Genomic DNA, 140,245 nt, shown 5'->3' with positions numbered 1-140,245 from the left:
TTGCTAGGCAAAGTGATAAATGGTATGTGAACTGGCCAATATTCTCTGTCTGGAAAGTTGAAAAGAAGCCCGCCTTCTCGTGAGCCTAAAATATTTCTCTTTCTGGAGTACCTTAGTTTCCAGCTATGTGCCACAGCTGTTCACTTGCCAAAACATTTGTTCTCTAGCCTGACCTTCTGTCTTGTAGCAGCCTCTCCAAATCTCCCTGGTAAAAGGGAAATAAAAGCTTCCCACCTTGATGTGCTTGTTACAGTGGCTGCCTCCTTACAGTAGTGCCTGGCTGTCCCGATGATGCCCCTCATAAGTGCAGGTGGGCAACTTGCCCAGGTTTGCTGGAGCAGGTTTGTGTAGAAGGAGGCTGGTTTGCTGGCTGCAGAGACCAGCCTGGATCATCGTGGCTGCAGCAGGAGCCTGGGAGAGCTTTGTGGTGCAGGTGCTGGGATGGAGGCAGAGAAAAGGTGTCCCAATCTCACCTGGAAGATGCAATAGAGCTAATATGGTGGAGCACACAGATGCAGGGATTTAGGATGATGTCCTGGATGATGCAGGTGCTTCTCAGGTTTGCCTGCTGGGTTACCAGCTGGTGTCCTCATTGCCCTCCTGAGGGTCTCTTCAGGGCTTGGTGGGAGCACTGAGACTGCTCTGGTTGCTCCTAAACCAGCGTGTGTGACTTTTACCTCCCTGGTATGATCCTGAATGTGTCTTGTTCTCTTTGCCACTCCTTACACCCTCCTGCACAACTTGTGTTATTGCTTTCTGCCCAGGCTCTGGCCAGATGCTTCTCTTCAGCTGTGGCCTGAGTTTGCTGTTATCTCTCCTCTGATCCTGCCAGCTTCCCCTGCCACCCTGTGCTGTGGCCTCTCCAGCGCTGTCAGCTCCCCTTTGGTGTTGCCTAATGTGATGTGCATGCTCCCAGGCTCATGGCAGGGAGGTACTGTGAAATCCCACCCCTCCGTGCCCACAAGCCTGACATTTATTATTTGTTAAGGCTTTCTTTAGCCAGCCCAAGACACTGCAGGGAAGTCCTCTGCAGGCCTGAGCTGGCCAAAAAATCAGTGGGTGGGTGGAAAATCTTCAGAGACTGACTGTTGAGACTTCTCAGATGATGGTCCTTTTGATTTCCATTTAAGAACAAGCTGAAGAGCTAATTTTTATTATGACATCTCTCTGTCCTTGCAAAATGCCCCACCGCTAAAAGGCATAGGCCTGAATCCTAGGGACAGATTTTCCTTTGTTTTATTTTGTGCCGTCATTTACAGCTCTGAAAAATGTCTGTAAATATGCTCGGTTTCACACTCCGTTCTCCTACGCAATGCCTACATGGCTGAACAGATCCCGTCAAAGATCTCTAAGGCTTTTAGGCACCTAATTTTCACCAGCAGGGGTTAGATACCCGTGCAGCACCAGATTTGGGTCCGACTTGATTTGCTTCATCCTGTCTGCATTACACAAGAGAGTGTCTGCAGTGTCTGGAGGAGTCCTCGAGCCTGGGAAATTCCAGACGTGCAGTTCTGCTGCTGCTGCTAACCATTCACCATCGGCTTTGTGCCATGTTGAGGAACCAGCAAGAGACCTGTAGGTCTCTACTTCCTACACCAACATTAATCCAATCAGAGGTGGCTTCTGAGAAATCAGCCTCATTTTCTAGCTTCTCATTTCACACAGATGAAGTTGCAAGTTGCTTAAGTACAGCTGTAGGTCTTTTAAAGCTCCTCTGGGCATGAATAGCTAGATCATCAGGACCCATCCAGCACCGAGAGAGCTGCCAGCTGCACCTAAATGCACATCCCTGATGTAAGGTGGGCCTTCACACCCTGCCAGCCATCTGGGTGTCAGGCTGAGCTTGTTCCCAGCAAGTTTCCAGTTTCCCCATGGACAAATCTCCTTGGACAGAACATGGAGAGATTTTCCTCCAATGCTACGCTAAGTCCATGAACAACTCTATCAAACTGGTTTTGTTCATTGTGTCTGCCAAGGACAACATAAAACCATCTCCAGAAGAAGGTAAGACCAAATATCTGCCAAGTTTCCATTTGAAGGGAGCTTTCTGATGAATCCTGCAAACTCCCCGTGGGCATCATCGCCCATGAGTGGCTTTCCCCGGGCTGGAGCTCATCTCTTGCCTTTTGGCTTTGCTGACCATGGTCATCACCGCAATTTTGGGAACTCAGCTGCATGTTTTATGAACCAGGTGGGTGTTCATGTTCTCCCTCAATATTTTTTTTCTTAGGCAATGCGAAAACTAGAATAGGTTGCAACATTTGTTTTTTCAAAAAAAATTTTTTTTTCCCAGTCAATGAAAAATTCCCTCAATGAAAGCTCCCCTTTTGAAGGCCTTCCTGGGACTGAAGCTTGGAAGATGTGCCAGTCTCCTGACCTGAGGTTCTGGCTCCATCTTCTAGATGGAGAAGACCCAGCTTTTAAGTCAGGTCTGTATCTTGTGGGCCTAAACCACAATCAAGGCTTGTGCTGGCCCTGTGCCTTTTGGACAGAGTAGGTCTGTCAGAGGTCTCACTGTGTAGACATCAGGATAGACTTGCTGGCTCAGATCAGAGATGCATCTAGCCCAATATCCTGTCTCTGATGGTGCCAGTAGCAAATTTTTGGGGCAAGATATAAGCTCATAGTAAGCCCCATGTGAGACTTCCCATGGCCCTTCCAACTCATGGCAATTTGCAGCCGAAGGACTTCCTGAGCTCCGAGTCATATCTGCATCCATGTATGTAATCATCCTTGATGGATCGTTCAATTTCTTTAATTGCTATTTGAACCCATTTGCTCTTTTGGCTTCCACGATGCTGCATGACAATGAATTCTACCACTTAATTATGTGCAGTTTAAAAATATAACCATAAATCAAAAGTCTTCAATTATCATAAAAGCCTTGCATTTGGATGAGATTGCCAGCATGGATAAAGTCTGCATAATTACATTTTGTGTATTATGTCTACGGAAATGGGAGCCTCGTACCAAAGTGCAGGGGATGCGTGCAACTCATTTATGGCAAGATCTTCAAGAGAGACTCGTTCAGGATTCTTCTGCTCTCAGCTGCCCGATGGCATGTGCTTTGGCAGGGTCTGGTTTATACAGAGCTGTCCATCTGTTTTCTTTTCCCCAGAGCAGCTCGTAGGAAAGGTTTATCCATCTTTGCAGGCTGCTGTGGTTTCTTGTGTTTAAGGGGAAAGGTCAGGGTAATGGATGCTTTTCCTGTGACTTTTGTTTCTCTGTGAATTTGCAGGCCTTTGAGCAATTCTGCAATTGTTTCAAACCTAGTCATGGATTCCCCAGCTATGGAACAGCCTGAAGGAGCTTTCTTGTGAAAGCAAGCACAAGCCTTGGGCTTGCTACTCACAGACCAAGTGGGAAAGCCTGGCTCTGCTGGAGAACTCCACTGAGAAATTAATCACTGGCCAGATCCTTACCAAAAGGTAAGGAGAGCTTATGCCTGCTTTGAGGACCAACCTTAAGCCTGTTCGTTTCTGTGCCAAGACAGATTAATAAGTGCTTGCTGGAAGAGAAAAACTCAGAGAGGCTGAGAGTGGGCCTGAACTGCCCATTTCAGCTCTGGTCCACCCCATAGGCAGCTCCCAGGTGGGTTTCCATGTTTCCATCTATGAGAGCAATGTGAAAGGGATTTTAATCCCAAGGCTGTGAAGACTGGTCTTCAGAGAGCAGGGGACATGTGCTGTGTCCTCCAGGCAGCTCAGAGAGCTGGATCTGCTCTGCTTCCTGGCACTGCCACTTCCCCTTCCCAAAAAAGTCCCTCCCTGGGAAGTGTCACATGCCCAGTGACAAAGGGCATGTAATTCTGTAATGTTTTCTGATGGAGAAAAAACAACAACAAAACAAACAAACAAAAAACATTTTTATTTTGTCTCCTTGTGGTGGTGGTAACCTTTGCACCATGAGCTCCTGAACATTTCTCTGGGCTGTTTTTGGCCCTGAATTTTGGGGAGAAGAGAGAGGACCTGATTGCTTAATCCCTCAAGCTAAGTAAAATCATCTGCGCTGGCAAATTCTCCAGAAGATGTACAGTTCATTGCTTGTCAGGCCAGGTTATTAAATTAAGCAATTTTCATCAGATAACACATCTTCTGGTTCATGTAACATGTCCAGCAAATCGCTGTGCTCATAATTCAGCCTGATTGAAAGTGAGCTGCTAATCCATTTCACTTTGGAGACGCACAGTAGCGGGGCCGCTACTCCCGTTGGCAGCTGTGCACGTGGACGTGCTCCCTTGGGTGCTCGTCCCCTCCCCGCGTCCCTCTGCGAGGTCAGGCAGATGGGGCCTGTCTCTGCTGACCCTTTCCATGCTATGTAGCGTGGCCTGGATTAGCTTCTACTCAGGGGGTCCTTTTAAGTGATGAAACCTGCATTTGGGGGAATTATTCTGCCTCAGTTCCTTCCCAGCAGATGTGGATGGTGGAAATCTCTAGTGAGGTTTGTCTTTGGGTTGGCATCCTATCTCTCTCCTCGGTGGCCCTGAGCTCCTGTCCCGTCCAGAGGAACTTTGCTCTGTTTTTCTAATTAAGGCTGTTACCCTGTAATTGTATGGCTCCAGAAGCTGGGCCTTGAGGAAAAGCACAAATATCTGGTGTCACGAGGCAGTTCATGAAGTGGATAAGGATTCTTTCCCAGGGTCAGCCTATCTCTGAAGTAGCCTTTCTCCTGGTAGACTAGAGATGAGCAATTTCAGCTACTTCAGGTGAATTGGGTATTTTGACACTATGAACGTTCATAGTCTGCTGGAGACTGCTTGCTGTGCTCCCGCGCAACCACCTGGGCTCAGTGAGTGGCTGTGCACCATAAGCAGTCTCACCCACCTCGTTTCCCTTATGTCAACATGGAAAATACCCACTTCCAGAGCAAGAGACAGGGGCCGGAGACAGCCCCACACCTCCCCAATGTGATTAGTGAACGAGACATGAGTTGCTTCATTAAACCAGACAATGCTGAGCAACCACATCATTATAAAATACCCAGGAAATCCTGTAGCCAGGCAGACTGGTGACATCCCTCTCCCCCTGCAGAGCCTCTGTCTTCAAACCCTGATGACCTTCCGCTTGCTTGCTCCCCAACTCCTGCTGCTTTGCTGCCAGGCAAACATGGGATGTGCACAGGGGCAGGGATCTGTCCACTCCTTCCCCTCCATGTGAGGTCCCCCATTTTTAAAGCCTGGCTCTCAGCAGCCAGCCCTGCCTGCTTGTAAAAAGGCCTTGAATAGAAATGAAGTAACAGGTGAACATCTCCTGTTCAGATGGGAGGGTTGGGGTTCAGTAATGAATGCCTGGGTTTGTCCTGGCCATGCAACGGCTGGGAGGGAGCAGCGGTGCTAGGATGCTGTGAACCAGCTGTGATTAGATGTGCTATCATTTCCTGGAGGTATATATTGCAGATAAAATGTGTCTGTCTATGTTGAGTCACTCCTTGTTGTTATGGCCCTGAAGTAGTGCCGTATCCCTATGTATTACCAAACTTGGAACATTTCACCTATAATAGCAAGTTCTTAGACCTGAGTGCCCCGTTACTGTTTGCACAGTCACTCCAGGCTCTCCACCCGCAGCCTTTTGTGGCATCTCACCTCTGACCAGCGCATCCCTGCTCCCCTTAGTGACTTTGTGCTCTGCTGCCAGAGGAAGCCCTGCCCTAAGTTTGGGTTTCAGCTCCTTAAAGCCCCTCATAACTAAGGGTCAGTTATTTGCCCAAGTGCCCCAGAGCTGGTTCAGCTAGGAGGAGTCAAATATCTTTTGCAAATAGCCCAATGTTGTGGCTGTTAAAATCCAGAAGTTTTGACTCAAAAAAAAAAAAAAAAAGGCATTTAACCTGTTGCTTTTATCAGTTGCTCTGGAGGGAAAATCAGGTTGCAGCAGTCAGGTGCTTGGCAAAGGTTCCCCTCCTCTCCATGCTCCAGCTCCAACATCAGCAGCTTTCTGTCAGTCTGGTCCCTACTAGCCATGCGTAGCTTCATGTACCGCTGGCTATTAATTGCAGAGCAAATTAACCTTCCTCAGACCATATGTTGCTGCTGTAAAGTATGCAAATATGTTATTAGTGACTGTAAAAAAATAAAAATAAAAGCGCAGTTGGACTCACATTACTGCCAAGAGATTAAATGCCGACATTTAAAAAATTGGCAGTATTTCCACAACAGGACTTTTGTCGCATAATGCCATATCTACTGGGATTATCCTTTTAAAAAATTGGCAGCGTCCTCAGAAAGCAAAGCCTCTAGCTTATAATTTTTCTTTTATCTTTTTTTTTGGCAGCTGCTTGAAGAAATCTCCTTGCCATTTCCAGACTGGAGACCTTTTGTTTTCATTCAGCGAAGTACCAGTTCTGTAAGAGACAGCTTTCTCCACTCAGCATCTTTGGGACACCCATCGATCAACAACAGGGAATTGAAGTAAGAGGAGGGTGGCTTGGAAAATAAACTCTTCACATTCAACTGACGAAGTGGGAAACATCCGCTGCTGGCCTATCTCCACCAGCTTTGATGGAGCTGCGCCAGCACAGAGCTTGGCCCGGCGTCTTTCAAGTCATTATTCTTTCATTGGTTATTTGCTAGTCTATTGAAAGCCGGAGTTTTACATCTGCTGCCTTGTGGACTTTCTCTCCTATTATGAACATGCTTTGGTTTTGTATTTGGCTTTTACGCGGCCTGGGTTGGGAGCCCCAGTTTAATGGTGAACAGGTTTTTTGTGCAGGTATATACCGGGTTTGTCATTCTGGAGTCACTCATCAGCAATGAAGTATTCTCATGTAGCTGGAAAAAATTAAATGCAGAAAAATTTCTTCTGAAGGAAAAACAGCACATGTGAAATCTTTTTGCTTTTTTTTTTTCTTTTGCTTCTTCAGTTTTAGTAAAGTCATATATCTAATAGGAGGAATTAGATGCAGAGATTTTAAGCACTCCTTAGTCTGCCTTGAATTAGATAACACTGGATGATCAATTAAGATTAATTAAATTATGGATAAGTAATTACTCAGATAACATTTAATTATCTTGCTGCTCTCCTTAGGCCCCCAGTTCCCAGCCACTCTGAAGCAGGTGCTCAAACCCATCACCTGAGCAGAGCTGAGTTTGGCCTCTTGATGGGAGGAGATGGGACTGAGAGCTCAACAATGTCTCTAAAAACTGAAGATTGAGCCAAGCTGCTGAATGGTAAGTAATTAAAAAAGCCTATCAAATTACATTTTTAATGAGTCTCAGTAGTTCAGTAACTGAGATTGTAGCTTGGTGGCTGCTAGTTTGTAAAAGCAGGAGGTGAATTACAGATGCAGAATGCTCCCTGCCCAACAGTAAGATCCCAGGGAAGCCACAAGTCACGAAGACATTTGGGTCTCAGGCGTGTTTAGTGTTTAGCACACACAAAGAGGAAACCCACAGCGATGCACCCAGCTTCCTGCAGGCATATGGGACCTGTGAGCTCCTGGGTGGAAAGTGGTTTTGTTGTGTGCAGGCAAAGTTTTTGGCTATGGACTTCCCAAAGAGGGAGCTTTGGAGGGAGGGGACGAAGCACACCTTGGCAGCAGTCCTCAGAAAAGTGCTTGCTCATGGCTGGATTACCTGAATCTCCTCAATGTGCTTTCCAAGAGGGTGGTTGAGAATGGTGCTCCTGAAAGGGCAGCACCCCAGCCCCTTGGTGGAGAAGCTTGCACATCATTTCTGTAAAGAGCGGACACCACAGGAGCCTGTGGTGGCCAGCAAGAAAGGTGATCCAAAGCCCCTGATCCTCAGATAACAACAGTGGCTTGTAGGCACGTTTGGGGAGGGCTTATCCCTCCTTCCCAACAGGAGTGTGTGTTTGGCTGTAAATTTCTTCCAGCTGTAAAGTCAGAGAAAACACTGATAAGCTCCCCCTGCCCGCCGGTCCCCCCAGCTGGGAATGATACATTTACCAGAGGTAGCTCTCTGTACCGGTTCCCTGCTCCTCCATTTCTGGAGCATATGGAATATATTGTGGTCTGAGGGAAATATATCTTAAGAATTTCTCCTGCGTCTCTTTGGGAGCATTCCAGGGCGGATTACAGCAGGTGTCGCAAAATCAGTGGATTCCCTCTTATTCCTTGGGCATTTAAAGGGGGCTAAGTGATGAGCCATGGCAAACTTGCACCCAGAGCCACAGAAGACCTTTGAATCAGGCTCCAAAATTTGTTGTTAGTTTGGTTTGGGGTGAGACAAGCAATGGAAGCTCCAAAATAATGGAAGAAAGGGAGGGGCTTTTCAACAAGGGGGACAATGAGGAAATATAAGAGATTTGCCTGGAAAAATCTGTTCCTGCAAAGCGTCTGATCCTGAACCATGATAAGCAGTTTCCATAATGTGCTATTTATTCTCTGCTGCCTGAGGAATAAAAGCAAAACATCCCTGCTACTCCTCTGCAGTAAGTGGGAGATGCGCTGGTAAATGTGCATTACAGGATGTCTTCAGCTCCCAACTAGTCCTCATTTATGTAATTGTTTCTTTGAAGTATGTAGCAGTTGAGGTATTATCAGCAATTTTTTTTTTAAACCAAAAGTCAGATCCTGAAGTTAGCCAGCACCTTCTACGAGGGGACCCAAAACCTAAAAGGATAGAGTCCCCATGGGATAAAGGCACTTTGCTTCTTTCTTTTCTTTTCTTTTTCTTTTTTTTTCTTCTCTCTCTCTGTTTTTTTTTTTTTTTTTTTTTTTTTTTTTTTTTTTTTTTAAATTTGAACTAGTGCTTGCAATTCACTTTGGGTGGAAAGCAGGATGGAACTGACACGCCAGCTAAGGCCACATCCATTACGGGCAGCCAGAGCTTCAGCTGCCAGGCTGATGGGAACTCATTGCTGAGATAAAGATCTGTGCGTTGACCCGTGAGGCTGAATTATCAGCTATATGGAAAACCACTGACCTAACCATCTTCCAGGAAAAGGCACCACATATTGGAAAGCATACAGGGAGGCTTGGGATGAAAATTGGGAAAGACAGACCATTTCTCCCACTGGAAGCTCAGGGACCTGCTGCGGGCTCGGGGCGGGTGTTTCCAAAGTGCTTTCGTGTGGAGGAGTTTTCTACAATGAAGTTTTCATCGCAGCACTGAGAAAGCCTTGATTTACTGCCCTCAGAGCATCCAGGATACCAGAGTTGCGTTTGATTTCGTGTCAATCCTTTGCAAAGGCAGGGCTTAATGCAAGCTAGACCTGCGCCTTACGGACTTTTCTTCTGCCTCAGTACCTCCCTGTTGATCTGCTGCCTTTTCTGTTATGGCAGTCCTAACAAGTCCATACCAAACCCATGCACATCCTTTTGCAGGGTGTGGTTGTGCACCCAGGGGTGTAGGAAGCTGGACACCAGGAGTAATGACCACGAGTTAGACTATGGTTAGGTTTTGCCCATACTTTTCCCTTTTTTATATCACATCTAGGCATTAACAGGGTATTGGGCAGAGCCAGAGCCCAGGAAGGATGTAGGGCAGCCTATTGCCTGTCTGTGTACTCACTAGGGAAGCAGCAGATAACCCCATGCCCTGCTCTCGTGTCGTGGGCAGAGGGTCCAATGTTCTCTGCAGAAATGCTGAAGCTTTCCTGGTGTCCTGGAAAGGCAGGCAGTCACATCCCAGAGCATGGGGGTAAGATGTGGGCACAGAAACGGCACCAGTTCTTTGCAGAAAGAAAATATTGCTGGAAGAGTGACAGTGCAAATTGGTCCCTTCCCAAAAAAGACTGTAACTGGGGGGCTGTAAGAAAAAGCTGTTACACACAGCCCTGTTGTGTGTCCCAATGTATTTTGGTTGACAAAATCTGAGAGCAACTCCAGAGCCCTTCGCTGAAGGACTTAGGAAGATACCGTGCCTGGGGACGGGATTCTCCCCAAGCTGCTCTCCTCATCTACAGACCAGGTCCCTGCAGTCCATGATCCAGCCATGGATGATGGAGAGTGATCAGCACCTCCAGAGGTTATCCTTCAAACCAGCTGCCACTTTTGGGTGTCGAGAAGGACTGACTACTCAGATCTCTTCCCACTGCCTACAGCCATGGGCTGGGGACAGCCAAACTTTGATGGCCAAAGCCAGGTAAATGATTCCTGGACAATATCAGGTCTGAGTCCAGACACAGATGGGATGGAGTACTCTCAAACTAGGTTATGAACAAATACCTGTCACTTGGAGTTTTTTGTGAATTTGTTATTAAGCTAAGAACATTTAAAAGCTTGGGAGGTGTTGAGCATCTCCAGGCACAAGAGATGTCTCAGGATATAACAAAGTGTGACTTGAATTTCTTGCACCTTGCCAGTGAGCCATGATTAATGGGTCAGGCAGCAGAGGTGTAATGAAATCAATAGAGTTTGCTTATTGTTTGGTTGGAGTGGAGATCTTTGCAGATCCAGAAGCGCTGTGGTGGTGTCATGCCCCCCCTCTTTCCCTCCAAGTTTTCTGTTCTGTTAAAAACTTTTTGGGTTTAACCCTTGGGAAGGCTGTGATTTGAAGGGTAGCTGCAAGAGAGTTGAGGTCTACAAGGATGTAATGTGTTTGGCATGGTTTGTGCTAGGAAATGTCTGAGAGAGTAGAAAATAGGAGCTGTGTACAATACACCAGGGAAGGAGCTGAGGCTTGCAGACAGGGCTGCAGGCTCCGGCTCTAACCCCGGCTTGACAATTGATAGAGAAAAATCTTGTGACTGCCGTCTTACAGCACTAACGAGGAACGCGCGTTCTCTTCTGATCAAAAGTCTGAAACACAACGTGCTCTCCCTGCCCGGCCTCTGATCTGCAAATACATCACTGGCTTTTATCACTCATTTTTTCTTTATCTGAGTGGAGCTGGTCTCAAGCGCTACAACCTGATTATCTCTGAGGAGGTTGCCAAATGCATGTCAGGGATCGTTAGACGTAATAATAAAGGAAGCAGGAGGAATCAAGTGGCTTGAGTAGGAAATCAGAGGGAATTCCTGGCTGTGGCTGCCAGTCTGGTGAACACTGGGACCCGCCAGCAGCGTTGTGTGACAGAGGAGGTCACAGTTCAGGACTCGTAAGCCTTCTCAGATCAGTGATATATTAAATGAAAATGCCATTGTGCATTCTCTCCCTCCCCAAACAATATATTTACATATACTCATAGCAGCTAGAAGAATGAGTCGTATTAAAAGTAGAACTTAAATCCCTCTTGGCCACCCCAAAAGTTTGTTAGCCTTTGCTGTTCAACCCTTGCCTTTGGGTTTATTGGCACTTCAGGGCAGGGCTAAGGGAAGATTTGGTTTCCCTTCAGTTCACAGAAAAATAATTGGTGGCACTGCTATGTTTTTGAATAAATTAGAAAATAAGCAACAATATTTTCCAGCCAAGAACCTTCTATTCAATTTGAAATGAATTTCATTCTTCATTCAAGTGATCTTGAGAACCATTTTTCACAGAAAATTGAAAGACATCTTTAACTAAAAAATGGTCTGTAATTAGAGGCTTTGCTTTAAAATAAAACATGTTTGGGTTTCCTCTGTTGTTGTTTCCTCATAATTATTTGTGTTTAAAAATGTATAATAGAATGGTTTGCACTGATTGAATTGCCTTTTATTTTGCTTCAAAACAGAACTGTGGCAAAAAAAGTCATTTAGCTCTAATCAAGTTCAAATTAATCAAACCTACTTAGCTACTGTCCTGTAGCTACCAAGCCAGGAAAGAGGATCTTCTCCGGGTAGAAGAATGAGGCTCTGATATGAATTAAAGTTTTTTTTTTTTTATTGGTCTTGTAACAAATTTCATAGAAATAGGATAAAATCAGAAAAAAAGATCTGGGCAAGAATTGTTCTTCAAACAAAGTCATTCTAAATTAGGTGGAGTTTCTCAAAGATTTTAGCTGCTCAGTCTCATTAAACTGGACTCTAGCACCTAAAATCCTCTCTAGATCTGGATGGAAATCCTCTTTGTCTTCTCTTAAGGTCTCTCTCTCTGTTTCAATAGTGGTGCTTGCATTTCCTAGCAGTCTTGGTGCACACCTCAGTTATGGCAGGAGGACTCGGAAGAGCCTGCTCCAGAAGCCTCTGGTTTATGGAGGGCTTTTCGTGGTGTTTTCTTAAGGTCTGAGCTGATCCGCAAGGAGTGGGGCTTATGGAGCTCGGTTTCCTGCGGCTCGGTGTCTCGCGGTTGGATTATCGCGTGCCTAATAAGGTGTGAGCCCTGATTGAAACATTTCCTGAGGTTGGGGCCTTTCAAATATTTCTCTCCCAAGTGTCCTTTCCAGCATCTAACAGCCCCGCTGGGCTCCAGCTGTGGCCCCTCTCCCAGTGAGGGCAGAAATACAGCCTTTTTCCTCCATCCAGCTGCCTACAGCCATCAAACCCAGCGAACTCCTAATGCTTCTGAGGCTTTTTTTTCCATCCAAGTTGATTGAAATGGAACTGTGGATTTCAGGAATTACGACTGGAGGGAGCTGAGGGACGCACAGGAACGGTATGGTTCTTTATGAATCGTTGAGAAATCAGTTTCGGGTTGAGATCAAACCTGGTGTGCTTCGCCCCAGAGGGAAACTGGGTGAGAAAGCTCCCACGTAGCGGAGGAGTTTCAACTCTAACAGGGTTTAACCCACGATACAGTAAGCATGGACGTAGTAAGTGACTATTTAAGACTAGGATAGGAGAGGTGGAGCCATGAGAAGGCATCAGACCTACCTTAGGATAAGAGTTATGAACTGCAGGGGCTGCCCTGACAGCTGTCTGGTCCAGAGGTTGGAGAGATGGGGAGGCTCCCTGGGCTATAGCACATGGGATCCTCATCGTGTAGCAGATGGGGGAGCTTGTCCTATCGTGGCCCCACCAAAATCTTGCCTAGGAAGGTGGCTTTCACCTCCTGGTGTGCCCAACAGCATGGAGATGAGCACTGACTTACTGATTACCTGTGCGTGGGCACGGGAATGTGCAGGCCAAAATATCCCTGTATTGGGGTGTGATCTGCTGCTTGGGAAAGGAATTGCCCTGCAGGAGTGGTTTAGGCTCCAGAAGAGTTGTTTATTCTGAAGAGTTGGAAGGGCACTTTATTGAAAAAAAAATTAAATTTTTAAGTTGTGGAGCTTTGGGGTGCCTGCTAGAAATAAATCACCTGGATTCATTGCTTACCTCCAACTCCCTGCATTCTTTTCCCTGAAACAAGCCACAAAAGTATTCCCGGTATCATTTTGAGACATCAATGCTTGAAAACAATCCCAGGCTGCAGAAGAGGAGGCTCATTTTGCTATCTGGCTGGAGCAGCCGAGACCCTGGGGCTGCTGTCCCCCAGCACAGGCAGGGAGGGGAGCAGGGAGGGCAGCAGGCACACCAGAGCTCTGTCAGCAGCCGCCGGCATTCCCGTGGGGACCGTGGCACCTTGTGTGTTTTGACAGGGGACAGGCTGTTCTTCTGCTAATAGGCTGTTGGACACGGTGTTCGGGAGGAGAGGGTGGGAGGTTACAGACTGCAGGCACAGCGGGAGGTTGGGGATGCGGCCGTGGCACCTCCACCCGCAGTGGCAAGTTTGGGGATCGATGCTCCCATGCGTTATTGATCCAGGGAGGGTGGAGGTTGGATCTGGGGCTGTGCTGTTGGGGCACGGGGGAGGAAGGCTGGAAAATACAATTCCCAGAGTCCTGGGGCAGAGAGATGCCGTTTGGCTGGCAGCAGGGGAGGAGGGAACTGGCTTTTTAGGCTGCGTGCCATCAGCTGCAGTTCGGGGACCCTCTCCAAACCAGCAGCTCCCACCTTGGCTTCTGCACTTGATCTGGGTTCTCTCCAGGAGCACGAGCTGGCTTCCAGCTTATTTTAGCGAGAATTTACTTCCTACATTTGTCTTTCCACATGAGGGGAGGCAGAGGAGGAGAGAGGCTGGGCTGTTTGTTTATTTACACACAGCCCAGAATTGCAGAGCTTTAACTGCTTCTGCTTATGAGATAACCCAGTGGGGAAAAAAAAAAAAAAAATCTTAACACTTGTGAGGTCAACTGCCTTGAAAATCCCAGAAAATCGTCGGTTGGGTGGTCTTTCCTGCACATATATGTGGGGATGCAGGTTTTATTAAGGCAATCCCACACTGCATGTCCAGCATACAGCAGATTCCTGATGCTCACAGGGAAATGTGCCCCCAAGACCTTCATCCTGCCCCTATCCAAGAGTGACACAGCTGGACCAGGCTGCAAATAATCCCACGGGGGACTGATGGACCCAAACCAAGGGACACAGAATGAAGCAGACACAGCCCCATTAGGAAACTCTGCACAAGGTGTTGCAGTTGGGGTGCCGAGCCAGAAAGCCCATTAAAATCCTTACCAGGGGAGCAGAAGATCTTCTTGCGTTAGCATGTGTCACCTTCAGGCTAAGATAAATAATAATAATGAGGACAATGAGTGATTTAGAGGATTTTGCTAGCATAATTAATGCTGATTTATATCACCAGGTAGCAGAGAGACAGGCGGCAGTAGAAGTTTCTGAATGAGACAGGGAAGGGGATGACAGTGGGGAGTGAAAAATGAAATGTGCTTGCTAAAAAAAGCAAGTGGAGCTGGCTTGAGCATCGAGTGGAGCAAAGCAGGTGACATAAATAATACCAGCATATCTGCCGTTCTCCTTAACAAGGATCACTCACTCTATAATTAGTTGGAGTTATTAGTGTTCTCAGTTGCTGCATGAGCAGACATAGGGCTCTGTAAGACAGAAACTAATCGTATCTCTTCATCCTATGTAGATAATTAAATCGCAACGAGGGGAAAAAACTAGTTTAGTCTGGGTAAAGAATGACTGAGTGAGTTACATGACTCTGAGGGTGGGCTTCGTGGGATCAAATTAAACTTCTGGCTGGAGAACATGTTCCTCTGACTCGATCCAGCCAGCGGCTCTGCTGGGAGGACCCTTCCCACCCACAAGGACCCACCAGAATCTCCAGGGTCTCCTTGGGTCCTCCTGGGGTCCCAGAGGAGCTGGAGAGCTCTGCTTTGCCATGTCCCAAGCTGTGAGACCCCTCCCCACTGAAGATACTGACCCCAGCGTCTTCCTTTACCGAGAGGTCTAGCGTAGATGTGTAAGCTGATCACACAAAAAGCATCATGGGGACATTGGGATGCTCTGGGTTGATCCTGCACTGGTGTAGCCATGGGATCTTGGCCATTGCTTGCAACAGACCCATGGAATTCAAGATGTTGCTGGCCAGCCTCATCACTGGTGATCAACGAAGCTGTCACCCTGCTTGCTGGGCTGTCAAGGAGCAGGATCATTTCTTTGCTGTGGTGGCACTACTTGCTCCTTGGAGCAGCGGGAGCTTCCACACATCTGAAAGTAATGGTGTTTTTTGCTTTTTTGTTTTTTAAATGCAAACTTTGTCTGGCAAAAAAAAAAAAAAAAAAAAAAAACACAACACATTATGGAGACAAGAGGTCGGAACAATGCAGAAGTATCTCCCAAACTCCCTCCGCTGGGAGTAAGGGCAGGCAGAAATCAATGGGGAGCTCGCTGGCCCGTGCAGCTGCCTGGCTGGAAGCAATCCCTGTAACCAGCAGCTCCGCGTGTCCTTGAGATGGATTACACAGCCTCGGGGAGCTGGATGCCTGGGGAGGCACCCAGAGCATCCCACCCACGTAAGCAATGGTCTGGTGGCTCACAGGGGCTGGCTGCTCGCCCAGCTCTGGCTGTCCTTGCGTGTGCAGCATCACCCAGCAGCTTCTCCCTGCCTCGTGTCCAGACTGGGGCTGCTGGGGCAGAAACTCCCTGGTACAGCCATGGGAAGGGGATGCTGGCAGCCCCCCTATCCCCAGCTGTACAAAAAGCATCATACTGCATGGGGCTGGGGGGTGGAGGGGCGGATATTGCCATGGGGCTGGTCCTTTCTGCAGACCTAAGCAAGGAGCCACGACCCAGCCCCAGGGATGAGCGTGCAGCTGGGCTGGGAGGGTTCTTTGACTGCCAGGGACTGGCTTTTCCAAGTAACTTATCTAAAAAGCACCAGGACTGGGGATGTCTGCAGTTTGCAGGACAAAGCAGACAGGGAGAACTACGGAGGCAGTAGGCTGGAAGGACGTTAGGTACAAGAGAAACAGCGAACCAGCCTTGAGGACTGCTAAAATATTGATTGCAATCTTCCAGCAAGGCATAATGTGCTCCTGCCCCCACTGTGCTGCTTGTGTCTGATGTCTCGATCCTCCTTCTGGCCTCTCCTGTGTAACTGCTATGTTGTGCTCCCAGCCGGCAGATGGGGAAACTGAGGCGCAGCGTGGGTCCTGAGAAAATGTTTGAAACTTGATGCAAAATGGCAAAGGTGGAAAGAGGTCTTGCACCTTGCAGGCCCACAACCTGATAAATCTGGTGGGTCCCAGTGTGGGGACTGCAAGGTCTGCGTGTACCCCAGGCTCAACCTCCCTGGTCCCAACCACCCCAGCCTCTGGTATCCCATCCCAGTGACTTTGGGGATGTGGCCAGTGGGGTGTGAGCAGCTGAGAAACCTCCCTCCTGTGCTGCAGCAGCCTCGCCGCTGTTCCTCCCTCACCCAGGAGCCCGAAAAGACACCGTGACTCACTGCTTTTCCACGGGTGCTCCTGCCAACTCTCGAAATACTCGCTGTTTTTCTTAGAGCCCTGGCTCCTGGAGCCATGTAATTACTTGAGCTTTCATTTTCTTTAAATAAAGCCCATTTCTTGCAGTCATGTTGTCAAAGAATAGGCAGAAAATGTGGCCTCTTATGAGCTCACAGGCCACATAATGAAAACCCCCCCTTTATTCATTTTCTTTTTTTCTTCATGTCATGGTTTTCGCAATCTGCTGTTGCAAGAGGGCTTGTTGGAAGTCCTCTTTCTCTATCCCTCAAGTCTTGCAATGCTGTAAATGATCCCAAGTTTGTGCCTCAGGTGTGTTGACATCTCAGGTCCGGACGTTTTGATAATTTATTGTTGATATTTTCTACCTGGTGATGCACAATTTTGTGCTAAAGGCAGGGAGGGCGAGTAGAAAGGTAGTAAATCCCAATGCATGCAACAGACCTTTGCTGGTATGACTTGCCTTGCATGAGCATGTCTTGGATCCACCCCTTGTTTTGAACCCCATCAGAAAACCCTGATTTTATGCTGGTTGGGTTTAATTGTCTCCCAGAAGAGCCCAAGATCTTTATGAGCTGCGTTCTGCTGAGCACCTCTTCATTGCCTACCCCAGGCAAACTGTGATCCCACACTACGCCTGTCCCACACAACAATGTTCTTTGGCCTGAGTTTGAAATCTCTTGCTCAGTCTTTTCACCTCATTTCCCCACTCCTTTTAAATACACATTTCTGGTCCAGGAGGAGCTCCAAGACCTCCCAGTCTCCATGCAACCACTAGGTGAGACAAAGACGATCATTTGATGCTGGATGCACTATTGAGAAGTGACGATACCTGGTGACGAGGAAGGAACTCCACTGGTCCCACCCACAATAAAGCATCAGGAACACGAGCAGGATGGAGATGCAATGAAGTGATCCCAGCCTGGCAGTGCTCCAGCTCCTTTATGGGACAGCAGGGACTTCAGCAACGAGACATGCAGGAGCAACTTGGTGTTTTCCTTGTCCTGTTGATGAGCTTAGATTTTAATTCTGCCCTCAGACCCCCAGCAAGATATCCAGGGTGCATGGGCAGGGGCCCACGGCATTTCCTTTTGAAACAATCCTCTTAATTGAACAACCATCACCGGGGATCTCCAGTGAGCAAGAAGCACGTGATTAGAAGTAATCCAGCGACATTCCAAAACATACTTTCTGGAGGGTGGGTTACTAACATTTTTAGCAACATCCATCATCACAGTGGCCAAAATCACACGTTCAAGACGAGGCCTGCAAAATATGGAAAAGTTTAAATAATCCTTGGAAGCAGTCCAGGAATCGGTCCTTCAGTCTGTGGGACATTTTATGAATAATGCTGTAACACAAGCCCCGTAATGGCAGCCCCAAGATCCATCCCGTTGGTTTTCCAGTCTGATTTTTCCCATTCCAAGAGGAACGACTTTGATTTTGGTGGGGGATAACAGCAGAACTGGTTTGACCCCAGGCTGGACCAGCTTGGATTTGAAGACCTCAGCTTGCAGGAACAGGCAGAAATGTGAATTTTCTCCACTTGAGGTTTCTCATGGCCTGGATCTCCTTTTTATATGCTGTTATTTACACCTCTATTGCATAACCAGGGAGCTGCCTTCTTTCTACTGCAGGAGATGCTCCCCTCCCTCTGCTGGAGGCCTGATTGCTGTGCAGTAGCCAAAGCCTTGGAGATGCAGCAAACCTGCACTTTTTTCTTCTCTGGCCCTCTTGCATCCATGCTGACATCTGAGGTTTTCATTTCCTGAGGCCATGGGACAGAGGAAGAGGAGCCACTCCACTGTAAGGGCCACCACGGTGACCTGCCTTCAGTGTGGCTGTGACCCCACTTTCCAGTTGGATAGCAGGAGAGAAGGACTCACTGAAGAGAGAGCTGCTTGGATCTTCATAGGGAAAAAAATATAATAATAATTAAAAAAACACCAACCACCCAAACAACTAACCAAACAGAAATCCTGCAGAACTTTCTCACTTTTGTTTTCCCTGTTCCTCAGCAACAACCTTAAGCAGAATCCCCTTTGCCACTGCTAAAAGGAGGATGAAGAAATAGACGTGGGAGGCTGTGTTTCCCAACCATCTCAGGAGTCAAAAGTCTCTGGAAAGGAAGGGAGAGGACAGATGGGAGCAGAAAGCACAGCCCGTGGGCGTATTTCCACACTCTAAAGCCCTCTGGCACAGCAAAGCATCCTGCATCCATAATTCTCCAGACTGGCACACAGCAGCTGCTGCACGGGGTCTCGATGACACCCAGCATCAAGCCATACAAACATCTTCCACCCACCACGAAGGCACTGATGTAGCACATTAACGCATCCTCCTCTTTCATGTCAGGAAAAAAAATCTGAGGCAGCTTAATAGATATTCATCCGCTGACCTGCAATTCATGTCGAAGCAGTCAAGCACCTTCCACTTGCTTTTTATGTGGTTTTAAATGTTTTTTAGAAGTATCTGTTTATTACAGCTCAATAAAGTTTTATTTTGCAAAAAACCATGATTGATTTCCTCTGCTTTAAACAACAAACAGTCAACCTCCCCGGCTAGCACCTCCTCCCCGATTCATAAAAATGTGTTAACAATTCATTTAAAATTCATATACAAGCCAAGCACAGTTTATTCATGAAGTTACACAAATTAATACAAAGCAGCACACTGCCTAGGCCTGGCACGAAGTCAAAGCGTGCTCTGACGGCCTCCCTCTGCTGCACAATACGGCAATGTGCTCCTGGAAGCTGCCCTCGTGGCTGGCGGCTCCAAGATCAGCAGATAGCAGTTCACATTTCTCCTCCCCTCCCTGCTACTGGCTTTGCTCTGCACATCTCACAGATGCCATGCAGAGGAGCAGAGGTGAAGATCTTGGGCTGTAGGAGGCTTTGTGTGCCTTTGGTGCCTGTGCATCCTCCCTGCATCAGCACTTTCCTTGCACATGCCGTGGTGACGGCAGCATCTCTCCTCTCTGTTGCGTAGGTGCCCAACCAGGGTGAATACTGCTGGTGGTCCTTAATTTGTCTTGTTGTTAGGTCACCATCCCTTTTTTCTGCTCCTAGACATGCTTCTGGCAGTGCCTTAAAGGCACGAATTGGCCTTAACTGCACTCACCAGCTTCACCTGGGACACCTAGCCACCACCTCTTCCCATGGCACAGGACTTGTATTTAAGGAGAGCCCTCTGCCTTACCCCTTTCTCTGTCCCTGAGCTATGTTGTAGGTGTGTTTCTAGCCCTCCCTCCTGGATAGACCTTGGACAGGTTCTCATCTCCTGCCATGCTTTCTGTCCAGACCTGGAACCTCCTCCGTAGGGAATCTGTCCCTAGCCCTTTCTCCTTGTTGGTCTTTGGATCTGCACTGTAAGTAACCTGTCTGTCCTGGCTGGACCCAGAGTCTCTGCTGTAGACAGTGTCTCCACTCTTATTTTCTAGATTGACCCCATTTGAGCCTTGTCTCCAGCCCTGTCTCTGTTTTTTCTTTTGCTCTGGGTGGGCTCTGGACCTGGTTCATCACTGCCTTGTCTGAGGCTGCCAATGGCCCTGCTGTACTTGGCGCTGCAGACAGCATCCTGTTGGTGAGGGCACTGCTTCTCCTGAGATAACCTCCAGCTCCCAGCTTGCCCACCTCATGGGGCAGCTCCCCAGCAGGATCATCTCCTGCAGCTGAGGCCACCTGAGGCAGCAGAACATCCCCTCTGCTGGGCTCTCAGGTGTTCCCTACAGCCCCTGGAGAGGGATGGGCAGCTCCAGAGGGCCAGCTCTGGCTGGTGTCAGTGTCCTCGATGGAGAAGAGCCTGGATCCTGAGCCATGGAGCACCTGTGCCTCTGCTAATGAGGCTGGAAATGTGTCCCGGTTTTGGCCGCGGCAGAGTTAATGTTCTTCATAATACCTGCTATGTTGCAGTGTTTTGGATTGAGGAGAAAAACGGTGCTGATAACTCGCTGATGTTTCAGTGGTTGCTGAGCAGTGCTGACACTAAGTCAAGGACTTTTCAGCTCCTTGTGCTGCCCAGCCGGCGAGGGGAATGGGGCTGCACAAGCTCAGTTGGCCACGCTGCTCTTCCTGAGATGCAAACAGAATGCAGCAGGGCTCGCTCTCATCCATGCCCCTGTGATGCTGCCGAGCCTGTGCAGAGGGTTCCCTGTGAGCCTGTCCGGGTACCATCAGCCCCTTTCCTTGGGGTATGCAGCAAGGAGATCCCAGCTCCTTGCCATCAACTTTCCCTTTGTGAGGGCTGGAATTATGCAGTTCTAACAGTGATGATCTGGGGGGAGAAATGATTCATAAGTTAAATATTTTAACTAGTGTTTAGTACTAGGTTCTTTTTGGTAGCACCCAGTATAGCTCTGCAAAGCTGCAGCCTAGCCTGATTCATGGAAGCTGACTTGATCTATTGAAACATGTGTTTGTTTAAATAATTATTCACCTTCATTCCTCCTCTTTCTTCTCTTCCAGCAAGAAAAAAATCAACAAAGCAGTGCTGAAAGGCTGCTTTGTATGGAGAGTCTGGGGTCTCTCCCTCCTCCAGCACTGCCAGCACAGCATTTGCCCCTGTGCTGGCACCTGAGTGAGGTGCTGAAGAATCCAGGACTGTTTTTGGGGGGAGAGAGGGCAGAACAAGGTGACAATCACACCAGGGCATATCGATTGTCCTCGATAAAGGAACCTGGAAGCGGCAGCAGGGAAAGTGTGAGGCCAGGCGGGACTTGAGCAAACATCCCTCGCTCCCACCGCTCCTGCCTTTCTGAGCAGGGAGCATTCAGCTCCAAGGAGTAGCTCAAGTGTCGCTTGATGTTATCAATAAATTGTCAGCCTGAGCATCCCTGTGTTGCCAAGGGTCACTGGCTGTGGTGTTGGAGGCGCTTTTCCCCCAGGAGGTGTGGGGCAGCCAGCGAGGAGGATCCTGAGTGTGCAGCACGGAGCAGAGAGCATCGGCTGCCCCGCCTGGGGGGACAGGGGTAAGGACATCCGTGGCCCCGAGCTGCAGCCTCTTCCACGGGGACCCTGTGAGACCGGTGCCTGACAGCATCACATAGCCAGCATGCTTGCTCCTTCCCTCCCCTTTCTCTGCTGACCTGTTATCTAAAGTGCTTTCTCCTGCCTCCAGCAGCTGAGTTCCCTCATGCTGGGGGAGACATGGTGGCCCGTAACCTCTTGGTAAAATCCACCCCATTCAGAGCACGTTGGGCTGACCATGAAATGCTACAGCCACACTTTAGCCCTAAGCTCAGGATCCTTTTCCCCAGGGTGGCCAAATCATGCAGAGATACTATGTCATGGTGCGCCTTGCCCAGGGCTTCCCACAGGGCTTGGCATGCTCCTTCGCAAGGTGCCTGGTCTTGTCCACAGAGGAATGCAGTTGGAGTTTGGCCCCAACTGGGTTTACATCAGCTACAAACCCTTGGCACTGGCTCCAAAGTCTCCTGTGCTTCTGGACAAGGCAGGACCTGGGCTCAGCTTCGCTTTGCAGGCTTGTTTCCTGGAGAGCAGACCTGTGCTGAAAAGTCTCCGTGGGAATGCTCAGGTTGTTTCCAGCAAGAGGTATCTGTGGCTTGAAGGAGAGAGGTGGGGATGAAGAAGGAGACATTTCACCAGCATCAGACAGGTTTAAAAAAAAAAAAAAAAAACTACTTGTTTTCAGCCTAGCTGTTTTAGTCCAGCTGTTTTCAGTCCTTTTGGGGTTGCAGGTTCCACACACACAATTCCCCTGGGCTCCTGCGCAGGCATTTTGAGTTTCTGATCAGTTTTGCTCTCCTTGGGCATCTCTCATGGATCCCTTTGTGCCCATGGCTCCACGAGGGTAGAGGCTGGAAGCTTTGCTGTGTAGGACGGCACAGTAAAGCCATGCTTCTGCTTTGCCTGAGCCACATCGCTCTCTGACTTATGGTATGTGTGTCATACCTTCAAGTCTAACAGCATCAGTCTAACACCAAAACTCCTGAAGTTTTGGGTACGGTGTTGATGACTACTTGTTTTACAAGTTCATTACAGAATCTGCTTGCAATGTCAATACTCAGTAGCTGGGAGTTGTATTTGCTGAGGTTAGAGGAGAAAGTATTTGAGATTTTATTCTTCTTTTACAGCAAAGACTGCAAAAGACTAGTGGTGACAGAGCAGAATCCCAGCTCACCCGTTGCCAAACCTGGTCTAAGTCCAGAACCATGCTCCAAGGTAAGAAATGATGTGCTGTGTGCCTTAGCTAACTTACAGACAGCTTTAGCTTGCTATTGAATTGTGAACCGTGTGTCTCTTAGAGCCAACGGAGCAATATTTTGGGGATGGCCCTCCCTGCAGCAGCAGATCTACTGCCTGATGGCAGCAGACAGCCACGCAGTCAGCTGAGATGAGACACTTCTCTGCAGATGGTTAAGCTTAAGCAAAATGCATCTACGCTACACTCTCTTGAATTAAATTCCAGTCGTTTTGGGAACCTATTGCTTAAAGGAAAAAGTAGATCACATTTCATTAGATGATGCCTGAGACGAAAAACTGGATCTGGTTTTATAGAAAACACGGATAATTTTCTCCCAACGTGTGTTATTCTTTTGCAGAGGATGGGGACTTGGGGGGAATCCTTGCAGATGAGCAGCCCCTGATGGAGAAAGGGAGCTAGGGTGAAGGCAGAATGAGCAAAGGCTGTCGCTTGCATCCCAGCAGCACTGGGAGAAGGCACCGAGAGCTGCTACTGCTCCTCTTGGGCTGAGAGCCATGTCTGAACACTGGGAGAAAGGTGGGAGTACAGAGATAATGTTGATCTGCAGGGTAAATGCTTCACGTCTGCTGGGTTCCAGCTGAATATGTACTACCTGGGCTTGTTTTTGTATTTTTTTTTTTTTTTTTTAGAGTGGGGCTGACATAGGATTAGGATAAAATCATTAAAAAATGTTAGTGCTAAAGATGAGGATTCAGGGAACAGCTGAATTGCAGGCAAGTGTCCCTCCAGGATGAGCAATGAATGAAGGATAAATGCAGGTGAAAGTGTGATGAGGGCTGCTGTGAAAAAGGAGGAAGAAAAGGTGTTTTTGTTCTTTTTTTTCTCTGATTCCATCCCGAGTCAGAAAAAAGCCAGTATCATAGAATTTCTGCACATTCAATTCCAAAATGAAAAAATGCCTTTTAGAGCAGTCAGCAAATCCCACTTAGGTAGAAAAGCTGATTTGTTTTGAATTGAACGTAGAAAATGAATGTCAAAGAAAAGTCACTTCAAAGCAAGAAAGTCCATCCTTTTCGTTGGGAAAATGTCAAAAGGGCACACTGACATTTACATTTTTTTTTCTCTCTCTACTTGGTTCCTGAACAAAAATTTGCCAAAGCCAACAGAGTGTCATTTGCTGATGGAAATCTGTTTTGACAAAAAATTTTCCAACCACTTTCACTAGCCGCGCACAAACATTTCCACTCCTGATTCCAATCTGGATTTGGCAGGGAGTGGGGGTAAGGATGGAGAGGGGCTGTGCTGCTGGGTACCCATCAGGGATGTCTCACCCTGTCAAAGAACCCAGTGCTGCTAGAAGCAACCTGCTTCCAGAGTGCTTAGACCTGGGTTTCCCCTGTTTGGCTAGGTGGAATTAAAGGAAAACCTGTAATGAGAAATGTTCACAGGTGAGTCATGTTAGGGATTGGTGGCTGCTGATTTAGACCCCAAATGGGTTGGCATACCACTACTTTTTTTTTTTTTTTTTTTTTTTTTTTTTTTTTTTCAATAATCAAACTACAGCCACTAGTGGTAGTGGGTGACTCAGTGTGTGTGTCTTGTTCAGGACTGGTTCAGAAATGCATCTGGGTGTCGTTCAAGCTGTAGCACATTGGCATCTTCCATCTGGCAATGTGGACTGGAATACCCGTGGGAACAAAGTTGGCAGAGGTTTTTCTTCAGCTGGGCTGCAGTGCAGTTGTAGCTCACCTGAGCAGGCCAGCAAAGGTAATACCCGGCATTTCTGCCTTGTGGAGGGGTGTTCTGCCACAATACCTGCTTTCTTACACTTCCTTCTTTGTGATGCAGTTCATGGATGATGGATGAGATACCCAATGAGGACAGGAACCCTTCTGACTCTTGCTGAGGGAAAGGTAAGTGCCTGCTTCAGCCATTCCTTTGCTGCTTCTGCCCTCCTTGGCCAAAGGCTGGCACCTCTAGAGGTGGCTAAGGATGGGGAAAGGCCCTGGGGAGCCTGTCTGTCCCCTCATTACAGCAGGAATAAGCCTTAACTTAGACTAGACATCGCTTTTAGGTTGTTGAAGCAAAGTGAGATTAATTCCCCTCTAAGTATCTTGAGGAGAAGTGTTGGTACCTACAGGGTGAGCATGTGGAGCTCTCCCTTTGGAGGAGACCAGGGTGTGGGCGGATGGAGGATTTTGGGGGAAGGAAGGAACAGACCCACATAGCTCTGCCCTTGTGGGTGACACCACCAGCCTGCCTTTACGAAGGGAATGTCCTTGATGACCGCAGGCCACCGATCCCAGGCAGCTCCTACCTGCTGACAGGGTGCCGCTGCGATGTGTGACAACCGCAGATGGCTATCAGCTCCTGGAGGGTGCCCGTCCCGGTCCCTGCCTGTTCGTCTCACTGAGTGGCACCAAGGGAAAGTGACAGCTGAAGCACCGCCTGACCAGGCAACAAAAACACCAGCAAAAATGTAAAGGGGAAGTTCCAGAGTTGTTTTTTTTTTTTTTTTTTTTTCTTCTATGACCAGCTCATGTGTGCAATATTTTGATATGCCACCATTTCTCACATGCCTCAGCTGTTCCTTGGCATCACTTATTTGGCCAAATCCACCTTGTGTGGTTTAGAGATCCATCTGAGCTCCTGTGGCTCACTGACCATGTGGCAATGGTTTGACCCTGCTCAGGGTTACAGGGACCTCAAGTCATGGGTGGTTGTGTGAAAACATCTATTCACCCCAAATCTTCAGTGCCAGTCAGTTCTGCTTCTATTCTCCCTAGTGTGTCCCAGTTGGGTTGGAGGCAAAGCAGACCATCCTCCTTGCATCACAGGGCTAGGAACTTTTGAAATATTTAGGCTAGTCTCAGGTAGTTCTTCCCAAACCATTAGTTTGTGAATTGGAGATCCCAAATAATACTTGTCAGGTGTCCATGACGTCTGGTGGCTTGGTTATCTTCGGGTGTTTACAGCCCCAAATAAAAGGATATTTTTGCTGTAGCTCATCCCTACATCACTTAAATCCAACATATGTGAAAGAAGAGGTTTGCAAGTCTCTCCTGCTACCCCACAGTGGTATTTTTGGTGGTGGTGGTGAGAACCAAACCAACAGCCTGGGCACAGAGACCAGGACACAGCCCATGCTGACAGCCCATGCCAGTGCCTCCCCCCAGGAGGAGGGCAGCCCAGCTTGTGCATCAGCTCAGTGCACGAAGGACTTGGAAAGGAGGAGGAAAAAAAAAAACAAAAAAAAAAAAAACAGCACGTGAGCACGAGGACTTGGACGTTACCGGGGAGAAAAAAAGCCACAGCGGCAATAAAATTAATTTCCTTCTCTAATATATACAAGACTTTCTCTAGGAGAATTATGACCCAAGCTGATCAAAGTCTGTAAGTGGTACTTATGCTATCAGTTTCACCCCCTTAATGCCCTCCTGTCAAAACAAAATCCCTTCGAAAGGCTTTGAGGAAAATCACATGAGCATAATGGCTTTCAAAAAAATGGCCCTAAGTACTCGGTAACATATACAGAGAAGACTATTAGATCGGCTGGTGTAATTGTACTTATATTTGAATGTAAACATTCTTATATGAGCAAGTTACTGCTTACCCACAGAGCGGAGCACAGGCGGATCGGGCTGAAAATGCTTCGGTTATCAAGAGAAAGGGGAGGGGTGGGCAACGGTGGGAACTTTGCCCTAAAGCAGGATGGTGATTTTGGGCAGAATTAGATAAAAGGAGAAGGTAAGGATGGGGCTTATTAAAGAGCCACTTGGAGACGCACACAAAGAGGGTGAAATTCAGGTGGGGTGCAATTTGCAATGCCATGCTGCTCCCAGGTAGGAGTTGGACACGTTGAGCTATCTGATCCTTTATCTGTTGTAACGTGTTTGTTTGAACATGTTCTCGGTGGGTTTAGTGCTGCTCTGACAGCTCTGGGAACCGCAGTCCTCCCTTCATTCCCAGCAGGGATGTGCCAGGCAGTGCTGCAAGGGGTGAGAGAAGGTGCCGGGCTCTGCCCACAACCATCCCAGCTGGGTACAAAAAGGTCAATTTCTCAAATACCTGGTTTTCAGGACCATTAGTACCGGGAGGCTGAGCAGGCCACGGACCCGTGGGGATTGTGAGCCTTCAGTCTTTGTCAGTGCACAAAATAGAGCTGGTTGCCATCAGCTGAGGATTTGCTGATCCACCTGTAGGGCCATGGGGCCTCAGCATCTCTACATGGGTACCACATTGCCCTCTGGAGCAATGATTGTCACACGACTTGCTTCATGTGCAGCTCACAATAAAAGCCCTGCTCTTTTCCTGTTGCTGTTTGGGAGTGCTTTGGTGCCTTGGATCTCCTTTGCTACCAGTAGCAATGCTTCAGAGATGTTCCGTAGCTGGGGAGGGATGGAGAGCATCAGTGAGTTCAGAGGGAGGCTGGAGAGGCTTCAGTGTGGAGGGTGTTTGGGCAGATCCTGATGTTGCAGCAGCAAAGCTGATCTTTCCTGGTGACTTGGATGCTTGTTGGTGGAACAGCTGCCTCTGAGGGCCAGTGCCACTTCTGTTTCATCCTGTGCAAACCAAAAGCAGGCGCTGAGTGCAGCGCTCATTTCTTCAGTCCCTCTTCTCTCTTCCTCCTCCTGTTTGCATTGCCCCACCTTACAGGCAGAGACCAAGTGTTCATTCTTTAGAGTCTCCTTTCTCTTTCTCAAGGTTTCCACTCTCTCTTTGTGCCCCCAGGACCATGCACCCTCTTTGCCAAATGGCCTTCCTCCCTGGGGGCACCAGCTCAATCTACCCTGAGGTAGGACCAGGTCAACTAGGCAAGGGCTTTTTTGCTTTTTTTTTTTTTTTTTTTTTTTTTCCTCCTTTGACAACAGCCTGAAATATTTCAAAGGCTTTCTCCAAAAGACAAAATAATACCAACAAAACCATACGGTTTCTATTACTCTTTTTCTGGTGAGTTGAAAACAAATCTTCCCTGGCCATCCCTCTTGCACCGTGGCAGAGACAAAGTCTGCTGGAGTCAATGAAAAGATGTTCATAGATCAGGCTCGTCGAGATTCCTAACATCTCATAGAGGTATTTCCCTATCTGTCCCTCTTTCCTGGACTTACTGTCTTGCTCTCCCTTTGGAGGAAATTCCTTTCCTGGTGATAACCATGTCTCTAGCTCATATTTCCTCTTTCTTGTTGACAGTTTTAAACCAATAGATTTATGAACTTTGAAGTAATAGAAATATTTAAGACATACCTACTCTTTCCCTTATCTAGAACAGGCTGGGATTATTCTTCTTCTGGACACTGCACTTGTAAAGGGAGACATTTGCCTTTCATCCCATCTTCTGGAAAGCCAACCCCACTTTGCTTAATGAGGGCTTTGGTAACCTCTGGTTATTGATGCGTAGCACAAAGTGTTATTACCGGTTTCATCCCAGTGGGTCCCAGCACTGTTTTGCCACCTTTTATCCCAGCTAGGACTTGTGAGGTGAACTTACTTTTGAGGTGGCTGCAGCAATTTCAAAGTTGTTACAGAGGCCAGGGAAGGGAAATGAAATTGGTGAAAGGTTTAGCTTTGAAATGATGTGATTAAGAGGTCTTTTCCTGGGGGGTTCCCCCATCTCTGCCCCTTTTGTGTAGGATGCTCTAGGGTGGGAGGACGAGATTCTTCACCAGGAGTTATCTGTCAGATGCAAAGTGTGCGATGCTCCTTGAAAATAAAATCATGCCCATACAGCTGTCATCCTGGGATGGCAGTGTCCTGATTAAATGGGGCAAGGAGGGAGCTGCAGCCGCTTCCCAGAGTGTCTGTCCTGGGGGAACAGGCCCAGCCCCACCAGCTCTGCTGCAGCATCACTCTCCCTCGCACACCAAGAGCCTGCTGAGTGTAAAGTCCTCCCTCAAAGACCCTGGAGATAGTGACAGACTTTCTCCACCTTCTCGCTTGCTCTTTCTGTTGGGTCCCTACTGAACAGGGGAGGAGACCCTTCCTACAGCAAGTGCTTCTGGCTGGTGTACAGGGGCTGTGTCCAAGGCAAGTGAACCCGTGGACTGATTTAATGCAGCCAGTCCCACAGGAGATGGGTTAAAGGGAATTACAGAGGCACCAGCACCTTCCCATGGTCACCTGAGTGCTGCAGTCTGGGGTGGGTGAAATTACCTGGCACTAATGAGTGACACCTCCCGGTGCTCCCACGGGGCAGAGGAGGAATTGGGCAGGTAAGACAACCTTGTGGTTAATTAAGATTTTTCTCATCTGTAATGAGCACAACTTGGCAAACTTTCACGGCAATGTGTCTCTAGCTATGATTGAGCTCGGAGGAGGTTTTTACCTGAGCTCCAGCAGTCCAGGACCTCGATAATGGTGCAGCAAATGTGGCCACAGACACAGCACTAATATCCCTGTGGTGTGCTGGCGTTGGGTGTGAGGCTTTTCTTTTCATGCTGCGTGCCAAGCAGGTGCTGGGCAGCTTCTCCAGCACGATTCTGAGATCACTCATTCTGCTTCCAGACAGCAGGATCTAAGGCAGGATATTCTGGAGAGACAGGGGGCTGTGTGAAGGTAGAGGAGGACCCTTGGGTGCCACAGGTGGGTGTGAGAGGGTCTGTGGTGCTCTCAGGAGAGGGACAGGCTGACAATAAAAGCACTTTGACCAGGTGAAAGAGGCTTGGATGGGTTATCCAGAAGCATCTGGGGTGCCAGAAGGTGGCTGCTGCAGATCCACCCTGGGGACAGGAGACCTCCATCTGCCCCACCTCCAGCCTGCTCACGTTCCCCTCTGAAGATGGCTCAGTGGTGGAAATGGAGCACATCAGCTGGGTTTGTGCCCTGATGGACATGGATCTGTAAAAACAACACTTACCACTGCGGTGAGCATCAGACTTTGTGGCTTTTTTTTTTTTTTTTTTTTTTTTGTTCGTGTGCTTGTCCCCCCTCAGTAGCCCCGGCCTCTACCAGATGAAGAGCCTGAGCGAGAGGCAGCGCGGGGAAATCACATGCGGGCGCTTCCCCAGCTTTATCAGCTGTGGGGCTTAAAACAAATAAATCATTTTCTGAGGCTATAAATCCAGAACCTTTCACCAACTCTTACAGTAACGCACATGTGCAGAACAACAGCAGGCTGTTTATCCAAACTCGCCAAAGCCTTTGTAGCAGAGCTGATGAGTTTGCAGCAATGTGGCTCACCCGCCGGCTGCGGGGCTCAGAGCATGTGAGGGGAAAGAAGATGCTTTCCCCAAACCCAAGCTGGGATGTTTGTGGAAGCGTATTTCTTTAACACCTTTTTTTTTTTTTTCCCTTTATTACATGATGTTTCTTAGCTGGGATTTTTCCAGGTCAGCTTTCAGAGCTGTAGGAATTGGTACCGTAAGGGTTAACCGGGTGTGCGAGGATGTTCCTCTCTCCTCTTGATCCCCAGGTCTTGGCTCTGTTAAACATCTCCCCCTCTCTTTTACATTCAGCTCCTCTTTTACAAGGCTGGGCTCGGGAATCTCAGCCCAGCCAAGAGCCATCTTCCCCTCCATTAAGGCTGCGTGACAGCAGGTAACGATATCACTTCAAAAGGACAAAATTGTTTCATTCCCCCCCGACTCCCCCTAAATTAAGCTCTCTGTATCTGAGCACGATACAGGAAGAAGCAGCTGCCCTGCTTCCTTGCAAGATCCAGCTCCCAAATGTGCTGTCTTGGGGACAAAAGCAGAGCCAAGCCCCAGGGCCACTGATGCTGTTGGTGCTGCATGGCGGGGACTGCAGGGCTGTTTGCCCAGAGACCTTTGCAGCTCCAGTTTTAGCCATCTCACCCCCCAAGAGGAGCTGAAGACGCTCTGTTTTATCAGCCCACTGCTGACCTCTTACCCTGGATCAGGCCAGCAAAAGCTGGATCATGTCTTGGCTAATCACTGTGGCTGCAGATTGGAGCCCTCAAGGTCTGCACCTACCGTGGGATGCTCTGAGCTCACTTTCACAGCCTGCCTGGCTCTTTTTTCCACTTTTTTTCTCCTCTTTTTTTTTTTTTTTTTTCCCTGCCTTTGCTGACTCAGTCTAATGTTTCTCATGTTTTTTCTATGCCTGCCATCTCTCCTGCATCCCCGTGTGCTGCCCCATCCCTCAGCACGCAGGTTGCATGGCTCTCATGCCGCTGGCTGTGCTCGTGTGTGGTCCTCCACCTGGGAGCAAGCGAGCCCAGCGGCGTAATTTTGTCTCTCCTGCTCGGGCACTATTTAGGGATAACAATAACAGACGGAGGAAGGTCTCCTGTGAGGAGAGATCAAATAGAAGGGGGAACACGGGGCTGAGAGGAAAGCCCAGGAGGTGCTAGCACAGGCAGCAAGGAGGCACAGTCTGCCTTTCTTCCCAGCTGCCTGTCCTTTAACAAAAAATATGCAAAGAGGAGGTACCAGGGTTATTTATTTGAGTAGCGGTTCAAAAAAAAAAATCTGAAAAATTAAGGCACACATGCACCAAAGATACTAGACTATTTATTTATTCATTTTAGTTTTATTTATAATATTTCATTTATTTCTCCCAACTATTCATGTAGAACATCATTTTCCTAAGACCCCTCCCACCCCCCCAACCCATTTAGTCACAGAATTTCAGCTTCATGGCACACCCCCCCTGCAGCTGGAGGTGCTTACAACTCCAACTGCCTTTGCTCGGCTTCCAAGCGGTTGAGCCTCCCAGTTGCCAGTGAAATCTTCTTTCAAGTGATCATTTGAGAGACTGAAGTCCTTCTGTGCCTTCCCAGAAACCTTCAGCAAGTCTGGATAGGATGGGAATATCTCCTAGCAGTGATGTGCAGTGTGCCTGCAGAGTGTCAGGGCAGCTGGATCCCCCTGGCCTGAGGGATATCCGCTGCAGGGTGCTGCTGATGTGGGAATAGCCCCATGGCTCCAAAGGCAGGGAACTCCTCTGCCTGGATGGCTCTTCATAGGTAATACTTACATTTTATTTTTTTTTTTTTAAAGGATGGAATGTGTTTGGACCCAAATAAGTCATAGGGGAATTCTTCCGGTCTTCCCCAGGATTCCTGATACCTTAACCTTCTGTTAAGTTAAAGGATTTAGGGGACACCTACAACCTTGGATTTATTTTTTCCTAACATCTTCAGGATGCTGGAGAAAACACAGCTGTCCCACAAACACCTGTGTGCACGAAGCTACTTATCTCCCATGAACTCTTTGCTATCCTAGCCTCTCCTCTGACTGAAGCTGGTCCAGTGGTCATTTTTGCAATTAACCCCTCCAAAAGTTGAATGTCAAGTTAGAAGCAGGGTGACAGCAGAGCTCGGACCTAATGTGGAACCTGCTTCTGCACACCCTGAGGGCTGTGGGGCTGCTCCCGTCCTTCCCTGCTCTGCCTGCTGGTCAGTTTGGGAGTGTGCTGTCAGGCTCTGTTATTCCCTGAAAGATGAAGCTGTGGGTCTACAGGAGCCCTGTGGTGAGGGTGTGAGAGCCACGTTGGACGCTTGGCCTCCTTTTCTGGAATAATTTTGGGTCGTGGTGCTTCACAGCTCCTTTTCTGACCACAAGAAATGGGGAGGACATCAATGAGCATGTTGCAATAGGAAAGACGTGAAAGCCAGCTGTTGGTGACACAGGGTAAAAAAGCCATGAGGAAAACAGGAGGCATCTCAGGGGATAAATGCACAGAGAGAAATGTTTGCAAAGAAGGAAAAGGATGAGCAGCCTGCGCACCAACCCTCATGGGGCACAGCTCCATCAGCCCCAGTGCTCCCCCGAAAGAGTTAATTCCCCAGCCAGTGCACTAAGTGGTCAGCAGCCCAATAAATTATGCCCTCAAAAGACAAACCACAATCATCATTAGTCACGGCTCATTGGCCTGTTAAGGCTCCTCAGTGAAGTTTATCTCTTCCCTCCTGTCCACCGGCAGCCATATTTCATGCTCCGAAAACAGATGACCCCGGGGGTCAGCGAAATGAAAGCCCCATTCAACAGGTCTGCGAAGGGCTCGCCGCGGAAAAAAACGGCCGGGGTCAAAATAACATTGAGATACGGCCAGACCTTCAGCCGCTGCCCTCCCGGAGCAGACACACACCACACGCTCAAGTGACCAAGACATGTTAATCCGTTTCAGGATCAGGCAGGGTCAGGCCAGGGCTGGGAGGAACAGTGGCATAATTAGGTGAGGGTGACCTCCATAAAACAGTAATGGGCTTCCAGAGGCACGCCGGCGCGGGGCGGCCCGCGGGGCTTTGCGCCCACTTCCCTGGTCTTTGCAAGATGGAGGTGGCCATGGTGGGACAGTGCTGTCCCCAGGGGTTGGCCTTGTCCCCAGGGGTCAGCCTCATCTCCAGGAATCGGCCTTGTCCTCAGAGATCAGTCCTGTCCCCAGAGATCAGCCTTATCCCCAGAGACTGGCCTTGTCCCCAAGGATTGGCCTTGTCCCAAAGGATCGGCCTTGTCCCTAAAGATCATCCTTGTCCCCAAGGATCGGCCTTGTCCCCAAAAGATCAGCCTTGTCCCCAACAGTGCCTGGTCTGGTGGGCAAGGAGGGTGGCACAGAAAGGAGAGGAGGCTCTGGAAATCCTCCTGGGAAGAGCAGGGCACTCCGCAATACTGAGGAGCAAAAGGCTGATGGTTGCGGGATGGGAGCTGGAGCGACCACGTTCAGGTTCCTCTGTCCCTAGGGGCTGACCTGAGGTTTTGTGCTGAGACCTGACATTTGTGCACGCTTTCATCAGGGGAGGACAACCAGACCTCTCGAGCTTCACCCCGCTGCCCTCCTCCAGCCCAGCCTTCAGGCTGCAGGGCCCACAGTTGTGTTCCAGATTTATTATTTATTTACTTATTTTTGTTCTTTATTCTAGGAGTGTTTCTATGTGATGTAAAGACAGAATAAGAAGGGTGATGAGGAAAAAACCTTTTTTTTTTTTTTTTTTACATCTTCTATTTCCCGTTTTTGAACTGAAATGGCATTCAGTTTTTTGCCAAAAAAGGGTCAGATGGCAGGATGACTGGTTACTAAAGGGAAGTTGTACACATTTCAGAAATATTACTCATTTAAATTAAATGATTTTGACTTCAGGGATTTGACTGAGAAATAGCACATTTCAGAAATCGAGCCAAATTTTTATTCCAACTACCCTCCAGCTAGAAATTTTTACATGTCCAGTAACAGAAATAAAAAAAAAATAAAACCAAACCTTTACAATCTGCTATGAAGTATCAATTCAAACCCCATTATCTCCTGCAGAGCCATGCATGACAAAACAAAAAACTGTGGTCAATCAAAATGCTTTCTGGTAGAAAATCAGTTGCCACCCCCAAAACCCCATTTTCAGAAAGGACTCTTTCTCTTTCTCTTTCTCTTTCTCTTTCTCTTTCTCTTTCTCTTTCTCTTTCTCTTTCTCTTTCTCTTTCTCTTTCTCTTTCTCTTCACCAGCTCTTGGTTAACTACAGTATCATCTTTAGGATGGAGCTGAGCATTTGTGGGCAGGGAAGACTTGAGGACAGCACAGGTGTTCCTGGATAGAGACCAAGGATGCTCCCACCCCAGCTGCACCTCTCTGGAGAGGTATTTAGCCCCCAGAAGACTTGTTGTACCCAGTGACAGCATTGTCATGGCACTAGAGGTCAGATCTGGGGCTGACATCCATGTTGCTATAAAGGAAGAACTTTAAAACCAGCTCCCCTAATGAAGCTGATCATGTATTTGAGCATTGTAAATCAGGATGTACCAGGTCAGGGCCATACCAGCGAGGGAGGCAGAAGAGGATGGAGTACCTGGGGTGATTCTAGCTAGCATTCTGCTGAGATAATTCATTTTCAGAACAGCTTGCAGGGATCACGTTTTAAAACAGCTCTTTAGCTGTGTGTTTATTGCTGTGTGCGTCATGGGATGTTTTAATGCAAGCAACGGGGATGATGTGATTCAGGACATTTGATCTCCCAGCTCCTTCTCTCCCCAGTTACAGCTGTGCTGGAGTGCTGGTAATGGCTGGGGTGGGTGCAGGCAGGTGCCCTGCATCGCAGCCTGGATCACTGCCACGATCCCTGCAGAGGGCTCAGCTGGGTGCAGGGATGTGATAAGGCAGGGGAGAGGGCTAGTGCTCAGCCCCAGGCTCCCTGAGAGGCTGCCAGTGAAGGGAACTGCAGGGGATGGGTTCCTGGCAGCAGGGCTGAGCAATCCTTGTACAGGAATAGGGGGAAGAGAGATGCTTCCACCTCTGCAAGGTAGGTGGAAGACCTGCAGGGATGTGGGCTGGGGTCCCTGTTCCTGCCTGGGGAGGGGAGTGCTGGGATGTTGTTCTTGCAGGATTTTGGGCACCAAAAGGATGGGAGGGGAGTGTTAGGGAACTGAGAAGCTGGGTTTCTCTCTCCGCTGTCTAATCAGGGACCTCAGCTCTTAACTCTTCTGCTGCATAACTAAGGGGACTGCACTGAGCAGCAGCATCCTCTTCCCTTGTGCTCATCCACCAGGTTACAGGAAAACTTCAGTCAAAAAAATCTTCAGATAAAAAAAATCTGCTCTAGATAAAGTGAGAGGGTTTGCACAGTTGTTTTTTTCTCCTCCTGGCTATAGGTGGAGCTTCCTGCTGCAGATGGGGAGGAGGCGCTGGGATTCTGTTGGCAATGCAGGGCTGCCCGAGCAGGTCCTGTGGAAGGTGGCAGCGGTGTCCCCAGCAGGCTGGGGAACAGAGCCGTGACTTCCTGAGCCCTGACCCATCGTGGCAGTTGCCAACACATGCTGGCCATCTCTGATGACATGGCACAGTCAGAACAAGGTGTGAACTGATGTGGTATTGATTCACTTCTGGGCAGGGGAGGTGAAAATGGGTATTGAAGTAAGAGCACACGCGACATGGAGTCAGCAGCAGGTATGGCTTTGTTACTTAAATCCACTACTTTACAAGCCAAAGCAGGCACAGATGCAAGACAGAGAAGTTGAGACAGTGCGTAACACATGTGGCTTTTCATTCCCCAGTATATAATGAATCCATTAGCTACGTTAAAGTAATTAGCATCTTATTGCAGACAAGCCAGGGATGAGCGCTGCCAAGCCTGTCCCTGGTGTCTGCATGGAGCAGAGCACAGCCTGTGCTGCCTGCCAGACCTGCTTCAGTCACCTGCATCTCGGCAAAAACAGCCTGAGCCAACCCCGTTTTCCCCCCTTTTCCTCTGATCACTTTACCCTTGCCATAATGAAAGCCCTGTTGCCTCAGCTCCTTTGAAATGCCTGATTCAGAGAGGCAAAGCGGCAGCACGTGGGGCCAGGCAGAGCAGGGAGGAGATGCAGCAGAAGCCCCAAGCAGGGTGACAGGTGTGGTGCTGGCAGAAAATTTACAGCCTCAGCCTTGGGCTCTGGACCCTCTTTTTATTACATTTTACACCGAGCGAGGTAGATTGAGTTACCATTGCAGTTTCATCTGCTCCATCAGGGCTGTGCTCAGAACCAATGACTGCGGGGCTGGGGAGAGGGCTCCGCGGAGATGTCGGGTCTGGCCGTCAGCAAATACATCAGGTACAAGTAAAGAGCAGGTGATATTTCATAAGCTTAGAATGGGATTTAGCTGTCCAGCAGAGTCCGGAAGAAAAGGAGCACAGCTAGCATTTCCCCAGTCCCCAGGACTGTAGAATGAGGTGAATCTCCACCTCTCTGCCCTCCCTGGGTAATAGAGGCATGTCTGGGCTGTTTGCTGACTCCTCCGCCACCCTGCCCTCACTGTGCAGGGGCTGCTGGCAAAGCTGCAGGAAGCCTGAGCTGCGGGATTTTAATTGCTGGCTTGCAGAACAACCCTCGGGGCTCTGGAGTTTGGAAGGAGAGGTGGTGTGGGCTCAGCACGTCAGGTGGGAAGCTGTTCTTGTGCACGTGTAGCTGCAGAGGAAGGGGACGGACCCTGGAGCTGCCTGCAGGTGGATGAACCTCTTCTCAGGCTCCTCTGGCAGGGTGAATTTGGGCTTCTGGGGTTGTGTATGTATTTTTATGGCTTCTAACCTTTAAACTGTTACATGCTGGTGGATACAGATCAGTCCTCGCTGACTGACCGTGTTCTGGCTGAGAGCTGGTCTCCATACAACTGGAATTGGGAGATACAGCCAGGAAATAATGGCCAGGGGAGACTTCTCTTAAAGAAAAATAGTTCATGGATGCAAATTATGTCTTGAGCACCAGAGCCTGGAGTATTTGAGCTCTGTCTCCTCATTTATTTATTTTTTTTTTTTAGCAGCAGATTTCTAGGATTATGAAAGAACAAACTGCAGCCTGAATTCTGCGGCTTGGCTCCAACTCTGAGGAGTCCCTTCTGCTCTCCTGCTGTCCGAGAGCAGCCTCTGGTGTGGCCCGGGAAGCCCATGGGCTCTCTTAACTAGCCAGTTCTCCTCCTGGAGGGTTTGGCACCCAAAAGCAACCTGTGGCAGGCAGCTGCCCATGCTCCCTTATGGAAATGTGCCCTGGGTTTGGCCAGGCTCTGCCATGGGTGCAGCAGGGAAGGACCTGAATGTTTGCAGGGACATCTGCGGCTCTTGGCATGGTGGCATCATCTGCTGTGCAAAAAACATCAGGACCAGCATGTTCCTTCAATCGTGGACCTTTTCCTTATTTTCTGGAGGTGATTTTTCACAGAAATCACCCCTTCAGGCCCTGTCTTCCTTCAGTAGTTGGGATTTTTGGCATTTTTTTGGAATTTCTTTTTTTTTGGCCCGGTCCAAGTTGTCAGCCCATAGCCACCCTCCTGGAGCACCTGGTCCCTGCATCACTGCCTACAGGGCTGTGTTTTTTTGGCTTTTCGGTGACAAACGTGTGGGAAATAGCCAATACACTAGGCAACAAGGCTGTTATTTAGAGCCTCCACAAGCTGAAGTTCAATAAAGGCAAACCCCTGTCTTCAGGAGGGACTCAGCCCCATGGCAGGGCAAGCTGGGGTCATCTTCTCTGGCTTTTTGTGCACAGCAAGCTGAACAGGAGCTGGCTGAGGGTCCTTGCTGCAGACGAGATGAGCTGGGTGGCACAAGCAAGCATATAGGCAGCAGGATGAGGTCTGTGACCATTCCCCAAATACAGGGGGCTGTGCTGGAGCACATCAGCTGGTTTGGGGTTTTCCAGTAGAAGAAAAGCACTGGCACAGTGGGGCAAGTCCAGCAGAGCCATCACGATGGGGTGGGGGAGCCTGGTGCCTGTGATGGATGGTGAGGCTCTGCATCATCCTGATGGGCACAAGATCAGGGTTGGTGATATCCTGGGAGCCAAGAGCTGCCTGGAGCATCTCTTCCCAAGCCTCCTGTGGAGGGAGATGTTCAGCCCCAAGTGATTCCTCCCCTGTTCAAACACCCTGCCTGCTGGGTGGCTTCTCTGCGGTCTCACCTGTGCCACCCTTGCTGCAAAAAAAAAAAAAAAAAAGCCATAATTTGTTGTTTCATTTCCAATGGTTTTCATGTATTTGGAGACATCTCTTCAACCCTTCCCAGGCTTTCATACGAGCTGGGGTGTTTGATACCCCCAGAAACCAGTGAAGAAGCCGAGCTGTTCCCTCACCCACCCATCTGCTCCCTCCCCAAGCCCCGTATTTCAGCTCTGGCTTTCAGCTGGGAGTAGCAGTATTTGCATGGGCTGGAAGCCATCTCCTCTGCCCTCACCAGGATGCTGCACATGGTGGTAGCAGCTGGTCTAGCAGAGCTACCGGGGCCTTTTTCTAAAGGCAGAGCCGAGTCTGGCATCCTGCAATAGGTCAGGTTTAATGTGGCTTCTCCGCTTGCAATTTGTCATGGCCTTATCGGAACATCTGCATCCTGGCCTCTTATTAAGCCCTTAGAAAAATAGTTATATCTAATGCCTGAATAGTTTTAAATTTGGAAGCAGAGTGGGAGTAGATGGAAGAAAATAAATTCCCCTTCATGTAATCATCAGAGGAGGACAGTTCTGAACAATGACCAGATCGTCCTCACACCGACGATGACAGCAATTTCGGACTTATCACACCCCGGCACTATATTAAGGCACTGAGATTACATTGTTATTCATTAGCACAACATCTGTTGAAAATCAGCATGGAGAGGGCTGGTGCAGATGCTAAAAAGTCTCACGATGGGAGCAGGGAACGTGTTCCCCCGCAGGCAGAGCAATGCCTCTGCCCTCCTGAGAGCTGCTGCTGCTCCCCAGGCGCCGTGCACGTGCGACGCAGCCGGTGAGGACATCAGTCACCCATATTTGCAGGTCCCAGGGCTGCCCAGCTGTGTGCTTTCAGGCAAGTCTTTTCCCTTTTATTCACTTATTCCAGGTGGTTTCTTGCTAGCATGGGCGCGGCTCCTTGCAGGGCACGGCAAGTTGGATGTATGCCACCACCACGCTTACCATGATGGAGGACAAAGGTGCCATCTCCTATATTTTGAAATTCTGAAGTGTATCCAAGTGGCCAGCCTCAGAGTGCTCACACCGAAATGTTCTGATTCCTCACAAGGCCAGGTTGGTACACGATCTTACCATTTATCCTATCTTGTGTTGAAATCTGCTCTGCCCTGGCTGCCACAAGAGCCTCAGGTTTCTCGGCTTCCTCAGAGAGGAACCAAGCTTGTGGACAAATTTAGGAGTGACTTTCTGACTCGGTTTCCCTCCTGGACTAGCCTCATTAGTACCTAATCTCCATGGCCCTCTCTGTTTGTAGCCTAGAGGGCCACCTCCTTGCGGTGTATTTGCTGATTCTCATGCGTATCCATCACAGGGGCATTAAGCTATAATTTAAACCCAGTGTTCTGATTTTTTTAAAAGCAATTCCAGTTAACCAGAGTACAAGGAATCAGGAAAAGCAGGACTGCAGGGGTACTTCACAGCCTCACTGCTAAAAATACAGAAAAGGCTCTTAGCCGAAGATCTGGAACTGCAACCGTGGTGGATTTGCTTCTATATTTAAGTGAGCAGTCCTAGAAGCTGCGCTGCCCTTCTGAAGGTGATATCTGAGTCTCTCCAGTCATCGCCATCCATGGCAGCACATCATTTGATTTCATAGAGCATGTGGATGATTCGGTGGGTTGAGGGGCGTTGCTATCAGGCATCGTGTTGATGTGTGGGTCTGCCCAATAAGTTCGGAAATCCAGCCCAGCCTTCCTCCCCGTGAGCTGCCTGCTTCTGCTCAGGAGTCACTGATGCTGGTCTGCAGAACCTCAGCTCGAGGAGCTTTCAAAGGACCATTTTAGCAGCTGGTGTGAAACATCCATCAGTGCTCCTGTCTTCGCTCCAGCTTGCACCATTCTGGTTTGCCTTACTTTGGTTATGATGAAATTTAGAGGAACTGCTCCTGACAAATGAGACTCTCTAGTGGGTTGCTTCTTTAAACCATTAACACATGCTTAAACACTGACGGAGCGTAAAATGGGAACTTTGAAAAGGAGGATCCTTCATTATCAAAGGCAGCTGGTGGTATGCAGTGGATCGCTGCTACCCAGAAGCACATCAGTGCGAGCACATCCTCGTCCGGATCATCAACCCCAAGCATGTTAGGAGACAAGTAGGACAGATGGTTGCTGCCCTTGAAAAGTACCTTAATGGTATAAAAGCCAGGGTGGAAAATGATAATTTACAAGCAGAACAGGAAGGTGGTGAAGATGTGGTGTCGGCAAGGCTGACCTGAGGTTTCTCTGTGTTTCACACTGTTCTCAAGGAGCTTTGGTTCTCAAGGAAAGGTCTTGCACTGAGATGAAAGGTTTCTTGCAACTCCTTTTCCAGATTGGATTGAAGCCAAGTGTGTCCCCCAAAGGAAAAAAGGGGAAAAATCCTGAGAGATTCCCCTTCTGCTCCCCCTGCCTTTCCAGCACCAGGTCCCACCGGTGCTGCTGTGACAAGTCTCCCTGGGGGGCACCGAGAACCCTGATGGCAAATACTCATTAATCGATTCTCTAAGACCAAGGAAGCATCGATCCAATTAGAGATAAATAATTTATGCCATTGAATGGGAGATTGGGATGCTATTGATCAAGGACGAGAACGGGGACAACAGCTGTTTCTGTTGTCAGTGTTAAGGAACCCGAACTGAGATGATGATGCTTTGGGAGCAGCGGGGGACCACCAGGCTGAAGATGAACCAGCTGAGGTCTCCACATGGCACAGGGTCAACTATTTCTCACTCTTTAACCCTCTGCCTTTGCCCATGCCAAGGGCTTGGAAACTTATGGAGCTCCTGAAGGCTTCGGAGGACATCTAGCTGAAGCAGAGCATGGGTTTCAGGAGGTAATGACAGGGTTCGACTGTTCTGAGAGATCTCACAGACCAACTGTCTAAGTTTGCAAATCCTTTTTGGTCATTCCACTAAGTCCATGTGTTTTAGAGAATGGACAGGTCCACTCCAACAGCACCGGGGAGGAACTCAGCCATAGTGGGACAGGGTAAGAGCAGTTCTGCTGCAGCTTTGTAGCTTGGTGTCTTCAGATAAAACCTGAAGCATCAAAGGGGAAGATCCGAATGGAAATGCAGCCGTGTGCTGCATGTCAGCAGAAGGCACTGCACCTGTGTGGGAGCTGCAGGACAGGCCATTGCACAATGTGTGCATCCAGTGCAAGTGGTTACAGAGCCTTTGGGAGACAGAAAAACCTGGTGCTGCCTGATCTTGCTTTAATTCTCAACCGTTGCTCTGTATGAAGCAGTGTAGGGAGGAGGAGAAGAGTGGTTTGAGTTTGGTATATAAAAAGAAAGGAAAGGAAGAAAGCACAGTTCCCACTGGTGACTTGTTCAAGCCAATCCAGAGAAGTCAGAGGGACGTTTCAGGGATGGGGGCTGAAACATGGGCGAAGATTTTCTGACAAGGTCCAGAATTGTTTGGACTCTACCCATGCATCCTTTTCAGCATTTCAGTGGCTGGGGGATTGCTGAGATGTGTGTGAGCCAGCTGGAGGCTTTCCATTGACTTCGGTGGAATTTGGATTAGGCCCAACGCGAGTGGGTCCTCGCTCAGCTCCGAGAGGAGAGGGGGAAACTTTGCAAGGTCCAAGTGGTCCACAGAAATGAGGATCGCTCAGCTGACATCCCCCTGGAATGAGCGCATGGTTATTTCAGGCAAAAGCAATCTGTTATTTCCACTCCTGAACGTTTATTTGGGTCAGGGTGGGAAAATCCGATTTACTTGCCAAAGTCCCGCTGGGGTGGTAAAAATATAAATACCACATATTATTATGTGTGTATTCTGAAAAGTGGTTAGTGACTGTGTTTATTACATTTGGCCACTTGCGGGGAGTTATTCTCTGTCTGCCCCCTCCCCTAAATTCACATGCTTACGCCGAATGCTGGCCCTGCTGGGACCCGTAAAACTGCTGCAGGGGGATGGAGCCAGAGCGATTTCGGCTCCTCGCAGGGCTTCCCACAGCCTGCGGGGAGGAAATGTCTTTCCAAGCCACCAGTCCCACCTGGCCAGGCCACCACAGGGATGTGGCGGGACGATTTCCCAGTCCCATCCACATGGGGCCCCATCCCGTGCCTCTTCGACTCAGGGTGGGCGTTCACGGGGACGCATCTCCAGCAGCAGCAGGGTGTGTATTTCCTCCTGGTGGTGCTGGGTTTGATCTGTGATGGTTCAGGTAAGGTGGTGGATGGGGGGATGGCCCTTACAAAGATGCCTTTACCAATGTGCTTCATTAATTGAGAAGACACTGATTTACCAGGGTGGATGGCGACAGAGCTGGGGATGGGATGCACATTTGGCTATAGGGGAAATAGAAGGGAGCTTTGACCGCCTGTTTGAAGCCACACAGCATCTGAAATTGCAAACCCATCCCCAAAACCAAACACTTTTTGCAGAGTGCTGCTTACAGGCTCGGTTCTCAGCCTCTCCCATTGCTGGCCAGACAAGGAGCAGCCAAGGCCTATTCCAGTTTTGGCAGGGTTGGGAATGGAGCGGATCCATGCTGCTCCAGCCCTAGAATGCATCATCTCCATCCAAGAGCTACAACTGCCCATCCCAGTGCTGTTCCTGGATGCCTCTATCCACCGGAGGAAAGTTCAGCTGGAGAAGATGGTCTTTCTTCACCTTTGTGTCCGAACAGTTGCGGTTACCCCTTGGTTTCTGGTGTTATACAGGACGAAGTCAGCACATCTCGGGGCAGGGCCACTCTGGCTTTTCAAGCGTGATTTAAACCTGCCTTGTGATCTCAATGCCTTGATCCTGTAGAGGGGGCTGGGGTGTGTTTGTAGACTAGGTGGCCTCTGAACAGGATTAATAACCCCAAATATCCCCCTCTCGGGTACTTGGAACTGCCAGTGGATTGGTGCCTCTCGTCCAAGTGGTGCTTTCCAGCCCCACATTCCCCATTTTGGGCCAGAGTCCTTCACAAGCAGTTTTTAAGCCCCAGGTCAGTCTTATAAGCTACGCTGGATGTTATTAATTTGACTCGGTGCCATCCCCTTTTCTCATTTACCACTTTCTGCGGGGGGCTTTGGTTGCACGTGTGTCAGCATCGAGATGCAGTGGGTTTGAGGCTCCTGCTGGTGCCTCAGCTTTATATTGTCTGAACCTTGCTGCCTGTGCAGGTTGGGGCTGGCCTGGCATTTTTCAGGAAGGAGAAAGCTAGCTTTGATACTGTGCATCAAAAAGCATGGGCATTTGCACTGCAGCAACACCTAAGAGTCCTGCTGGGTCAGAACCACCAGCGAGGAGCACGCAAGCTGCTGCTCACAAGGAGAGCTGTGTGTTTCCAGCTAGCAAAAGTCCCCTGCATTTATTCTGCAGCGCAACCTGAGGCACCAGTCAGTTTCTCACGTCTCCTGCAAGCACAGCATCCCCAGCTCTGTGCAGCAATCAGGGAAGGAAGAAGTGCAAACAAAACGCAGCCCTGGGGTCTGTGCTCGCAGCATCCATCACAGCCTGCACAGCTCGGTGGCTGGGTGCAAGCCCTCGGTGCTGAAACGAGGCCCTGAGGGGCTCCTCCACGCCCTTACACCACCAGCCTTGCATTTAGTTCTCCTCCAGCGTGCTTCATGGAGCAACGAAAGGTGTAAAAGCAGAGTGAGACATATCCCACCCGACCTTGGCATCACTCTCTTCTGCAGCAAAAGCTGGCATGCTCGCCTCCAGATAACAGCTTTCCAGCTTTCCCTACGACAACCGGCATCTTTAGGAGGTACCGAGAGGCAGAAGGAGCAGGTGCTGCACAAAGATGCTGGCAGAGCCTGCAGATGGGGAGTTCCCTCGTGTGCAAGTGGGAAAAAACCCTTGCAAGGACTGGCGGAGGCTCCCTGGCACCAAGGTGGCGTTGCTTGCAGCTCCTGACCATTTGCATCTTTGGGGAATTAGCCCGCATCTCTGCTCCGTTAGCTCACCCGCTTCTTCCCCCAGCCTCCCAGGAGTTGCTTGGGTTTTGTATGGGTGGCTAATTAAAACCTCTCTTAGCTTGAGCTGCTGATTGCAGAGAGGGCTGAGACCACGAGGAGACCACAGAGGAGGCTGCCCCAGCCCACAGGCTGACCCCACGCCACTGCAGACCCCACGCTCGCAGCTAGGACGTTATTTACTCTGATACCAGCAACATTCCCTTAAAATATATTGAAAGAGAGATTGGGAAAATGAAGTGTATAAGATTTATCCTGCACTGGAGGATTTCAGCATCCAAGAAAGCCAGAGAGTCCAGTCCCTCAGACTTAATAGAAACCTCCTGCTTTATTAATGTTGCTTTGCTTTTTTTTTTTTTTGCCTTTTTTTTTTTTTTTTTTTTTTCCCTTGTCCACAGGTCCTGGGCAGAATGTCAAAGCTGTATTTGAGGAGCTTTCCTGGAGGTTTTCATTAATAACAGGGCCAGGGAATCCGCTGCAAATGTAAAAATAATAGATTTGAGAGCCCTGAAAGGATGGAGATTTACTTGCTGTGGAAATATAAGGGAGAAAGTGGGAGTGGGAGGTTCCCGTGGCTCAGCATTGCCTGCCTGCGAGCTCCAAAAGCTGCCTGAAGCCGAGGATGTGCTGGGGATGGGTGTGGGAGGGAAGGCTCTGCTCTGCTCAGCACCCGCCTTCCAGTGCTGCTGGATGTGCCTGAGCCTTCCAGAGGCTTTCCCAGGGTAAAGAGGAAAGGAAGAGGTGCACAGGGAGCTGCCATCCACCAAAATGGACTGGCTCCACATCTGGGCTCCTTGCTCACCCCTCTGAAAAGCGAAGGTGCGGGGTGAGGCTGATTCCCAGCAGGAGGCCACATGAGCATAGACATGGGTAAGAGCTGGATGAGGCCCCAGCATTTATTTCTTAGGGGTGCCACAAATGTGTTCCCTCCTTCCAAGTGACCCCCAGCCCTGCTGCTCATGCCCCACAGCTATCACCTGCCCAGCTTGTCACCTCCTCGGGCTGGTCTGCTGCACAAGGGACGGTGACACCATGCCTGGATCAGTCCTCGGAAAGCCACCTGAAGGAGACCAGGAGACCCCCTCCCACATTTCTTTCCCCACAGAGGCATCATCCCCAGGGATTTATGACCTGGGACTCCAACCCCATGAAGCCCACAGGCTCAGAAGGCTCAAAGTGAGCCAGGAGAGAGCCGCTTCTCCATGACGGGTTGATGAAGGCTTTGGACACCCTTCCCAAACCAGCCCCCAGCATGCAAGGCACGAGCTGTTGGAGCTCCCTGGGCTCTTCCCATGAGCTTGGGAGGCTCAGCAGCCCCGCAGCCCTCCGGAGAAGCACTTCAGCCCCGACACGGCTCCTCCTGCCGAGCTTTTCAACAGCTCTGCGGCCCCCCTGGCCCTGCCCGCCGCGCTGGTGGCCTGGGGGGGCCGGAGGCATTTTCCCAGCGCTGTAATCTAACAGCACCAGTGGGAATGTTTACAGCACGCTGCCACTTGAGGGCTTATCTGCTCCCTCCCTATCTCCCACCGCTCCGGCCTGATAAACCGAGGTGCTGGTGGCACCCGGGGGAAGCGCCCGGAGCTGGGGATGGGAGCGAAGCCGGAGGGGCTGCGGCATTTTTCCGCCTTGCTGAGGATGCGGTGAAGGTGTGGAGCCCACGGGGATGGGGGGCAGCAGGGGAGACCCCTCCCTGATGGGTGGCAGAGAGCTCCCAGGCCTGGGGTAAAGGGAACGTGCCCTGTGGGGGATGTGTGGGATCGTGGGAGCGAGGAAAGGCATCCCTGGGAGAATGGGAGGCTGCTGGAGAGCCTGGTGCTCCCAGCAAGGGGGAACCAACCGCTAGCACCTGCCCATCGTGGGTGGGAACAGGTTTTCCCTCATTAGCTTAATCAGCTGAGGATAAAAGGCGGCTCACCCGGGCCTGCAGCTCTCTGCTTTGCTGGAGGGATGGCTCCAAACCACACCAGCCCACGAGCATCCTCACTGCCCTGGCTGCTGCCTGCCAACGCGAAGGTGCCTCCCCTTCACCCAGAAAACCTCCCAAACGCCTTTATTACCTCCAGGAGAGAAAAGGTGCCCCGATGCTTTCCCTGCGGACACCGGAGCATCCCTCGAGCATCCCTCGCTGCCCCCGGGCTGCTGTCAGCGGGTGCTGGCCTGGGACAAGTCGCTATTGCCCTCTAGCGGCCCCGGGGCCGGGCCGGGAGCGCACCGTGCCGGGGGATGCTCGGGGAGCCCTGCGGGGTCCCAGCGGGGTCCCTGGGGACACGGCTCCCGCACAGCCTCGCCCCGCCTGGGCTGGGCTGTCCCCCGCACAGCTGGCCGCGGGGCTCGGCTGGGGTGGGTGTATTTTGGTGTTTTTTTTTATTTTTCTCTTGATTTTTTGGGGGAAACGCACCTGGCTCGCAGCCCCCGGGCGCACAGGATGCGCCTGTGCCTCTCCCCGGGTTGTTTTCCCAGCAGGGGGGTGGTTTTTCCCCAAGCTGGGAATCTCAGGCTTGAGATTTGTGATAATAATTGGAACAGGGAGTCTGTCTCGGAATGCACCCCAGCTTGATTTTAGATGCATTTGAAACCAGTCAAGATTTAATTTTATTTTTTTTGGTAAAATGCACGTCTAAGAAACCTGGTGCTCCTCCTGATGGCATGGCCAAGAGGGAGATGGTGACACTGTGCAGGAGCTGGGGACCAGAAAAGCAAGACAAGTTCAGGGAATGGGGGAATACTTGCAAAGGGAATGGATCTGGGACTGATAGAAGGCCCTCCCTCCACGTAGGGCATTGGGAAATGCAGGGGAAAGAGAGAGGCTGGAAAATCACCATGTGTTTCTGAGGATGCTGGAAGGATTATACATGGCACGATTTGTCCACCTTCCTCGTTGCTCTCTCCTTTTATTGTTATACATAATGACCCTCTGAAAACCAAAAATACCCTGCTCTTGCTGGAGCATGTTCCCAAAGTGTCCTTCTGCAGCTAATCTGTCTGCCAGCAGAGCCCTGGGCTGGATGCTGCTGTTCTGGTCCCTGCAGCCACAGGAGCCGTTCTGTGTGACTTGTCAGGACCCGCTTCATCCCAGATGTGATCAGGTTCATTTTCCACTTACAAATAAATGCATTGCTCCCAGGGCTGGAAACTCAAAGGGATCATAACCAAAGGCTTTCTGAGCCTGTCGGCTGCCCCAGATGGCATCTGTGGGGTGCAAACCCCTGCAGCAGCCCCAAAGGGACAGGTAGGAGAGAAGATGCTGTGGGAGAGGATGAGAGCTGTTGTCAGCCCATCCTTTGCAGACCTATCTGGAGGTGTTGGGCAGGATTTTACCAACTCCCTGTAGCCCCTATAAGAGTTTTATGGTCCAGGGCATACCCCAGTGGCCATCACCATCCAGAGGCACCGGCTCAGCAACCAACAGTGGTGCCCAGGCCCTGTCTGAGCCCTCCAAGCAGCTTTTGGGGCTGGAGCTGCTCTGGGATGCTGGGTGCTGGTACAACCATTCCCTCCTGGAAGGTGCTGCCCTTATGGGTGTGCTGGCAGAGTAGGGCATGGGAGCATCCTTTAAAGTGGATTTAAATTGCTGTTGATGGTTCCCTGGGTGGCTTTTGCGATACAGGGAGTGCCCTTGTGGCCCCTTCCATGGGCAGAGCAGAACAGGGAGGTTTGGGGGGTGTGGGGAGGAGCCAGGAACTGCCCACACCCTGCATCTGGCTCTGAATTTGTACATCTCAGGGAGACAGAAGGTGAAGAAGTCCCATTTCTAAAGCTGTAGCCTTTCATCCCTCTCACTGGGCTGGGCGAGACTCAGTTTTGCCTTTTTCTTTTTTCAAACAAGCAGAGAGAAGCCAGCTCTGCCCACCCAGGTGGGTCTCCTTTGCCCTTGCTGCCTCCCACCCTCAAGCAGCATCTCCCAGGCACCCCAAGCACCCCGGGGCTGCCCAAACCCACCCTGCAGCCCCCTCCTGCTCCATCACCCATCGGAGACCCAACAGCAGCAGCTCCTGCTCAAAGCCCCCTTTGATGCTTTGCCAGCTCCCGAGCAGTGCCAAGGGCACCCCGCCTGCCCAGCCCCAGAGCACAAAAGAGGCTGTGTGGCTGCTGTTTGCCCTCCAGGAGCTGGGAGGAAACTTGGCACAGAGAAAAACCTTTAGAAGCTACCGGGAAGACTGAGATTTATGTTTCGCTGCTCTTGAGCAGAGAATAAAGGGAAACTTGAGTGTGAGCGGCTATAGCAGCAGCGAGGTAGGCACTGCATTGGTGGGGTGTCCATCCGACACCCCACCAAATGGGATTTGTCTCCGTGTATCCAAGAGGAGCATTCAGTGGTGTATATTTGTAGTTTGTATCTTATTAAATTGATTTGGCACTTGGCGGAGGCTGATTCTGCTCAGCTGAGAAAGTGCCTTTAGTTTCCATGGGGGGGGAGGAGGCTGCCTGGAAAAAAAAAAATAATCTCAGGCATTTGTTTCTAACCCGAATGTCTTTTGCTTTAGATTGTGGAGAATGGCAAGAAAGATCAAAAAAAAAAACACCTCCCTGCAAAAGAGGGCACGGTGCGTGTATCTGCAAGTTGCAGCAGCCTGGAGAACAAAAAGGCTGCTGTTTGGAAATTAAAGCAGGAGTATAACGAGCTTAAAGGAACAGCACATGGAAAACCGTGAGCCCCAGAGCTGCCCGGACCAAGGACAGCCCCGTCCCCGTGTCATTGTCCTGGAGCTCAGGTAAGCTGAATGTCCCCGGAGCTGAAAAGCCACGTTGTGAATTTGCCTTTTGTTTCTGAAGGGCTAGGTGGTGGGTTCTGCTGAGCTTTGTGGTTGGGCGCGGACTCTCTCCAACCCAAACCTCTGTCCTAGCCCAGCTGAGCTGGGGCTGAGCCTTCCCGCGGCCCTGGGTTGCCTCCAGGGTGGACTGGGCTGGCAGATCTGCAGCGGTGTGGGCTGCTCGGGCCAGCACAGAGCTGTCTTTCAGAGCCAAGTGGCGAGAGCTGAGCCTGCCAGGCAGCCCGTGAATCCCAATGTACCCCTCGTAATGCTCTTCTTGGAGGTCCAGCATTCAGAGCCTTACTGTGAGTGTCCCCCGCCAGAGAAGAGCCCTTGTGGGCACATGGCAAAAGCTTAGGAGTGCCTCCTGCAGCATCCTATAGCTGCCTCCTGCAGTTAGATGGATACGAGGGATTTCTTCTGTTGTCTCTTAGATCCACTGGCATCTCACAAAAGGATTTCAGCTCCTCTAACAAAGGGTTTTCCACCCCACAGCCTTGCAGGGCAGTCCCCTCCAGCCCGCTCTCAGTCTTCACCTCGATTTTGAGTTTTGCAAGGTTTTTTGGCAGTGTCTGCAGGCTGCGCACACCTTGCCAAGGGGAAGGGAGACCACAAAATTAGCTCATACACCTTCAGCAGAGGCTCTGTGGGCACAGTGAGAGCAAAAACAACTTGCAAGAGCTCTGCAGTTGAGGATGGGTCCGAGCTGAGCTATCCCAGCTGCAAGCTGTTCCTGGGAACGGCTTGCACAAACTAACTCTTGCCACCAAATGTCCATATAATTTTATGGCCCTGGTCTATCCTTCGCACCTAGCACATGGATATATGACCAGTGTTTAAATAACGAGATATGACAGGTTGTACATTGCTTTGCGATTATGGCATGTGTCATAAAACAAAAAGCTGAAGGCAATAATCCCCTGGAAACACGTTGCCCCAGGGCGTCTTGTTACTATTATGAAATAAAATTACAAATGAAAAAATAATGAAAACGTTCAAGGCCTCGTGGTGGAACTGAGAGGCCATCAAGCCTCTAGCTGAGGCTGTGAGGATCATTTCTATCTGGCACAGACACCCGCCAGCCCCCGGGTGTTAGTGGCAGCCTGGCTGTGGGCACTGCTCTTCCTGCAGCCAGCAACCCAAGAGGATCAGGAGCATAGATATCTTTCATGCTGCCTCCAGGAATTTCTCATCACCTGGGGCTGATGTCCTCCCTGGACACATTCAAGAGGTCTACATCCTAAACCCGTTCAATAGAAAGCTTCTTTACTTTTTTCCCCCTCATTTAAGGTGGAGACTTGTGATTTTTTTTTTTTTTTTGGCCAATAATCTCCCTCCTAGTTTAACTGGGCTCAGGGCAGGAGCTTTCTAATAAAACAAGAGCTTTCTGAGGACTGTGGGGGTGTGATATCTCCGGGTGGAGATGCTGGGAAGCTCTCACTCGGGTTTGCTTTGGTCCTAGCCTCCAGTTCAGCTCTTTAGCGAAGCTCCTCCTTCTCCAAGGATACGACTGTCCTCCTGCCCTTTTCCTCACTTCCTAAAATATCCATGTGTATATATGTGTGTACGGAGAGATCTATATCCTGGTGTTAGGGTGTCACACCTTTATAGGTGTTCCAGGTGCTGTGGGGACGCAGCAATAGCTCTGCCCTGGAGAACAAGAGCAGGGTGATGCCAACGCTACCCAGCTGCTCGGGGGCGAGGGCTGGAGATCCCCCAGCTGAGGCTGCTGTTGGCAAATGCCATCACCAGCTGGGCTCTGAAAAGGGAAGCAAAACAGGCTCCCGAGACTTGGTGAAAGCATGGTGCTTCTGTCGGGTCATCTTCTGTTCTGGATGGGGGTGCTGAGCACGGTGTCATGTAGTGCTTGGTGGTCTGGGAGCTGGCAGTCCCCGTCGGACCAAAAAGTGTTAAAAAAAAAGCTATTAGTCATGAAGGAAAAGCATGTGTGAATATGATCACATGGGGAAAGGGTGAGGCTATTTATTTATTATTATTATTTGGCTTGAAAATGTTGGAGGAGTATCTTAAAGCTCTGCTGAGAGTGAGCTGGATGTCCTGGGGGTGGGAGATGGGCAGCAGTGGAGACTGATGGCATCCTGGGCTGCATGACCATGGGCTCAGACAGCAGACGAAGGAATGGGATCTTCCCCCTATATTTTACATTTGTTGGATGGGGGCTGGAACATGTGCCCCATGAGCAGGGCCTGGGGGAGCAGGGCCAGGGCTGGGAGGCCTGGAGCACGCCTCTGTCCCTGCCAGGGGTTGTGGGGAAGATGGAGCCAGGCATTTTGCTAATGTGGAGAAGGAGAAGCAGTGGGTGTAAATTGGGGTGGGAGGGTCTGGCTGGTTTTGAGGAAAGCAGTTTTCACTCTGATGGATGCTCGTTGCCAGACCAAAGGAGGTCATAGGGTCTCCAGCCTTGGAGGAATTCAAGGAGACATCCTGAGAAACCTGGTCTGAATTCAGTGTCACCCTCACTTGGAGCAGGAGGATGGACTAGAGGTGTCCTGAGATCCTTTCTGAATTGATCTATTCTGTGATTTTATAAAAATGCTATGAATTTTGGGGGTGTTTAAGAGCAGAGGCTTACCTTTCACTCCTGTGAAGTCTCGTCTGTGAGCAGGCATGGATGAGAGTACAAAGGGACAGTTACACCAGTGTTTCTGTCTCTCTTCTCAGCTTCATTTATACGAGATAAGGGATGAAAAACAGCACTGCAAGCTTGCAGCCAGAGGCTGGTGTCACACCCGCAGGTGGGACACGAGTACATGTTTTCCCCGTGTGCCAGCTGTATCCCTGCTCCTGACAAGCCCCTGGGCAGGCTGTCTACAGCCCTGGTGTAAGCACTGTTATCAGCTGATAACTGTCACCTGTCCCCTGCCCACTGACTCCCACAGATGCAGCCCTCCCCACGAGGAGCTGTAACATTTATTTGTTCTTTTTTTTTTTCCAAGTGTAAGCACGCACTGAGAGCTTGTTCCCTGTCCTTCCCCCAGGTAACAACAGAAATCAGCAGCTAAAGCCCTGACTAGCTGGGCCCCAAGTGTCTTCTGTCCTGGAAAGGTTAACATGGATCTGATGGTCAGTGGCATCCAGGGTTTGGGGATGATCCAACTTTGACCATAGCCTGAAAAATAGGGCTGGAAATTAGGGAACTGGGCTGGGGGTCATGTTATCAGGAGACCCTACCCAGTGAGTAAATGTCCATCTGGATCAAAGGACAAAGATGGACAAAGGTCCTTTGCACTTGCAAGTTTTTGGTTTTTTTAGGAAATGAGAAATGCTTGTCACTGGTTCCATTTTCTTAGGTCATCAGAGGCTGAAATCTCTTCCATTAACTGCCCCAATTTTTGCTGGTTTTGCTTGATTGGTAACTCAAAAAAACAATGGATGAAAGCAAACATCTTTCCTTCCCTGTTTCCTTCTGAGGGCTTGGGGAAAAATCTGAGAACCTTCAGTCACTTGACAGCTGATTGGGAATTGCAATTTTTAGCCTGAAAACAACTGAAAAGGAAGTTTGCGCATTCTGAAAAACAATTAAAGTCAGCATTTTTCATGCAGTAAAAAAATGGACAAAAGTAGACAAGCTTTTTTGGAACTCTCAAATGTTTCCTGACACTTTTAAAAGAAAAGAAAATAGCCATTAGTTTACATAAAAATCTGACGTTTTAATAAGAGAAAATATTTTGTTTGGACTCCTGTATAGGTATTTTGAATTTAACATCATGAAATACATTATTGCCTTTAATATGTAATAATATGTCTTTAAATATTTTAGTATATTTTAAAGAAAACATTCCAAAAACACAATGTCAAAAATGAAATATAACGCTCCAGCACTGCCCTTGGAAAAGTCGAGGTGAATGCTTTGACCCTCTCACTTCAAAAAACATTTGTAGGAATTGACAAGTTATTGCGAAAAAGTTCTGATTTGGATCCAGATGCGGTTTTGGAAGGCTGGCCTCCATCAATAACGTTTTTGACCGACTGCTTTTGATCCACATCCCTCCGGCTCGGCTCAGCACTCAGAAATGGAGGGAGGGTACCGGCCTGGAGAGGACAAGGGGTTGAACGAAGGTTGTATCCTATTCCCCGAGGCTCTGCGTGATCTCGGTGTCAGAAGGAGCATCCTCAGGACAATGTGACAGTCGTCACTTGTCCCGTCACGAGTCAGGTTTGTCCCATCGAGTTACCTTCAATAGATCGGCAGCGGGTGGGCTGTTGGCTGGATTTCTGAGGGCTGAAGCACGGGTTTCTGTTTTATTTTTAAAGTGCCTTGTTTCACCTTTGGGGGAATCTCTGTAATGCTCGGCAAGGCTGAACAGAATGAGTGAATAACTCAATTTTTGGTATGTGGAGAAGTTTAAAAAATGATCAAAGCTGAAAGGGAGCATTAGGAACCTGATGTTTTCATTTGAATTTCTTTTGAAAACAAGTAAATAGCCTTATATATTTATTTACTTGGAAGAACAAGATCTCAACCCAAATACTGCCTGGATAGCTCTAAGCAAAAACACCGTGCTGTCATTGCAGCAATGAGTGGGAACGGGTCCCCTCGTGTTCAGGAGCTCGGTGCCATGTTTAGGTTCTTCTTTCAGGTCTGAATCAATAGGTTCTGGGCATCCAGAGCAGCTCTGTGGGCTTCACATAGCAGTAATGATAACACAATAACAAAAAAAAGTGACCCTCCACAGAAATCCCTTATCTTTTCTGGCAGTCACCCGCAGGAAGAACATTCATTTCCAACCTGTTTCTAAACATACTGACAGTGGGCAATTTGGGGAATGAGGGAAACAATGTTCCTACTATTTGGTCATAAATGAAGAATTAATTGAACACTTTGTTTTTAATTTCCCTCCTTACCCGAGGCTGAACCAAACTTGAAACTCTTTGGCTAGCAATGTGCTTCCTGGCAGAGGGAAGGTGTACAGTGTTTTTTTATTTTTTTTCCTTCTTGATTTGGCCAGTTCTTTGCCCGTTTTGTGCCAGCTCTTGCTTCATGGTGCTCCTTTTCCCAAGTGTCTCCTTGCACCCTTGTTTTAGCTCCTGGTCTGGACCCTGGTGTGGCTCTGGGGAGATGCTACGATCCTTGAACTTGGTGTTGGATGACCTGCAAGATAAGCTCCTTTCCTCAAGAAAAAGCAGCCCGTTTTCTAGCAGAATATGGGTCTATGGGGCAGAATTCCTTTGCTGGGGAGACCAAAAGCCTTCCTGCCCCTTTTTGTCTCCCTCTGGTCCCAGCAAGTCCCTGCCTGGCCCCAATTACAGCCCGGGCTCTCTGGGAGAAGCCGAGGTGCACTCCAAATGCAACAAAGCCCCGTGGCTCTGCCTTCCCTACAGAGGCAGCATCTCCTGGCCTTCTGCCCTAATGAGAGCAAATTTTTTGTCCAAACATTTGAAGCGAAGAGGTGCCTTCTCTTGCCACCCCCCGCTGGGGTTAATATTATTATCCCGTTTGCTCCGGTTAGAAATTAAAACAAGGGCACTGGCCTCTTGTAATGAGACGTGACAGTGGCTCCAGCACTTCAGAAGGGAATTAGCAGAGCAGGGCTGGCTGCCCAGCCCGTCTGTGCACCGCCGCATCCCCCGGCCCCGCTGCCCCGGGGGATCAAAGGGCACCCACCTGCCCCCGGGGGTCTTGGCGCCCCTCTGGCACGGGGAGAGGGCCCCAAAGGGCTCCTGGGCATCATCTGAGCCCAGCCAGGATTTTGGATGGAGAGCTCTGGGGAAGAGTAGAGGTGGTGGTGGGGCTGCATTTTGGGTGAGACTGGTGGGAAAGCATCAGCTGAAATGCTGAGGGGAGGATATGGGTACATATATGATCGTATTCACATGTGCACTATACATATTATAGGATATATTATACTATTTATATCATATAAATATAGTTTATGTAATAAATACCTTATAGTTTATGTAATATATACCATATATTGTATATAGTTTATGTAATATATACAATATATTGTATATAGTTTATGTAATATATATCATATATATAGTTGATGCATTTATATGTATTAATATGAGTATTTCCATTGTATATACGCATATATAATTAACAAAAAAGCTTTCTAGTTTGTTTTAAATACTTTTTTTAAACTTTAGTCAGGTGTTTCATAAAAGGGTTTTCTTAGGAGTGTTAAAAGTATATATTATATATATAGTATTAGAAATACCCACCAAAGACTCCCCAGACCAATGGTCCTATCATACAAAGCCAGTGAGCCAAACCACTTCTTGTATCTGTCTCAGGGTAGGTTTGATTAAAAACATCAAAAAAAAAAAAAAAAAAAGGGGGGGGGGTGGGTGGGTGAGGGGGGGGGCAAAAATGTGAGTTTTTAATCCCATTTTAAAGGACTTTTACCCATGCATGAAGTCTCCTTTTGAAGTGCTGCGGCTGGCTCCCTGGAGGAGGAGGTGCCCGGCAGCCCCACAAAGGTTTCTGGATGAAGCCTTTAGGCAGCTGGTGCTGGTCGTTACATGGGGCAAGATGCTCCTTGTGCCAGCATGGTCAGGGCACCAGGATGTGACCAGAAAATGAATTTACTGGTGTGCCAAGGAAATTGCTGGTGCTCCGGAGGTGGAGAGGGACAGGGGAGCAGCCTGCAGCAGGCTCTGAGCCCCACAGTGCGGAGCCTGGGGTGTGAAAACTGATTGAGCAGGCTGCCAGAAATAATTGCAATGAATTTCCTTGGTGGTCTTTTGTGCTATGTAAATGGCATAGGGAGGGAAAATAATTCTGTGTGCTGATGAGGTGCAGGATGCTTTTTGCATGCCTCCGTTGCAGGGCTTGGGTTTCGTGAGTCAAGGCACTGAGCTGATGCGGGATGAATTCAACCCATATCGTGCCCTGTCTCATGTGACAGTACCTTCCTAGGGGAGCATCTGGGGCTAAACTCCATGAATTGGGGTCACCAGCATGAATCCAGCTGGGGAGGCAGGTTGCTTGCTGGAAGCAGCTGTGAGGGAGCAGTGAATGGCCCAATTTCTTGGACTTTCTTAGAGGTGCGTTGGAGGCAATGCTGTTGGTGGCTCAGGAGCACAGGTTATTGTCATCCCTGTGGTGGCACCAGGACCAAGGGCTAACGGTGTCATCAGGGCATTGCTTATGCTGGGAAAATGCGAGCAAATGCGTCACAGCTAAAGCTGGTAGGGAAAAAAATCCTTAATTGCTTTCCCCTTATATCCACCACAGAGGAAATTGTCTATGGGGTTTGGGTTGTTGTGGTTTTGGTTTGGGGGTTGTTTGTTTGTTTGTTTTCTTTTTTTCTTTCTTTTTTTTCTTTTTTTTCTTTTTTTTATTGAAAAAATGAAAATAAATGTGTTATTTTCAAATTTTCAATTTACAATGGATGTGTGGCATGGGCTAGGAAAAGCCGACAGTCTTGGGAAGAAATCAGCTCGTTTTGGTGCTCAGCTCTGCAGTGGGGCCAGGGCACATCCCGGGGCACATAGCCATGGGCTATGGGGGGCAGGCACTGATAACCTAGTACCCATCACTTGTCCATCCCCATCGGGGCTGGGGGATGCTGGCAGCACAGGGGCTTGCCAGGGGGAGCAGCACTGCAGCTCTCCAGCACTGACCTGCTCGATAAGCAGCAAGTGAGGAAGCAGGAGCCTGCACCAGGAAATCAATTAATGTGAGACTTGGGCTTTGTTTTTATTTTTTAATCTTTTTTTTCCATTTTTCAGTCAGATGTCTAAAGGTGTGGGTGGTGGGGGCATTTTTTTCCTTGAGGATGTAGCTTTTCTGTCCCCTCACTTCACAGCAAAATTGCAGCAAAGCCCAGCGCCGTGGGGCTCAGTGCCTCTTCCCTGCTCCCCTCCACCCGCTGGCGCTGGGGGGCTGATAGGGTTGCGTATCCGAAGGGCTGACAGCAAGATCCAGAGCTGGGCATCAGCAGTTTTCTTGTGATGAGGGTTTGGAAATGTGCAATGCCTTCATGCTGTGCTCGGCCTCTGAGCCTGTTCAGAGACAAGGAGGGGTTGAGAGAGGGTTAAATCCATCCTGCCCCCCAGGCAAAGGTGATGGGTCTGTATTTAAGCAGCCTAAAATTTTAGTGTTGTGAGCTCCCTGTGCTCCATCCCCAGCCCCTCTGCTCCTGCCTCTGAAGGTGCTCAGGGATTTCTGCCTCCCCCGTGGATGTAGAGCATCCCCCCAAATTTCTTGTTGTGCCCTTCATGGTGTGGTGGGATAAGGGTATCTACAGTATCCCTAAAATTTCCAGATTTTGCTCAAAAGGATATGAAGGAATGTTTTGCAATCAGCATGCTGTCTGATAGAAGCCATGGTTTGTTTGTTTGTTTGTTTTTTCTTTTGCAGGGGGCACAGATGTGACAGAAGCTGAAAGCAGAGAGCTCATCGCACCTGAAGAGCACTCACTTGTGTCCTGGATGAGTTCATAGCCACAGGAAACAGGTATCTGAGGTTCTGCTGTGTTCTGTAAACTTCCCTGACTCGATCCTTAAGCTTCCCTGATTTTATCATAGTTGCAAAGTCCTTGGGAAATTTTAACTTACTGAAATAGACATGAGTTAACATACTTTTTGGTTAAGTATTTGGTAATTCAGGTTAAGGAGGAATTGGAGATGGCATTCCAGGACAAAACCCAGTCAGTGGAGGTGGACTTAAATACTTCCATCTCTCCATCTCTCTTTTTTTTTTTTTTTTTTTTTTTTCCTCTCTGCTTGTCAGAGCGGGAAGAGCAAGGTGACCAGTGCTCAGCCCTTTTTCCTGCTGGCCACATGCAGACCTGAGCCTGCGAGGAACAAAGATGGTGCTGGCCCTGTAAGGAGGGCCAGGCTGCTTTGTTCTGACATCTGTTTTCTTTGCAAACAGGGACATTATTTTAAAAGCAAACAATCACCCTGAAATTAAAATTTGAGAAACTTTCTGCTTTGAAAACATAGGACTATTTGGTGGGTTGGGTTTTAATGTCATGTTTTCGTAATGTAAAAACCATTCAAGTCCAAGTGCAAGCTCCTAAATAGCTGCTTTGCTGTAACCTAATTGTCAATGGAAACTGGAATTCAGCTTAAGTCACAGTGCAGGGAAATGAAACAGCATGGGCAGAGCGAAAGGCTGAGCTGAACTGCCTGAACTAAAGCACTGCACTCTTATTTGAAGGAAGCAGGTAAACTTATGGTGAAAATATCACCAACACTTCTGCCAAACGTTGTGACTTCAGCAAATATGCTTTTTCTGCTGGTAACCTGTCCCATCAGACAAGCAGCAGCCTCCTTCTGCTACAGCAGTGAGCCAAAGGAGGTTCCCAGGGGCTGGGGAGCAGAGGATGCTCTCCTGCAGGCGCTGCTGCATGCCAGGAGTCGAGAAGAGAGCTGATCTTGAGTCCTGCACACGTTGCCCAGGTGTGGGGGGAGACCTTGGTCTGTCATCTGTCCCTTTGAACAGTCCCAGAGAGGGAGGTGAGGTTCATTCATCTTCTCTTAAAAAAAAAAAAAATAAAGTGAGGATCAGTAAAACTGGTGCATCCATTTGCTGCTTGCATGCCTGGTGCATGTAGGAGATGTGTTAAGCTCCTCAAAACATGTTTTATTTTTCTCTGTTAACAAGTTTGATGTTGGAAAGGGATATGTTGTTCTATTCATCGTTTCAATTATGGCTTTGGGAAGGGAATAAGAAGGCATTGAACATCCCCTGCTCTGTGCAAGGCAATATTTTGTCTCTTTTTTTGATATTCTCTGGGAAATTAGGGTGTGGGAACCTAAACCTGTGATTTTGTTCAAACCCAAAGTGAAGGGAAATATCATGAGAACTTCAGATTGGCTTGGGCTGTGCTTATTGTTTTTTTGTTTTGTCTGCATGCATATAATGCCATAATCTTTGAAGTCCTTTTCCTCTAACTCATTGTACATGTATCTGCGGTCTGGATGAGCCCCTAAAAGCTGGTGAGCTGGGCTGCAGCTCCCGTTCAGCTCAGCAGGTCCCCAGGCCAGTCCCCTGGAGGACAGGTAAGGCTGTGGGTTACACGCAATTATCCACCTCTGCTGCATTTCCTGCTCACCCCAAATCAGCCAAAAACACCCGGGGAGATTTTTCTCCTGGGGTTCTTCTCCAAACACCCACGAGCACAGACTCTGCTCTGGCGTGAGCATTTGGAGCATCGCTGCTCCTCGCCGCCAGGACCAAGGGGTGCCCTGGTTTTTAGGGGGCGCAGAGCAGGAGGTTTGGCAGCCGAGTGTATTTGTTTTAATACCGGCTGCCCCCGTGGCTGCTCGCTCCCTCCCGTCCCATCCTGTTTCAATAGCACGAGCCCAGCAATGTTATTTCAGCAATCAGCTGCAAGACAAAACAGCTGGCCCTGTCAGCCGGCCCGCAGAGGTGTGGAAAGTCCACTGGGGGATTAAGCTGGTCTTACCATCAGTCCTCACTTGTGAAAATACAACCTACTAAGTTTGCCTAGATGATGCAGTTTTCAATTGCTTTTGTTTGCTTTGCAGACAGGTCCTAAATCACGCTGTCAGTCAGCCTCCCTGCCTCCCCCCCGCGCTTTCCAGGCGCTCTCGGGGAGGACCTGCAATGTCTTTCCCAGCTCTGCGTATTTCCACGGCTTCCCCTTGCTCTCCCGGTGGGAAGGGAGGTGGCACATCCCGCAGGGTGAAGCCCCTGAAGTACCTGGCAGCGATGCTCAGGTGGGGCTGTGGGGGGAAGCACCAGCATGGACCCTGCCCCGGTGCCTGGGGGCTTTGTGGCAGGACCCCCAGCTGCTCTCCAAATTTCTGCTTTCACGTTTCGTGCTTGCAGCGGGGCGGGGAGGGCTTTATCAGCTCTCATCTCTCTCTTCACGCCCATGATGGGGGATTTCCGCAGCAGGGAAGAGCGCTATCCTCACCTTCCATCCTCCTCCCTCTCCTGTTACATCCATCCTTCCTCTCCTCCCTCTCCTGTTACATCCATCCTTCCTCTCCTCCCTCTCCTGTTACATCCATCCTCCTGGCTGCAGAAGACATCCGCATGCCACAGGCAGAGCAGGGCTGGATTCTGGCTCCTTGCGAGCATTTTACGCCCTGGCAACAAAAAAAAAAAAAAGGTGCCACGGTTTTTGGCACAGGAAGGGCAGGTGGAGATGGGGAGGAAGAGGCTCCGCAAGGTGCAAGCCTGCGAGGTCAGTGGGAGTCGTCTGCTCAGCTCTGTCCCACCGGGCATGCTTTTGTATATCCGTAGGTGCCTGAGTACAGCCCTGTCAGCACCCACGGAAGGAGGTGGTCCTGGCTGCAGGCAGGGACCAATCCTGCTCGGCACACGGAGCCTCCAGGACACGGTGCCCCTAATGCAGAGCTCCTCCGTGGGTCTTCAGGGGGCTTTCAGCCAGGATTTTGGACCATGGGTAAGCCCCATCCCATGCTGCTGGGCATCAGAAGACTGCTCGAAGTCAGGGCACACAGGTCCCAGTGGTAGGTCTGCAAATTCCTTTATAAATCTGGCCCGCATCTCGTAAGCAGCTGTGGCAACATCTCTTCCGCCCCCCCACCAGCCCCGGCCTCGCTGTTCCAGGTGTTTTCTTCCGCCTTTGTCTCGTAAGACAATACACAAAGGACAGGCCCCTTCCAGGTCTGGGGGTCTGTGCGCCAAGCCCGCTCCCAGCAGCGCACTAAATCCTGCCCCTCCACGTAATTTAAATCGCAGCAGCACTTGCGCCTCGAGGAAGGTGGGGGAGGCAGCTGGATCTGAGCATCGCCTGGTTCATGAACGTGCTGCGATGCCTCTTCCCTCCTCTCTATACAGCTGTAGGGACAAATGTTGGGGTCAGAAGGGTTTTGGTCACCTGAGGGTGCCAATGCTGATGGCCTGGTGCTGAGCTTGCAGTGCTCCTGGGGCAGCGCAGTGCTGAGCTGCCAGCACCTCCCATCCCCATCAAGGCAACAAGAAAACCCAAGGAATATTTCCAAAATACTTTTTTTCTAGTGGGAAAGATGGTTCTTGGGGCATCTTTGCAGGGGTCCTGCAGGCATGGTCCTTGTGTGCAGGGACACCGAGAGTGGCCACCTTTTCGACATCCCCAGGAACTCCACTCTCCGAACCCTGAACTGGTTTCACATCTGATTTTAGCCAAGCCAGAGGAACAGCTGCCTCTGGGCAAGGCTTTGTTTTTCTTCTCCTTTTTTTTTTTTTTTCCTCTGCTGTCAAGCAGCCTGGACACACAGCAAGAAAGCTGCATCCCCCAGTGCTCCAGAAAGGAGAAAGTGCTGGGATCTGCACTGGCCACTCCCACAGGTACTTCCAACCTTCTTTTTCAGACCTACAAGACCTGAAGGCCAAGAAGGACCCCAATTCCTGGTCCTAATGTTATGCAGCCATCAATTATTCAGCCTGATCTTGCTCTGGGCAGGATCTGCTGCTGACCTGGAAGCTCTCCCTGGTGAAGATAACAGCGTGTTTCCTCTGCTTTTCTGGTCAAAGTGATGTTGGAGGTGGTTTGGGGCTGGTTTCGTCCTTGCCTCTTGCATCCCAGGAGGTGGAATAGGTGATTGGTGTTCTTGCAAAGGAGCTGGAGTCATTGCCTGGACCTTGTGTGGCTTTCCTAATGCTGCTTGGGTTTTTTACCTCTGAGCTTGGCTGTGGGTAAAATTAGAAGCATCTTAAGGGGAAAGAAAATTCCTCAGTGAACTCCAAAATACCAGCCACGGGGCTGCCAAAGGGTTAAGGTTTTAGCTGAGCTCCTCCTCCTTCTGTGCACCAGCCTCCCTGGGAAACAGTTTATCAAACTGATATAGAAAAATAAAGACAATGGCACGCATCTTGTGTTCGAGGGGGATTAACCTCACCGGGAGCATCCAACGCCGGCCCCGTTCCTCAGAGGGGCTCCGGTGGGGAGAGCTGGAGGAACACCAGGCTGTGATACGTGCTGCAGATGGCATTGTGATCCTGCTTGGCCTTGCAAGGGGGTTTTGGAGCAACTGGAAGCAGACCTGGCAGGGATTTGAGGCGGGATAAATTGTGCATCAGAGTTATTTTGGCCAGGTGAAACTTCTCAGGGCTCCACGAAAAACCCTTCTGTTGCATCTCTCTCTTTCAGTGCTAACAGAAACGTGTTGGAAGGGCATAGTGAGGTAGGAAATTCTGGGAGATGCCCCTTTTCTGCCAGGCAAGCGGTGTTTCTGCTGCTTGTGGCGCGGTGAGCTCCCCTCCAGCTGCTCCTCCAGCATAAATCTGACCCGCGAGCTCACCCAATTCATTAGACACTGCCTGTTGAAAAGGCAGTAAATCAGCTAAAACCTCAGTCAGGACTGGCTTTGGCATGTTTTATGGTAGAATTAGAATAACGAATGAGGAGCCGGCTGTTTATGTTAGTTTTGGCTTGCAAGCTGAAGAAAAATTCTGGTGTTGGACTTTGTGATAAAGTCTCCGCGCTGTAGCAGGCTCCGAGATTGGAAACAACTTTTAAAAGCCTCGAGGGCTCCGGAGGGTGAGGCTGGCACATCGCGAGCCTGCTGAGCACCAGGGTGAGGTGTGAGACATGGGCAGGATGAGATCACACTGCAGGGGGCTCTCCAAAGCTTGGCTCCTTGGGGCTGCTCTCCGTGCCACACACATGAGGAATAAGGTGAATCAGCCAAACTCACACATGTCCAGCTATTTCCAAGCTCAGGCTGGCTTATTTACTCCTTGCTTGGATGATTTGGGATTCCACCATATTTTGTGGTGGGTCAACCATCATCTGTTCTAGGCGGGTTTCCGTCCAGCTTCACTCTGATACCTTTCAGGGTGTAAAATGGGCTTTGTGGTGGGGGCTAGGAACCAGGCTGAACTTCACTGGAGTTTTCTCCAACCTGTAATGTGGGTCTGGGTGTCTTGTGGTGGAGATGGATCAGTTTTCCTCCCTCTTAGGAGAAGGTACCCTGGAAAAGCAAGATGAGCCCATGTTGGGGCTAGTTTTGTCCAACCATACCACCAGAGCAACTTCCTCTGGTCCCCATGAAGCCAAGGAAGAGAAAGGAGGCCGGGTATCTGTATTCACACCAGGGGGGACCATCTTTGACTCTTTCCTACTGCAGGCTGAGCTCACCTGGCAGCCAGGCTTATAAGGAGGTCTTCTCCAGCCAAAATGGCCCAGACCATAAGTCCCAATCCCAGAGGCTTATATTGTGTGTTATATTAAAACTTATATTGTGTGTTATTTGCATCCAGGTGATGTGTCACCAGTTGATATCCACCTTCATAATTTATCCGTCTTCATCATTTAGTAAGGATAACCCAGTAAATTGCAGGTGCAAAGCAGTATCCGTGATCCAGGCATGCTGCAGTGAATTCCCATTTTCTCACCTCCTGAGGGTACTGGGAGGGGTGAGCACCTTGACCTGCTGAGCTCCTTCCACTGCAAGACCTGTGGGGGCTCTCCAAGTATCTGGCATCGCCACCCCATGCTGAATGTAGGTTTTCATCTCCATGTAGCCTTATTTTCCCTCTGATGACTTCTGGCTGTGCTCAGAGTGGACACTGCTTTTACTCAGATCCGAGGTCTGGGGCACTCCTCTTTCTTCTTCCAACCCTTTTACCCCTCCCTACTAACAAAAGCTAAGCAAATGGACCCAAATCTCTGTGCCCCTGCTGTTGAACCAGTGGGCAGGACTTGTCTATGTCCATGATTTCACTTTGGCTTCTGCAAAGTCTTGATTTCTTCCAAAGGACCACAACACATGGCCCCTTCCTAGCAGAGGAGCCCAGCACACCTGGCCTTGTTGTTGTTGTTCATCCTGTGGTCTTTGAGCTTCCCTTTGAGCTTCCTGGGGTCTTTGAGCTTCCCTTTTGGACAATTTGAGAACACAAAGTGCAGTTTCCCAGAAGGGAGTTCTTCGGGGTTGCACACAAGTCTCTTCACCAGGTGGATGATGAAACGCAGTTCACAAGTGGGTTCTCACGTGTTGGTTGGAAGCAAGTCTGAAGGCTTTGTGAAGGGCTGCTTAGAGCATGGGTTTCCAAGTGTTTGCTGTCTGAATGCAAGCTCCAACACCTGTAAAAGCAGGAAATGTGCTTACGGCATCTTCCAGAAGTAACCCCGTGCAAAGGGCCCAGGTTGGGCTTGCACAGCAGAGATGGAAGGACATGGCAGCTCTCTCCCGATGTGCCACACGACCACGAGCTTTGCACACCCACCTTGGGCTCATTCATGTGGTTCTGCAGGCAAGTACCATCTGAGTTCACCTCTCTACTCCTTACCTCTCTGCTCCTTCCCTTGGTAGACACCGAAACATCCCAAGGGCTTAACCCAAACCCAAGAGGAGGTTGGGACTTCAGGGGGCTGTGGATGAGGTCCCGGAGGTGGCCCAGAGCAGTCACAACTTCTTGCCTCTTCCTAACACATTTTGAACAGAAACCATGCCTGTGCTCACCTGGCAGGGGCTGTTGGGGCAGGAGAAGCAGGATTTGGAGGGAGAACGACACGATGGAGACGCTCATTGCTTCCCCTGGTGCCACCCCAACTCCTGGGTCTCACCCAGCCACCCCACAAGCCATCTCCCACCACTGTGCCCTTCTGCCTGACTTTTCCTCTCTCCCTGTTCCCCATTGAACCCATCCAGGCTCAGTCCAGGTTTCCTCCAGGATTATTTTGACTATTTTTCTCTTCCCTGGGCTCCATGGCCGCCGCCTGCCGGCGGGGCTGGCTCAAGGGCAGCCTCCGGCCTTTAGCTCTTTGAAGATTAGGGGCTTTAGTATGTCTTTAAAGTGAATTTCTCTCCCCCTTCCTCTGTTTTATTATTATAATTGATGACCAGCAAACTTTTCTTTTCCTTTATCTCTTAAATATGTTTCTTTACCCTTAAAAATGCAATATTTCTTTTAACTCGGAATATGGATGAGTCTGTGCCTAGCAGGGCCGCCTTTGCATCATCTGTCAACTTGATCGTGCAAAGCCTCTGTTTTCAGCTGGCATCCAGCGCGGATTTCAAAGCCGTGACTCACCAGTTCTTTGCAGAGTTAGGACCAAAAGAGAAGGTAAAACAAAACAACACACAAAAAACCTCTTTACGTCGCTGATGAGGGAATTTTATTCTGGGAGGCCTTGTGCTGGTGCTATCAGGGAGTTTTGCACAAGAAGGATTAAAATTGTCGCAAGATTTCAGGAGCAAGGGCTGCAAAATGAATTGGTGCTCCTTGGAAAACGTCTGTTGGGAGAAATAAAATGATTGCAAGTGTAATTGGGAGGCCAAGATGCAAACTTTTTATTTTTAAAAAACATAAGGCAGGAAAGGGGGAGGGCATTTGAGTCATTTTTTTAAGTAGTCAAAACATTGCACTTCCATACAATGCGTATATGCTTAAGTAGCATATGCTAGAAACTGGAATTGCTTTCTTTCTCTGCGCACATTTGTATAAATAGCAAAACCAAGCCCACTTTCAGAAGGAAAAATCCATTGAATTGAAGAACAGAAATCCCCTTTTCTCTGAAAATACGAGCAAAAATTTTTCCCAAGCTATATAATTTAACCAGAAAGATCTTTTATTTGAAATGCTTGTTTTTTATTTATTTTTTTTATATGTATTTATTTTATACCATAGCTGATACCATGAGCCAGAGGGGGGGTCGGAACCTCTGCACTGCCTGCCTCCGGCGGCTCCTGTTACGGGATCCCAGGCTTCAGGGCTTTAACGAAGACAACTCTCCAAATAGTGTCAAAGGAGTATGCCCGTAGCAGCTTAACGTTTCCTCTGTTGTCAGCTCTTTTTATGACACCTTATCATATGCATCTTAAATCCGCGTGCAGAGAAGGCAGGAATTAAAAATGAGCATTTAGAACCGGCTGATGAGCTCTGGTGCTCCCCACGGGGCAGTGGCAGGATCCTACTGATGGGAGGGATGCTTCCTACAGGCTGTTCCCCCCCAGAGGAAAGGCAGGACATCCAGCCCCACTGATTTTAAAAACATCATGCTCTAGGATGGGGCTGTTCTAACACTACAGAGTGGGTTTTGGAGGTGGGCTGGGTGGTAGCACCTACATGGGCCACAGCGAGATGGAGACGTCTTGTGGTTAAATGCCACCTGTGATGCCAGGAGGTGGGTGGGTTGCAGAGGCTCTCAGAGCTCTGGTGAGTGCCTTTACCTCTTACAGAGCTTTTGCCTGTGCTGTAGAGGAGCCTCGGAGAGGCTCGTGCTGCTGGGCAATGCTCTGGCCAAGTACATGCCTGTTGCTCCAGACTCTGCATTTTGTTCTTTTGCTCCTCATCCCCAGAGCGCTTGTTTGGTGATCCCAAGCAAGCTTGGTTTGACATAACGCTTGCTCAACACCTTCTGGAGCACAAGGCGTTTTTAAAAGAGAATTTGTGAACAGCTGAGGCTGGAAAGCGCTTTGTGATGTCAAGCACTAACAAAGAGCTGGGATTTCAGGGCTGGCCATCCTTCGTAGCCAAGGATAAGGTGCAGGAGGGGCTTGAAGCAGTGCTGCGATGTGCACGAGGCACAGAACCCAGGTATGACCAAACTACTGAACTGTCCTTTCCTCCTACCAGCTGGTTTCTGCCAGTATTTCCTTCATCAAACACCAATATTCTCCAGAGCTTGATGTGTTTGGCACCTCTGGTCTCAGCTCTGGTGCTGCCAGGGGCACCCTGCCAGCTGTTCTGCACACCATGGCTGTGTGAAATGGGTCCCTTCACAAGCACATTTTATCACCAAAGCCTCTTTGGCCTGAAGGCACCTTGCTTACCACCAAGAACTGCCTGAAAGGGGTTGAAATGTTTTCTTAAAATCTGGGAAACCTGCACTATGGATGGTTAATAACATTGGAATGAGGCCCCGTGGGCCAGCCTCGTGCTCCTGGGTGCTTGAAATTAGCACTTCTCAAAACCTCCTCATCTGGTGAGGCTGGGGAACCCAACACCAAGCAGAAGGTGTGAGGTGGGGAAGGGAATGTCCAAAGGAGACAGTGGGGCAGCCACCGGGGCTCAGTGGCTGTTGCCTTATCCTCACCCCAAAAAGAGCTGGAACACCCCAGGCTCTTTTCCTCATCTCAGGGTCTTGGAATGGGGGCTTTGTGGTGACTCCAAGCTCTCCAGCTCCTACCAACACATGATGGCAAACCCATTGGGGTCCTCGGTGGCCTTGTCCCCCTGAGGACACCCCTCTGCTGCTGGGAGAGGTGCTGCAGACGGAAGGAGGCAGCATTAAAAGCAGGGTGCGAGTCAGAGGGAGCTGGGACAAAGCTCTTTGCAGGGCTGCCCCTGCCCAACCGGGCACCAATTTCTCTCGGGGGGGCTTTGGGGCCACCACCATCAGTAGCACCAGGCCCAGGCTGGATCCATGCCCACAAGGGGAGATGAAAAGCTGGGTTAGGGGCCCGCCGAGCCCACCCAGGGCCCTACAGCAGGCACGGTGCCAGGGGGGCGGCTGGGCACACAGGCCGTGGAAAGACCTCATCAAGAGGCTGTTTGGTTTGTCTGGCGTGACACGCAGAACCTGAGTTATTATTTGATCCCGCGCTGAGTAATAACCAGATAAATGGGCCTGCAGATTTCCAAATAAACACTTTAATAAATGACGGGTGAATTAAAGGAGAGCTGCTCCCCCTCTTCCCCCCCCCCCCCCCCTTCGCTCCCAATATTAATGTTCAAACGCAGGCGGGCAGTGTCTAACAGAGCCCTGGGTACTGTAAATACATTTCTTGCACTGTCACACATAAACACTGGAGAGACGGAGATCAAAAGGTCTCTCTGCGCGGAGCAGGGCGGCGTGATGAAGTGAACGTGGTGCTTTGTGGCTGGGCTGGGGTGATGGGACGCCGGAGAATAACAGACTGCCTGGAGACGTAGGAGCCCAGAAGGCCTGGGGGGCCTCAAAGGGGGAAAAAAAAAAAAATCCCCACTAGCAGCAGGAAAAATAAATAATTCCGTTATCTCTGATGAATTTCTGCCTTTGATCTGGTTTTTCCTCTCCCTTGCGCTGCCTTTTCGCTCCCCCACCTCCCCCCTGGATGCTTTTTTTTTTTTCCCCCTTCCCCTCTCGCGGTTTGATTTATCCCGCGGCCGGCTCGGGGAGCCTGACGGGTGCTGATGAATGGGCAGAGCTCGTCTGCCCCTCGCCCCAAGCCGGCGTCGGCCGGGACATCCCCAGCTTCTTTTCATGGCCCAAAAAGCCGGCGTCCTGCCAGGCAGCAGCGTGCCACCGCCGGGACGGGTGCGTTGGTTGGGCTGCCCTCCGTCGGGATGACGCTTTCCCCATGCACACACAAAGCCCATCCTTCCCCGGCCCCGGGGTTACCGAGCTTAACCTTGCCAGCTGCTAAATAATTGGGTGTTTCTTCCACAGCCAGTGCCTCCTTTCTGAGCCAGTGGAGGCCGCGTGGGTGCCTCTGATATTTCCCTGCAGCGTTGCCAAAAAAAATAAAGAAAAGGTGGGGTTCTGGGGGTAGAGCGGGGTGGAAGTGGGCCGGGTCGGGAGGGTGGCATGGGATGGGTCTGTCTGCTCCCCTGGCGCTTGGGATGGGATGGGATGGGATGAGATGGGATGGGATGGGATGGGATGGGATGGGATGGGATGGGATGGGGGCTCCGAGGAAGAGGAGAGAGGGATGGCACCAAGGTGGCTCATGGCGTTTTTGTTTGCACAGAAGAATTTCTCGGGTTGTGCAGTCGGTAAGCTCACAAAGGCTGCTGGCAGTGAAATATTTCCAGCCTAATCCTCACCCAAATGTGCATGACCTGTGGAAGGTTGTAGGTAACTTAAAGGATGCCCCAAAGCCCTGCCATCAGAGGCATCCACCACTGGACATCCCAGTGCTCCTGCTGCTCCAAGAGCTCAGTGCCCACAGCACTGGGCAGCAGTGTCCCCAGGGCTGGAGGACCCCAGCGTAAATGCAATGAATTAATACAAATAGGTTTTATGGAGTTATTACATTCATTACTTTGAATTAAAGCTCCTTCCAGCCAGGAGTCCCTCAAGCAAGCTGCCTGTGCTGTGAGGTACTTTTCCCTGCTTATTGTGTATAAGGAATGGACGCTTGTATTCCTTTCATAAATAAATAAATTTCTTTATCCACGGATAGGAACATTTGGCGTTAAAAAAAATAATTCTGATTTGGAATAGAATATTTTTCCAACTGAATTTCCCTAAAATGATTGTTTTCAACAATCAAAATGTTGTACGGAGGTGAAGGCGCCCACTGTGTTTCTCTAGCATCGCTTTGGCTCTTTGTTTTCATCTGTCCATGCTACACAGCTGTAATACGCTCTGCTATATGTAATGCAACACCACTTAGAGAAAAAGTGATCATTTTCTAGAAACAAACAGGAGTCATCAGAATGATGTTAGCAGAACAAACTGGTTTTTTTTTCCTTGTTGCAAAGTTTAATCAAGAGCAACATGTTACCATGCAAATTGTCTCCTTGAAAAATCCCTCTTCTGACATTAATTCCTAGGGTTATTAATGCTGGTACTAATCAATGGTCCAAATAGGTTACAAATGAAGTCAGAAAAGCCCCTCAGATTTCAATTCTGATGGAAAATTCCCCACGTCCCAGTAAGATTCTGGTTCAGGTGGCAAAATGTTTTGTGGATTATTTGCTTTGAGCAGCTGTAGGGCTCTTCTGATTGTGACCCAGAGCAGGATGTGCTGAGCAGCACAGCTGCTGAAGATCCAGACCTGAGGAGGGCTAATTAGCTGAGCAACCTGCAGGTAATTAGGGAAAGGGCAGGGCTGCCCCTCCCTGGGGTGGTGGGGCTGCTGGATGTGGCTGGGTGGCAGCAAAGGGGGTTTTCCCAAGGGAGAAATCCACATTTCACAGCCTAGGGAGGAGGATATTTTGGGAAAATAGTGCTTAGAGGTGCTGGTATGAGGAGAGGTGTGCTCTGCCCTGGGTGCTGCTGGTGGTAGGGAGAATGTTTGGCTTTTGTGTGGGATGGGGCTGCAGGTGAGTGCCTGGGGGATGGAGGGGAAGGATTAAATAAATCCTAATTGTAGAGGTTATAGTGGTATCCACCAGCAGGCTGAGGTTGCTCCAAGGCTCTCAGAGGGAATAGATCCTGTTCTAGCTGGGTGCTAACCCAGGGGACCGGGTGGATAACGTACAAAACCCTAGCAGACCTTGGCTGTCTCCAGAAGAGAAGGTAAGAATTAGATATCTTTAGTTTTATGTGTGTTTTTCCCTTGTTTTCCTAAACCAAGGTGGACAAAGTGAGAAGGGTACACAGCTTTTGGGCAGTGCAATAGAAGCAAGGGGAGAGGCATCGTTTCTGCTGGCCTTAAATAAGGAGAGGCAGGGGCTGAAATGCACCTGGTGTGGGTGATGTGCTGATGGCTGTGCCCTGGCTGGGGGTGATGGGTGCTACAGAAAGGCTTGCTTCTTCTCCACCAGCCTCTTTTTGGGGAAAACTCTCAAATCCTTCAGGTGAAGGAGTCCTTGGTGAGCAGAGCAGTCTGCGTTGGGAGCTGCAATGCGTGCTCTGTTAAAATAAGCTTGATGCAGCAGATGGCTTGGAGGGAGACTTGAAATCTGTGGTGCTGTAGCAATGGGGACTGACCTGAGCATCTACATTTCGGCTCCCCAGCCTCGAGCAGGAGAAGGTATTTGGCCAAACCTGCCTGGAAGGCCAGGTCCGAGCGCTCTGTGCAGTGACAAGCAGAGCCAGCCCCGGCTGCCGCCCCTCCCGGCAGCCTTATCTCCCCCCGAACATCAGAGAAGCAATCTTGCTCCTGAGGCTGGGACCTGACAGCCTTGTACATTAGCACTTTTTTAAAGCGATGTTCACTTTTGAAATAGTACCTGTCCCGAGAGTGGTCACTTCGTTTGACAAACGCCGGCGATGACAGCTGGATGCGGCGTTACAAACTCCAGCCTTCTGCTCGCCCTCACTCCAGCCCCGCTCGCCGTCCCCAGGGGAGGGGGGGCACGGAGAGCTGCCTTCATCTTCTGGTCGAGACATTTGTACTCTGTGCCCCTCTCCGAGCCCCCTACTGTGGGCTGAGGTCTGTTGGGGCTTTGGATGCTGGCTGCTCTCCTGGGGGATGTGTGCGTGGAGCATCGGCAGGCTGCGTGGGTAGAAGTGGGGTTTCCCAAAAGGAACATCTCTGCCTCCCATTCAGCTCCTCCAGGCTTGTTCCTCTCCCCTGTTTTAGGTCTCACTTCCTTTTTCTTGCCTGTCCTGTGCCATCCTCCATGGCTCAGGTCTGTATTTCTCCCCACGCCCTCCACCCTCCCTTGTCAGCTCCCCAGCTCTCTGCCTCCTTCCCCCCCACATCTGCCAAGCAGCATTTCCCCACCCCGACCTGTCCTTGCAGGCTGGCTCGGCGACAGCCCTGCCACTTCGCCTGTCCCACTCGACATCTACCATCCCTGGGGGTGTTCAAGGCAAGGTTGGACGTGACACTTGGGGACATGGTTCAGTGGTGACATTGGTGGTAGGGGGATGGTTGCACCAGATGAGCTTGAAGGTCTTGTCCGACCTTAGTGATTCCTGGCTGTCCCCCTGCTGGGACCCACCACCCCTGGCAGCTGCCACGTGTCCCTTTGGATGTTTCCCCCTGCCCAGCCCCTGGTTAGGAAGCAGACAACTGGCACAGCCCGAGCTGAGCCTGCAATTTCCCGGCTCATAAAAACATGAGCTTCCTTCAGCCCCGGGTCTCCGCCAGGTCATCCCCACCCGAGCCCTACGCCTCCTCCCCAGGGCTCCCCCGAAATATTTTGTGACACCAGCCACGAGCAAGGCTTTTATTGCTCCATATGTTGGAGGCGCATGGAAAAACACACAGGAGAAGTCCCCGCGGTGAGGGAGTGAAAAGCCACCGAGTTTACGGGGTGTTGCAAATAATCCGAGGCAAAACAAATGTTTTCGGCCGACCCAGCTGCCAATTGTTTCAAACGTGGAAAAACAGGCCAAGGGGCAGCTGTTAACGGGCCAGTAATTTTCTTCCTTTCTGGACACCCCGGAGCAGCAGATCTCAAATATTCCTTGGGAAAGGAGTCGAGCACGGGGGGCTTTTTATTGAGCAAACCACGAGGCAGCGCTGGCTCGCCCTCGAGGAGCACGGCTCCTTCCAGCGCGGGGTTTTACGAGCAATAACCTGCCCGCGGAGCCATGCGGCCAGGCTCAGGGCTCACTGGTGGTGCTGGCTTTTATAAGGCACCGCGGGGGCTCGCAACAGACGTGCTTTTGGTAGAGCAGTCCATTAAACAACGCAACCTGAGCTGAGCAGCCGTGGGGGACCGAGCCCTCGGGACCTCGCTGAGCCGACCCCTCTGCTTCTGGAATAAACCCAGCAGCATCCCACTTACAGCACGAGCATGCACAGGGAGGCTAATGCACTGCTGCAGGGGAGGTCAAGGAGGAAAAGACCCAGGCTGGCTTTTTTCTGGAGCACTCAGTTGTTGCTGCAGTGCCCCAAATGCTGTTAGTCCTCTTGGGTTTATTGCTGGCACTGGGGTTTAGGGTTTCTGGGATTCCCCTCGAGAAGGTTTCCTTCTCCAGGTGTTGGTGTGATCTTCTGGGTGTTATATAGGTTTGTAGCCTGTGTTTGACCTGTTGGGTGCTCTTCTGCTCCCTGCCAGGGCTGGGGAGGAGAACAGAAAATGTTTAAAGGCTTGGAAAATGTTTAAGGCTTGCTCGTGCTGAGGCTGGTGCTGGTTGCAGTTCTCACCCATGTCTGCAGTTGGAAATACGACAGGCTTGGCAATGCGGGGACATTGTGCCAGAGGGCTTGGTGCTCCCACAGTTTCAGTCAACTCCGTTTCCCCTTGACTCACAACCGCTCACATCCCCGTAGCTCCCTGGCAGCCCGCTCTGTCTGCTCTGGAGCAATCCTTCCTCTTAAAACGTTTTAGTTCTGCCTCAGTTTTTGAGGTTCTTATTCGAGCTGAACTACTTCAGGGCAAAATATCTTGATGAATCTACGGATTAAAGAAGTTTGCAATTTACGTACAAAAAAATGGGTGTTTTGTTCTGGGGCAGGATAACACTACTCGAACCCCCTCCATGCTCAAACCTTGCACAGAGACCTCCTATCGCACTCCTGAGCCAGAAAGCTGCTCCTTGCCAGCTTGAAAACCACTTCTACCCATTTGTGATCCGGGTTGCAGGTCTCCGGGTGGGTGAGAACTTTAAGGACGACTATCCCAACCCACGAGGGGGTCTGGGACCTGGTGCTGAGCACCCGCAGCATCCTATGGTCCAGCGCTGGTCCCCGGGGGATGCTGCAGCCGGGGGATTTCCATGGGGACGGGGAGATGCTGAGTTAGGGACGAGGTTTGGTGCCCTCCGTGCGGCAGGGGACGAGGTGCCGGGGTCTCAGCACCCCACAGGGGCTGGGGAGGGGGGTCCTGGGGCAGGCTGCCCCCGGCCCCGCTCAGCAAGGCGGCCCTATGGGGGCTTTGGGGGGCTTTGGGCAAAGGGTGCGGGTGACATCTTGTGGTGGCGGCTCCTCCGCGGGGCTGTGCAGTGATGCTGCTGCAACAGCAGAGGCTGCTCGGCCATTTCGGCACAAACCGGGGCCGGCGGTGGGGAGAGGAGATCACCTCGGGCTGAAACCAGGCTTGCCAGGGCATTGCTGCGAGGTGCATGTTTCCCCACTGGATTTTTTTATTTTATTTTTCATCCGTGGCGTAAGGATGGAGTGGTGGGAAGTGCTGGAGGAGCTGCTTGGGCAGAAATCCAAAGGTCAGAGGCTTTCCTAAATCCGTGCATTGCAAGGTGCCTCTGTTTTAGGGATGCTCTGCAGCTCTTGTCCTACCCTGTGGGCTAAAACCCACCGAGGGGCTGCAGTTAAAGCCAAACTCACAGCTGCGAGGTGCTGAGGAAGGCAGAAACACCAGTGGGATAAAAAAGGGGCTGCAAACCTTAAGGAAGAAGAGGGCTGTCTATGGGGGGAGCTAACCACCGTGGATGTCCCCAGGCTGCTGAGCCCAGCAGCTGAGGCAGGGCTTGGTGTCCCCCTGCCTGATCTTGCTGGTGTGGGGAGGAGGATGCTGAGCCGGCTGGGTGTCTGCCTAGCCCCTCGTTGCTGGTTTTGATGGACAGCAGCTAATTATTAATTTGTTTTCAGCAGGGCAGAGCAGCTCTGGCTGCAGAGGAGCAAGGTGATGCTGGGGTTTGGTACCCTCGAGTCTCAGGGCATCCACTCCTCGGTCCTGACATCCCTTAGCACAGCTCAAGCCTTACAGCCGCACGTTTTGTGCTGCTTGCTTCCTTGCTCATGCTGTTTTAAACCTTTGTTTATGTGAAGCTAGCTTCTCTCACTTTTTGGGGGAAGTGGCACAAGGTCTCTGTGTATTCCCCAAAGCTTTTTTTGGTGTAGGACCTCCTGAATTCACCCAACTCCAACTGCAAGCAGGATTTGGGGTGCAGCTAGGATTTTATACGTGATAGAGGACTGCGGAGACCACGGTGCTATGGTTAAATGGATTTCAGAGTGCGGTAGGGGAGGAGATGGGGGCGAGTCCCCATCCTGGGGGTCACAGCTCTCCTCTTCTGCCCGTGGACCCTCGTGGGGTCAGGTCTGGCCCGCGGCGAGCTCTGAGAGCCCCTCTTGGGGTGGCTGAGCTGGTGGGGGGTTAATGGGTCGAGAAGGCTCCGGCTTCCTCGGCGGGTGGAGAGGTTTAACTCTGCCTTGCCACAGCCACCATTTTTCTGCTCGGGCGGGCAGGAGGCTTAAAATGCCACTTTGGCTGGCAGAAAGATGGGGGCCAGGGGAAGGGCGAGGAAGAAAGCTTTTTGCTGCCAAAAATAACTCCGGAACAAAACGAGGAGGTCGGGGGGTGAGCAGGGGAATGGAGAAGCGCTTTCCCTGGGGGCCAGCATTGAAGTTTTCACCCTCTGAGTACACGAGGAAGGAAAGCTTGGCTTTGTGGAAGACTTTCCCCTCCTGCCAGGGCTAAAATGAGCCATGGGGAGGCATGAGGGTGGCCGGGTGACAGAGCATCCTCCTGTCCTTCCCTCCTGCTGGCTGACTGCAGACTTCGAAGTGCACTCTCCCCTTTTCTAATAGGGTTTGGGTTTTTTTTCCCCTGTATGCTTGGAGCTGGGACAAGATGGTCATGGGACATGTCCCAACCCCAAATCCTAGTGTGTGCTGAAAAGAGGGACCCATTTCCCCACGGATGGCATCACCCAGAAGAGCTCTTGGTGCTCACCTGCATCAGAGGGAGGTTTAGGGCCACAGGAAGGATTGGGGGCTGCTCTCATAAACCCAAGTAGGGGCACGGGGACGTCTGACCAGGCTGTGTCCCTTGGCTGGGGACTGATGTGATGGAGCAGGATTTGGTCCAAGGAGCATCTCCGCTGGCCGTGGGGAAGGTCTGGCTGCAAAAGCTATGAACATCTGGCTTTCCTCCCCAAAAAAATGGATTTGTAAAGAAGCCCCTGCAGACGGTGCTTCCCAGAGCAAGTGTTGGGTGGGCATTTGATCGCCGGTGGTGGCCGGCGTGCCAGGAAATAGTGTTATTTCTTCCCTTCCCAAGCTGGGAGACGATAAACACCGGGCTCTGCCTCCCTTCAGCTGCGATCCATCAAGGCAGGGGGACTCGCACCAGCGAGCGGGCGAGGGGAGGTCAGTGATTGTGTAAACAGGCACTTCAGAGTTCACCCGAGCTGGTATTATTGCAATTCATTAGAGGTGTCAGCCCTCTTTGTAGTCCCCGTGCTCGCAGAGCCCCTCGCCTGGCAGCTTCCAGCACCCAGCCTTGCCAGCAGCAAAACAAACGGCGCGAGTGAGAAGCCCTTGCAGGAGAAGGGGGCTTTGCTGCAGCTGGGATGAGGATTTGTTCTGGGGGAACCTTTCTAAAAAAATAAAAAATTGGGGCCCCTTTGGGGATAGGGTGAGGACCACACGAGCTCCCCATCCTGCTCGCCGTGGGTGCTGTGCGAGGATGGAGCTGGCTAAGGGTGCACCGTGCCTTGGCCACCGGGACAAAAAGATTTGTGCTGAATTGTTGCTGCTGTTCTGCTCCCTGCGTGTCCCTGGGATGGAGCAGGGCCGTGCTGCTGCTCAGACAGCCCCTGAGCTCCTCCATGGCTCAGTGCAAAGCTCTTTTCCCCTGTGTGAGCAGCCAGGGATGCAGCGGGGTTTCGCGTGGTGCCCGCCGAGCCCTTGTGCTGGGTGAGGCTGCGACAGCTTGTTCCCATCCCCTCGCTGCCTGCTCTGCTGAAAAGCTTCAAGGGACTTAAAAGAGCACCAAAAAACCCCGTTCCCAGCAGCGAGGCAGGCTGGTGTGTGGCACATAACTGTGGGGCTGGAGCCATGGGGCTGTTTTGTTTTTTTTGATTCGTTCATCACCAGCTGGTGGGTGGCACAGGAGCTGTGTTTCCTGGCTTACTCCACACCACAGGCTTGAAGCAGCTTTGCTGCTTGTAACGAATGGCTGGGATGTGCCCCGAGTGGTTGGTGCTGTGCAAAAGGCATTCAGGGGAGTGAAATCCATGGCAGAAATGTGAGCTTTAGCACCTCTGCAGAGCCCAAGAGGTCAGAAGCTGTGGGAGAGGGGCTAGGGAGGCAAGCACGCAGTGCCCTTGGAGTGATTGTATGTTTAGTGTGAAAACCTAGCGATATTCCTGGTTTTTCCTGTAGGATTTCAGAGTTACACACTTTTCGGGCCAGGCTCTGCACCAACAAAAGGGGACAGAGGGGAGGATGGACATCGCTGGTGGGGTGGGAGGAAGAGCTGACCCCGGGATGCAAGGGAGCTGCAGCAGAGCCACTTCTGGGACACAAAGCTCCAGCCCCCAGCTCTGCAGCCGCTAATAAACCATCTGGCACCGCTTATTTTAATTGCATTGTGCCCTGGTGTAGGGCGGGCGGGCAGAGAGGGTGCCCTACATTCTTGCACCGTGGCATTTGGTCAAGGATAATTGTGCCTGGCTGAGGCAGGCAGGTGCTCTCAATATTTGCTCTGCCGAGCCTCTCCAGTAAGGGGAAAGTGCTGCATATTGGTGGAGGAGGGAGTTAAACCTCGGGAGCTGCTGTCTCTTGCTGTGCCTTGCGCTTCCCCTGCTGCCTGTCCCCGTGCCTGCCGTGGCGAGGTGTCGGGGGTGTCCTGTCACCCTGCGCTGCCCCCAGCACCCCAGGTGCTGGCAGGCTGTGCCCACGCGCCCCGTGCTTTCCTCTCCATCCCTCCAGCTGCCTGCTGTCCCTCCCTCTGCTCCCCCAAATCCTCCGCTCGGCTGTACCCAGTTTGGGATGGGAAGGGGCAGCAGCAGGGGCTCTTTCTGCTGTCTCCATGGCCCCCGAAAAATGAGCAGCTCGGAACAGTCCCTGGGCTGCTCCCCATGGGGGAGGCTGTGGCTCAGTCCTGGCTGTGCTGCCAGCAGTCGGCTGTCACCTCCCCGTGCCTCAGTTTCCCTTTCTGCCCTCCTGCTCTTCGTGCTCTGTCTCCATGAGCTGAGACTGGGATGGCTGGGGATGGAGATGGTCCTCAGGGGGCTCTGAGGGGAGAAGAAAAGCACCCTGGGGGATATATGGCAGGTGGATTCTTGGGGTTGGGACTTGTATAGGGCTCGGCTCCCACGTGCAGCATCTCCCTGCTTTGGGGGCATCTCATCTGTATTTATGGCAGCCCCACCACAATGAGGGAACAATCAGGGAACAAACCCTCGAGCTTCCCATCCCTTGCCCCTGCTCTTCACCTCCCTAATCACCCCACACCCTTCCTCTGCGCTGGCTCCCATGAAGCCCCCACCCACACGTCGGTGCTCATCCTTGCCCCATCTCCCCGCTGGCAAGCCAGCAGGCATCTGCAGGTCTTTATTTTCCCAGGGCTTGCTGATAAATGCCGTCTCCGTAACCCCGGCTCCGATCGCCTCGTTATCGGGCAGCGCGCCGCGAGGAAGCGACCCGTGACCCTGCCCGCTGCGACCCCGAGGGAATTGCCCTTATCAGCCCCCTTCTAAAAGCTTCCCATTTTGACGCGACCGAGGAGCCTTGTCCGAGAAGTACCCAAATAGAGATGGGGCAGGGGTGCTGCGTGCGACGAGGGATTGTTTTGCTGAGGTTGGGAGGGGAGCATCCTGCTGGGAAGCCCCCAAACTGGTCCCTGTTGGAGCAGCATCGTGGGGAGCGTGTGATCCCTCACCCAGCACCTTGCTGAGTCCACCTGCTCTGCACAGATGGGATTCCCAGCTCAGCACCCAGGGTTATCAGGGAAAGAGACGGCAGATAAGAGTGTCTGTGGCAGAAGGTGCCGTGGGACAGGCTTGGGGGTTGCCAAACCCACACGAGGGGAGGCTGAGCCGTGTTTTCCCCTCCTGTGGACCCCGTCTGTCCATCAGGAGGGATGATCCTTCCTCTTCCTCCTGATGTTTTCGTAGCAAGCGACCTTCCAACCCAGCCTCGCCTTCAGGGAGGCGATGTGCTGGGGCAGCGCTGCCCAATTTTCAATCATGTGCCCTCCCCAAGGCTGCTCAGCGTTTCTCCTGCTGCTTTGGGTGCTAGTACTGAAGTTTGGAGGCTGCCCTCCAGCCCCTTTCCACGCTTTGGGGTGCAGATTGTCCCCTTTTGATGGACAGCCAGCCAGCCTGTGCGGGTTGCTGGTCCTACCCCCCTGGGGATTAGTGGGGATGGGCCCTTGCCAAGCCCCGGCTGTCACTGCGTTCCCACCTTTGATCAGGAGTCGGCATTCCTGAAGTGCTCCGTCTCCCACATGTTGCGCTGATCAAAGGCAGCTGTTGCCCGGACCCTCCCCTGAGTCCATTTACACACAACCCAAAATACAGAAACACAAAGGAAGGCGAAGGCGGTGGAAGGGGGTGATGGATGGAGGAGAGACCAGGCGAGGGGCGGCAGCAGGAGGAACCCTTCTCCTCGCGGAGGGTCCAGGCCACCAGAAGGGCCGGTGGTGAGTCTTTGGTGAGTCACGGGAGAGGTGCTGAAGGCTGCCTCGGGGTGTGCTGCGAAGGGGCCAGACCTTTTCTGTCCCCTGAAGGCAGCGGTGTCACTGCTGGGTGACAGCAATGGCCAGGACCAGCTGCAGCTGTGTGGCCAGCAGGGCATGGCCAACATCTCCCGTGGCTTTGTGTGGTCAGGAGGAACACCGGGTGAACCTCGTTTTTAAGCCCGTGCCAATCCCAGCAGTTTGTGTGCTCGATGCTGAGGTCCCTGCAGCCCCCCGTGGACGACCATGGTTTTGGTTTGTGCTTTTCTGTTTGTGATTTATCTCCCGTCCCAGTGAGGGTGACCCCAGCACCCAGCAGGGATGAGGTGCTCCTGATCAGACAGGCACGAAGGGCTGCCCACGGCCGTGTGTGTCCTTCCTGGGCAGGGCTGGCAGCAGGACAAGCTGTGCCATGGCACCTTGGTGACCTGGGGACACCAGGTAGAAAGAGGCATCTCTCCAAAACCATGGCAAGCTTTGAGTCTGACCCCTCGATGCACCCAGGGAGGGACAGGATCTGCAGCAGCTTCCTTCTTTCTCTCCTTCCCGCCCCTCGCTGTAGCCCTTGCTGCCTAAAGTTCAGCCGCTCGGCTGCAGGCAGCCCGTAACGGTGTTTTACAGCAAGGTGACCCCTGCTCTTTGGCGCTGTGCAAGGCCCTGTCCTGCTGGAGGACAAGCCAGATGCCTAACGCGCCGTGACAGCTCCACTGGGACCAGCCGAGGGGCCATGACTTCTCCTCCTGTCAGCAGTGGGATGGGACGGAGAGCTTGTCACCCCCTGCCAGGCACAGGGGACCTTGGAGGAGGGAGGGCGAGGGGGTGGGCAGCACCGTGACCCTGTCACCATCCTGACACCCCGACTTGGTTCCTGGTGGGCTGGCAGCCAGGCTGCAGGTGGATGGAGTGTCACCTTCACGTGATGTGTCACCTGCCAGGTACCCTCCTGGATTTGGCTGAGTTTCCCCCTTAGGATCCCATGGGATCACCTGAGGTGTATTTTGATGGAGAAAAGACCCAAAAGTGTGTTGTGGTTAGTCTAATCTTGAGTCTCTGCTCTGGGGCAGGGCAGCGCCCAGTCTACCCCCTACCCACGTTGTGTGCCTGCAGCAGAGGGGTCAGGGGTGATTTGGGGGCAGGTGTTCAAGCACTTGGAGCTGCTTTCCAAAGCTTTTGTTGAGCCTTCTCAAACAAGTTTCCCTCTTTTTTCCCTCCTCAGTTTCCCTCTTTTCTACCTGGGGCTGGGATCTCTGCTCAGGAACGAGCCTACCTTGGGGCAGGACCTTCCATGGGGCAGCAGGAACAGCCACCGAAGGAGCCACCTATTTCTGATGCCCCAGAAGTGTAAGACTTGGTGAGAAAGAAAAAAGAAAAATGTTCCAGCTTTCACACTTTCAAACATAAAAACTGGAGCCAGAGGTAGACTGGGGAGTAGAAAGTAAAAAGGAAATCAACTCTCAAGTCAGAATTTTGAAAGCTTTTGCTTCTGTAGCCAGATCTTTGCATTTGGGGAGGCTGAAATATGGTACTCGCAAAGGAGGGGGAATAGCAAAGGGGAAAATCTCCACGGCCCTGGCAAAAGCCACGTCCCCTCATGGGCACTGAGGCTTCTCTGTGAGCTCTCACCTGGGGAGGATCAACCCTAATTGCAGGAGGGGATGTTGGAGGGAAATTGCATCCCCAGGTGAGGTGTGGGACCCATGGGGAGCAGGATGGCTGGCTGGGGTGTGGACAGCTCTGTCCCAGCAGTGACAGCTTAGGAGGACAAGGTCAGAGCTGTCCTGGACAGCACAGGCTGGAGCTGGGCACTGCTGGCGGCTGCGATCAGCAGGTGAGGAGGAGATGGGGAAGGAGAGAGGGAGACAAACATCTTGGAGAGGACGGGAGTGACAAGGGCACGGTCTGGACGTGTTAGTGACAGTGTGAGCGGGGCCCTGTCAGTGCCAGCCTGCGTCCCAGTGACAAGGCTGACAGCACGGCAAGGACGAGGCAGGAGCAGAGGGCGAGGGGAGGGAGATGGGTCCCCAGCTCCACAACAGCTCATGGAGACCCCTTCAAAGAGCTGGGTGATGGGAGCAGGAGCATCTCCTCCTGGGCACTCATAGGTAGCTTCATGCACCGTGTTTTTCCTTCAAGTAGAGCCTCGGATGGCCATCCCAGAGCATCCCATTCTCTCCTGAGCACTGAGTCTGGCCATTCCCCAAATTCTTGCCTGGAAAATGCAGGCGGTTTCCTTCCTGCTCACCTGCAGGGGTCAGGTTGGGCTCCCCATTTACAAGCCTGCATCCCAGTCCCACCAAGCCATTGGGATGGAGCTGTGGTGTGGCTGGGTTGAACCTGCTGCCTTCCCGGAGATCTCCCCCTTTTACAGGGGCAGGCAGGAAGCAAAGCAGCACTGAACTCACGCCATCACCCCCAATTTCCCTGAATTTTTTAGGGGTTCCTTCCCCCTGCCCTTGGCACCTTTCAGCTCAGAGCAGTGTCAGGCACGGAGCTCCCTCCTCCGGCCCCACCGAGCAGCACCAGGAGAACCTGGCAGGGTGACAGCAGGGTCGCTACTTTGGGGACACCATCTTTTTAGGGGACACCAGTGTCCCCTGCACCATGGCTGTGCGGCTCTGGGGGCTGTGTCCCTGGGCTGGTGGGGAGGTGACACCCCTTGAGGAGACAACACCCCCTGGGGGTCCCCTTGTCCCCTCCGTGTCCCTTTGTCCCCTCACTGTCCCCCATGGCCACCTCCATCCCCCTCCTTTGCCCCCCCCCACTCCCCAGGCCCCATCAGGCCCGGGCCCGTTGCTAGGGCCCGTTGCTATGGGCGTTGCTAGGGCCCGTTGCCACGGCCCCTCTCACTTCCGCGCCTGCGCGCTACGGGCCCCGCGCCCACGTGACGCGGCGGCAACATGGCGGCGGCAACATGGCGGCGCCCACAGCGCGGCGTGCGCCCGGCTGAGCGCGGCGGGGCCCTCCTCGTGTCGCGGCCGCTGTCGCCGCCCCCCTCTGTCGCCGACATGTCGAGGCTCATCGTGAAGAACCTCCCCAACGGGGTGAGAGCGGCGGCGGCCTCAGCGGGGCGGCGTTCGGGGGGAGTGGGGCCTGGGGGGTTGGGTGCGGGCTGCTGGGAGCGGGGAGGCCCCGGTGGGGTCCTGGAGAGGCCTCGGGGAGGGAGCAGGGAGGGAGCCCACAGCGAGCACAGGTGGCCACCGGCAGCCTGGCTTGTGTCAGGAGAAGTGTGGCCAGCAGGAGCAGAGAGGTGATGGTCCCCCCGTGCTTTGCTCTGGTGAGGTCGCACCTCGGGTGCTGGGTTCAGCTTTGGGCCCCTCGCTACCAGAAGGACATCGAGGGCCTGGAATGTGTTCAGAGAAGGGCTGCGAAGCTGGGGAAGGGCCTGGAGCACAAGGCCTGTGAGGAGCTGCTGTGGGCACTGGGAGTGTTTGGTCTGGAGGAAGCTCAGGGCAGAACTCATTGCTCTCTGTGACTGCCTGAAAGGGAGGGGTGGGGAGCTGGGGGTCGGCCTCTTCTCATGGATAACCAGGGACAGGACCAGAGGGAATGGCCTCAAGTTTAGCCAGGGGAGGTTCAGGTTGGAAATGAGGACACATTTCGGCTCAGAAAGAGCAGTCAGACATTGGGACAGGTTGCCCAGGGAGGTGGTGGAGTCACCGTCCCTGGAGGTGTTCAAGGAAAGGTTGGACGTGGTGCTTGGGGACACGCGTTAGTGGGTGATAGTGGTGGTAGGGGTTGGTTCGATCAGATGGTCTCGGAGGGCTTTTCCAACCTTAATGATTTTCTGATTCTGTGTCCTGACACAGAGAGCCCTCAGCTCGGCTGGAGGAGGCGAGAGAGTGCTGGGGGCAGGACCCTTGGTGGTTGGGGTGCTGTGGGCCAGGAGCCTCATGTGGAGGTGTGGGCAGCTGCCTGTGGTTGCAGTGGGTGCTGGATTGAGGGCAGCCCCCCACCTGGGTGCAGCATTTGGGTGGGGAGCTCTTGGAGGCACAGATGTATGCATGTAGGGAATTCATGGGGAGACGAAGAGCTTTCACAGTTGATGTGTGTTTCTTACCAGCCCTGCCACGATATAATGTGATGTATATTTTCAGCAGTCTGTTGTTAGTAAGTGTGTTGGTTTGGATGTGTCCACAAAACATCTCTGTCATTATCTCATTGCTGACTTCTTTTGTTCGTCTTCGTTTCCCAGATGAAGGAAGATCGCTTTCGGAAGCTGTTTGCAGCCTTTGGCACGCTGACCGATTGCTGCTTGAAGTTCACCAAGGATGGCAAATTCCGGAAATTCGGCTTCATTGGCTACAAGTCTGAAGACGAAGCTCAGGTGGCCCTGAACCACTTCAACAGGAGCTTCATAGACACCTCCAGAGTCACCGTGAGCTCATCTTTGAAAATGCCTTCTTTTGATTCAGAATAAAGTTGATAATGGGAGATCTTGGTAGTCTTACTGATGAGCAGCTAGTGCCCAAAAAAGTCTGAATTTTAAGTTCTCTGCAGCAAAACAGCGAAGCCTGGTGTCAGGCCTTGTTGCTGGTGTCCCAGGCAGGTAGCTGATACAGATTGTCTGTCTTCTGTGCAATGACAGTGATTTCAGGAACAGCAGTGTCAGGTTTTGAGCTGTAATCATCTGAACTTGTGAATTTGAGTTCGTTTTTTTCATATATTTAAAGTGATTCATCATATTATAAGAGGCAGAGCGTTATCTGTGATACGCAGGAGAACTTATTTGACTGTTTAGTTGAGCACTGTTCAGACTGTTTATTTTTAAAGACTTGATTTATTCCTCTCAGGTTGAGTTGTGCAAATCTTTTGGTGACCCTTCAAAACCCAAAGCATGGAGTAAGCACTCTCAGAAGGTCCCTGCCTCGGAAAAGCAGCCGGAGAAACAACCTGTGACAAGTGCAGCTCCTGCAGGCACAAAGAAAGTAAGCCTTGCTTTTTTTTCCATGGAAATCTGATGTGTGGCAGTGACTTGGCAGAGAGGGGGATAGCCGGGTGTGGGGGAAAGGGGATTGAGTAGCTGGGAGAGCTGATGTTGGAGGCCTGGTTCTGGCATTTTCTGCCTTAGGACCTATGTTCCCTCTAGCCTTAGGTTACCTGAGAAGTGATACTGCCTCTGCTTCTAATAATGCTTTCTAAACATGGTTTATCTTCCTAGAATAAAAAGAAGAAAGACCCCACAGAAGACTTAAAGGAGGTAAGTTTCAGTCCCAGTCCCTACATTGATAACTTATATTAAGAACAGGAATAATAGAGTGTTTTTTTTCTGTATTGTTTTCATTGCTGTCAATGCAGGCAAGATGTATGATGTAAAGAACTCCACAACAGGCAATTCTGCTGTAACAAAGCATAATTCTGATAATCCCAACATTAGAAATTGTTTTTTTTTGTTTTTGTTTTTTAATTGTTAACTACTCCTTTGTGAACAAACACTGCATCCCGGACAAACCTGTTTCAACAACTGTGTTTTCAAACCACGTGCAAGTTTTGTTATGTTTGACTTGTGCACTTTTTCCTTCTTTAATGTTTTCTTTTTTTCCTTGAAGTGCTTTCTAAACAGTAAGTACAACAAGAGGGCGTAGGGCTGAGAGCTGTTAGTGACTCACCTTGTGAGTGTAAAGTGGACTTCTGTTTGTAAGTTTTCTTTCTGTGGCTGGAAATGAGCTGTCTTTGAATTCAGACTTGCTACTGCCACTCCTTTGCCTGTCTTCACAGTTTGTCTGCTTGCTTTGTTTTTCAACAGCTGGAAGGAGATGAAGCATTCCAGGAATTCTTGGTGGTTCACCAGAAACGGTCTCAGGTGGCCACCTGGGCTAACGACACTTTGACAGAAAAGCCCAAGAAGGAAAAATCAAAGGCAGCAGCTGATTACCTGAACTTTGATTCAGACGAGTCTGAGGATCTGAGCGAGGAGGAGAGGGAGGGGAATGAACCCTCTGAAGATGAGGAGGAAACCAAAGGTACCGAAAGGAACCGTCTTTGCTCATCTTTGTCTCTGAACCTCAGTGTCCTGCCCACAAACAGGGACAGTGCAGTCAGAAGGTAGCTTCCCCAGTGTGAGACTTGCTCAGTACACTTCAGGTGTACGGCTAGCTCCCCAAACGTGGAGAAACACAGTTTTCCCCAGAAATCTGGGCTGTAGTCTGGTATTTTTAGTCTCCAGTGTTCTTGCACCAGTGATGAATGTGGTTTTGGAGCCTTTCTTGCTCCCTGTGTGGTATTGCCTTATCTTCTTTTGGAGTAAATGGCACCTCACCTGCTGCTCTTTGCCTCTGTTCGGGTAACTAAAATGTAGGTGTGGTCAATCGATCTCTGGGGATGGATGGATGGTGTTTTGGAGAAATTTCTTCATCTGTCATTTGTCTGTGCAAAATTTAACTGAACAATTGAAAATCTTCTCTGGAGTCCATTTGAAGTATTTAGTTAAAACGGAGACAAAATAATTCATGAAATGCCTCAAGCTCCTTTCTAATTTGTTTTATATATGAACTGCTGCTTAAAAAAAAAGAAACAGCAGTCCAGACATGTCAGTGTGGAAGTGCTGATTTAAAATTGCTCTGCTATTTTTAAGTCTTTCCTTCATGCAGAAAGGATAGAGGAGAGTAAGTTGGTTCTAGTGATTGTGTCTGTTCTCAGATTTTACCTGGTTGAGGAGAAAGCAGCAGTATCGATGCAAAACTTTGGTCTTTTTTTTCTGACAGCAAAGAAGGGCCAGGAGAAGAAGGCAGCTGCCAGGGAAGACCTCTCAGATATGGATTACCTGAAATCTAAAGTAGTGAAGGATTCGTCCTCCTCTAGCACAGAAGAAGAAACAGACAGTGAAGAGACGGAAGAGGAGAGTGAGAGTGAGGAGGACTCAGACACTGTAGAAACTGTCAGCACCCACACAGAAAAAAAGGGGAAGGCAAAAGCCCAGAAACCACAGCAAGAGTCACCAGCAGAGAAGAAGAAAAAAGGATCCACGCTACAGGTATTGTTGAATTATATTTTATCTGTCATAAAGCAGAAACTTCATGGGATGGTATGTTTTCATTGGTTGCTCCCGGGATGAGATTGAAAACTTGAAATCTGCAAGACCCCCAGGTGCCAGCTTTGTTGGGCCACTTGATGGGAGACATTAAAAAAGTTTGTTAGGTATCTTTTCAGTGCTGATTAAATTTCCCTTTTTGGAAATGAGGGCTTTTTAAGAAGTGCTGTTAGTGTACTTCTCAGAGGCTCTTCTCTCTTTCCCGTGCCTGTCTCTGTGTCTGCAGAGAATGCTCTTTTGCAGAGGTTGTTTTTTAGCAGTTGTCTGAACATCCCAGTCAAACTTTGCACCCTCATCCAGCCCAGGCTGATGCAATTGAGAGAACCTCTGATATTTATTTTTTTTTATCTCACACCTCCTGCTTGCTGGGCAAAATCAGCTTGTTGTCCTGTGACTTTTACTGTTTTTCATTCAGCTGCTTTTTTTTCTGTCCTTTTGTGCAGAAGAACCAGGTCAGCTCAGGAGAAGCAAGCACGCCATACACAGTGAAACTGCATGGTGCCCCTCTGAACGTCACTGAGGTGAGCTTTGTTCCCAAGCTGGGAATGAGTGTTCAGGGGTGTTCGCAGCTTGTAACTTAACCAGATCTTTGCAGAGGCCCCTTTCTTCACTCGATGGAGCTGTGCTGAGGGTTGTGTGGGCAGACAGAAGCTTTTTACCTGGTTTTGTGCAGAAATGCTGTATGTTGCATGTGGTGTTTTTATAGTGCTTATAAAAGAGTATGAAACCTGCTTCCTGTATCTGAGAACTGATTTAAGCAATTTTAATTCTTCCTGCAGCAAAAGATTCGAGAATTCTTCTTGCCTCTGAAGCCAGTGGCAATCCGGATAGGAAAAAATGCCCAGGGGAAAAACACAGGTAAGGTATAAATGTTGAAGGGAGTTGGATCTGTGACTTGGAGGACTTCTGAATCACACCACTGCTGTTTCCATCTGTAGTTCTAAATTTCTGGCTCGTGCCCTGATTCTTATAGACCTTTCTGTGACTTTGCAGCTCACCTGCCCTAGTTGTTGTCCATAGGATGCCATGGGCAGAGTAATGTTGGCTGTGCTCCCTTAGGGTACTGCAGCATACAGCAGCAGGAGCCTGTTCTTTCATCTGCCCCTGGAGCTTTCCTAAACATCCCAAACCGTGCCAAGGAAAGGTCCCTTCCTCTGGGAAGGGCTGCTGCTGCCAGTCCATCTGTAAAATCCATCTGTAACCAAGGTGGGCTTCTGAGGGGCTGCAGTTACTGGAGGTACCCATCAGAAAGAGCAGGTCCTTGGAGCTGGCAGAGAACTTTGCTGTTTTTCTTTCATAGCCTTACAGCAGACACGCCTTTTCTTTGCTCTTGATGGCTTGGAGACACCCGTGAAAGCCCACTTCAGCTGTTAAATTGGGCTTGTTTGGTTTGTACATAGAGAATGAGCTATTAAAAGGCAGCCTTCCAGTCTGATGGGGCTGTTTTCAGGCTGGATTGAAACTTTAATGGGACCTGAATGCTTTATCTATAGGAATCTATATTTAAAAAGCCTGATTCACCCTTAATTAGCCAATTAGTGACTCCGTGCACCCCACATGATGCTCAGCTGAACCTTTTCCTTCCTCCAAGGTTATGTCTTTGTTGACTTGAAGAGTGAAGCAGAAGTGCAAAGGGCCTTGAAACGAAGAAAAGAATGCCTAGGTAAGGGCTGCTTGTTCCTTCTCTTTCCGGCTGCTGTCGATGGCAGGGTGCTCAGCTGCTGAAGTGTTCCCTGTGAAAGAATCTCCCATTGCTTCGGTTTTTCCCAGGCAGATGGTGGGGGTGGTTTGCTCTGCGCTGCTGACGTGGGATAACCAGGTGCTATGTCAGTGCCATCAGGAGCAGCTTAGACTTGGCAACGGGCTGAGCCGTGTGCTCTTTGGCTCTTGTTTCTTGCCACGTGCCTGAAGTGTGTTTTGTTCTTGGCATAAAAATGATATTGTTTAAATCTAGGTGGGATACTGCAGGGGATTTGTAGAAGTGACTCTGTAAATCTGTATTTGAAACCTGCTCCTGGCCTGGTCTGTAGTGGAACTGCTCAATTTATACTTGTTTAAAAAAAACAAAACAAAACAAAAAAAAAACATGCAGGATGGGAACACTGGCTTAGAAGCCTGTGGATGAGGCTGGCAGAGGCAGAAGTGTTGGAGCTCTGAAGGGGAAGGAGGCTGTGCAGCTGGCTAGCAAGCATTATTCATATTATTTTCATGAAGACTAATCTCTTGCAGCCCTCATCCTTTTGTTTAACCAGGCAGAGTTCTGCTCATTTTTTTCAAGTTATAATTGCCTGTGTCACTGCTGTAAGCCCAGACTCTTAACTCATTGCTATAAATGTCCCGTGGCTGTGGGAAGCATCTAACGTGCTTGTGGTTTTGGACTAGATGGGCGATACATCAAGGTACTCCGATGTGGGAATACCCCAAAAGAAACCGTTCCAGCAAAAACTGATGACAAGCCGTGGCAACGAAGGAAGAGGGATGATGAGGAAGAAGAGGACCTGTCTGAATCAGGAAGGCTGTTTGTCAGGAATCTGCCTTTTACCAGCACTGAGGAGGACTTGGAGAAGATCTTTTCCAAGTATGGTACGTACTTGCTGCAGGGCTGGGACAGAGGTTTGCTTGGTGGGAGTGGATGTGTGAAGCTCCATGTCCCACACTCCTCAGACATAGACTGACTCCCATAATTTTTATTGCCCAGGGTGATAAGATGTGGTTGCTTGGCTTTGAAACCAATCCTGGTGCTGTTGTGCTTAGCTCAGAGCATGCTGTGTGTGTGCCCTCCTTCCTCGTCACGTCTCAAATGCAGCTGCAAAAGCTCTTACCAGTCAGTCTCAGAGTCCTGGTGGGATGCGAAGGAGGAGAGGGTAGCTGAAAGCACCTGCTGCATGATCACATGGGACACTTCTAGATTTTGTAGGTTAGGGGTATGAATTTCTGAGTACCCCAAATTTCTGTTTATGTTTGGCATGTGAGCTGGGAGCTTCGAGCTTCCCTTTTTGCTCAAAGTTAGGCAAATTTAAGTTTCTCTTGGTATGAGAGTGTCCTGGGGCAGACAGAGGGTTAGGTTGTGGAAATCCTGGTTCCTGACTTAAGATAAAGAAGGCAAGTTCTAAGCAGCTGCATTTGTGTGGCCAGGAGGTGCCAGTTCTGAGTGCTGTTGTGGGCAGTGCTGGCTGGGCCAGGACATTTCTCATGGAAAGGCCTTTCCTCTCGCAGGGCCCCTCTCGGATATCCATTTCCCTATAGACAGACTGACCAAGAAGCCCAAAGGATTTGCTTTCATCACCTACATGATGCCCGAGCACGCAGTGAAGGCCTATGCAGAGATGGACGGGCAGGTGTTCCAGGTACAGCCGCCGATGGGTTTCCTGTGCGGGGAGGGTGTTTGTTGCTCCTGTGCTTTGCTGAACGGGGTTTCTGTGGGTGATCAGGGGCAGAGGCAATTCTGCCTTGCTCTGAGAACACAGTCCCTTCTGGTAGGGCAGCCTGGTATGAACAGCTTCCAAAAACAGTACCAAAATCTGAGCTAGAGGAAAGTCTGAGTCTGTCTTGTACTACACTTACTTGGACATTTACTTGCAGTAATGCCTTCTCTGGGGGGGAAGGTTCCCTCTTTCACCTCGTTCACTTGACTAGGAAAGGTGCCTGAAAACTTCTTCCCCTTGCTTACTTAGCTCATGAGCTACTCTGGGATATTTAATTGCTTCTGGACCTCTTCCTTCCTTCCTTCTAGGGTAGAATGATGCATCTCTTACCCTCTACAATCAAGAAGGAAAAAATTGAAGATATGGATGCAGACGAGTCTTCCTCCTACAAAAAGCAGAAAGAGGCCAAGGAAAAAGCCAACAGTGCCAGGTACAAAGGTGTCTTGTAGCACGGTGTGATGATACAGCCTGCCAAATTCCCAAATGGCCAGAATGCATCTTTGCAGGGGATGTAGAGGTTACCAGAGCCAATAAGGCATTTATTGTGCACCTCTCTGTTTCTTTTATCTCCTATCTACTTGACTCCTCTCTCCAAGTAGCTCTAGTAGTTCAGTGAGTAGCACAAATTGAGAGAAACGTGGGGTTCAGTGGCTCTACTTAGGAGTTTCTCTGGTGCCTAACAAAAGTTGGTCTGATGCTGTAACTCTTTGGGGGGCAATTGTTTCAGATAGTTTGGTCTTTCTCCTCTGCTTGGCCACCTGTATTTTAAAACTTGCTGGAATTTGGGGTTATCTTCCTCTGCAACATACTGGTTTCAAAGTTTTCTCCCAGGACCATCGAGTAGAGAGTTGCCAATGAAAGAAGGCTGCAAGGCTTTGAACCTGGCTCTTTTTTCTCTCTGCAGCTCTCACAACTGGAACACGTTGTTTGTGGGCACAAGTGCTGTGGCTGATGCCATTGCTCAGAAGTACAATGCTTCAAAAAGCCAAGTGCTGGATCACGTGAGTTGGTTATTGATCGGCGGGGATGGGAGATCATTTTCCTACCTGTTTTCTCAGGGCCAGGACCTGCCTGATGGTCTTGTGCAGCAAAAGCTGCTGTGCCAATCGTGAGCACTGTACAGGCTGAAAGATCACTGGTCCTGTAGCCTCTCTGTGGGAGCCAATCCCTTTGTCACCGGAAGACAAAATGACATTCTTCTCCCCCTTCCCCACCATATCTGCTTTTCTGTGGCTGAATTTTGAGTTTGTACATGGCTGGAAGTTGATGGGAATTTACACTCTACCACTTAGCAACTCCCAGCAGATTCAGAGGAGCTGGAACATTTTGCCTTCAACCTCTCTGCCAAATTCCTGATACTTCTAAGAGCAGCAGGAGCAACAGTTGCTCAGTACTTTCCTGGATCAGGCCCTTTGCTTCCCTGCTTTGACCTCTGTCATGTTTCTAACTGATGTTCTTGCCTGCAGGAGAGCAAAGACAGTGTGGCAGTGAGGGTCGCTCTGGGAGAAACTGAGCTGGTGCAGGAAATTCGCCGGTTCCTAATTGAAAACGGAGTCTGCCTGGATGCCTTCAGTCAGGTGAGGTGCCCAGCTGGAGGCAGCAAATAGGACCTGCTTCTTCTATGGGTGCCTAGTCCTGACATCCTCAGCTCTTCTTGAAATTAATTAATCCTCATCTTGCAGAAATTAACTCTTAAAAGAGTTAAGAAACCTTCTGAACACTTGCAAATGCAACTGTGCTTGGGATGGATGAAATACATGCTGCGTGGCTTTCTAAAATCCCATCTCCCCTTTCTCTTTTCCCCCAACCAAACGCGGCAGGCTGCTGGCAAGCGGAGTAAAACCGTGATCCTGGTCAAGAACCTCCCCGCCAGCACGAGTGTGTCAGAGCTGGAGGTCCTTTTTGGCAAGCATGGCAGCTTGGGCCGGGTGCTGCTCCCTGCAGGAGGCATCACAGCCATCGTGGAGTTCCTGGAGCCAACTGAGGCCAAACAAGCATTCACCAGGCTGGCCTACTCCAAGGTGAGCACGGCCAGGGGCAGGCAGCTGCCTGGAGAGCGTGGATCTTGGCTAATTATGGATCTGTAGAAAGGAGTGCTTGTAAAAATGTGAGGTGGGGGGTTGGAGGATGTGCGTTCTCAGTCGCTGCTGTGCTGTAATAATCCCTCTGTGGCCTGGGAGAGGGTTTCTGGTACTTTTTGCAATAGGGGTGTGTGGTACTGAAGCCTGGAGCTCCCCTCGGAGCCTGTTTGCCCAGCTGTGGCCCTGCTCTGTGACCTCTGGGTGCCATTTGGCAGGCTGGCCCTGTGTCTGGTTGGATACCAGTTCTCCTTCAGTGCAAGATAGTTAAGCCAGGCAAAAATGTTGCTTAGCTTTCCTACTGCTGTTTTCCAGAAGTGTGTCTGAGTAGAAAAGCTCAGAGCAGAGATTTTTTCATGCCTTACCTAATGCTCTTCACGTTTCTCCTGCGTTCTCTTCAGTTTCACTCCACGCCACTGTATCTGGAATGGGCTCCGATGGGTGTCTTCTCCGGCCCAGCCCCTCAGCAAAAAAACACAGAGGCTTCAGAAAAAGAGGGAGAAGCAAGCCTGGCACCTGGTAAGAGCTTTAACTTCGGGTTAGGAGGTATCTCTGGTTACTCCCCTGCTGCATTCTGTCTAAAGCAGCAGTGCTGATGTTCCTGAGCTTTTAGGTAGGGTATCATTCTCTTGATGTCCTCGGTGTGGTTTTTAGGGTCCCCTAAGAACACCTGCAGCGTGTCCCACACAAGCACTGGGCTCTATCCTGTCTCTGTGCCCCTCACCTCCTGGATGAGGTGCAGGCAGTGTGGTGCTGCCCACAGCTCACGATCCAGTTGGCCTGAGCTGATGGGAGGAGATTTTTGGCCTGGGCTGGGCAGCAGCCATCAGGAGAGCTGTAGCTGTTTTGCTTTGAGCCAGACCTGCCCCCCTGAGTGTGGTTTTGAAGTGGCTGCGTGCTGTGCAAGCCTCCCTGTCCGTGGGCAGCCAGCTTGCCACAACAGGCAGCAGTGGATGGAGCAGCTGACGTGCCTGTGTCAGATCAAGGGTCCCTGTGCTCGTTTCTCTGTGCTCCTGTGTCAAGCCCTGCTGTATGCTTTGTCTGGGTGATTTTCTGCTGCCACAAGGGCACAACCTTCCCTCTGCCAGCAGACTTTCTCCCCATCCCAGGGGCTATCTTGCCTGTATGTTTAAAACCTCTCAAGATCCTTTAAACCTTTAAAAAAAAAAAAAAAAAAAAAAAGGCTGGGGAAGCATGGCTTTATGTAGGGTTGTTTTGCTGGAAGCTATTTCAGGACTCTGAGGTTTGGGGAGGGGGGAGAAAAGCTGATGAAAAGCCTCTTCCTGGGCTGCTGTTCTGCGTGTGGGTCACAGGGGACAGCCGGAGCCCAGGGGAGCTGGGGGGGCGCTTTATCTGCCTGTAACCGAGACCCTCACCTCGAGATAAAGAGCTTTAAGCACAGGAGCTCCTGGAAGGCTGCTCGGGGCTGATAATGGTCTTTGCTGCCAGCCTCTGGCGCTCTGCATCTGGGAGAGGGAAGGGAGGGGATGCGCAGTAAACTCCTCGCCTCGCTCACAAAAGGGCTTCAGGCGGCGGCGCGTGGCAGCCTCATTGTGCCAGCCACAGATGGAGGCACCTTTTCATCCCACCCCGTCTCACTAAATCTCTTCCCTCCCCCTTCCTCCGACGAGTTGCCTTCAGAGGCGATGAGTTTTTTCCGTACCTTGTTGGCAAATTCCTCCGTGGCTGGGAGCAGGAGAGTTTGGCCACTCGACCAAAAAGGCTTGGGCTGCGTGGCACTGGGGCAGGGAGGGCAACCAGATAGAGCCCTGTGGGGAAAGGCAGCTCTTGAAATAGAGCCAGGGGGTCTCTGTGCACCCCTGACCCTATACAGGTTTATCTCGTGCAAAGTGAGAGAAATGAGCCTAGAAAAATCATGGAGGGGGTGGTGATAATGCCCAAGGGAGGTGCTTAGCTTGGTCCCCCTGAGCACAGCATCAGCTACGCTGTAGGGGGTGAAGCTAGTGTGAAAATACAAGTTTTTTAGCAAGAAAAGGAGTTGGAGAGCCAATGGATGACAGCTTATGTGTATGCTCTGTTGTCTAATAAGTGCCTTCGTGTGCTGATGGGGAAGTCAGGATTTTGCATCCTGCAGGTAAGTGTTAGCAAGAGGTGAGGTGGAGCAGTGCAGAAGCACGCTCAAGCAAGGCTGAGGCCCCTTGCCTAGTTCAGCAGTGTCTGGCGAGGGTAGATGTGAGGGCGTTTGAGTGCTGGGGAAGCAGGTTGGTGGAGTTTCTGCGTTCAAAGGACAGGCAGTATCACAGCTTCCACAGTGACATGTTCATATACCGTGTGCTGAGCTTGCCTCAGTCCCTGTTCACCCACAAAGAGCCAAGAGAGGATTGTTCTGTTCCTGCTGGACTCGCAGCTGGGGAAGGGGGCAAGCTCGCCCCAAATTCAGCTTTGTTCCATCTCACAGCGTTGTGTTTGTTCTTGTTGTATCAGGTGATGATACAGCCACAGCTGTCGAGGGCTCAGCAGAAACAGCAGCGCAGGGGGAGGAAGAGGATGAAGAGGAGGATGAGGAAGAAGAAGAGAGCGTTCCAGGGTGTACCTTGTTCATCAAAAACATCAACTTCGCCACCACAGAAGACACGCTGAATGAGGTAAGCCGTAAGAAAAGGGTGGGGACTGGGTTTTGCTTAGCACAGGCCACTCAGGTGGGATGGGAGTGGGCTGGAGGTCAGACTGGGCTGCTTGCTGGAGTAAAACCCCTACTGCCTGCAGGGGCTAAAAGGAACTGGGCTGCAGAGGGCCAGGGGAAAGCTGTTTTCCACCTTGTTGTGCAAGGATAAAGTGTCCTAAGGAGTTAAATTGCAGCCAGTATGGCCTAATGAAGGAAAGAAGGAGCCCTGGATTGTACTGGGGCTGGAAACCTCCGCTTAGAGCTTTAGCCATCAAATAGACAAATGTTTCTGAAACAGTTCTGATGAGGTTTAATTCCACCTTGGGACAGGTGGAGGCAGTAGGAAGTCTTTTAAGACTCCTCACTTCCCATGCTTCTCCTTGGGATCAGCTTGAGCAGCTGTGACGCTGCTTTGTGTGCTAAATAAATAAATGGTGATTTCACTGAGGTGCACTTTTTATCTTCTGCCTTCTACCAACACGGAGCTGCTTTGCCTCAGCAAAGCACTTGGGAGAGATGGTAGCATTTCTGAAGCCCCGTGGGATGTTAATAGCAAGGCTGTGAGAAACAGCTGGAAGTTCCCTTCCCTGCTAATTTTTGTAGCCATGGGCAATGCCACATTTCATGTCCCAGAAAGACTGGTGGGGTGTTAGTCCATTCTGGACCTGTGCTTCTTTGCCTTGGGACTGTGGTACTGCTATAGACCTGATCCAGGGGGCTCTGGGAACAAATATAAATATCAGAGATTGCCTGGGACTTGTCAGTTTTTCCTTTTTTTTTCTGCCTTGTGGCTACAGTTTTACAGGAGAATCAAATAGCCAGCGTGCTGCTGTAGGGCAGCCCCTCCTGCGTGGCTCTGGAAGCAGCTGTTCTCTTGGGGCACCACTGGAGTTGTCTACCCCTAAGGTCCCTACCTGGGTGAGGGCATCTTGTAACCTGTAGTGGTCTTCCAGAGCCACCCCAGATCTCAACAGGTTCTGAGGAGCAGTGGAGGGTTTCCAAGAAAACCTGTATTTATTTTTTTATTATTATTTTTAAATCTGTGTGTGTATTTGCACAGAAGCAATCTTATAATAGAAAAAGCAGCTGCACTGACTGCTGCTCAGGTGTGCCGGGGGGAGGTGGGCTCGTCAGCGAGTGCTCCTGGCTCTGGAAGAGGGCCACGTTGTCACTCAAGCTGAGCTGTAAGCCTGTGACAAAGAACTGAGTCACGTGTCTGAATTCCTTGCAGACATTCTCCAAAGTGGGAGCTGTGAAGAGCTGCACGATATCCAAGAAGAAAGACAAAGCAGGTACTCTAGCTGTTGCTGTTCAATTCCTTCCCTTGGCTGGTTGCTGAGGGCTCAGGTGTGGCGTTGCTTTAGCATTCATCCAGATGAGCGTTTGTGTTCTTGCTGGCGAAGTCTTTAACGTTTCTAGAAGTACGCCTGTTGAAATGGCTGAAAACAGCAACAAAAATGTGCTGGGGTTCAGTCTAGAAGGTTAGGCTCGATTGTGGGCTTTGTGGAGGTGTGTGTGGAGGAGCCAACTCCTTCAGGACCATACAAGATGCGAGTTGAAAGCAGCCAGCATCACACACCAGTTGAATCATCTCAGGGCATGCTTTATCTACAGCAGCAGCCGGGATCTTTGAGGATCCCTGGCTGAGCACTGTGCTGAGTGTGGTTCGTTTGCCATCTCCCTGCCTGTATCGGTCCCAGCACACTGCAGGGACGAGTGCTTGGGGCTGTTGGATTGCCTGCTTGCTTTCCACGGGGTTGGACACGGGAAAGGTTTTGCTTAAGGCAAGCACAGCCTGGATGGCCTTTGACTTCAGGGCATGGGCAGGCTGGCCCCTTCTCTGGGGTATTGCTTTTCGTCTCCCCAGTTTTGACAGTCAACAGTTCAGAGACTTCTTGTGCTCCAAATTGTCCCTGCATCGTGTTGAAGAGCCAGTGCAGGGCACCACAATTCAAGGTGTGAGTGCGTGTGGTGCTGTAGCAGCGAGTTCCCCTGGTCTAGTCAGTATGCAACAGCACTTTCTCCTGGTTTGTTTTTAAATCTTCTGTTTAATAGCATCGTTTCTTGCTAACTTAAGTTCCCTTACTGTCCTAACAGGCACTTTGCTTTCCATGGGCTTTGGATTTGTGGAGTACAAGAAGCCAGAGAGTGCTCAGAAAGCCCTGCGCCAGCTCCAGGTAAGCTCAGGCACCGTCTGTCCAGGTTTATTTCCAGAGGAGACGGGCGAAGGTGTGGATGAGCTGTGAGGCTCGAAATCTAAATGAAGTTGAGGAACAGGGTATAAAAGGGACGAGAGCTTGTTCAGAAGGGAGTTTGTTAGCACTGATCCAATGGGGAGGTGGCAGAAAATGTGGAAAGATGCAAACTTAGTGAGTTTTTATTCCGCCGGATTTCCTTTGCAGGGGTGGCAGAGACCCAGGCCCTCCCAAAACGAGAATAAATATTGCTCAGTATTTAGTGCTGTGGAGTTAAGTTTTATCTTCTGTAAATCTGCCAGTGCTTCAGGGTTTTCTAGCCTTATGCTTTCTCCATGACACATGCTACAGGGCTTGGCTGCTCTCCAAGGGAATAAGTTGTTCCTCATGCTGCTAGAACACCACCATTCAAGTCTCTGGTCTGCATTACCTGGGCGAAGCGGGCCAGACAGCTGGAACGATCCCTTTCTAGATAGGTTTGAAGAAATTGCTGTGTTTGTACAATCTGTTCGTGCTCCGTGACCGCAGTCCATGGGTCCCACCGTCAACAGGTGGTGATTTCACGTTCCACAGCCCACGTAGTCTTGGGGTTGGATTTGCGTTCCCCATTGTTTTGAAAGCAGAATTCCGGGGGGAAGGGGAAAAGCAGCAAAGTGGGTATTTTGCAGACTATTTTTTTGCTGTATTGGCTACTGACAGCAAATGAGTCATCCTTGGCTCATTCCAGAACAAGCAGTAAGACGCTCCCTGCCTTGAAGAGTTTGCAGTCTAGAGGGAGAGGAAACAGTAGTCGGAGGCAGTGAAGTGACTCGCCTCTGCCAGCTTAGTGGCAGAGCTGAGGCTGATCGGCAGGGAGATCAGGGACACGGGCTGCTGCTTCGGTCGGTCAGGCTGTCTCCAGCCTCATATCAGAAACCTGGCCTTGTTTGAACAGCGTTCAACAGGGAAAAACCTTGATGGGGAGAATGGGAGGAATATACGGGAAAGAGCAAAGACATGAAATGCGGTGCCACTGCCCTGGAAGCATGAAAGCTGTTGTGACTTAAACTTTTTTTTCTTTTCTTTTTTTTTTTTTTTGACTTTTAGGGCTGCATTGTAGATGGCCATAAGCTGGAAGTGAAAATCTCGGAGAGAGCTATCAGGTAAAGCTGTTTTACCTCTGTAGCATGGGTATATTTAAGCTGCAGTTCTTGGTAGGTTCTTCATTTCTTAGCTAGCATCTCTGCATCATGAGGGTTGTGACCAGTAGTGCTGGTCACACATCAGCTCTTGTTATGATTAAGTGGAGTCACCTTAGTCTTATTTGAAAAGAAAAAAATCAGCTGATGTGAAGGTGTTTGCTCAGTAAAAGATGTATTTCCAAGTAAAACCCCTAAGCAGCAGGCAGTATCAGGGCCCCAAAAGTCACCCCAAAGCAAGAACCAGGCACTTGAGACTTCCACATTCAAGGAAAAGGCTCCTGAAATGCTTTTGGGACAGTGCCTCACAGACAGACCTTTGTATGGAGGTGTTTCTTGCTGTTGAATAAAGAGGGTGACTGGCTGAGATTTATGCCTTTAACGCAGAAGTCTGTGACTCCTGTCCACTGGGATTTTGGTGATCCATACCCATGAAGCTGAAAACTAATCCAGGTGTTTGAAGGTGACAATCAGCACTCAAAAGCTGTTGTTTAGGCACTTTGGAAACCCTACCAGAAGAGGTCTCTTAAATGTCAAAAATCCTTTGAAAATCTGATACCTAGGGACCAGAATTCAACAGTTCAGGAGCTGCACTTTGTACTTCAGCTCTTCATTGAAGCATCCTCATCCATTCTGGATTTTGCGGTCTGGATAATCACTGAATGAATTTTAATGTAGAAAGTTTTGCTTTAAGCTGCTATTTTTTTGTCTTAGGTAAATTTCTATCTTGTTCAAATGCAACACAACCTGGGCAAAATAAATTAGTTTAATAACCTATTAAAAAGTTTTGTTTACTGTTTTCTAAGCCAGTAAGAAAAAGAATGAAAATTAGCTTACATTAGACTAACTGCTTGCATATGTACAAATAATATTTCCTTCTGATAATTGAATAGACAAGATTTGGTTTCAAAAGAAAAGTTAGGGGCAGGTTCAGGCCTGCTGCCTGATCTTGGTTGTGGTTGCTCTCAACAAACTGGAATCCAATTTTCAGACATGGGATTTAAATTGCTTGCATTCATTGCTCCATGGCATACCCCGTGAAATTTCTATTGTCATCAATAAGATGCCATTGGGGATGCCACGGTGAGCTGGCTGGCTAATTTTTCCTGACTCCTAACGTTAAAGGTGCCCAAATGCCCTGCGTATGCTGCTGCACAGTGGTTCTCACCTGCCCTTTCTGTTGCCTTTACAGGCCTGCTGTGAAATCCTCCCGAAAGAAGCAGACGGTGAAGAAGCAGAAGACTTCCAAGATCTTAGTCCGAAACATCCCCTTCCAGGCCACCGTCAGGGAAATCAGGGAGCTCTTCAGGTAGGAACGCGCTTTGTCGGGCGTTTGGTGTGCTCCGTGTAGGAGCCAGCAGGATCTGAATCCAGGAGATTGCTGCTGGAGTGTAAATATTACAGCTTTTTTTGTGGATTTAAGCAAACCTGGAAGTAGAAATGGTTTAGCACGTTGTATCGCTGCAGAAATTCTGTCTGAGGGACAGAGATGACACATGCCAGCGTTGTGACTACAGCCCCTGGGAGCTGTCAGAGCTGGGTGGCCCTTTGCTGTGCTGCAGACATCCCCAGAGCATGGGCATCACTCCCCATTGACCAAATGCCATCGCCTTGGATTTCTTCCCCTCTTGTCTGAGCGGTGTGTGGCAGCTTTCCTGCTGCTTGGCACACCTGGCTGGGGAGGAGCACCGCGAGCCGCTGCAGACAGCTGCTCTGAGAGGTTTTAGCTCGGGCTGGCTCCCTCCTCCATCTGCCCTGCACACACAATGCCGTAGCTCCTTCCCAGCACGCAGGGAGCGCGTAAATCTTGCTCTGCCTTCGAGTGTTTTGCTTTCTGTACCTGGATACATGCCTGGTGTGCTTGGTGCGGTGCATCCCTGCGTGAGGCTGTGCTGCCTGTCGGAGCCTCTCCAGCAAGGAATCCTTTGCCAGCCTACAGACCTGCCGTAACAGCAAAGAGGGATTTTAGGATCCCAGCCTGCATTCCTCTGCACGCTGGCTGATCTCCGGTTTCTTTGTACCCTCAGCCTTTTGTGCAGTCACTCGTTAAGCCGTGGAACACATCTCAGGAAGGAGGTGCAGCCGTGTAGAGTTCAGCTTACGGTGTCTTTGCTGCTCCCAGGATGAGAATCTCTGGCTGGTTGCCCCAGGCCATGGTCCCAGCTCTGCTCTTCCTAAAGGAATTTGGGGGAATCAGTGTCCAGCTCCATCCGTCCCCTTTTCCATCAGCAAAAGCAAGAGGGGTGCCATCCATCCTCAGGGAATGGTGAGCTCCTGGGTTAGGAGGAGGCTGTCCTGCTGAGTGTTGAAGCAGAAGGCAGGGCTGCAGTGTCCCTTTCCAAAGGGACTGAGCTGAGGAATCGCTTTAACCCTTTGAAACCTCTCAGGCCATGCTCTGAGAACTGCCTAGCAAGGAGCTGTGGGGCAGGGATTTGTTGGAGCAGAGGGAGCAGTGCAGTTCCCTGCGTGCAGTGAATTCCAGCTGCTTTGGTAGCGTGTGATGATTTTCTCCTGGCTCACCCGCAGGTAAGGACGGGCTTTCTGTGCTGCTGGCAGCCTGAATGCTGCAGGACAGAGGAAGGGCGTGAGGTGGTGAGGAAAACCGTGTGTTGAGACACCGTTTTGGAGCAGGGTCCTCGATTCTAACTGCTTGCAGACCATGACTCAGCTGTCGGACACACAGTGAGGAAAGGCACAGTGTAAGGAGCCCTGTGGAAGAGCAAAGGGTTTTCCTGCTGGTGCAGCCTGGGTGCTGCTGCTTCCCCACTTCCCTGAGAGCCTTTTTGAAACAGGGCAAAACCCCCTGGACTTCCAAGTTCGTGTGCTGAGCTCTGGTGGCACACGGGGCTCTGCTGATCCAAAACTTAACGCAACGTGGTCGTGGACATGTCCAGAGCAAACAAAATCCTGGGGATCTGTGCCTGTTAGGGCCCTGGGTGGAGTTCAAGGACCTGGGAGGCTTATGTATATCAGGAGAATAGATGAGCCCAGTAGAGAATGAGGGGTTTTTGGTACGTTTTTTTATTTCTTCCTGTCTTGCCTGGCACCTGAGTGCTGGGGAGCGGAGGGGCAGCGGAGCGCTCTGATTAATATTGCAAGGAACACGCAGCTTCTGGCTCCGGGCGCTGCTGACAGCATCCTCAGAGCAAGGCATGAACATCCGTTCCATTTACCTAGGATATTCGGAGATGTTTTTTTTATCCTCAAGACAAAAGCCAGCAGCTTGGGGGGGTGGGGGACCCACAATCCTCCCTGCACCCCTGCCATCCTTCCTTCCCTTCAGAGAGGCTAAAACCAGGCATGACAGAGCACTACCCAACACTTCATCCTCCTAGATTGCTTTCTGTGCTCTTAAACCAGCTGCCTTTGCTCTTGGAGCTTTGAGCTCTCCCTCCATTTAGGAACCTGTCCGGTTTGTGTTTCCTTACTTTATTCATTTGCAATTGGGACCGGTCGCTTGGCAGCGGAGGCGGCACGGACGGCAGGGCTGCAGGGGGCACTCTTAGCCTGCCCAGGAGAGGCTGCTGGGGACAGCCAGCCTGGGGGACAGCCTGGGGACAGCCAGGGACCCCGCCGGGCACCGCCACGCCAGGCAGCAGCACCCGGCCCGTGGAGGTGGGAGGCTTTGCAGGACGAGCTTCTCTATTGTTTCACGCTCTCAAAAGCCCTGCAGCTGATGTCTCTCAGCTTGCTTCCTTCTGCACTTGCTTTTTTTTTTTTTTTTTCCCTTTTCTCAGCTGCTTTGGCAGGAGGCAGTGCATGTGTTTATACCCCCAAACAAATATTTGCGTGTTTGGAGCTTTGTCAAGGAGCCGTCTTGGTTTTTAACTCCGGCTGCAGTAGGTGTTAATGACAGTGAAACAGCGAAACGCGGGAGTTGGGTGCTTGGAATAGCAGCTTTGGAGGGCTTCCTGCACACACTGCTCGGTGCTGGCAGTTCAGGAAATCCTTCCCTGGTTGTCTTTATGCGTTTTAACATCTCGGTGCATGGATCCATGGCTTGGATGCTCACGCTTGCCCTGCCCCATTGCTCGTGTTCGGACGGCAGTGGAGTGGCAAGGTGGGTCCCTGGCAGCGTGGAGAGGTCTGCGAGCGCCTGCAAAATCCAGCCTGATTCCTCCCCAAGCTGAGGACGTGCAGGAGACTCGATGAAAACGAGTTTAATTCTGGAGTTTGGGGCTGTCGAGTCCTAATCCTTGGGATGAAGGAAGGAGCTGAAGTCAGGAGCACTCGGGTTAGCAGCCCTAGAGGCTGGAGTCCTTCCTCTGCAAAGTCAGGGTTGCAGGGTGGGCGTGTGCCCACCTCCCACCCCGAGACAATGGCTTTGGGGCACTCAGTGTCCCTCTGTCCCCTCGTGCTGGAGGTGCTGGCCTCTGCCGTGCTGCTGGGAGAGGTTTTTTGAGGCCTGATGGGTGTTATTTTCTTCAGAGGGAGAAATGCTTTTCAATTATAGGGCCAGCTTTTGGGCTAGGTGTGAAGATTCAGCTTTTGTGGGTGTTTTTGTTTTTTTTTTTTTTTTCGCCAGTTTTGTTCTCTATTAGATTCTACTCTTATCTTCACTACCTGCAGAAATAACAAAAGACAAATGGTCCTTCGTCCTTTCCAAAGAGCCGTGGTTAGGGGAGGAGAGACAAAGGGATTGATATCCCATGAAGGCTGCTAATTTTTGCTACCAAATTGGGGGGCTTTTATGGCACGACTTTTTTCAAAAGGAACTCTCGATGTGGCAAGCTGAATTGGAGATCTGTGAAAGGCCACATTTTCACAGATTGGAGCTCTGGCAATTTCTGAAAATGAGGCTCCTTTAAAATCTCTCACATTAGATCCAACCTTCATTTGAAGTCCCAATTAACCGTTTGTTTCATGGCATCCTCTTCCATCCTCCTTCCTGCACCAACTTTCATGAATATTACAAACAAGGCTGGTTTGCAACTTCATGTAATGCTTCAAGGACACGTTTTATTTTTGCCAAAAGGGAAATGGTGAGGTTTTGAAGAAATCTTAAAGATTTCCACCCAGTCTAATGCGATGTGAGACACAAATACTGTAGGGAGTCTGTCTAGAGTTTGGTGCCTGATGCTCGTACCACCACAGGAGCAGTTGTTGGCGTTGCATCTCCAGTTGTGTGCGTTGAGGATGGTGTTTTCCCTTTGCCTCCTTTGCAAAACATACCTTGAAAGTCTGTAGTCGGGTTTTTTTCGGTATAAATTCTCCTAAAATTGCAAGGACCTTTGCTTCCAGCCCTCCTCTGCCAATTAGTCCTAGCCACCCTCACCAGCGCGAGATGGGGTGTCAGAGCAGTGCCCCTAGAAGATGTTTTATCGTCTGCCTGGCCACCTCTTGTCTTTCACGTGTAGGAAACGAACCCAAACGCGTTGTGAGAAGCTATTAAGTCTTAGAAATTATCCCCAGCTGTTAGGAGTGGACTTGAGTTGCACGAAGAAGCAACTGAGAGGTATCTCAGATCACGGGGGGGCTGTGGGGCACGTTTGTCCCCGTTGTGACTTCCCTGTGAAGAAGGAGGAAGAGCTGGAAGACCTTTGGGGTCTCTTTCAGTTTTAACTACTTTGCTGGCTATTTTCTTTGCCTTGACAAAGCCACGGCGTTATTGCATCCGGCAAAACAAGTGCCTGGGACTGATCAGGAGAAAACTGCTCCATTCCCTCTGATAGAGGGCAAAAGTGAGAACAGGCAGCGGGACGAGGCTTTGGAGTCACAGCTCCCCTAGAAGAAGAAAAAATCTCTGAAGAAAGATGCGGCGGATAAACTGGCAGATATTTTTTTTTAAAGGCAGTCTTTATGAAGTTAATTTTATAAGATGATGCCTTTCACTTCTTCTGACCTATTATAATAAAGTGTAGTTATCAGAATGGGCTTTTCATTTCCCATTATAAAGGACACGGTGGTATAATGAATCCGTCTGCCAGACATGCTTGCTGTTCACACCTTTCTCCCAGTAATGGAGTCTACATGACTGGAGACAATTTCTCCTTCCTGGGCTAACGTTGCCTTGTTGAAGCTGTGGAAATCTTTGCTACTGAAAGGCAGAAGAGTGGAAAAAAGAAACACCCTTCATAAACATGTGAGTTCGTTAAGCAAGTGCTGGGCAGTTTTAATTAGAAAATGCACTGCAAACACCCCTAGGATGCACAGTGCTGAAAACATTTGCCGAACAGTCTGTCAGATCGTTCTCCAAGTGAAGGTTTTGCTTTTAAAACCCTAGCTGTGTGTTAGAAATACCTCAAAATCCATTGCTCCTTCCTCTTGGCTGCTTAAATTTTTCTTTCCGGGCTGTGCCCACTCCTGTGAGCGTGGGGGATGCTGCAGAAAGCACAGTGAGCATCAAATCGTGGTGTAGGAGTCTCTCTGGGTCGGGCAGGGGCTGCTCAGGGGGGATAGAGCTGGTTGTGGGGTGAAGCCCAGGAGCTGCAGAGCCCCTGCTGGAGGTCTGGTCTGGAAGGAGGTAGCTCGGCGATGCCCAGGAACCCCAGGTGCAACACTTTTCCTCTTCTTTCTGCCACCCTTCCACATTGACAGGCCAAATCGCCTGCTCAGCTCCTCGCTGGCTGCTGAGAACATGTCCCCAGCGTGTCCTGCACCCTCCTGGGGACAGCTGGTTAAAGCACAGCGTGGGTCCCTCTTTGCTGTGCCGAACCTGGAAGCTCCCCCAGCACCCTGAGCTGACGTAAGGGGGGTGCGTGCACAAACTGCAATGCACAGGACTCTAAAACTTCCAGTTTATTGTGGTTTTAGCCCTTTAAAGCTGAAACAAAATTAAATCAGTGTGGATAAGATGATGGGATTGTTATCTGAGGGGCAGAGGAAGGCAGAGGGAGGCTAGCTGTGCAGGCGCTGGGCACGCTAGACTGCAGTGCTGGGGCAGGACGTGGAGCAGATCATCTTTGAGAAGGGCTGCTGGAAGCCGCTGCTGGGTTCGTGCCCTGTTCCTCTGGGTTACATCCACCAGCAGATGAAGCTGCGTTTCTGAATCACTTCATCATGACCATCCAACCGCCAGGCTGCAGCTAGACCCGGCTGAAGGCCTTGTGTTTCGGAGGAGGAGAGGGGGCTGGCTGTTTGGGTGATGAGCAAAATGCCTCTTGTCCTACCCCTGTGTGGTTACTGGTGTAAAGCCAGCGGTTTCTGCTCCCCCATCAGCAAACCCAGAGATGTTCCCCATGGGATATGCAGCCTTTTTCCCCAGGAGGATGCTTCTGCCCGGGGAGGAGCCTCCTGCTCTCCTCCACAGCCTGATGGGCCAGCCAAATCCCTCGTTGCTCGGTGCGGGCAGATTAACAAGCCCCCATGCTAGAGCAGTCAACAAAAGCAGGGAGGAGAGGCTCATCCTGTGGGCGAGGAGCCTTGCTCAATTTTTTTTTGTTCATTATCCAGGCCAGCCCCGATCCCTCACTTCCCTACCTCCATGGATTGGGGTTTAGCTGCCTCGGAGAAACGAACGCTAAGAGGGAGCAAGGCGTTAAAACAAGTGCTGGGATGTACCCGCAGCAGGGCAGGGCTGTGCCGGAGGATATTTGTGCTCAGCAGAGCTCTGGCTGCTCCGTGGTGTGTGCAGCCATCGGGTTGAACCCAGCCAGCAGCACCCTGCACCCTAAGCAAAGTCTGAGCTCCTGCTCCAGCTCTTGACTTGTCTGAGGCTGCAGGCGGCTCCTGGGAAGCATTGCTGGTGGTAGCTGCACTGCTTTGTATGAATGTGGGGTTTCAGCTCTGGAATTAGGATGTGGGGGCTGTGAACGGGCTGCTGAGCATCTCGGGCTGCAGAAAGCTGCTCTGGGATTGATGCCTTCAGCCCCAGAGCTCATGTTGCAGCTTGGCCCCGCTTGCCCACTTGAAGTCTGCAAGCGTGCTTTGAAGGCACTTGCAAAAATGATGTCTTTGCTGGGTGCGTTTCCCTTGGGGCTCTTCTTCTTCCAAAAAGGGTGGCCCCAAAAGTCTGCATCCAGCCCTTATGGGTGTTGTCCCACATAATCCACGCTCTGAGGGTGTTTGGGGTGTGGGTGCCCTTGTCCCCCCTGGCTGCGTGCCCTTGGTTTGCTCCACCAGGCATGGATATCTTGGGTTTATTTCTCTTCCTATCCTGAAAAGCAGAAGTTAAACTTTCTGGGGGAAGATGGGGGCCCTTCTTCGAGCCTCTTCCTACATGTGGGAAGCCCAAGCGCAGCGATGTCGAGCAGAGCCCAGGCGTGGAGCTGGCCGCTTTCATTTGGCTCCGCAAAACGAGCTGTGGGGCGGGGGGGAAGAGCGAAATGGGTTTTCGGTGCTGTTTTCCAGTTTGAATCATAAAGGTGTTTAACATAGATAAGGAAATGTTTAACTCTGTGTTATCTTGACAGGGCTGCTTTAAAAGGTGGATCTTCCCAAGAGCAGAAGGAAGATTTTTTTTCAGTACATCTCTTTCCCTGTCTTGAATATTCATTGCAATATTTGATTTTTTCCCCTCTTCTGCACTCCGCGTGTCCCCTACCCACAGGTCTCCTTTTTGCTCACCTGAAACCTCTGCCCAGGAGCTCTCAGCTGCCTGCTTTTGCTCAGGCCACCCATCCAACACAAATTTGGGGACCTTTTAGGCTTCTTCCTTCCGCAGGAGCCTCTTGCCCAGGCACCGAGCCTCCCAGGGGTGCTCAGTGAGTTTCACACACAGGCTCCACTGCTCCTCGGTGGGGAAGGGCCTGGGGAGGTGAGGAGAGGTGGGGAAGGAGCTGTTGCTGAGGTGTCTTAGTCTGATGTGACTCTGGGATTCTGCTTCGGGGTCTTTGCCAGCTTTCTGTGCCGAGTGGGGCTGGCACACATGTGCGCTTTTGCTCCTCGATGGGAAAGGAGCAACAAATCCTGTAGAAAGGCTGGCTGCTGGCTGCTGTAGTACGAGTGCTAGGAAGTCTCCTTTTGTCTGAAATGCTCTGAACACTGTGTGTGTGTCTATATATAAGGCAGGGAAAACGTGTGGGGTTTTTGTCTTGGGGTTTTTTGTCTCAGGCTGTAGCCTGATCTCGTTCTCCTCGTGCATTGCCCCGTGGCCGGTCAGGCTGGGATCTCTCAGGCCCTGCCCTGTTGGAATGAGCTGGACTAACTCTGAATCGTGCCCTAGCTTTTCACCCAAGGAGCCCTCCAGCTGATGATTTTCTTCGTCTTTAAAATCCTTCCCCACCTTCCTTAGGCAGGCGTTGCCGTTGCCCTGCCCACCTCCCCGTCTCTCCCCGGTGCCTGTGTGTGGGTATTCTCAGCCTGGCTTCCCGCGAAGGTCCTGAATGAGCCTCTAATGAATCACAGTTTGCTGCTCAGGGTGACACCGTGTCCTTTATTTGCATCTCTATTTGCATTATCTTCTTTTTTTTTTTTTTTAACGTCAAGCCCGCCGCCGCATTTCTACCTCCTCCAATTTAGCGGGGTTTAAGCCTTTGGGACGTGGCTGTAATCGCTCTCCTGCCTTGCCTGGGCAGACCCCAAAGGTTTCCCGTGCCCTGGCGTTTGCACCGCCTTGGCTTCTGCTGCTCGTGGCGCCGAGAGCATTTCTCTCTGCCTCTTGCTTTCCCCAAAGAAGCCAAGCGAAGGCACAGCACGCTGACCATCTGTCTTCTTCCCTCCTCCCCCAGCTGCAGCTGAGCCAGCTGACCACTCCAGGCATCTGGCAGGGAAGAGGAGAGAGCTTAAATGTGAGGAGCCGGTACTGGGAGGCGTAGGAAGCTCCTGGGGTTTGTCTTTGCAGGGATGTGGTGCTGTGGGACTGACCCTTAGTGGGGACTGAGCCTTTTTTTAGGCAGCAGGAGTGCTCGGGAGGAGCCCCCGCATGGAGCGCTTTGCCAGACCAAGGTTTTGTTGGCACCCTGGGAAGGGGAAGGTGAGCTCCTGGCTTCTCAGGGAAGGTGGTGGGGACGTGTTGGACTGTTCCCCTCACAGTTGGCCTCTTGGCAACCTGCTGGAGGAGGTTTGGAGGACAGCCCTGATCCCTTCCAGCCCCCCAGCCCTTTTTGACACCTTCCCATGGAGCCATGCTCTTCGACATTTCAGGTCCTGCCTCTCTGTGAGCGCTGACCTCAGCCCCTCCAGCACTGATGCCAAAACCTACCCCATAAATTCAGCACCTGGCTGGGCTGCTCACCCCCCTCTTCGCCTCTCTCCACCCCAGCTCTGCCTCTTCCCCTCCTTCAAGCCCGTTCTCCAGGCGCCGTGCGAGCGGCTGAAGGGTTAAAGGAGTTCAGGGGCGAGGGGGGGGGGGTGGAGGCGAGGTATTTCAGATGCTCATTACTCACTGCCAGCTTCCCCCAAAATCATATTAATTTCACGCTGTCACGCAGGACTGCGCTGTCTCTCTCGTCAGCATCCAGGAGGGCGGCGGGGGGGCAGCGCCCGGCTCCCCCGCGCTGCGCGGCTGCGATTTGGGAGCTCAGCAGCCAGGCTCCCTCCTCGCCACCCCAGCAGGACCGGGCTCCGGCCACCCACCCGCCGTGCACCCGGGGACCTCGGGGTGCTTCTCCAGCCGCTGGATCATTTTCCACCCCGCTGCTTGTGCAAAAACCCCATGAAATGAGGGCCGCGGGAGCGAGGGGAGGGAGCTGCCGCCCTGCCCTACCTGCGGGCTGAGGGTTGTGCTGCTGAGAAGTTGCTCTTTAACCACTTGCCTCCTTTTTTTTCCCTATTTTTTTAAATTTAACACAAGCAAATGCAGCCTGACTCTCCTGCCAGGACCACATCCATCGCCTCCTCTCTTGTTCCCCCCCCCTCTTTCTGCAGCACATTCGGCTGTTTGCTCGCTGCGGCTGCTGGCGCCGTCACCTCTGCGGGGACTTCTTGCTGTCACACGAGGTAGGGCCGGGGCTCTGACAGCTCCCTCGCAGGCTCCACGCTCCCCAGGCCCTCGTGGCTGGCAGCTCTCCCCCCGCCAGCCTCTCTAGCTGCAGGATTTCTGCACCACCCCCAGCAATTTGTGGTGGTGCCATCCCTAGGAGGTGTCTCAGCTTTTGGCCGGCTGTGCTCTTGCTGTATTTTTGGAGGGTTCAGGCCGTAAGGGCCACCTCCTTCCCTTCTCTCTCACCGTGTCTCCTACGGCTGCGCTTTTTACAGCGCTTGGTGGGATGCAGCCCCATCCGAGGAGCAGCACAGCTGAGGTTTCCCTGTGTTTGCAGGGAAGGAAACGCATTGAGGGGAACGGCTCTGCCTCCCTCGGGAGGGGAGCTACCTGCGGGTGCGGGAGGAAGGATCCCATGAGCCCGCAGAGCCCGCTCTCACAAGCTGTTTTCCTAAGGAAACAGTTTTCCTGAGGAATCAGGGCTCTCCATCTGCCCACATAAATCTTTAACCCCCCAGGTTGAAAGCTGAGAAGAGGGCTCGGGGTTGCTGGCTTCCTCCAAGCAACACCAAGCTCAGCAGCTGGCTGGGAGATGGGCTGCAGGCGCCTGGTGCCGGTGCCATGCGTTATCAGAGCCCTCTAACATTTATTAAACATCGCAGAGATGATGAGCCCAAAGAATTTCATTCTTTTAATCACCACTGAGCATCCAGCTTGTGCTTTAGTGGCTCAGATTCCTTTTTGAGGTCCCATCTTCTGACATCTGAACCGAAGCAGGCTCTTTCTGCGCTGGTCCCGGCGCTGTCTCAGCGGTGCAGCGTATTCCTCACCTTCCCGTTCACCTCAGGAGCAGCAAATACTCGCAGGAAAGCTCTCCAAACCCCCGTGTGCGAGGCTAAAGCAGCGTGTGCAACAGCCAGCTGTCATCAGACGCAGGGTACGTGGTGTGGGGACGCTTCTCAGCATCCTCTTCTCCTCTTCCCCGTATCGGGGAGCTTCCACTCGATGCGGCTGCGTGGGGGCCGTTCTCTCTCCTGCCCTGCTCCTCCTTGCAGGTCCCGGGGTTTGCAGGGCCGTGTGCTCAGTCCTCCCGCAGACATCAGGCATCTGTCAGGGAAATGGCTTTCTCCAGCGCTCGGCTGGAAGATGCCAGCCCCTTTCCATCTCGCTGCCTGCCGGCAATTTGCAGCGAGAGCTGCGCCTTGCTTCTTCTCTGGGGGATACGGGAGGGATGTTTACCACTTGCGGCTTGCGTGCGTAGAGGATGCCATCAGGAACACCACCAGAGTGTTTTGTTTAAGCAAAACATTTAAGGTTACGTTTTTCAAATGGTTTTCTCTCTTCTCGAGGAAGGGAGGTCTGTGACCGAGCTGTTGGCATCCTCTGCCTGGCAGCAGAAAGAAGCCCTCAGCGTTCAGTTGCTGTGAGACTGGGGCAAATAGATGGCCAGGGAAGGGGAGACCAAGCTATCCCTCGGAGGGCTTCAGGTTTTGTGTAGCCCAGCTGCCAGAGCTCAGCATCCTCCACGTCCCTTTAGGAAATTCCCGAGGCAGGTTCACCTCTGCTGCTGTTTGGGCACCCACAGGGCGAGACGCTGGGTGAGGAAGGTGCAGGGAGGCATTTCCCTGCCTCTGCCCTCAAAAAGCTGGTCCGAGATCCCCAAAACAAGGCTAGGGGGGTGCGTGGGCTTGTGCCCCTGCTGAGCCCTGTGCCCATGGGTAGGGAAAGCTTTCAGGACCATCCCATGCTCAGGAGATCTCAGGATCCTCGTGGTGTTTGAGTCCCCAGAACAGGAGCGCTCCGCTCGAGCTCCCACGTCCTGTAATGCATTTGCATGCATTTGATCTTCCCTACGCGTTCCTCGGTTCTCCCGGTGAAAATAATTAATCTGGTGATTTCTCGAAGTCATCCTGCAGCTTTGCAGGGCCGGGACTTAAATAAGGATTCTCTTTAAAGCGGAGCCATGTTAAAATAGCTGCCTGCCTATAAATATCTCATCGCTTCTATATTTATTCTCCTTCAGCTCGGTGCAGGAGGCTCTGGAGTCAGAGATGAGATGTTTTTTGGCTGTCGGTGCAGCCATTTCACCGGGGTTCCTACAGCACAGCTTTCTCTGCCGGGTGCCCTTTGGGGGCCACGAGGCTGCGTCTCCCTCCCCTTGTTTACTGCTCTGCCAGTCGCCTGAATTTCCTCTTCCGTCTTCAAAACGAGCTGACTCACGAGAATCCGAGAGGAAAGGAGATTTGTGCCGGGCCCTCCTGCGAGCACTATTTTTAGCGTAACTCCTTTGTGACCGCAGCTGTGCTCTGATCGGAGCTTTCAAAGGAGCCCAGGAGAGATAAATCCCCAAATCTCGGCGCTGTTCGAGCTGCGGGTGGTTCCTTTGAAATCCTGACCTGCTGGTGATCACTGGGGGGGACGTGGGGGCTCCTAAGCCCTGGTGCTGCAAGGTGCTGCCCGCAGGAGGAGCGTGGCTTAGGGCTGGAGCTCGGCAAAACGCTCTGCGAGCGCCGAGGCTCCCACTGAAGTCGGTGGGAGGATTTAGGTTTCCTGGGGTTTGGGATGTAAGGGTCACAACTGTGCTTGTACAGCTCGGTGGGAGCTGGTGGCAGGAGCCGTGGGGTGTCCCGGGGGTCCTGGCACCATCCTGGGAGGTGGAGGGGACAGGAGGCTGACAGGGCTGAAGAGAAGTCCTCTTGGAGTGGTCCTGGTAGACGCAGCCTTCTCTGCACTGAACGTTTTGCCCCAGCAGCAAACAAAAAAGCAGCAGCAGGGGTCAGAAAGCCCCCAGGGAGATGAAATCACAGCGTGTGAGGGTGATGGTCTTCCAAAAACCTTGACTCTCACAGACTTTGGTGCGATTCCAACAGTGGGATCTTATGTGGGGCTCCCTAAAGCTGCTGGCGTTCCCCATCCTGCACCTTTCCCTGTGCCTGCGGTGGCTTGGCAATTTTGAGCGCTGAGACATAGAGCAGCAGCAGATTTCCTTCTGAAACGAAGGTAATGAATCAGAGGAGCCTTGAACGCGTGAAAACGCATGCGGATAAAGCACAGGTGGCTTCCCGGGGAGGTGTGAGCGTGCTCGGTAAGTCCTGGGCACTTTTTCTTTGATCTCACCAACTCTAAGGTAGATGCGTAATGATGGGGAGATTAAAAAAAACTCCCCGGGTGTGTGGTGCACCCCGTGGAACACCCTCCTCCATCTGTGGGGCTGAGACGGAGCAGGGCAGCACGCCGCGGGACGTGGAGCTGCAGAAGAGAAGAGTTCACACTTCCAGGTACAGCCAGGAGGAAGAGGGGGACAAATTTGGGATCGCCACATCCCATTCTCCTGTCGAAAGGTGCACGAGGGCTGGGCACAGCTTTGGAGAGCCAGGACCCGGCCCCTGGTTTTCTGCCTGCCCCTTGTGGAGGTGTTGGCTTCTCCTGCACAGCCCCCGGTGCTCCCTGATGTTTTTTTGGCCCCGTTGCCTGCTTGGATTGCTCTGTAGGATCCAGCCCTGCAGGGCTACATCTCTGCACCAGCCCTGCCGTAGCAACTGGACCTGCCTGCGTCTGCTGGCTGTGGATGGGAAGCTGTTGGAAATAATCTTTGTGAGGACGAGGAGAGGCTGCGAGGCAATGCGACCCCGTTTCCCCGAGCACAGCAAATCCCTACCGACCCGGGAAGGGAGCTGCAAGCCCCTGGGAACGGCAGCCCTGGAGCAAATCCCTTTAAGGAAGCGAATCTGCGGCGCAACGCGAGGATTAGACGGGACAAAACGAGGCAACCAAACCCTCTCCTAGCACCTGTTCAGAAACGCCTGAAGTGAAGGGATATTAAAATTTTAAACCCTGCCGCTGTGCCGGTGATGGGGGATTTAAAAAATAATAATTACCGGCCTTTTTTTTCCCCCTTTTTTTTTTTTTTTTGCTAGGTTTTCAGAATTGGTTTCTTTCTGTTTAGCATGCAGCCTAATTGCGTAATTACACGATAGACTGGAGTAGAATTTAGCGCGTGTAATACCAGTTATAAAGAAGAGCCCTAATTATGTATATCTTCTCAGGTAAATAATACATCAGGGGCATGGAGTGGCCTAATTACCGTTCTGAAAACCTGCCTAATGACTAATTTACTTGGAATTTCAGAAAGCTTTTGATAAGGTCCCTCACAAGCAACTGTTAAGGAAAATAAATCGAGGAGGGGTGAAATGTTTTGCTCCGGTTTGAAGCAAGCAGTTTAGGCGAGGGGGAAACAGCTTCGGGGGGGAGAGGGAAGGGCCCGAGGCTGCCTCCTTTGAGAGGCTTTGAGGGGGGCTGCGAGGGCGGAGAGGCTTCCCTGGGAAATCAGGACCTGAGCAGGAGCCTCGTGCGTAAATCCCCAACTCCTTGGAAGAGCTCCTTGGAATAAGCACATCGGTGTCCTCCTAGTCTCTGGCACGTGGAGTAGTTGTGGGGTTTTTTTGAAGCTCTGGGCCCAAATTTGATGCATATGGAAAGAGCTAAGCTTTGGTTTTGCCCGTGCAGAAGAGGTGAGGAGTGATGGCAATGTGGCACCCGGGGCAGGTTCCCCAGCAGTGAGGCTGAGGGGCACGGGCGGGTGGCTGGGGGGACCTCAGGGGCTCCCCTGGAGCTGGGAGCAGGGTGGCACGGAGCTGAGGGCTACTGGCAACCCAATGAGCACGGGAAGGCACATGGGGACGGCACGGCAGCGAAACCTCCATCGACAGCACGCCCAAACGGGTCCCAAGCAAGAGGAGAGGAAGGCGAGAGACAGCAACCCGCTCGCACCAGCAGTAGGAGAAAAAGGACTTGAAGTGACAGCCAGAAAAGGGAGCCATCAGCCAGCCGGAGACTCGCAGATGGAAAAAGAAGGGGGAGCAAAGTCCCGGGGAAGCTTTCAGAGGAGCCCTGACCCAGCTGGGCGATGGGGATGAAGGAGGAGATCGGCTCAGAGGAAATAGGTGAGGATGGCCCGGCACAGGGTGCAGAGGAGTGAGGAGCCAGGCTGCCGAGGTGTCTGGAAAGGAGGATTTGGAGCATGGCATGGGAACGAGGACATGGGAACACTGTTCCCAGAACGCAACACCCTGACCACTGGCAATCTACCAGGTTTTACTTTTTTATTTATTTATTTTTCAAGTACTTGTTGGCACAGCGTCACTTTATTCTGCCCCATGAAGCCAGGTCCAGTGGGCTGTGTGCCTGCCTCTTCCCAAAATTCAGCTAAAAATAATTTTCAAGTGCCTTCACTGCATCTATCCCAACAATTCACCCCAATCGTTGGATCTTGGGCTCTTCTTCAGGCACATTTCTTGGCATCTCCTTGCTCCCTGGGGAGCTGCGGGGCTTGTGATGCTCTTGGAGGCAGCGAGCTGAACAGTTGCTGTGGCAGGTGTGCTGGAAGCACCCGGAGAAATGGGATGGTGCAGCTCATCCTGGGGGGCTCATCCCACCGCATCCCTCCCTGTCCTGGGCATTGTTGGTTTCCAAAATTCTGGGTCAGTCCCAGCCTGGTTGGTGGGGCACAAGGTGGAAATGTGGCTGGTGGAGATTTTTCTGTGAATCCCATGAGAATAAAGCCTAGGAAAAGGGGAAGGACGAGCTACTCATAGTGTTGGAGTGTCACAAGGATGCAATATTCCCCTATGGCACATCAGAGAGTCTCTGTATGGGATGGGAAGGGGACAGCCACCAGGCTGGACTCCAAATGTCCCATCTCTGTGACCCACGGAGGATGGTGGCACGCCGCTCTTGGTGGCCTGGTGCCCAGCAGCTCACGCTTCTGCGGGGCTCCCAGCCCTTCTGCCGCTTCTGCCATGGGGCTTTTGCTTCATCTCACTCCAAATTCTTGCCTTCGTGTTGCTCCATTTCTATTTTCAATCCCAAAGCTCTCTGTTTCCGTGGAGGGACTGAAGCAGTGCGTGTCTGCGCGAGGTCGGTGAGCAGCAGCCGGGGCTTTGCTGAGCTGGAAGAAGGGAAAGGTTTGGCTTTCACGGGGTCTGCACCAAGCGTGAGCCGTGCCCATGTTGTGCTGCAACCAGGCGGTGTTTGGATGTGTGTGGGAGCTTGGATCTCTCTTAAAATTCACCCACAGCAGCAGCTCTGCCCCTGGACCTGCTGCGTGCACCCGCAGGAGGCGGGGAGCTCTTTGCTTCGTGTCCAGCTGTCCCTAGGAGTGGAGAAGAACAGCACTTAGGTCAGGCAAAACCCTGTTTTGCTGCAGCCAGCAGACCAAGAGGCCTCCAACTACAGATGATGCTCGTGGGCAGCGAGGAGAGGACGGTGAAAAATTAAAAAAAAAAAAAAAAAAAAAAAAAATGCTGATCCATGCAGGAAGGAACGAGGAGCACCCGTGGCTGTCTTCCTCCTGAGCCCTGCGCGGTTTTTGGAGAGGTTTGGAAGGCGCTCTGGGGACCCAGCACACCTCCAGCTGCACCAGGTGGCTGAGGACAGAGCTGCTGCAGGAGAGGAGGGCTGGGTGTGCGGGTCCAGGCTTCAGCCCTGCCACCCCCGTGTCCCCTTCTCTGTCCCCATTTCTGCTCCAGGGTGGTGGCAGTGGCAGCGCCGCGCTCGCTGCAGCGTGCCGGGAGGCTCTGCGCCCTCCTCGCCCTCCTGCGCCTTCATCTGTTCACGTGCAGGGGTTACCGAGGAGACATTATTGATGATGATGATGATAATGGGAGCAGGGGAGATAGGTGGCAGATTAATTCCTGAACTCTCTAACAGGATTTAAGCTAACAAGAGAGGAGGGCTGCTTTTTTTTTTTTTTTTTTCTTCTCTCCCTCTCTCCTTTCCCTTCCTCCTTTCAGATATTTCCTGTGCCGGGGATAACAACACCGAGGAGTGTTAAATTGGCTCTGAATGTCCACCCCTGGCTGTCCACATTCTTGTAACGATTTCATTAGCTTGAATTATCCACGTTATTTTCTTGTAATGGGATTAGCCGGAGTGGAGTCAGCCCAAGTCCTGGAGCGGGAGGCGGGAGGGCCCTTCCGCTGCGTATTTCATTAACTCCCTCCTGCAGGGGGTGGAACTGGCCGCGGCTCAGCCCAGGGGCAAAACCATTTGGCAGGGTCCTGCCTTCCGAAAGGAGGAAGAAAGAAAAAAGGACCATTATTATATCTCTTTTTTTTTTTTTTTTTTCCCCCATAATCAGTAAATCGGCGCGGAAGCAAAGACTGGCAGGGAAGTAATGCGGTGGGGGAGGGAAGGGCCTTTTTGGGGGTGAAAGGAGGAAAAAAAGGAAAGAAAGTGAGGATGACCGTTGCAGAGAGATTGCCTGAATTCTGAGGGGCTGAAGCCTGCTGCTAGAGACGAGGTGGCACGGGCTGGGAAGGGGAGGACTTTGGTCTTGTTTGGCCTCACGTCCCCTGCCTGGAGCTGTTGGTGATGAGCAGAAAGCTCCCAGCTCCCCCCCTCCAGCCTCGTCCCAGGGCTGCAGCAGCCACGAGGAGGGATTTAGGCGGTGGCAGGGCTCTGGGGATGGGAAGTCATCAAAAAGAGAAAGGGAGAGAGGAGGAGATGGTGGCAAGCCAGGAGAAGGCTGGTGGCCTTGCTGGAGGTTTTCATGACCGACTTCCCACTCTGCTCATTGGCGTTGTGTTTTTTTTTCCCTGATTTAGGATCATCCCGTGCAGCGGGACAGCTGTTGGTGTTTGGAGAAATGTAAGGCTGATTTGTTTGCTTTGCAGGAAGCAAACATCCCCCTGCGGGGATGGGCAGCAGCTGGCTCTTCCAGCCACGTGCGTGGATTCCTGGTGCTAAAACTTCACAACCAGCCCTCGATTGGGTGTTCAGGGTGTGCCAAAACCAAGCAGGCTGATGGTGACTTCTGTCCGGGACTTGAAAATAATGGTCAGGGCTCACCAGGACTTGGCCTGTCCAAAGGAGCTTGTGGTTCAAATGCTCCTTTTTAAGGTAGGGAATGGCACGAGGTGAAGAGGCTGAGCAGGAGGGGTCAGCAGGTATCAGCTTGGCTCCATCAGCACGCGTCTGCTTAGTTTTCTCGTGGATTTGGGTCTGGAGGAGCGCGGAGGACAAAGTGGTGCGGGCACAGAGCTGGCAAGCCGCGTGCTTGCTGCGGGGTACTCCGTTTGGCAGCCTGCACATCTTCCAGCTGGGGTTGTGTTCAGGATCTGTGGTTCCTGCGAGGTGAGGCACTGCCGAGCTGTGCAGTGTGTGCGTGAGGAGCTGCTGGGGCTGGATCCAGGCGCAGGGAGGCGAAGAAAATTTGGGGTGAGCTCGTGGCAGGACAGCCGTGGGCATGGAGGGAGCTGCAGCGCGCTCTGCTTAGCAGCAAGAGAACCTCCTACAATGAGCAGGCAAAGGCCTCGCCTCCCAGCCAGCCTGTGCCAGAAGGACAGAATTACAGCCCCAAGGAGCGGTGGGCCTCTGACCCGCGGCCAGCTCGCGGTTTGCATCCTTCTTCTCCTCCCTCTGCTCACCCAGCAGGGCGCAGAAGCTGTGGATGAGCTGCCGAAGTGCCAGGAGAGCGGTGGGTGCCCAGCAGTGCCACGCAGAGGTGCTCGATGCCACCTGGCACCGGCGATGAGGGACGGCAGGGGATGTCCCCGCTGGCATCTTGGGGCTTTTTTCGCCTCGCTCTTGGGTTTGGGGCCAGTGACAGGCGGAGGGAGGCTGCGGCTCTCATTGTTCTGCGGCCGCGGGGGTGGGTGCTCAGCCAGGGCCAACGCAGGCTCGTACCGGTTTCCCTTTCTCCCCCTTTTAAACCTGGATCAGCACGAAACAAAGGTTTTAGCTGAGGAAACAGCTCTGTCTGGGCGTTTGTTCGGGGCTGTCAGCCCTGCCAGCCAGCAGCGTGCAGGCGCGCCAAGCCGAGCGCGAGCCTCAGGGTGGATTTCACCAGCCTGGCTGGCGAGCTGCCTGCCGTGTGCGGGGAGGGCAAAGCCAGGAGAGCCAAACCCTGCAAACCCAGCCTCTTGTGCCTCCGCTCTGCTTCCCACCAGGAGCCCGACCCACGTTTTCCATCGCCCACCCCCCATGGTAGGCAAAACGCGGCGCCTTTGCTTTTGCCGCGGCTCCAGGAGAGCGCACTGATCTCAGAGCAGCCTGGTGTGATGCCACCCGAGGTGTTCTGCCAGAAACCAGGGCCAGGGCTGTGGCTCTGCCCAGGGCAGGACTGAGCAGAGGGGAGGCTGAAGCCTTCTGCAGAGGTGGACTCACTGATTCGGGAAGGGCTTTGCTGCGGCTGAGCCCTGGCACTGCTGCAGGGGCTCTGGAGCTCCCCAGCTTTCACCCAGGCAGGCAAACGGATGCTGAAATCCTCATCCTAACTCCTCTGACATGCAGTAGGGCAGGACATGCTTGAGTGACTGGTTGGAGCTTTCTTTCCGGGCTGGTTGTGGATTAGCCAGGACCCTCCTCTGACCTCCGCAGCTCCAAGGAGTTGGAGCTCAGCTCCTGGTGGAGCATCCGTGTCCCAAGGGGGTCTGTGGCCGCTCAGGTTTCACCCACTCTTACTCTGGCTCCTGGGACTGCCCTATAAAGCCCGGTGCTGGGGAGAGGAGCCTGGCCTGGAGCCGTGCTCTGCGCCAGCAGTGGGGTTTGGTGCCAGCACTGGCTGATCGCTGTCCAGTTCCCCGTGGAGAGAGGAGAGAGATGTGAGCTCCGAGGGGAAACCCGGCTCCTGGGGTGTCTGCTGTGTTTTCACACCAGTCTCTGCATGCTGGTGGGGCTGCAGACATCACAGCTGTGTCCTGGAAGGGGAAGGAGGCAGCGACAAGGGGTCAGAGCTGCTGGGAGCCCACCCTCCTCCATAGCTGTCCCCACCAAAAAAAAGAAAAGCAGCTCGGTGGGATCTCAGCGGTGAGCTGGGTTTTAGCAGCTGGCACACCAGCCTGTGTAAAAGCTGCTCTCCTTCCTGCCCTGCCACCTCACTCAGATGAGCTGCGTCCCTGTCCCTTCCTCCAGCCCCTCTCCTGGGGGTTTTTGGGGCCGTCCCCGAGCTCGAGGGCTGCAGCATCGGTGTCCCCCCGGCACGAGGAGCCTGGCGCTGCGGGGGGTAATCGGGCTCCCCCCCCGCCTCTGCCTCTCTTCCCCCGCACAAATCTGGAGGAAATAATTGGAAAAGAGAGGTGTGAGCCTCTGCCTTGCGCTGGAGAGGAGAACATTAAAGGCCCGGGCTCTCCACTTCATTCACAGCTCCTGGGATGGTAATTGCTGTGTTGTGCTTTCTAATTAGCGCCGCAGTGGGGGGGTGTTTTACTCCTCAGCCCCGGTGGGGTCAGCCCTGTCCCTCTGCTTTCCTTCCCCTGCTGAACATTGTGCTGTGGTCCCCTACAACAGCCCCAACCCTCTTTGGCCCTGCTGTCCCTTCCCCCAGCCCCAAGGAGGTGCTGCTCCGGGCTGGGTCCCCGCCGTCGTCTTCTTGGTGGCCGAGGCTGATGAGTGTCCCCAGGGCTGCCCCACAGGGCCTGGAGCTGCCTTGCTCCCGTCTCCAGGGGCTGTCCATTTTTGGCATTTGCCAAAAATTTGGCATTTTTGGCATTTGCCCATGCCATGTGTCAGGTCTCGGTGTGGTTTCAGAGGGAGACTCTTGGTGCTTTAGTGCTCAGAGCGGGTGCTGCAAGTCCTCGGGCAAACACTGCTCCCCGCAGGCGGTGCCCATAACTCAGGTCACGTTTTCCGTGGTGCCACAGGTTTGGGCATCATCACTCTGATTTCCACCTCTGTTTTAAACCCCTTTGGGCCAGGATCTCTCTCGGCAGCCCTCCCTTTACCCCACCCAGGGCTCTCAGCTCCCGCAGGGACGCGGCAACGAGAGGAGCCATCCGCAGAGCTCCGGTGCCCGGCTCACCCCCGGGAGCATCCTCACCCTGCAGGGACCCGAGCCCCTCTGCTCCCCGAGGCCACGCCGTGTGGGTTTGTTTGTTTGTTTGCCCAGCACCAGCTCGGAGGGGGCAGGAGGGAGGCAGAGCGCTGGAAACGCCGCGGAGGAGGCGTGCGGATTCATTTGGAGGCTTCATAATGGTACATTTACACACCGCCTTGCCGGAGGAAATTGGGTGGATGAATGCCTGGTCATGCCGCCGGTGCAGCGGGTTAACTCCCAGGATTTAGCTTATATCATTTCACGAGAGCATTTACGGCCTTTACTGTGTTTATTCCCAGGTGCTCTTTGGCACCGCTGCATCCCGGGCTCCTTTTGTGCGTGCAGGTTTCCAAATAAACCGGCGCATCTCCTCGGCCCCCGTCCGCGTTAAATATTTATCGCCTGCCGTTTGCGCCTGTGGGGTTGGTAAATGGAGGCGAGGGGAGGAGAAGGGGAAGCCGGAGCTGGGATGTAGGGAAAACAGGGGCTTTGTTGGGAATTTCTTGGGGATGTCGGGGTGGGAGAGCCGAGGTGCAGGAGCTGCGAGCTCTGCCTCGGGGTCTGGCTGCAGGCTTTTGGGGCGAGGACCAGGCTGCTGGGGTGGCTGCATGCTTTGGTTTTTGAGGGATGTGTTTATTCTGCAGGGAAACTATGCTGTGGCAAGGTTTCCAGCTGAATGGGAACCCTCTTTATTTATTCCCCTGTTCCCAACTTTCCATGCTGGTGGCACTCAGACTCCTCTGAAACTCTGCTGGAAATCCAGTCAGAAAAAAGGTACCCAGCAGAGGGATGGGACCTCTGCGAGCACGGTGTGCAGGACAGGCTCTGGGGGCAGAGGAGCTCCTCTGGAAGGAGGAAAAGACCCCACGAGGCCACGCTGGGGCTTGTGGCCATGTCCTGAAGTGCCAATAAATCTGATCCGACCCCTTGTGACACGGAGATGCTCTTCGCCCACCCTGACCAGGGCACGGCACGCAGGCTGGGGCCTCAATTTCTGCAGATCCACAGGGAGGAGAAGGACAGCAGTTAGACTGGAGGAGGTTTTTGCTTTGTGAAGCAGAAAGGACAGCCTGTGAAATCCCAGCGGAGCTTTCAGCTGTCGCTGCGTGCTTTGGTTGTGGAGCTTACAGGGAAGCAGAGCGGCCACTGCCCACAGCTTGCCTTAGTCGGGGCTGGCAAGCCTGAAATGTGTCTGCAACTGGTGCTGCCGTGGTTTGGGATAAAAAGTGGGCTCTCCCCTCGGTCTCAGTGTCTTTGCTTTTCCCTCTCTCCCTCACAGCACCTTCGGAGAGCTGAAGACCGTGCGGCTGCCCAAGAAGATGGCAGGGACAGGCTCCCACCGCGGCTTCGGCTTCGTGGATTTCCTCACCAAGCAGGATGCCAAGGTGAGACCTAGACCTGCCCCCGGCTCCTCCTTCCAGCACCATCCCCGCCTGGTCTCAAGCCAGAAGGGAACCTGGGGGCTCTGTTCCACTGAGGGATTTGATGCAGGCTGTTGGATTCACCAGCAAAGCCACAATGAAGCTAAACCCCCACGGTGGGCACCCACTGAAGGCTTTCTCTTTGCCTGCACTTGGGATCTGGCCAATTTATCACCCTCAGTGAAACCAACAGCCAGGATCACCCTCCAGATGTCTCTGGCAAACAGCTTTTCTTCCGTGGCAGTGGAAAAGACGGGGAAGGGCAGCTGGGGCAGGCGGTTGTGCTGCGCCATGCCTTGCTTGCAGCCCTGCAAGCTGCTGTCTGTGGGAGGAAGGGCTCACAGAAATGGTACCGAGCATCCAGCTACCAAACAGCTCCGATTGCCCCATGTATGTGTGGGTCTTGGCTGTGGGGCTGTCACTCAGAGCTTCTGGGGACAGCTAGCTCGAGGTTATCAGGTGTCGTAGCCCATAAAATGAGTGGTCCCGCACGGTCCTGCTGGAGCTGGGGGAGCCATGGGCAGCACACAGCAAGGATGAGAAACTGTATCGCAGTATAACTCCTTCCAAAGTGCTTCCCAGAACACCTTACAGAAGAACATCCTGAGGACCCAAGCAGTGCTGTTTAGGAAGGAAAAATGAGTTTTCAGCAGTTCTGAAAAGGAGGATCTAGCCGAGGCGAGGGTTTGTTCCTGCCAGCACAGCTGTCCTGCAGGAGGCAGGGGCAGTGTGTAAAAAGCCGGGCAGTGCTTCCAGCCAGCAGGTAAGGCAGCACGTCACAGAAACCCCAAACTGAGCCAGCCATAAAGGGCAGAAGTTTGGTGTCCTTGGTGCAATGACCAAAAGAAGGACTCGGGGTTGGTTTTGGGGTTTGATCCCTGCTGATGATGCCCAGAGGTGTGTGCGGTGTCTGGAAGAGGAACCGTGGGTGCAGGCTGAGGGATGTCACTGCTGAAGAGGAGGTACCACGGGGCTCCAGCGACCTGCAGCCACTCCGAATTTTCAAGACCGTGAGTGGAGACGAAGGAGCGAGGAGGGGGCAGCAAGCATCGCCGTGTTTATGTTTTTAGACAGGATTCATCGATCCGGGATCACAAGGGACTATTAGATCATCTGTTCCAGCCTGACCTCCCCTATAACACAGTGCGCAGAGTTTCTTTGTTAGCCCTGTATTGATCCTAACTCAAACTTCCTTCAGCTCAGCATTCGTCCTCCCCTTCGGGGCTGGCTTGCTCAGCAGCACGTCGTGCAGCGAGCCCCCTTGAAGCGTGGCTCTCCTGCCTGCTCTGCGGTTTTCACACATGCCTCTGCTCCAGCCGAGTCTCTCATCAGGTTTGCTCTCACCTGGGTGAAAAACGCAGCCAGGCAGGGGGGAGAGATTCTGGCAGGGCTCTTGTCTGGGACCCTCCTGCTCCCACCACCCCACCAGAGCTCACAGAGGCAGGGATGCACCGACCCCGGAGACGAGCGTGCGGTGAGGAAGCCACCCTGTGAAGGCTCACTCCGTGAGTTTTTCCTCTTTTCCAGCAAAGCAGCTTTTCTTCCTTCCTTTTTTTTTTTTTTTTTTTTTTTTACCCTCATCTCTTTGAGGGATTTAATTGTCTCACAAGTGGCACATCAAGTACACTCCACTGGCCGTCTGGAAAAGGATGTGCCGTGTATTGATGAATAGGATCCTGAATATCGTAAACACAGACATAATTGGCTTAGAGTTTATTGCTAAGTGAAATGAGAGAGGAGGGGAGTGGGCCCGGAGACCTCTGAGCTGAATAGCTGCGGACTATCAATGACATTTTTTGCTCAGAGTGGTAATTTGGAAATTGCTTATAAGCGTCTTATAAAACATGATGTTTTTATAATAGAATAGTTACGGTGGCTTTGTTGGGCATTTAAAGCCTGTGACCTCCCATGTTTGTCATTTTCTCTGAGCAATTACAGCTGCTGTGGGAGCGCCTGCGGAGGTTTTTCCAAAGCTGGGAGGGAGACGTGGGGCTTCTGCTCCAAAATCCCCGCTGGGGTGCCAGCACGGCACCCATCGGGCTGGGCTTCGTCCCCTTGCCCTCCATGGCTGTGCGTTGAGCAGATCCCAGCACGTGTGCTAAGCCAGGAAAGAGGGAGGAACCCACGTCAGAGTTTCAGAAAGGAGCCAGGACCGTTTTTCTGCAGAGGGAGCTTCAGGGGCTGGAGCCTCCTAATTCCCCATCAGCTGGTACCATCCTGCTACCCCAACCCCTGCACACCCCAAACTCTGTGGGTTTTTATACCTTGTTTTCACCATATTCCCAAAGAGGGATTGCGTACCTGCTGACCAAGCCTTTGGTTCAAAATCTCCAGCACAAGATGACCGCTAGCTGGGAGCACGTGGGATTTGGGGATCGAGAAGGGGAGCTTCAACAGCAGCTGATCTCTGGTTAAGGCCGCATTAAGCACTTGCTGTGCTTCCTGAAGTTCCCCGTGCAGGATTGGTGGGGGATTGTTTTTATTTTTAAACTATTAACTGGAAGCCTGGCTTCCACTTTTCTCCCCTGTCAATATAAAAATACATCTGGTCTCCAAATAGGAATTGCCCTTTTGGGACAGACAGGCAGCCCTTTAAAAAGGCGCACGCGAAAAATCCTTGTGTGCAGCTGGCGCTGCAGAGAGCATCCTCAGTTGGGACTGTTTCTTGTGAGGAAGGGAAATTTATCAATCTCCTAATGTTGTTGACCCTTTGTCCCTCTAATGACTCCAGCCCCGAGGCTCTGAGGCTTGAGTATTTAATAGGGCAAGGGGGAATCTGGAGGCAGAGCAGCACTGTCCTCAAAATTAATACAGCATTTAGGGACGGCGCGCCGTAGCGCTCGGGGGCGGTGGATGCAGCGGTCCAGCCCCTTGATCTCTGACTTTGCAGTGCCCTGGCACAGCAGATGAGCTCCAAAGCAGCATCTGCCTTGTCCCAGGCATCGGAGAGGTTCATCAGTCCTCCCTTCATTTTGAAATTCCCTCTCTGAATCCCACAAACATTTTTCACTCTCCTTTTCCCTTCCTCTCTGCTTTTCCCTGCTCCTTCTGCCTCTCCATCCAATGCCAGGCTCTGGCCGTGCCCAAGCTGAAGCCACCACCGGGTTCATGCCAAGCCTGCTCCGATCCCTTTTCTTTAACCATGCATTGCTGCAGTAATTTGAGGTCTTTTCCCATTTTTATAGCCGGCCGCCAGCCCTCTGTTCCTGTTTTGGCAGCTTGGTCTTCAGACACTCACGTGGAGGATACCAAAAATACCTCAGGCCCCCAGCCCCACTTGCTTTGAAAGCCATTCTGCTCGTCCTTGTTCCCTTTCCTATTTCTCCTGCAGTTAAAATGAATTTTCTCCTGCCCAGTTTTTTATTTGCAATGGCAGCAGTGGCAAATTTCCTCATCTCTGGAAGATCTTCAGCCACGTGGGTGCATGGGGACAGCATTTCTCCCCTTCCTCCCTTTGCCTTCTGAATTATCGGTGCGTTCTTGCTTTGCCCTGGAGAATTCAAATCCAAATACAAATCCCTCGCAGAGCTACGAATATGTAAGTTTTATTTTTCAGCTGCTTTCCAAAGGAAATGACACGTGTAGGTGTTTTTCACCTGCAAGGCGTGGATCCTCTTCTAGTGCCCCAGCTCAGGGTCCCCGTGCTCTCACCCCGCCATCCCACGCTTTGCTTCTTCCTGGGTTCAAAGCCCCTCGTTCCAGGAGCACGTTGGGCTGGGAAGTGTCACCTGGCCGCCAGGAGATGTGCCTCACCCAGCAGGATTTCTATCCACCACGAGCTGATGGCAACGCCAGCCTTCCCTCTTGCTCCACGACCTCTCCTGGTGATCCCACGGGGCTGGCAATCCCGTGGCCGCACCCTGTCCTGCGGCCTCCCTCCTCCTCCTCGTGCTGCAGGTAGTGAGAAATCAAAAACAAAAAGTAGAAATGAACAAACGGGACTGGGCGATTTGAGCTGTGCTTCTTTGCCAGGCTATGGAAACGTCTCTTTGTGCCAACGTAAACAGCCATCGCCGCTCCCTCCTGCCGCCTCCCCCCGGGTGGTTGTTGAAGCCAACACATTGCTCTGCTAATTGGAAACCATTCCAAGTGAAAAGAGGCCTTTAAAACAACAGCAGCGGCAAATAAAAACAGCTGTGGCTGCAAAAAGAGCTGGTGAGGCTGCGGCACACCCCAAAAAACGGGGCCGTGCACGAGTTTGGGGAGGTGGCAGATGTGGAAGGACGTCTTGGTGCATCGGCGAGGGGTCCGGGCGAGGTGGAGCTGGCAGAGCTCTTTTTTTTTTTTTATAATGAACGGGAATTGTGTGAGCAAAGGAGAATCAGAAGGAGGGGAAGATGCAGGCAACGGGAAGCTGGTCCCTGGAAATGCGTTGTGTGGAGATTTGTAATCTGTGGAAGTCGGAAGAGCCTGCTGCAGGATAAAGGCACGGCCCCCAGTGCTCGCCCAGCAGTCGGACTGGGAGGAGGTGTAGTGAGCTGGTGAGAGCTCTGCTTTCATCCCACGGGGAATTTCTGCTGCCTCCATGAAACAGCTGGGCTCTGAAGTCCCCAGAAATGGCTCCGGGGTTCCAAGGAGCTGTCCTGGGCACCCAAAGGCGCTTCCAGGAGGAGTGGAGATGTGATGGGACAGCTGGGGGCAGCTGCGGCCGTCCAGAGCCACCGCCGGGCGAGCCTCGCGTGGAGACTTCTTCGAGACTTTTGTGTGCAGAGAAACCTCTCGCTTTCAGCATTGCCCCAAATCTGACGAGGCACTCCAACCAAAACCCAAAAAGCAGGCAGCAGGGATGATTAACTCGATGCGTTTCCCTTTGTTGTCAACAAAACCTTTGGAGAAGGCGCTCGTGCTGCTGCCCAAGCTCCTGCCCGCGGCGCTGGACACCCTCAGGACCTTCGTGGGACCAACTGGCCGTGGCTTCTCCAGCCTTGCCCTTACATCAGCACTGCTTCGGGGCCCTCCAGATGTGAGGACAGAGGGATGCTGTGTGCGGCCGTGTTTGTTCCACTGCTGCGAGTTTGCAGCCCTGATGTATTTCCTGAATCCTAGCTGAGGGTTTTCAAAGAGCGTCCTGCGCCCCTTTGCTCTGCCCCGTGCCCAGCCACATATCGCGATGTCTGGAGCACTTTGGGCCTCTGGGGATGAAAATATTTGACCTGAGGGTTTGTATGTTGGTGGGATGGGCCCGATCCTGCTCAGACCTGAATTCCCTTGGAAGCCTGTAGGAAATGAGGAGTGCATTGAGCTGCTCCACGGGCTGGCTCCCAGCCCGCTCCCCTGCGAGCAGCAGGAGTGACGACGGGCACTTGCTCTTCTGCGAGGCTGTGGGAGATAAATGATGGCATCACAGCCAGTGACGGAGATGGATCCTGCCCCGTCAGAGCCAAGTGCTCAGAGCAGAATGTCCTGTGGTGGCCTTTTAGATTCAGGGCAGAGGGAGGGACATCCTTGTTTTTTCCTCATGCAAGCCTGCTTTTCTTTTCTTTTTTTTTTTAATTTTTATTTTCCCTTTTAATCTGCAGAAAGCCTTCAACGCCCTGTGCCACAGCACGCATCTGTACGGCCGGAGGCTGGTCTTGGAGTGGGCAGACACGGAGGAGAGCACGGTGGAGGCCCTGAGACGGAAAACAGCCAACCATTTCCACGGTAACGTAGCAGCATCCTTCTGGCCCGGGCGACGCAGCTTGGCTGGCACCGGCCCATCTGGCACTCGCCTCCGCTCCACGCCGGCCCTTTCCCCGCCGCGCCAGGGCTGCCAGATGGATGCTGGAGCCCGGTGGTGCCAACGCAGGGGGTCTCGCCCAGCAGAGGCGGGCACGGCCCACCGAGGAGGCTGTGCTGGAGGAAATCTGCTGCAGGAGAGGAGCTGGAGGCGGCCGAGGGGGGAAGCAGGAGGGATGCAGGCAGGATGCTTTGTCTGACAGCTCTCCCTGTGCACGTGAGGCTGTTAACTCCCCGCGTGCTGGCAGCGCTGTGCCAGCTGAAAGGTTTTTGCTCTGCCTGCCTTGCGCCCTAGGGTGCTCCCGAGGTGGGGACAGGCTACGAGCGCCCTTGGTGGCACCGTGAGGCTGCCCAGCAAGGGCTGGGTCTAACAGACACCTGGGAGGGGAGGGGAGTCCCTCAGAGGATGGAAACCCGGTTAAAAAGGACAAATAATTTGACTGTGGGTTGAGATCCGGAGAGTGCCGTTTGGATCAGGTGCCCGAGAATGACAGCTCGGCAGATAGCAGCCCCGCGGGCTCCCATTGACAGCCATCGACAGGCACAAATGCATTGCTTGGCAAATATTTATGTAGGAAGGGCTCCCCTGGGCTGGAGGACTGAGCTGGAGATCGATGCTCTTCCTCCTGCATCCCCTGCAGCATCCCTTCCCCACCTCCCCTCTCCGTCGTGCCCGTGGCCGGGGGGTGGCAGGAGCAGCTCTGGGGTTGCTTTTTGCCACGTGCCGAGGTGGAAGAGCAGCGGGTTTTGCATATTCAGCGAGCCCAGCTCCAGCAGGACCCGGTGACATGATGGTGAAGTGGTGTGCGTGGTGCTGAGTCTTACGGGCGGGCAGGGAAAGAGGCGACTTGGCAGGGAAAGGGATGAGGGGAGGCGCGATGGGGCCAGGAGTGGAGCAAAAAGGGGCACGTGGTGAGCTGGAAATGCTGGGAGCTGCGGGCTGAGCTCCAGCACGGTGCTGAAAAGGAGAGCTGAAGGAGCACGGCAGCGTCCAGCCCTGTGAAATACCCCGCACGTAGCGCTGGGAGGCAGCGGGGCACTGCTGGGAGGGGATGGATGTGCCCCCCAGAAGCCAGCCCAGAGCGGGTGCACGTCCACAGCAGCGTGAATCTCCATCCTGGGGGATAGGGGAGCAGCTGTGATGCTCTGTGCACCCCTTTCCTACGGGGGAATCTCCTTTTTGCCCTTCTTCCTCTGCTCTGGGCTTGGTTTTGCTGTCAGTGCAGACTGGCAGCAGATGCTGGCTGTTCCTGGCGAGCTCTGCCGCCTACCCCAGGCTCAGCTCACCTCCTGATTTCTGTTTTCATCGCCCCGGCCCCCCTGCCTGGTGCCTTCCTGGCCGAGGCGGGGATGCGGAGCGCGGCAGGAGGAGGTTTCTTCGCCTCCCGGGAGGGCTGCAGCCTTGGAGGGAGCTGCGGTGGCTCCGGGGGCTGGGATGGAAAACGGGAGCGAGGTTATCGCCGCCCGTCTTCAGGGGCTGGAAATAGGATTGCAGACGGCAGGCAGCTCTGCTCTCCAACCCGTCTCAAGGGGAGAGAGAGAGAGAGAGAGAAAAATAATATCCAGTGCCTTCAGCCCTGCCTTGCACACACACTCACGTCTCCGCCGTGAAGCTGCTGGTGGCTAATCCCGGTGCTGAGCGGGATCTGCCAGCAGCAGATCTCCAGGACAAAGCCCCTGCGGGGTGAGCACGAGAGCTGCCTGGCACCAGCAGCGGGGCGCAGCCTCTCCCTGCGTGCCTGTGGGGATTTTCGTCCTTCAGGTGCCAGTCTGGGGAGTGCCCTGTCCGGATGGTGAGGCCGGTTGGTCTTGAGGGTTCCCCAAGTGGCGCTCGGTGGCCCCGAGGACAGGAGGGAGCCGTACCCTGCCCTGGTATTGCTGGGTGTGCAGGTGATAGGGGTAAAAACTGCAGCTGCCTCTTGCAGCCACCGTGGGGATGCTCCTTCACATCCCCGTGTCCTCCCCACCTTAGCTGGAGGCTGATCTTCCCGAGCAGAGCCCAGGGTGGGCATTATTACCAGCATTACCTCCCTGCCAGCCCTACCTGGGGAGCAGCACGTGCAGGCAGCTGCCCTCAAAAGGCAGAGCGCAGTGGCTGGGGTGAGCTTTGCCCCACCAACCAACTCACTTTGTTCCTTGCTTCGTGCCCCAAACATCTTGGTGGTGGTGAGCATTGCCATCCTGCCATTTTTTTCGCCCCTCTGCAAGCCTTTTGTGATCCTTTTGGACCTTTGGGCCTCCGATGCCACATCACAATGCTGCTGGGAGCTGCTGGCCTTGCTGCAGGGGTGTTGTGTGTTTCTATCATCACCTTGCCAGCAATACAGGGTGACGTGGGCTCTGCTGCTCCCACCCCTTTTTCCCAGTTATTCCACAGAAATTAAAGCCACCAGGAGCACCCCAAGGATCTTTCACCTCCAGAAGGGGTGAATCAGGACAAAGAGAGCTGATCTCCCCATCTCGCATCAGTCTCAGGACGCGTTTCTTCCAAGCTCTACACCCCTGCAAGTATTTCGGAAAGCTCCTCCTTTTCCTCCTTCCTTTTCCTTTTCCTCTGGGCCGTTTTGGTTTGCTGTGGGCGCAGCAGCGATGCGCAGGAGTTTCCAAAGTGAGGTTTGGCTTGAGCATGGAATGACCTCGCCTTGCTGCTCCTTGTTGTGTGGGCCTCGCTGCCAGTGCAGCAGATTCCTGCATCCCCAGCTGCGAAGGAGCAGGCTGACCTTTCAGGCTGGTGCCTCGAGCTGCAGCAGCCCAAATCCCCCACCCAGCATCTCCCCCGTCAGCCCTGTCATTTTTGGCTCAGCAACAACCCCCTTCCTGGGCTGCGAGAGGCAGAGCATCTTCCACATCCCGCTGCTGATTTCTCTTTGCTGCGATCCTGCACCTTATTTCTGGGCACCACTTCCCCAGATTCGGCTTCTCGGGTCTCGCTTTGCCGCCCTGCGTTAGGTCAGAGCGAGGTCTGGCTTCCGAAATCCTGCCTCGGTGCCGCCGTTTCTCCCAGCGATCAAGTCGCTTCAGAGCCATCTTCTCAATCAAATAGGTGCAGTGAAGTGGAGCGGGCCCCTTGCCCATTTTGTGGGGTTTTCAGGCCATTCTTCGTGCCTTTGTGGTGTTCCAGGAGGAAGCGAGGCCCCCGCTGCCAGCAGTGGGGTCGGTGATGCTGCTGGCTGGGATCCCACCGCCCGACCCCGACCGCTGTCTCCGAGCTCAGTAGCTAAGAGCTTAAATCTTTTTTTCTCATTCCTGAGCACACCTCCTCTTCAGCCTCCTGCAGGAGGGTCTTATATGGCGAGGGAAAACCCCGCTTGGATTCTTTGGGGTTTAATGGCACCCCACGATGCCTTGTTAATGCGGGAGCTGGTGCTGAGGGGTGGCTGCAGAGCCCACGAGGGTGGCAGGGAGGGCTGTGGATACAGGGACTTGTCTGCAGTGAGGTGGGGAGAGAAGCCCCAGGAAGGTTGGTCAGCTCTGGGGCTGCTGATCCAGCCCGTCCCACGGAGCAGGGACTGTGGCAAGCCCTGCATCGGGGTGGCTGCACCAATCCTGCCACCAGCAGCCTCTTTCCACCCTCATTTTATAGGACGCTGACCCCCAGGGACCATTGTGCCAATCCCCTCGGGACAGCAGGGCGCACAGGCACCCTAAAACCCTTCAAACCATGGAGAGGGACGGATCCCATCCGCGCCCTGCACGCGTTGCAACCTCTGGGCTCCCCTCCAGCCCCCCAGCACCCGCTCCCCACCCTCCTCCCTCCCCGTGCTCACCTACAACCCTCGGCACCGCACCAATCCCCCCTCTCCTTGCATTTTTTTTCCCCCCTTTTCCACCGCGCGACGGCCGCAGCTGCGGCCACGAGCTCCAGCCCGGGGAAACGTCGGCGAGGAGCGAGGCGGCGCCGCCTCTCTCCCGGGAGCCCGCGCTCCGTGCAGGGAAGGTACGTGCTCCCAATCCAGCTAAATTGCTATCGACTTGTGTTCTCTGCTCTCCGCAAACATTTCGCTCAGCCGTCACCAGCGGGGCTGGCGGTCTCCCGCCAGGGCTAACTTGGGAAGCCAGCTGTGCCGGGCCGTTTTTTCCTGCTCTTTCCCATCGATCAAAGAATTAAATTGACAGATGGGGAATTTTGCGCCGAGCGCAAGGAGGGAAAAAAAAAAAAAAAAAAAAGAAAAAAAAAAAGAAAGGGGAAGGGACGGCTTGGGTTTGTTCTCCGAGGGGTGGAGCGGGCGGTGAAACGGGGGGAGCCGCCTCTGGTTTGGGGTGGGAGAGGGCGAGGAAGAGGAGGGCAGTAAGGCAGGAGCGTGCACCATTTACAGGGTGAAAGGGAAGGGAACGGGAAAGGGAAAGGAGTGGAAGGGGCTTCCCCAACCCCACAACCTTTCCCCCGTTGCTCCTCCTTCGCCCCGGCCCCCCGAAGCGGCTCCTTTTTCCTTTCGGCTGCGCTCCCACCCTCACCTCCCATCCTTTTGGGCTCCCTTTGTGTTTCCTTTTTTTTTTTTCCCTTCCTTTTTTTTTTATTTTTTTTTTTTTTTACAGAGCATCTGTAACTAATGCAAACACATGCCATAGCCAGAGAGTAAAACCCTGCAGGATTAGCGTGGCATCCGCAACCCTGCCACGTTCTAATCCCGTGGTAATCCCCCTCCCGGCCCACCCCCGCCGGCTTTGGCTATTGTTTAAAGGAAGCAAATGGGATCGTTAGCGGGCAAACCTTAACCAGCTTGGAGCAGCAGAACGGAAGTCGAACCAATTCGCTTCCCCACCCTCCTGGGTTTTGTTGGATTTCGTTTTGTTTTCCTTTTCTCCTCCCCGTTAGGCAGGCGCCGGGTCGCTCTCGGGGCTCCCCGGTGCTGGGGAGGGGCACTGGGGTCGGGGTTTTCCCCATATTGCTTGTGGGTCCGATGGGTTCAGGTGCTGGGGTTGAGGGGATCCGTGGTCTCCTTGTTGGCTTGGGGTGGGTTTAGGGGTAGGAGCAGCTCTGATCCCAAATCTGGAGCCACCCAACCTCTTCCCATGTTTATGCTCTCCTAATAAACCTGTACAGTGTGCCTGGGATGTAATAGGGGCAGCCAACAGACCCTACAAGGGGCATTTGGGGTCTGGTGCGGAAGGGCTGCAGGTGGAGAAACAAACCCAGAGCTGCCCCGGATTTGGGGGATTCGCACCTAACCCTATTCACCTCCTAACCCTAAGCACGAGGACAGCCGGGGGAGCAGGAGCCTGGAGGGCAGAGTAAGGGGTAGGGTCGGCAGCGGGGTCTGCGCCTTCCTCCGGCCTCAACCGTCCCCATTTTTGTGTTTTTGGGGCATCTCAGCGGGGCAGAGCCGAGCACCTCGGGTCTGGGGGGTGGCAGCCGGCGCCCCCGTCCCCACAGCCCCCAGCGGGGAGCGAGGCCGAGGCGGGCTCTGGCGCTCTGTCAAGGAATTAATTGAAAAATAAAAATCATTAGATGGGAACTCCAGAAATGCAAAACTGTTCCGAGCTGGGGGGGGGGGGCGGGGGGGAGAGGCAGAGGAGGGGGATGTGAGCTTTTGTCAGGTTAATTTCTTCTGTATTGATGTTTTGTGACATTTACTTGTTGTTTATCTCCCGCAGCAGCTGTAATACTAAAAGAAAATGCACAGCTTGTTCCATTTATTTATTTTACACCTTTTCTTCAGTCCTATGGTATGTTTGTTTGTTTGAGAAACCCAGCGAGGCTTTTGATGTCTGAAAGCAGGATTTAAACAGCTGTTCTCCATGTGCTTCTCGCGAGCCAGAGCCGCTGGCTGGGGAGCGCGGGGGGAGCGGGGGCTGCGCGGCGGCTCCTGCCGTGCCGCGGGGGCATTTCGTGCCCGGCGGAGACAAGGCAGTCCCCGGCCTCCCCAGCACAGGGGACAAATGGTTTTGGCACCACGGGGGCTGGAAGCCCCCCGGGGAGGTTTGGGACCCGCTGTGGTGTTGGTGGTGGGGTGCGGAGAGGAGGTGTCCCTTCCCTGGGGAAGGGTGTGCGTGGCGGTGTCCGTGTGTCCGCGTCCTGCCGTGCGTCTGGGGGGGCTCCTGCGAGCGCTCTCGGGTGTGGGGTGGGTGATTTGGGCTCCCTGGGAAGGGTTTTGGCGTCGCTGGCCTCCAGAAAAGGCTTTGGAGGAAAGGGATGGGGATTTACTCCGTGGTAAACTCCAGGGGCAGCTGGGGAGATGGAAATGGCAGCACTGGGGGATGAGGAGGGCTGGAGCTGGTGGCGGTCGTGCGTGGGCCTGGCTTGTGATCCTTGCCTTTCTTTTTCCTCTCCCCAGGTTCCGTGAAGAAGAGGAAACGCTCAGAGGTTTTGGGTGAAATCCTGGAGCAGCTGGAAGAGGAGGAGAGCAACAAAGACGAGGCCATCTAGCCCATGTTCGGCAGCTGCCTGCCATCCGCCGAGGTGGGTACGGGGCACAGCTGGCCCTGCGGGGCAAAACACCTTGGTTGGAGGTGCCAGGAGGAGGAGAAGGCTCCTGGGAGCATCCAGGGATGTGCTTGTGGGGCACAGCTCAGATCTGTGCTCAGTTCAGGCTCCAAGTGAGAGCACACGCTCACATTTCAGTGCACTGCGCACCGTGTTGGCATTCCCTCGAGGGCTGGCGAGGTGCGAGTGGTCCCTCGCCCTGCGTGGGGCAGAGCAGGGGGGCTGCTCCTCCTTGGCTCACCACCTGAGATGGGCACAGGGCAAAAACAGCCAAAACAGTTCCCCCACCTCCTTTTGAGACCCCTGGGCAGATCCTGCTGGGGTCAGGAGGGTCGGCAGGGCTCCGTTTTCAGGGTGCTGCTCAGGCCGGGTGCCGAACGCATGGCGGTGACTGGGGCCTCGGGGCTGTCCCCGTGCCAGCACCCTGTGCTCGCCCACGTGTGCCTGCGTGCGTGCTGCACATCAGTGCTGCCGAGGCTGTTTTCCTCCCGGCACTGTCTGCCTGTTGCTGCGAGGCGGTACCAATCCTCCTAGCAGTGGGATGCTCATCACCTCGCCTATTACCGGCCTTTGATAAACCCCCGGCACCGCTGGCTCCTGACTAGCAAGCGCTTCTGGGCCCGGAGCCGACCAATAACCCTGCTAATGCGTCCTCCTGCCTTGTGCCGTGGGCACGGGCACAGCACCGGGGCCCTCCCGAGGAAAGGGAAGGTGCTTGCGTGACCGCGGGAGCAATCCGAGCTGGGTTAAATAACTGCCTGCCTCACGCGGCGAGTCCGGGGTCTGGAGATAACATTTGCTCCCGTGGAACAGCTCTGATTTAAGGATGCCTCCGCGTGGCCGTGCTGCCAGCACCTTCAAGAGACGCCAGGAGGAGGAAGGAGGGGATGGAGCAGCACCAGCACTGCTTGGAGGCACGGCGAGCCCGGCCTTTTGGGCACCTCCTGCCTGCCCTGCTCTCCCCCGGCCGCTTGCCACAGCTTTGGGATGGTGTCTGCAAACATCCCCCAGCTGGGCTCCTGGAGCTGGTGCTCCCTGCTTGAGTGCTCTGCTGCTTTCCAGCCCCAAAACGCCCCTTTCTAACCCCAAACACCTCCCCTTTTCAGGGGAAACTGAGGCACGCGTGGTGGAGCAGTGTTGGGAAAGGGGCTGTCGGCTGAAATAGCCACACGCCTAACATGGAGTGAGGGAATCTTGGGGTTTGTTTGGTTTTTTGCCTTTTTTTTTTGCCCAGTGTTCCTGGTGGGGGTCCTGGGGTGGCACCAGAGGGGCGCAAAGCCTCGGGGTGAGTCTGTGATCAGCTCAGAGCAGGGGGCTCTGCATCTTGGGACAAGAATCAGGTCAGCTGATGGGGACGGATGGGAGGTGCGTCGCACCACCAGCAAACCATCCCATGATCCATGGGAAAAAACACTTCGAGCTAAAAGAAAAAAACAAATTTATATATATATATCGATGGGTACAAGGGCAGGGGAGCAGGATCAGACAGCAAGGTGGCTCAGCACCCTGCAGGAGGGAGGAACAAACGTGCCCAGCTGGCCCCGGCTGCCCCGAGGATGGAGGAGCCGAGCAGGTCCCTTCCTACGTGTGTCCCCCAGCCCTCGATTAAAGCAGAGCTTTGCAGGGTTGCAGGTTGGGGTTGGATTTTCCCAGTGTTGTGTTATTTTTTTAATTTTTTTTTTCCTCTTTTTCCTCCCCTCATTGTCTTTTGTGGCGGGGCAGGTTTCTTGCTGAGCGTCTCTGAGGTCTGCAGCAGCGCCGAAAAGGATTAGCGCAAGCAGAGCATGTAGGCTTTAGAGAACAGAGCAGAGTTTGGTTTCAACATCTAATTCAATTTGTTCTGCCGAGATTGAAATATGAAATGGTTGCCAGTCAAACGTGCGGGGGGGGGGGAGGAGGGAGGAGAGGAGAGAGAGAGAGGGAGCCTTCTCAAATTTAAATTTTAATGAAAATTAATTTAACCCTTTGATGCGTCGTCCAACGCCTTAATGCCGTGGCTGGGCTCGGGCTGGAGGACGTCCACGAGGGGCTTTCTCCGCACCTTCAAACGTAATGAAGATTTCCTTCCTCCCTTAATGATACTTATCTCGCCGAGCAGTTTGACATTGGTTAATTTTTCAGGCAATTTGGTATCGAGGAAATCTGTTTGATGTGTGCGGGGGGGTGGGGGCTGTGTATGTGTGTACAGATATCTGCCCGCACGTTCATTATGGAAGTGCTGATGGCAGCGCCGGAGAGCGGCTGGAGTTAATTCCTGCTCCGCGAGCAGAGCCTCGGCTCCTTTGTTACGTGGGAAGAATCCCACGTCCCGCACCCCAAAATTACTGCGGGTTTAACGGGAATTTTCCGAGAACGAGCGTCTAGCTGCTAATTAACTTGAATTAAACCAGAAGCCTAAGTAGGTCTGCGCAGAACTCATCACTCCCCGCTGCTTTTTTTTTTTTCTTTTTGGGATCCGCAACGATCCTAACAATAAAATAATGCAAACTCTGTAACTGTCCACATAGTTATGGGAAATGGTCTCCCCCTGGTCCTTAGATCGTTTGGAACTGGACGAGGATGCCGTTCAAAGGCAGCCTGTTTGCTGAATCGCAGGGCTTTGATGGAAAACCAGCTTTTCTTTGGTGCTGCCTGCTGGCAGAGGCCTCGAGGAGCTGTCAGCTCCCTGCAGAGAACCCCAAAGGGGCTGCGTGCTGCTTGTCCCCGCTCCCACAAGGACACGGGAGCCCCGTGCCCGCATCCAGCTGGTTTCCTTCCTGCCTCCAGCTCTCCTCCTCTCCTCAGTCCTGCACCACCTTTGCAAAAAACCTTCCCCAAAGGCTGGCAGACGGAGCGGGGCTCCAGGACTCGTCGCAGGAGGACAAGCAGCACGTCTCCCCGCCGCACGTCTCCCAGCTGGGCTCTCCTGCGCCCTGCTTGCTGCCGGCTCCGTCGCGAGCCCCTCTCACTGTGTGCTGGCACGGCAGCAGCGACGCTCCCAGCTCGGCTGCCTGCTCGCCCGGCGCGCTGTCTGCCTTGGCTTGCTGAGCAAAACGTGGCAGGGAGCACACGGTAAAGGTTTGGGCTCTACAAAACCCATTTCGGCTGCTGCTCCCTCAGCAGAAGCAGTGCTGGGGCGGAGACCTCCCCGCGCTGCCTCGGTTTCCCCACTGCAGGGCTCCAGCTGCAGGCAGCTCCCCGCTCTGCGTGCAGGTGTGCTGCAAACTTTGCTACGTGGCAGCCAGGGCTTTGCTTTTGTTCAGCCCCTGATTTTCCTGCCTCCTTCCGTGGGTGACTGCAAACCTCTTTTCCCCTTCCTGCAGCCGGCACTCAAATATTTGCGCCGTGCCTACGGGCTCTGCCACCACCCGGGTGACTCCTGGTGCCTGGCCCCCGTTGGAGGGGACAGCAGCAAGCTCAAATTGCCGTGGGGATGCTTCTCGTGGATGCTGCTGGGGATTTGGGGAGCGTGGATTTCTCTCCTTAACATTAAGCACATCTGCACCTTGTCCTGGGTCTCGCTGCTCCTTCCCCGGTTCCGTGTTCCCGAACAAGTCAGTGCCAAAAAAAAAACAAGGGGGCAGCGAGGAGCCCTGCCCAGCTCTCCTTCCTCCGGAGCTCGATGCTGCGTGACACGGACACGCTGCCTCCTGTTTTCCCTAAATATATGCATTTGAGAGGGAGAGAAATCGCATGGCAGGGCTTGAGATTTCAGACTTATCCATTCATGAATAATAATCAGGCTCAGTAATTCACAGTAAATGGGTATCCAAATTGGCTAATAAGGGAGGCTTTCACCCCAAACTGGAGCTAGGGAGAGAGGCAGAGAGAATATCAACAAACGTTGGCTGAGGCATATGTGTGCACGATGTGACCGGAATCGGTGAGATATGCAAAGCAGCCGGCGCAGGAGCGAGAGGCTCCGGCAGCGGGGTGCGGGAGCAGCCAGGAGAGGGACGGCCCAGGGCACCCCAAATCCCCTAAAGCTGGCTCTTGGTGGCCAGTGTCACCCCGTGGGACAGGTGGCACCCTGGTGTTATGCAGGAGCACAGTCCTGCAGAGACCACAGCGTGCCACGGCGCGTAATTTGTGCCATTTAATTAGGATCAGGGCGCAATTAGGATCAGGGCGCAATTAGGATCAGGGCGCAATTAGGATCGGAGCACTCCTGTAGGCTCAGGACCTTGCTGGTTCATTTTCTCCTCTGCAGCCTCTTGCCGTGGGCAGGCTTTGCCTCCCACCCTGCTGCTGGACCCGGGGCTCTCAGAGAACGGGGTCAGTCCCTTCTCCCACCCACACTGGGGCACGTGGGGAGCTCCGGGCTTTCCCGAGGGCTGCTTCGGGACTGGAGCAAAAGCAGCCACCAACTTCCAGCAAGGTGGGTTTCAAACCTTTGCCTTTTTGCAGAGAGGTGCCTGGCTGCTGCCCGGAGTGAGGAGAAGCATGCTCGTGAGCATCCCCAAATGTGTGAGATCCTTCTCCAAAGGTGGCTGAAGCACTCGCCAGCCCTCTTGTGCAGCAGGGTGCCAGCTCCAGGGTGGTGCCACTGCTTTTTGGCCTTTTTGTCATCGTTGCCACACACATTTGGGATCTGCTCCACCTCCAGCAGCGCTGGACAGGGAAGAGTCCCCTGTCCTCGCTCATCCAGCACGGTCAGTTGAGGTGGGGGTTAGGTTTCCTATAAAGCATCAGCGCTTTATAGGAAAAACCTGCGCTGGGTTTTATGGCTCCTGGTGCTGAGAAGGAAGGGAACCACTGACAAAGAAAGAAAACAGAGAAATCGTGGCATTAAGATGGAGAAAGAATATTGAGAAGCACCTCTGCAGCTCTCTGGGTGCCTCGGTCCATAATTAGTGCTATTTAAGTCCGCATAATAGAGTCTCGAAACCCAGCCGCTGCCTGGTTAGGGGCAGGATGCCCCTCCAAGGCCCGGCTGCTGGCAGGCAACGTTTTGCAGCTGCTAAATGACTTTTTAAATTGAGGAGAAACCCACAGCCACTTTTACAGGCCCCTCAGCTCGCTTATATAGGGCAGCAGGATGGCTGGAGAGCAGCGCGCTGCCGCGTGGCTGAGTTACCAGGTACTGTGATCCCAGCAAGGAACGGTGACGGACTCGAACCAAACCACAGAAACTCTTCCCAAAGGCAATTTTCCCCCTTGCCACCTCTGCCGTGCCCCTCCCTGCATCCCTCTGTCCCTTTCCTCCAGCTTAAACCTTTCTTTGTGGTCCGAAACCAGAGGTGGGATTCTGCAGGTGGAACGAGGACATCCTCATAAGCCACGGGACATGGAGAGGCATTTGTGCTCTTGCCTCTCCGGCGACCCAAACCCCAGTGCCCTGGCTCTCTCGGGGGAGTTTTTGGAGCTGGTGGACCCTGGCCTCAATCAGCATCACGGGACAGCCCCAAGGCCGTCTCCCACCAGGCATCAGGCTGGGAATTCCCTGCTGAGCAGCTTTGCAGAGGCTCCACGTGCTGGGATGATGCCAGGGCTGATCCTGGGCTTGGCCAGGTTTTTGGGGCAGGTAGGGTGCTGTGCCTGGGAGACGGTGCCCTGTTTTGGGGCAGTTTGCTCCCAAAGAGCCTCCAGGCAATCTCAGCCAGTCCTTGGCAGCCCAAAATGGCTGGGGCAGCCACCACAGCGGTATCAGGGCTCACGTGGGTTGAGCCAAAATCCCCCTACAAGGGCAGGGGACGGCCCCGTGGGATCGGCCATGTGGAGCCTTCACCCACGGTCAGGGCAGCGAGTTCTGGTGGCACCTTGGGCAGAACTCACTTTTGCATTTTGTGGCCCGGTTTCTAACCAACGGAGTGGAAAACCCGTTAATTTCTCCTCTCCCTGGGGCTCCAGGCAGCTCGGTCCGTAGCCGGTCCTGGTCCCCAGAACGGGAGCAGCCAGGTTTGGGACAACCCCGCTGATGTCCGAATTAATTAACCCAGCTGGTTTGGGCAGACAACGGGGTGGCAGGAAGGCAGAGCCCATCCTATGGGCAATTTTTGAAACATGGCAGCAGGACTGACGAAAAACACCCACTTCTCAAATCCTTTTTGCATCCCCCAGCAGGATGGCCGGGACGGATTCGCCGGCGCTTGGCGGCCAAAAACCAGGGCAGGCGCTGCTCCTCCTAGAAACTGACCCAAAAAACGAAAAGTGGGAAGTTTTTCTGGGGGAAAATAAATATATATAGCCTCTGTGTTTCCGCTGCTGTGCCTCGAGTCCCTCGCAAGAGGCTGCGAGGCGCGGGGCGGCTGCAGGCAGGGGCGTTGGGCTTCGTTAGGATGCAGCCCTTAGATCCCCGCTCTCCCTCTGATGGCTGAGTGTGATTGACACTTACAAATTACCCAGCCAAAAGTGTCGAGTCTTTGACCCCTGAGTAACATCTTTGGCAAGCCTGAGATTTGCCAGCATTTTGTCATCTAATTACTACAAATCCCTTGAAAATTCGCTGCCTGGTGAATTTTTAATGCGGGACAATTTCAATGTGATGCAGCGCCCAGATGGGCACGCGCGCGTGCTCCTTCCGTCTGCCCCCCCCTTGCCTCTCCTCATTCCCTTTCTTCTTTCTCTCCTTTATTTTTCCAGCTCCCTCCCCCAGCCTTTTTTCTTACCTTCCTCAGCCCGGCAGCATCAGCACGTGTGGCTCCTGCCCTCCCTGGGCTCTGCGTTCCCCCAGGGGACCGGGTTGGGCGCCTGCATCCCCCCCAAACTCTCCCATCCCTGTCCCCATCCGTGTAAATCAAACTCGAGCTGCGGTCTCTGTCTCGCCAGGGGTGACGGGTAGCTGCTGCACGCCATTCATTTTATTTCCCTCTTCTCAGGGCACTCGCTGATGGATGGAGAGGGAGAAAACCGCTGGATTTTCGGCGGCGAGCACACCTGTTGCCAGCTGAGTCTGCTCATCCCACGAAGCAGAGGGCTGGTTTTAGCACTCAGCCTTTTAAACAGACCCTGAATTCGGAGCGGGAGGACGAGCTTGTGCCCCAGGATCTCCTCTGAAACCAGCAGCAGGTACGGGGCAGCAGCGTGACCCTCCCAAAGCAGCACATTTTTTGGCACAGCGCCCCGGGGACGCGGACGTTTGGCGCAAGGTCCCCCGCCGACCCTAAAGACTGCGGCAGAATTTACTCTTAATCTTCGAATCAAATCGCGATTTGTACATTAAAAGCCACGCGTATATTTTTAAAGAGTTTTCCAAAACTGACCGAAGCTGGGGTTTGTTTGGATTTGGTTTTGAATCCGCGCTCCCCACAGCCTGGCGGTTATTTCAGCCCGATAGGGAGATAAGCATATTTTAGGAGCGAGGCCTGGGGTTTGCCGCATTCAGCTTTGTGCCTGTGTCATTTCTGTCCCTGCTCTTAGGCAATTGCCTCCCGTCTCTCCCTGCCTTGCTTTCAAAGGGAAAGAGGCTTTGCTTTTCAACCAGGGTACCGCTTTACATATGTACGCAGCTGATAAAGTATTTTCACTTCGCCCCTTTCCCCTCTGGGAATCGCTGTCTTACGGCAAAACTGTTTTGTCTGACAAGGACTGCAACAGATTACACGTGTTGGCTGCAAACACTGGGCCTTTTTTTTTTTTTTTTTTTTTCTTTTTGAGAACCGCATACCTTAAAAAAAAAAAATCCCTACAAAACCTCCCGGTCTCTCCAGTGCCACAGTGAGCTCTGCCTTCTGCCTGGTCTCCCCAAGAGCGAGGTACGAGCCTGGCATCCCGCGACTGGTGGCATAGCAGCACCTCTCCAGGACATGTCCTGGTTGCTTTTCTCACGTGCCCAAATCCGCCAAAGTGCCACGGATGTCACAGTGTTGGTCTGGCCAGAAATTTTGGCTGCAGTTTGTGTTGGGATTTCCCAAGACCCTTCAGCATCAGAGTGACGATGCCCTCATGCTGCTGAGGACCAAGCACTGAGATTCACGAAATATTTGCTAGTAATTCCTTGGGAATTACAATTTTATATGTCAGCGTTAGCCCTCCTTTCATAAAATCACTTTGCCAGCTTTGGTGTCACCTGGTGGGTACCCGGCCCTGGTCGGTCACTGTCCCTGGCGCTGCGCTCCCTGCTGCCTGGTACTGGGG

General features: G+C 52.1%; 1 protein-coding gene across 1 annotated transcript; it reads left to right on the top strand.

Annotated features, from left to right (window-relative positions):
- Positions 1-81,389: 81,389 nt before the first annotated feature.
- RBM19 (RNA binding motif protein 19) lies at positions 81,390-139,547 on the top strand. Its single transcript, XM_084297632.1, has 25 exons — positions 81,390-81,525; positions 82,677-82,859; positions 83,275-83,409; positions 83,643-83,681; positions 84,228-84,444; positions 85,186-85,454; positions 85,955-86,032; positions 86,291-86,369; positions 87,103-87,174; positions 87,894-88,094; positions 88,728-88,858; positions 89,245-89,366; positions 89,841-89,937; positions 90,403-90,513; positions 90,757-90,957; positions 91,416-91,533; positions 93,460-93,620; positions 94,872-94,932; positions 95,738-95,817; positions 96,922-96,977; positions 98,206-98,322; positions 119,907-120,012; positions 125,568-125,691; positions 132,042-132,166; positions 138,988-139,547. The coding sequence occupies exons 1-24, from the start codon at positions 81,490-81,492 to the stop codon at positions 132,131-132,133; spliced, it is 2,886 nt and encodes a 961-aa protein (XP_084153758.1). The 5' UTR covers positions 81,390-81,489; the 3' UTR covers positions 132,134-132,166; positions 138,988-139,547.
- Positions 139,548-140,245: the final 698 nt, after the last annotated feature.

Source organism: Netta rufina (genome assembly GCF_964035555.1).
Source record: "Netta rufina genome assembly, chromosome: 17".
NCBI classification, from domain to species: domain Eukaryota; kingdom Metazoa; phylum Chordata; class Aves; order Anseriformes; family Anatidae; genus Netta; species Netta rufina.
Note: the sequence above shows the minus strand (reverse complement) of the source record. Positions and strands in the feature narration are given on the sequence as shown.

What these genes read in the sequence shown, in the direction of transcription:
- RBM19 (XM_084297632.1), top strand. Translation starts at nt 81,490, where the DNA reads ATGTCGAGGCTCATCGTGAAGAACCTCCCCAACGGG. An exon ending in CTCCTGCAGGCACAAAGAAA is followed by an intron (nt 83,410 to 83,642) that starts GTAAGCCTTGCT and finishes TTATCTTCCTAG; the next exon opens with AATAAAAAGAAGAAAGACCC. An exon ending in AGAAGCAAGCCTGGCACCTG is followed by an intron (nt 91,534 to 93,459) that starts GTAAGAGCTTTA and finishes TTGTTGTATCAG; the next exon opens with GTGATGATACAGCCACAGCT.